Source organism: Rattus norvegicus, chromosome 15, assembly GCF_021556685.1.
Source record: "Rattus norvegicus strain SHRSP/BbbUtx chromosome 15, alternate assembly SHRSP_T2T, whole genome shotgun sequence".
In the NCBI taxonomy this organism is placed as follows: domain Eukaryota; kingdom Metazoa; phylum Chordata; class Mammalia; order Rodentia; family Muridae; genus Rattus; species Rattus norvegicus.
In genome coordinates this window covers 39,356,768-39,485,000 of record NC_141548.1, presented here as the reverse complement: position 1 = coordinate 39,485,000, position 128,233 = coordinate 39,356,768, and the positions used below count along the sequence as shown (strand labels likewise).

The following is a 128,233-nucleotide window of genomic DNA, read 5'->3' as shown; positions in this document are numbered from 1 at the left end:
AAGAACTCTGGAGGTCAGAACTGATGTCAAAGCCATGGAAGAAGTCTGCATACAGGACCCACTCAGGGTGGTCCTGCCCACAGCAGGACCACATGTCATAAATATAGACATGCTACAGGCAATCAGACCAAGGCGTTTTCTCAGTTACAGTTCCTCTTCCTAGATGACTCTAGTTTGTGTCAAGTTGAGAAGCAAATTAACCAAACCACTGGAGTGCATCAAGTTGATCGATTGGCTCGCAAGTGAACTCCAGAGATCTGCCAATCTCTGACTCTTTGGTGGTGGGAAAGTAGATACAACTTTCTGCACTTGGTGTCTCCTGTGGGCCTTGTGGTGCCACACTCAGATATTTGTGCTTTTTATGACAAGCAACAGGTCAGCTGTTAAGTCCCCAGCCCCCAGGGGTTTGGTATGTTGTTGTCTTGTTTTGTTTTGTTCACCATTAAAAACGCACAAACAAACAAAAAAAACCAGAAAGAAAGAAAAAGAAAGAACACCTCCTATCATTTCCACAAAGAAAGAGGAAAAACTGTTGAAAATGACAGGTTATGTCTAAATAACATATCTACTACAATTTTCAAAAGGAAACCCTTTCTTTAAAATGTCAAGATCCCTTGGGTTATATGTTGAGAGGGTGAAGGCCCTCGTGTCCATGGAAACCATTAAACATTCAGGATTGTCCTCTCAAAGGAATGGACATACACATGTTCTCCCATCAGAAAGCTAGGAACTGAAAGTGGTTAACAGCTTGGCCCTCTGTATTATCTGCTGAACTAGGCCATATCAAGCTCCCACAACCAGGACCAGAGATAATCTAAGTGACCTTACATTGTCTATATAGTCAGAGGTATCCAAGATCCTACAACCAGAAGCAGAAGTGGCTAATAACCAATATACCAGGCAGATCCTTCCCTGGGCTCTTCAGCTAGTCCAGGCAGCCTACCTCCAGAAGCCATCAGCTTGGAAAAATTGACATGTCTCCTAAGTTTGGTTTTAGTGTATGCTTTCTTGTTCATTGCAGAGTATATCATATCAGAATTTTTTCCAAAAATATATTGTGTTTAAATATATTGGCATTAAACCACTTGGTATCAGTCCCCCCAAAGTTTGATCAAGGTTGATAAAAATCAATCTGGACTAATTCCATTCTCACCTCTCTGCAGATCCCAGCTGCCTTACCTGCAGAGACCCCCCCCCCGTTGTATATAGGAAATAAACTGAACTTGTTTTTTCAAGGTAGGGTTTCTCTATACATTCCTTAGCTGTCCTAGAACTCAGAGATCTGCTTGCCTCTGCCTCTCAAGTGCTGGAATTAAGCATGTGCCATCACTGCACAACAAATTGATTGATTGATTGATTGATTGGTTGATTGATTAAAAAGCAAGATCTCCAATACACAGTGGGGTGTTTTAGTCTATGTGATTATACTTATCCTCTTGGGGTCCCGTTTGCATCCATATATTTGTCACTATTATGCTAACACAGTTTGGGGTTGTCAAGAAGACTAGAAAACTCCTTCATCCCATTAAACTAAATGATTTCTTTGAGATCTCACCTGTTGGGCCTGGAAATATAGATTTGTATTTTCAGCCACCCTCGAAGCTGAGGGTCGCAGGTTCAAGTCCAGCCTGGGCAAGACACTGTCTTAAAATACAAAATGAGAAAAGGGCTATCATGTAGTTCCGTCACAGGATAGGTGTGTAACAGTCCAGCACATGTGAGACCCTGGGTTTAAACCCAATGCCATGTAAAAGAAAAAAATCAGTATAAATCACTGGTTATCTGATTCTATAGCTACACACAAGAGACTCATACACCAGCCTTCGAAGTATTTTTGTTGACATGAATGAGTCCTCTAAAATGAAGGGTACTTTATTTTTCTTTTCTGAGGTCCTCAAACACTTTTCTCTCCATTTATATAACTTCTTTGAATAATGAAAAGTGTCTCTTCCTTTAAATTTTTGAAAGACAAGGGTAGGTGTGGGGCAGAAAGAATGGCTACTCACTGTTCAGATACAGAAAAGGTAACAATACATGATCCAGAATCTACATATTGTCTCTTTCTTTAATTCTTTCCTTCACCAAATACTTATTGAACATGACTTTGTGCCACTTGAGTTTACAAATGGAGGAGCCAGGTAGTGGGGCTGAGAGACAAGAATTAGGTGTTCCCTTCCACCCCAGTGACCCAGGGCTGGAGCAGAGACAAGATCGAGAAGAGAGAGTCCAGAGGAAAGGACAAGAGTGGCTGCAGCTCGGATGTATGGAGGAACGATAAGGCATGGGAGATGATCCAGCTGTAAGAAGAGGGACTAGTAAGCTTTTCAAGAATATGAGAAGTAGTATGGCTGTCCTGGAATGGAGAACTTTCCAGCATGCTATACAGACTGTGACCTGCTGCGCTCTGGTTGCTGAGGACAAAAGGAAATGACCTTTAACTTGGATGGCAAAAGGGGGTTGTGTTAGACCCAGAGACCAGCAGAGCAGAACAGGTAACCAAAGGCTCCTGGCTCCTAGCCCACAGGGTGGAAGGAGAGAACATCTGACCTCCATGAAAGTCATACGCAATTTTTTAAAAATAATGTAATAAAAACTAAAGTAATAAAAATGTAATAAGGGAAGAATGTACCAATGGATGTGAACTCCGGGCATCACAGGGGACCTGAGGTGGGAGAGGGAACTGAGAAGGGGCATCTAGAAGGGGAAGGCAGGGGGATGACTGTGCGCTGAGGATCTCTCTCTGAGTTTCCCACAATGTCTTGTTCTTCGTTATACTCTCTGGACTGTCATTGGATGACATCACGTTCAACTGTACATTTTGTGCACATCTGTCTTGTCTGACATTTGGAAAGCACGCTGCTGTCCAAGGCACCCATCAGCCTCGATGAAATAGCGGGTCGCGCCGGCCGACTTGGAGGAACCCAAATCTCCAGTAATTCATCAGTTAACCAGTGACAGACGCGAATACTCCAGACGCACTTCCAGCTCTCCCAATCGTTCATCAAGCACAGCACGTAGTGGGTATCCTGTCCCGGAGAGGCTCTGACACACACTGGCAGTTTCTATTTAAATCCAGGCAAATCGAAAGTCCTCCAAATGCCAAAGTGTTTAAGAGCAGCTGGGTTCCCATGCCTTAAAGAAACAGGCGTGTGTACCACACAGCGGTTTTCTCTGAACGCGATTTTTGTTTTGTTTCTTTTTCAAAATGTATTACCTGGAAATCTTATGATAGGGACTGGAGAGGTAGCGCAGAAGTTAAAAGCACTGACTGCTCTTGCAGAGGACCTGGGTTTGAATTCTGAGTACCCACACGGGCAGCTCACAACCATCTGTAACTACAGTTCGAAAGTCCTCTTCTGGCCTGCAAGGGCATCCTACACAGAGATAATACACAGATACACACGCACGCGAAACACCCATATTCATAAATTTAAACAAACAAGCAAACGAACGAACAATAAAAGAAAAGTGTTTTCAAGGCCTTGTTTCCCAGATACGCCCTTGCCTCCTGGCTTTCCTTCCTTAACGCACGTCTTCTCCCAGTGTACACTTTAGTTTTATGTATCTCGATTGCAGGTCAAATCCTGTTCTTAAGGACGAAGAAGAGTGCTGCGGTGACAGACGCACGCATGTCCCTGCATACATTTGTGAGTTGAGTGTAGTTGGGACATGTCTTTAATTTATCATCGTATTGTTCAGACACTGGCCTTAGCCACTGATTGAAGAGGTATTTTGAGTCAGTTGTCAAGAACAAATTGTTGCCATCTGTAACAAAACGACCAAAGGTATGGCTAGCGTGATGAAATTCAAGAATCCAGATGGGTAAGGAGAGCGATACTGTCAAAATCAAAAATCTTGCTTTTGTCTCTGTCCAACTTCCATGGATGGAAAGACAGTTCAGACAGCAATGACAGCGCAGAGAGGCCTTGCCTCCCACTATGGCACCAAAAGTAAGAAGTCCCGATGGGGCTTCGCATGGCAATATAGGACCCAGAGTGCCAGACGGAGGGTTAGGGGCGGGGGGTCCCCTAGACTGCCCCCCAGCCTGGTTCCTCCAGCTCCTCCAACTGCAAACTAAAGCACACAAAGTCATGTCCAATTCACCGAATGGAAAGATGCAAAAGTGGACACATTCTGAACCTCTCCGTCCTGGCACCACCATCTTCTTCTAGCTGGAGCAATTCCGGTGACAGGAGTAAAAGGCCATCTATTCAGCATAATTGAACAGGGATTGGTCCTTTTTCTTCTGTCTGGTTGGGTTGTGATAAGAAGCAGTCACAGCGAGCGTGTTGGGACCTTACACTGAACTGTTCCTTTAGACCGATGTTTACAGTTCCTATGCCATTGGAACCTGTGTTGTCTGCTCAGGGTGATTCTGGACAGCAAGTAGTAAGGACAGGGCCAGGAGTCAAACACGACTATCCTGGTTCCAAGTTGTCCCTGCTCAGCCCCTATTGCTGCTTTTTTATAACTAATTACTCTGCATACTCTTGTCGTAAATGGAACCCCACACACAGTGAAGTGAAACACACACACACACACACACACACACACACAGAGTGTGTGCTACACGCCTGTCTCAAGACATCACCTATTAGTAGCTTTGCAATCTAAGAACAAAATGGAGCCGATAAGAGAGCTAAGGACCGGATGGACTGTCAGCTTCTTAAACTGCTTCAGAAGCAGGATACAGAAAACAATTCATAATGTTTCCTAACGTGAAATAAATCAAACATAGCAGTTGAAGCACTATGACTCAGCATCTAAAACATGAAAGCCACATATGACATAAAAGAGAAACACAGACAATTGAAATGTATCAAAATGTTAGAAATGGCTTATTCTAAACTCCAACTGAAGCCTATTTCCCCTCTGAATTGTGTAAAAGTTTTGGAATGAATATTCCAAATATTTAGTATTTCCAAATATTTAGTATGTCTTTTTACATGTATTTACAAGAAAATAAATTAAAAAAAGGAAAAAAGACATTAAACACTATCCTTAAGACCCACAGATTTTTTATAAATGGTGCATTCAGTTAACTCAGGGGATTTATTTTCAAATCCTATAAGCACTTAGTATGTCTTCCCTCTTTATTTTTCGGTGCTATGGATTGAACACAGGGCCTCGCTTGGCCTAGACAAGCCTCATTCCCAGACAGGCAGTCACTTTTAACTGCAAGGCAATGTTGCCCTGAGACTTAAGATACCCAGTTTCTAGAGATGAAGCACATCTAGTCCTGCTTGATGTACACATTCTCCTAGAGACTGGGAGCATCTGACAGGAGAAAGGAACACCTTTCCCAAAACACTAGTGGATGGTCACAGATAAGAACAGATTCTTCTAACTGCCCTATCTAGTGTTTTCCACGACTCGGTGCTGCTGTGTTTTGAGCGAGAATTGCTGAAGCCACAGCAAAAACTGTACTTGAGGGAACCGGCAGGAAAGGAACACAGACGAAATGTGTGCGTGTCTCACAGCAAACTGTAAAATCCAGCACGAAGCCAGATTCCACTCTCAAAACGCCACGAGCCTTTCAGAGAATTCTATCTGGAGGAATGATTAGATTGGGTTTTAGAGAGATACTTCAGCTTGATTTTTTTTTTATTTTAATAGTAACACAATTCAAAGCTTAAATGAAAACATCTGGTTTCGTTTTCTTTACTGATTAGGATAACGAGAGACTCTGAGACACAAGCATAACCCGGCCATTTATTTGATATGCAAATAAAGTTCCTGGCTTGAGTGCAAGTTTTATACTTTGACTATGCCTTCAGAGCTAATTACTTCTCATATCCCCTCCTGGATTCAGAGCAAGCCTGAGGAATAGCTATTCATTAAGAAACTAACTCATCCTTCTTGCAAAAAAGAATGGCTACAGGCAGAGCCACCCTTGCAAGTAGACTCTAATTAATTAAAATCCAGATGGATGAGATAGATGTCAGTTTCTGCTTCTTCCCCCACCCTATCCCCAAAGGCTGTGACCCAAACACAAAGGTGAAAGGTCAACTGAGAGGAGGAGGGGACTATGTGGCTTGCTTGGTGGCATAAGATCCATTTCTATCACAGATATAAAGTAGGTTCAGACTTCCCCTGAATCTGTCTTCCCGATGCCTTTTCTCACCAGCCCATTCACTGCCCCCATGACAATGAAAGTGGAAAAAAAAAACCCTGCAATCCTTACCCTTTCCTTCAGTCTGCTGTGACGGGGGTCAGGCATTTCCATCTGTGCTAATGAAGGCCTTGATTGGACTCTGTGTGTCTCAAAGCCAAATGCTATTCTGGATCTCAACACTGCTCAGGGAACTGTTCTAGTGCAGCCTCCGACTTAAAGCTTCTCTTCACAGGGCATTACCTCCTGGGTGAGTCCTGAGTGGTCACTGACCAACGCAGAACGACAGCCTGCTAAGTATTCATCCACATCAGGCATCAGGCAACTTGACATTTCAGGAAATGAGGGCCTGTCTTCATCCCGAGTGTTGATTTGATCAGGTTCAAAGATGAGGTAATTATGTCTGGACCAGGAGACGATGCCTAGGCTGGCAGAGTGGTAGAGCATTTACTTACCATGCATGAAGCCCTGGGCTCCATCCCCAATAGTGCAAAAATACTCCAAGACTGAGAAAGAGATACCAAGCACAGAGCCCAAATAATGGCACACAAATTTATATTTTACAGTCAAATGTCATGGCTTCATTTCACAGTATTCCTAAGTTTGAAGTGGGAGGGGGCAAAAGTACAACATACACCTTCGTTTATTTAGCAAGCAAAGAGTAAATAAATACAGAGGAAAATGAGCCATAAATCACAATCAAGTGAGCTTCAAACAGTAACCGAGCCAGTCCAGCAAGCCAGGACTCAGCGTGTTGGGTAACACATCCACACTGACAGCTGATTTTATTTCAACAGAGGACACAGCTCATGCCAGTAGATTTGCACTTGTGCACAAGCCTCCATTCTCTCCCCTTCCAGAGCTGCATAACAGCAACTGTGATTTCTTTTTAAGGTCTACTTTTAGTATCCTTTAATTGTGTGTATGTGTGCATGTCTGCGCACGGGTGAGGTGCCTGACCTCAGAGGCCAGAGGCATCGGAAGCCCTGGGCTTCGGGCTGGGGACTGAGCTCCAGAGTGGAGCTGGAGAAGTGCACACTCCTAACTGCCGGGCCATCTCTCCAGCCCCAACCACTGTTATTTATAACCCATCGACCGACGTTCATAGCAGCCACAATATCATAAGATGCCTGCTAAAAAAATCAACTAGATTCAGTTCTGTTTCGATTCCTCACCGATCAACCTAGCTCATATTTTAGCCAGCAATAAACTGGCAAATCACATGTAAAAACACAGTTTCATTTGGGAAAAACAGTTCTGTTCTGAGCATTTAAAGCCACATCTGTTTTGCTTACTGCAACTATAACAAGCAAAACAGAAAAAAGAAAAAAAAAAAGAGGCAGAGGCGCAGCCGCGCTGACCGTCTTGGACATGTCTGACCTACTGAGCTGCCGCCACCCTCATATTTTTCCCCACTTAAGTCCCATCATGGGGAGGAAGACAAAGAGGGAGAGGGGAGAGCCTCATGAGCCCTGAAACTCTTAAAAGGAGAAAGACAAAGACAGTTTTGCTTAATTCAAGTATTGAGCAAATAGTGTTGCTTAATTGCTTTTCGAAAGAGACACTAGTGGCTATTCTTTTGTCACGTGGTTAATTTGTAAGAATGAGGCTACACAATAAGACACGGAAGCCACGCTGCTAACCCAAAACTAAACAGCCCGGTCCACATGCCCCAGCCCCACCACAGCATTGGGAATACGGCCTCACCCGAATTCTTAAGTGCCAACCAACCGGGAACCATAGGACCACAAGCCTAAAACCTGCTAACAGGGAAAAGCACAGAGTGAAAATGCAGAGCCCCATTGTAAAAATAAGTAAAATATATATTCAAGAAATGGGTGGTTCTGGGAATAAGAGTATTGATAAATTCTCAAATGGTCGTTCTGCTGTCTGACTGTTTTACAAGGGAAGAGCAGCCAAATGTGGTAGAACATGCTCATAATCCCAGCACTTAAGAGGCAGGAAGACCAGAAAGTCAGGCTTAGCCTCAGCTGCCCAACGAGCTGGTGCTGCCCAGAACTACATGAGACCCCACGTCAACTAAAAATAAATAAATAGAAAAGAAACTTTTCATTACTTCATGAACCCTCACAGTAATCGAGTTCACACTCCATCCCAGGCACCACGAATGTTCGAGAAACCCATAGGGAACAAAACCAAACCCGGATCTGTAAACATATCTGGCACTGAGCTCCCAAGCTGTGAGTCTGCTTGTGTATTCATGATTAAGGTGGGCACGAGAAGTTCAGATAAAGCCACATTGCGTATTACTCTGGTCAATATTTCAAAACAATTAAACCAGCATTCATTACTATTGACAGCACAGCAACAATGACCAAAGAGTTCCATAATGGCCCTGGCCACCACACGCCTTCTCCAGGAAGCTCTAACCAACCCTGACGGTCCCGGTGAATCCAGTCAGAAATCAGGCAGAAACAACAGAAATATGTATAAATGGCACAGTTTTCCCTACAACTGGGGGTGGGTGGGGAGAGGCCTTTAATTTTCACCCAATTTGGCTTTTCTTGCCTATAATTTGCAATACTGTCAAGCTACAAGTTAAAGATTGTGCCAGGTTTTCAGTTTTGTAAGCAAAGAAAGAAAAGTCAGCATTCTTTCTTTAACTGGGGAGAGTGTGAATGTGTGTCCCTGTGTTTATACCTGATGAAATCAGTAACATGTGAGGTTCTTGCTCAAGATTCCCCAAATTCCCCACTTCTCACTTGTGCGCTCACTTCTTGTCATCACATAAAAACCAAATTTCTAGTCCTGATGAAACTGAGAGGGACCTGGAGAAATAACTGTTTCCAGCTACGAATGCTGGGAATCACAGCAGTGTGATTTAGATAGAAGCTACTCACCACTCTTTACTGGATCCTTACTCTCACGTGACTCACATCACAAGGACGGCAAAGTGAATACTTTCATCCTGCACACGAATAAATCAAACGTCTAGAAAGGTCCCTCGCAACTGACAGCCAGAGGCAGCCAACCAGCTCAGGGGCAGGAGAGGTTACAGTGATATTGGTGAAGAGCTGGGGTTACTTCCCATTGGAGTAGAGGCTGAGTCCCCGAGCTCACGGAGGCTTTCCAGCAGCTCTGCCAGCATGGTAGGCCAACCAGCCTTCCCTAGACCTCACTGCTTTGTAAGAAAAACAAAATACTGAGATGGACTTTCAACTGTAAATTCTGGAAGACAGTTACACTGGGCCTTTTAAACCTCAGCTCTATTCCCAAAGCTTGGGCATGGGGAGGGCAGGGGGCAGGCAGCGATAGAAGTGGGAGTGAGGAAGGAAATTCAATGTACATGGTCTGCACGGTCTACCTTGGTGCAGCCATTCCTGAAGGCAATTTGACCCCATGGATTCAAGGCCAGAAAAAGTATGCCTGCCATAGTACTCAAAGACACACACAGCAAATAAAGGATATTTACCCAGGGCAGCTTTGTCCATGATAGAAAAAGACTGGAAAGTACCCCAATAAGAATTTTATTAGGCCAAGTATTGTGTGTGTGTGTGTATATATATATATATATATATATATATATATATATTTGTTCTCTCACACACATACATACATATATATATGCACACACTCACATTCACACACATATATACTATATATGAATATGATATACACATATACACAAATATTGTGTCACATATGCTTTTAATTCTAACACTCTGTGAGTTCAAGACCACCCTGGACTACGTAGCAAGTTCTAAGCCATCAGGGCCACATAAGTGAAACTCTGTCTCAAAATAAATAAATAAAACGTGGTGTCTTCTTTCTTAGACTATGGCATGTAAATTTTGTTAAAGACATGTTATTGAGCAATATTTAATGATGTAAGTTATATCAAAGCTATAAAAGTTAAGAGCACATTCAGATGGTATATTTGCTCATACTTCATTGTAAGGTATAAATGAGAAGAGGGTGCCTAGCCTGCAGGCAGCCCTGAGTTTGATCCACCACGGGGGGTGGAGGGGGGGTTGGCATCAATAAATCCATAACAGCATTACCTCTAGGTCAGTGGTTTTCAACCTGTGGGTGGAAACCCCTTTGGGGGTCACATATCATATATTATGATTCATAACAGTAGCAAGATTGCAGTTATGACGTAGCAGTGAAAATGGACTTTTGACTGGGAGTCAGCACACCGTGAGGAACTGTATTAAAAGCCACAGCATTAGGAAGGTTACGAACCGGCCGGTCTAGGTGGATGGAAATAGAAGCAAACTTGGGGACAAGAGAGCTGGTTCGGTGTAAGAGTGCTCACTGCTCTGAGGTGAACCAGGATCCTGTACCATGGGACCCAGCTCCCTTTTTTTGCTACCTTGAGCATCTGTGCATCTACTCATACTGACATACCCATGAATAGAAACAAAAATTTAAGGCAAAAGTAAATTTTATTTCCTTTTTTATGACTTTCTGTAGTTTTCAAACTTTTTTACAATGAAAATATATTTGTATAAGCAGGTGAAAAATGAACTAATTTTAAAAAAAAAATCAACCACATGTGTTATTCTTGCAGAGAAATGGTTTCTTCTATTTTGCCATGCAAATGCAACCTGACTGCCTCCCTGCACCCAAAAGGGCCTGAACTTCGACACGTTTTCTGGCTTCATCACTGAGTCCTTTTCCTGAGTTAGCAATGGCAAACTGTTACAGAAAATTAGACCATAAGAACCAAGTGTCTCCTAAGTTTCGGCTTAAGTGAATTAGAGTGTGTGTGGTCCAAGAATTTGTTAGTAAAAATGAACACCCAGGGGGATTATCCTGCCTTTGATTTAAACTGATGAAAGTGTTGGTGTTTCGTTCCTTGATTACAACTGGATTCAAAATGATGGTATTCTGTTAGCTCATCTGTTCAGTTGTTAAACGCTACATACCTCTTGTGTAGTGTCATGGTGCCAGGTCTGCAATACAAAGAAGGAAGGGCTGGTCTCTCATAGTCCAAAGATAGCACCTCATTCTTCCTTACAGTCGCCTTCAGCCATAGCTGTTCTTGACTCACTAGCCTTTGGGTCAAAGTTTCATTTGAAGGATCTGGAAAAATGGCTGAGCAATTAAGAGTGCACATTGCCTGTGCAGAGGACCCAAGCTGAGCTCTGTTCCCAGCACTCATGTTGAGCAGCTCACACTGTTTATAACATCGGATCCAGGGGACCTGATGCTCTGCTGGCCTCCAGCCTCCGGTCTCCAAGATACACAAGATTTAGGGCCTTGTTTGGGTTTTTTTGTTTGTTTGTTTGTTTTTTAATGGAAAATCCAGGCTCCACCCCCAGTAAATTTGCCTCTAGAGGAGTGAAGTGAATTGTACAGTTTGGATTTTTGTCTGTGTTTTTCAAGACAGGGTTTCTGTGTGTAGTGCTGACTGTCCTGGAACTAGCTCTGTAGACCAGTCTGGCCTCAAACTCAGAGATCCTCCTGCCTCTGCTTCCCAAGTGCTGGGATTAAAGGGGAGGGCCACCACTGCCTGGCATGAATTGCATAGTTTTAACAAGTCACCTTGATGTCTTCTGGGTTTGAGGAACAGGAAAGCAATACAAACCTGGACAAATACAGCTCAGTATGTTTATAGATCTAAAAAGACTGTGGACACCTGTTTCAGCCCATTTTACAATATGCTGTCACCTACGTCATCAATAGCTATTCTGAAGACTTGCCCTCAGATTCGCCCACATCAGGGTTAATTCCCTACTTTTTCGTGTGCTTAGACTCTTGTCCATCTTTGCAGGAGAATGTCAGGGCATCCTTTTAACACTGTAAGGGACCGTGAAGGTGGAGGTCGTTTGGTTTGGTGGCCTCTTGTCTTGTTGTTTGTTTTGTTTTGAACATGTTGTGTTTGACATATACCCATACTATACCTACATGCTCATGCATTTGGGGGACCCTTGGTCCTCCATTTTGTGGCTATACTTTGGAAGGCTGTTGAACCTGGAGGAAGAGACTCCCTGGAGGAAGTGAGTCACTGAAGCCAGCCTTGAGGTTTAGTAGCTCGCCCCCACTTCCTGTGCACTATCTTTTTTTTTTCCTGCTGAAAGGTGACCAGCTGCCTTCCTCACACTCCCACCAGCAAATATTTTTGTCCTTTTGACACAAACCTAGACATTATCTGGAAAGAGGGAATCGCAATTGAGAAAAACATAGGCAATGCAAGGCTGTAGGGTATTTGTTTGCTTGATAACTAACATGGAGGGCCCAACTCTTTGAAGCCGGTGCTGCTCTTGGTTAGGTGGGCCTGGGTTCTATCTGAAAGCAGGCTGAACAAGACAAGGGGAGCAAGCTAGTCAGCAGCACTCCTCTGTACCAGTTCCTACCTGTGATGTACTATGACTTCAGTGTTAGAAGATGAAATAAACCCTTTCCTTCCCAGGCTGCTTTTGGTCACAGTGTTTATTACAGTATTAGAAGATAGAGCACTGGGTACAGTGCAATGCTGTAGCCCCACATGCTTTACTTCCTGTGATAGTGGGGAGATTCCAGGCTAATCCCTTCCTGTATCTCCACTGTGCTCCCCACACTGTTCCTCTGCTCTTTGTATTCCAAGGATACCAACTTGTAACTAGCCATCCTCACTTCACCTTGGTCATGCCCATCGGTCCCCCATTATAGCTTCTCTTCCTCGTTTCTCCACAGAAAACAAGAATCTGGATCGTGAACTCTGTGGGGACAAGAGCTATCTTGTTCACTCTCCCAAGCCTGAGTTTCACATGCAATAGCTACTAAATAGACAACATAATTGTTAGCTGGATTACCTTCTCCCGACAAGAGATAAATAGAGAGTAAACAGGAAAGAAGCTTAAACACAATATTTCCAGCCAGGAGAATGTGCACTGGTCGCAGCTCTGGTCCTGTAAGGCTCTCTACCTCTAGATGGGCTCACTGGGCAAGAGCTACCCAGATGTCCCATTCCTCCCTACACATGCGCACACAAGGGGTCGGGGGCGGGGGTGGGGGGCGCAGTCCTGTCTGATGGATACTTTCATGCTTGCTAGGATCACAGGGGACTCCCTCCCAAGGGGGCCACAGAGGTCTCTTACCACAGGGAAGCCCACTTGCCCAGCACAGGCAAAACCTCTCCCGGTGACCCAGCAGTGTGATCAACACCCTCTCTCCCAATAAAGGAGACGGTGCCTTCATGTATTTATCAGGGGATATAGGTCTGTACCCAGTCCTCACTAGAAGGAGAGAACAAAATTTCAAACGTTCTTGGACAGCCCCAAACTCCGGCTTCTCAGAAGGCAGTGGGCCTTAAGTTCACTCACTGATTGCAAATTTGGAAAACTCGGGTCAAAGAGGAAGCAGGAGCTAAGGTCTGCCCAGAGGTGAATGGGCCCTGGAAAGACCCATGTGAATTCTCTACCTAAATTTAGTCTGGTGTCTGAGGCTTCCCTTCAGCCCTCTTGGGGTAAACCCTAAGGGATCTTAGGCAAGACCTTCTCCAGTGCCTGGAAGGCCTAGGCCTCTGAACAACCTTGTCTAGCAACCATGAGTCAGGCAAGGTTGCCTTCTCCCAGTGGGCTCCAGGGCTTCTGACCCTCACTTTGAGTGCTTCTGCTGACTGGCCAATACTGGCAGGATACAGAGAAAAGAGTTCTTTCCTTCCCTTCTCCCTACCAGAATTGTTAGAGCTCTGAAGTTTGAGAAGCAGTTTCCCCTGTGAGCCCCTCGCTCTCGGGCCAAGCCGCTCAAATACCTGCGGCTTCGCCGCTGCGTGGGAGCCCGCGTGGGTTTCTCTTCTGCCGCTTCTTCATTCTCCCTGGCTCCGTCCGGATACCTGCATGGCTGCGGAGTACCCAAGGGGCCAAACAGAGAGGTAAGGACACAATCAGTCCCGGCAGACGCGACCGGGTTGAACCCTCACGTACTCAGATGGGAAAGCTCTACGAAGACAATCCGTGCTGCTGCGGGGCTGCGGGGGAGTCCAGGGCCGAGCTCAAATCTCAGTTCTCAAAAATAAGAATATATCGTGGTCACGCTGACGCGAGAACCCCAAGTGACCGCAAGTAATCGTGTTCTGGCCCTCCCTGCGCTGCGTCCAGTTTGAACAAGGCACGGGGATCCACAGTTCTCCCGCAAGTAGGACTTTGACGGGGCTCCGGCCTGAGCCCCAAACCACAGCTCCCAGAATGACTCAAACGTTTCGGTTTTTTCCAATTCCGAAGCAGACTTGCTGCTCTGAACTTCCCATGACCTCCTCCGCACCGCGCTCACGGCTCCGCGAAAGTAGGAACCCGGCGCGGGATTCCGGAGAAGTCACAGTCGAGCCTCAGGATTGCAGACCATTGGAAAAGAGACCGGAGATAAGTGCAGAAAATTGATGTGTGGTATACTTTTCTAGAACTAGCGAACCCCTCAAAAGAGATGGTCCTGGGGTTGCAAATGCGCCCCCTCTATATGTGAAGAGATTTCGTAAGGGCGCGTGTGTGCAAACATTGACACCAAATTTTTATCATGCACGACGCTTGAATTTCGGTGTAGTGTTGCAGACAAATGCGCTGAGTTCAAGAACGCACCTCTGAAAGAGTTCCACACTGATTAGGTGAGATTCTTCTTTCCCGAGTGAATAGCCTGGATCCAGGGGACTGAGACCTGTTGCAAGAAGAGGTCACCTGCTATACCCTATACCTGCCCAGTGGTTTGTATTAAATGAGAGAGAGAGAGAGAGAGAGAGAGAGAGAGAGAGAGAGAGAGAGAGAGAGAGAGAGAGAGAGAACTGTGTTAATCCTCTGCTATTTAGAGAGCAGTGCAAAGTTGCTAGGAAATTCACTTTCTGTCTGTTCACTGCCCGTGAAAGGGCCACAAAGAAAACAATTCAAGACTAGGTGACCCTGAGCAATGTCACAAAGTAGTTGCTGCCAGCTCTCAGCCTCCAGGGTCTCCACATGCAGGACAGGAGAGGGGCATAGATGGGTTTTCCCCGCTTGTGGGTGTTAAACGCTTTCTCCCGTTTCCGATTTTATGCTTTTAAAATTGCACTTAAACCTCTATCAAAAAGAAAAGCAGCCAAATTGCTTAAAAATACAAATTGCGCTCTGACAGATACAAGGTCAAGATAGGTCAGCAGTGGGCTGAGGCCGCTTCACCAGAGATGCTAGAAATGAGTAACAACCCACAAATTTCGTTCTTACTAAAGAAACTGGTAAAGGGAATCAAAGGGTAATAGTTACTATTACTGTCGCTGAAAAAATTGAATTAATTTAATGTGTTTCAGATTTATATATATATATATGTAATCACAGTACTCTTATTCTGCCTAGCCATTTCCGTTAAGTTTTAATATCTTATTAAAGTTCCTGGGTAAATTTTGTGAGGTTTTTATGTGAGCGGAGATTGCCTTAACCAGAAGCAAAGCTTAATGTAATTTCCTCAGACACTGGGAAGTCTGTATCTTCTGCCAACATTTTGAAGGGAAGGAAGAAGCGAAAGGAGGTAAAGAGACTAAATGCTCAGTAAGCACCTACTACGTGCAGGCACCAAATAGGACTGGCTAAAACATTTTATTTCACATTAATAACTACCTATCCATAAAAGATATTTTTTTAAAAAAAAACCTGAAATTTTCATCTTCTCCCTCCAAACTAAGGGGTACAGCTCGCATAATTTTATTTTATTCGCAAGAATTTCGTTTTTAATACTTCCTTATTGGAAGTGAAAAACAGCCAAAGAAAATGAGGAGATCCATACTTAGTAATATTTAAGTTTTTTTTCAAAAACGGATTACACCGTTTAGTATTCATATTTGTCTTTTTAAAAAAGCGTAGTTGTGGCTTAGCACGTGGTGATTTTCTCCTAACTCTTTAAGTTCCTGTAAAAATAAAGCCCTCTCAGTTTTGGGAAGGAGCCGGAGCTTGTAATTGGGAACGCGTCGTTGTTGGGGGGGGGGGAAGGGAGGGAGGGGAGGAGGGAGGGAGGGAGGGAGGGAGAAAGAGAGAGAGAGAGAGAGAGAGAGAGAGAGAGGGAGAGGAGAGAGAGAGAGAGAGAGAGAGAGAGAGAGAGAGAGAGAGAGAACCCTGCTCACACACAAACAATGCACAATTATCCGTGGTTGTGCATTGAAAAGAACCAAACCCGGGTTGTTTTGCGAGGGTTTATAAACTTGTAAACTGAGTCATAGAGGTTGCCTAAGGTGGGAGGGCTACGCGTTGTCGTAGGAGATATGATTGAAGCAAGTATCTGAAAAAGAAAAATAAGACAGAAAGTGATAGTGGAGAAAGGGGAGGGGGAGAGGAGAGAATCAGGTGGAAACGAGAAACAGCATCCAAGAGCTGTAGGAAGCAGGCAAATCTTCAAATTTTTAGTTCTTTCAATTCATGGGGTGGGGGAAAGTCTCACTATAATGGGGATAAATGGTTGCCTGATACAAGTCTGTTATTCTATTTGGGCTGGGTTTTTGTTTGTTTTTCCAGACTATCAAAAAAGTTATTTCGAGATACAACCAAATGTTTCGACTGGGTGATCGAAAGCCAGGCGAAGCATTTCCTGCTGTGATTCTCTGGAGTTGACCAGCCTTGCACCCAGCGCACCCCACGCCTGGCAGCCTGAGGAGTAGCGTCCCGCAGATCACGCCGGAGCAGGCGGGGTGGGGACACAAAGTTCAGATGCCCTCGGAGGCCTGGCTTTAGGCTTGCTTTGGTTTTCTTCGAGAAGGGGAAATGGGCGTAGTTCTGTGAGGATTTTCACTTTACAAACTTGGGAAACTCTGGGTGATTCAGCCCGGCTTGTTCTGGTTGCCGAGGCTCCCTTCCTTCTTGGAGGGTCCCAGGAATGCAAGCCGAGGGGTGCTACTTTCGATGAGCCTCCCTCTCCCCAGCCTTGAATGGCGACCCGCCTCCGCCGGCTTTGAAGGCTACTTGGCGACCTCGGTGCCCCGCGCTCGGCACCGGTCCAGCCCCGCTCAGGGAGAAGCCCACAGGGGAGCCTCTTCCCTCGTAGCGAGTCAGTGCACCGGCACTCCCCGGACATAACTGTGTCCAGGGGCTCCCTACTGCGGGCTCCATTCTTTTCTCACCCTCGTTTTCTTTGGAATCACCCCCCAACCCCCAGGAGCAGGCACTCTGACCTGCAGCCTCCGCTTGCTCCCTGCTTAGCCCACCCGCACCACCCCCGGACCCTACCCGGACACCGAGTGAACCGTGTCACCGTCCCCACACCCCACTGCGTCGCGCCTTTTTTAACCGCTTCAAGGTTTCCTGGGCTGGGCGGGCGGGAAACGGCGACTTCGGCTCCTGCCTCTTTCTAGCCCCTAGCCCACGCCGAACCCTCGCCAGAAGCCGGCTGGATTGCGAAAGAACCCGGTGGTGGGCGGGGGTGGAACGCTACCCCGGGCCTTGTGGAGAGTTTGGCAAAGTCTTGGGTACACTAGTGCTTCCCCCAAGGGAGTTTTCTTCGCCTCGCAGCGAGCGCGGTGTCCTAGGTTTTTAGGTGCTAACCGCAGAGGCAGTCTCATCTCCCTTTCTCCAGCCCGCTCCAGGACGTCTGATCTACAACCTTAAACTTTACCCTTCGGTTGAAGTCAGCAGCAGCTTAGCGACCCCGGCTGAGACCGAGGAGAGCTCGCTGCTGGAGGGTTAACTCAAAAGCTCCGCGACCAGAGGTCGCCTGAGGCCCTGTGGGTCGAGGCCAGGCGTGCTGTTTGCAGGAGGAATTCCAGGAGGACTTTAGCAGGGCATGCAGCCGGCTAAAACAGGCGTTCCCTTTTCCAGACCATATTCCTCATAAACTCTAAAGCCAGATGCATCGCTTGGGTATGCTCCCATTTCACCTCGAGAGGCGTGGATTTATTTCCAAACTGGACTCCACATCGAAGTGTCTGACGCGGGTTTCAGTGGCAAGCGCAAAGGACAGGGGTTTCGATGGCTCTAAGGACTGCCCAAAGGGACAGCAGTTTGAGCGTTTAAGTCTTAATTTTAGCTCAGGCAAAGCATTAGCTATGAATGCATGGGGTTTGTTTGGGTTTTTTTTTTTTTACTAAAAAACATAGAGTGTGCAATTTTTTGAAAGCGCATGCTTTTTATTTAGAAGGAATAGAGGGGAAGATCAACTTCACAATCACAGATGCCCAATTTAGCAGCAACACCCCCACGAATATATGGCATTTGCAACAGAGAAAAGTAACCATATAATAAGACCAAAGGGCGAACTCGGTAAACGCAGACCTTTTTAGAATCTCTTGAGTCAAAACTAGCTTTTGTGCTGAATAATTTAATATCTTTAAGAAATGGGGGAGAGGTAAAACCAGAGCGTAAGAGTCTATTTCATAGGTAGTTTGCCTCGCCCATGGAGAGGGAAGAAAGGGTAGCGTGGGCCTTCCTTTTCACAGTTAGGGCTTTCTGATCTTTACTAATGTGGTCCTGGGGGTAGAATTAAGAAACAACACATTCGGGTTGGGGATTTAGCTCAGTGGTAGGGCGCTTGCCTAGCAAGCGCAAGGCCCTGGGTTCGGTCCCCAGCTCAAAGAAAAAAAAAAAAGAAAGAAAAGAAAAAAAAGAAAAGAAAAGAAAGAAACAACACATTTTGGAATGACAAAACAGTGCCAGGAAATCAACTCTGCCTTTCCAACGTTCGACCAAAAGAACTCCACTCCGCGGCTCTAAAAGGCAAGGCCGTTTCTTGAGTCCTGTGGTTAAATAAATTATTGGCGAGGCCGAATCTGAACAATGCAGATGAGTACAGAACTCCTACTCTCAGGTTTTACAGAGCGAATGACCTCCGTGCAAAACAGCCTCTGAGCTGCTGGAAGGGTAATGGCTGTCAGCTAGCTAAGTCCTTAGTCAGGTGTGGGAGAGCAGAGCGAGCACTCCAGTAAACCGCTTCCAGCAAATTCCCCGAGACTCTGTAGGTCTTTCTCACCCTGGCCCAGACCTACAGAGACTGCTGCAACAAAGGTGTTACTAAACAGAATAAAGTGTGCGGTACGGAAAGTATGGGGGTGGGGTGAGGGTGTACGCTGTTTCACGACGTAGTTGTTTCTCCGTGGGGGAAGAAGGGGAAGTGAGGACACATTTTAGCTGACCACGTTGACACCAGCTGCCATTCCTGAGCGCACCAGTTGTGTTTCACTGTGCGAGGATGCCTTCGCTTAACTGCTAAATTCTGCAGTCTCTAAGTCTGCCCTCCCGCCTCTTTGAAACCTGCCTGAGGCCGCCTTTCTGACTACAGAGGCTACTCCTCTGAGGGAAGAGGGATGCAACTAGTTTCGTGAAGTCTTTTAAATTGTGTAGACCTTTGGTAGTTGCGTGTGGGCGGGATGCTTATCCAGTTTCAGCGGGGCCTCGAGTCCCAAGAGGCCTTTGCGTGCCCTCGCCTGCGCTCCTGCCGGAGACTCTGCTAAAAAATCTGCCTGTAGAAGCCAAACTCACTCCAATGTCACACTCCTTTACTTCCGCAGGGTCCCAAATAGTCTTCAACTTCGAAGCCCAGACCAAACTTTCCACGCAAGAATGGTGTACTGCTGCTATCCACGTTCGCTTTTCCGGAGATGGGGGAGGGGGGAACCCTCGCAACCTAGGACAGATCCTGGCAACTCCTGGGTTTCCTCCAGCAACAGCTCCCCCCACCCCACCCCATCTCTGCCAATTTTCGCGACCCTACACTTTGGTCTGCCCCAGCTGCCCCAGGGAAGTGGCTCTTACTGACTCGCCTAGAGTGGTTTCGTTTTGCTTTCCTTCTCTCCCCTCCGTGGCTAGGAAGACCGTGAAAGAACAAAGTAGGGGGTGAGGGGAGCCGGTGTCTTGACAAAATAGCTGAGACACTGAGCCTTAAGTCAAGGGACGGGGTAAGGCAACCATGACCATGCTTTGACAAACGCTAACCCTTGCGGGGGTGGGAAGGATCAGCAGGCCCTGACTAGTTTACTAAATGCAAAGAAACATAATTTTTAGATATTGGTGTAACCAAAGTGTGAAAGAAACGAATCTGCTTTTTTTAAGAGCTTTGTTTTCCAAATGCTAAAAAATGAACAGGGTAGAAAAATGGGAAAGCAGTAGCTTAGGGCCTTTGGGTAAATTGCAAAGAGGACAGGAAAGAAAGAATGACCTCCCACCCTAGGCTCTGCGTGCCCCAGGTGTGGGCGACCGAAGCCGTCAGGCCTGCAGTTCCAAACTTTAGAAAGGAAGCGACCACTGCAAAGGTTCACTTTATATTGTCTCACTTCCTTCTTTTAGCAAGCGCACACACAGCAAACTTGGAAGCCATGTTCTAAGCTTTAGAATCTAGGTTCTCCTTTAAAAAGGGAGAGAAAAAGAAACAAAAAGAGAAAAAGAAAGCGGGCCTAAATCTGGAAAGGTTTCTCAACTCTAGGCATATCTATTTCCTCCCCAACTAACTCTTGGAAAAGAAAACCCTACCAAGTTTTGACCCACCCCTCTACCCAACTCCCCCCCCCCTTTACCCAACTTCCATGCCCCTCACTGGGGCTAGGGGCCCGTGCTGAAGTGTGGTGGTCCGAACTTGGGGCGGGGGAGTTCTTCTAGATTGTTTACCACTCTCCAGTTGCTGGGAAAGGTCCGACGCGTTTCCTGTTCTCATCGAGCTCAGCCTGTTTTCCTGAACCAGTGAACTGGTAGCTAACTTATATTCTGATCCTGAAAAGTACAACTGCGCTCTAATTCAACCACTTAGGAAAGGGACCAGAAGCTACGGAAGTTAATAACGCTTAAACTAACCACTTATGTTTGGCTTTATTGTAAGGTCTTCTTTTGGTGTTTACCGCACTTTTTGTTTACACGGAGCCCTCCGCCTAGGCTTTAGGCCAGCAGGGCGCTCAGTTTCACTTCGGGGTTTGGAGGGGCCTATCACTTCGTCCTACGGGTTTAAAGGCAACTTCTAAAGGTTTGCCCCAATCACTCCTGTAACAGAAGAGTAAGTCTTCAATAATCGCGTTCCCTTGTCAAGGATCTGATGCGCAAATTCCCTGGTCTTAAAGCACTAGGAAAGCGAGAAGGAAGCTAGCGTGAAGCTAGCTGCACCTGCGGATCCAGAGCGTCCGCCCTGCGCTTCCCGCGCCCCGCGCTTTTGCCGCCTGGAAGCGGCTAGGAGCCACCCCCGCACCCCTCACGCCTGTTGGCCATCAGTGCGGGGAGTGAGGCCTAGCAAGCCAACGCCTGCGGGTGCCGCCGCACGAGGGGGCAGAGGGACTTGTCCAGGCCGTGGGCTCCAAAGCGAGGCCCAAACGCGCGCGCTCTCTGCAAGTAGGGCGGTGGCGCTCCCAAAGACGGAGTGGGTGGGGGTAGAGACGCCCGAGCGAGCGGGACGTTCGGCGCCACTCTAAGCAAGGCGTGGGTCCGTGGGATCCCCCGTCGAGTGGCCAGAGTGTGGGTACCCAGGTCATGCACACCACCCGGGCCCGCGACCCCAGCCACAAGCTGGGGAGCGCCGCAGGGCGGAGGCCGCTGCCACGGAACCAGGCGGGCGGCGCACAGCCCGGGGGAGCTGGTTTTCCCGGGAGGGCACGTGACGTGTTGGCAGCGCTCGGGCCCAGGAGGGGGGAGGGGGAAGTGGCGAGCCGGAGGCCCGGGGGCGGGCGGCTGGCGCGCTGTGTACTTAGGTCGTGTGCTGGGGCTTTTCTCTCCTGGGAGCGGGCCGAGGGGCGGGGGAGGGGCCACCGCTCCGCCTTCTTCTTTTCGCAATGTTGACGCAATCTATAAATAGTGGAACAAAAGGACCAACTTCCTCGGAGCTTTGCTGAAACTGCACAAAAAATCGAGCTGGGGGGTTCCCTGGTCCCCGATGTTGGGGCGGAGAGCTCGGCGCCGAAGGAGGGGGCGGCGCAGACCGGCCTAGGGGGACACCTGGCCGAGCGCAGCCGCCGCTCCGCTCGAGCCCTGCGCTCCAGTGCCCCCACTGGCTGGAGAGCTCGCCCAGACCCGGGGTCTTCCACCGTCTCTGACAGGTCAGTGCGCACCGCCCCTTTCGACTCTGGCTTCTTTTCTCCCTCTACCAGGCTCCACTTTTAGAAGGAAACCGTGGCGGGGGTGGGGGGGCGAGGGGGGAGGAAATAGAACGAGGAGCAGCGACGGCCAAAAAAAAAAAAAAAAAAGCTGTAACCCCGGCGTGCACGGAGAGAAGAGAGTGAGGGGCTCCAGGAAGCGATCTGCGCGTGGCTCCCTACGGGAGACGAAGCTCGGCAGGGCTGCCCGGCAGAGCGGGCCGCAGAGTGAAAGGAGGGGGCGCCCGGGAGGCCGTGCGTGTCTCGATCCCCTTTGAACGCAGACCTGCAGAGTCCGCCTAATCCACGGTGGGAGGAATGAGTGGAGAACTGTTGTCGCCGCCGCCACTGCACCCCCGAGGCCCACGCACCCTGAGCGCCTGGATTTGGGGACAGGGTTTGAGAGGGGGTACCCCGCGCTCCAGGAGCAGAGACCTGAGCACGGGAGCCCGCAGCGTCGCCGTAGGTGGGGGCGCCGAGGCAAGGGGAAGGCGGAGCTGGCTCTGTTGACAGCAGTGAGGGAGCAGGGAGGGCGAAAGTTGGGGAGAGGAGGCGGGAGAGGTGGGAGTCTGGTGGGGGGGAGGGAGCGCGCGCGCGGGATTCGGAGGGGCGTGGATCACGTGATGGGCAGCCACCCCCGCTACAGGCTGGCGGTAGGGTGACGTCACCACCCTGCGTGCAGGGGGTGGCACTTCCGTTTTCTTCCCCCCCAGGCTGCTGCTCTTAAGGCTCTGCACCCTCGTGAGGGTGGGCAATAGTTGGAGGTTATCAGGTGGTTTGGCCACAGCCGAGGGTCCGGCGGGGGTCCTGGGGGAAGATGGTCTAAAGCTCCAGCGGGGCCACCCCTCGACGCTCCCCATTGTGTGCAGTGGGCGAGGGCGGTGCCGGGTGCCAGGACCCCCGCGGCTCCCAGTTCCAAAAGGACGGGGAGGACTCTGTTCGGTCCAGGCGGAATTTGACCACTAGCTGGTTCCTGAGTCCAGACTTCGCTATCCCAGGGACTAGGATCTTACTCTCCTGACTAACCTTTTGGGCGCCAGTTCTATGGCTCTGGTCCATGGCCCAGCTTGATGGGTATGGGTATGTGGTCAATCTGTCACCACTGGAGCGACTCGATTCCAGCAGTCCTTAAGAGCTATTTTGAGTAAACTCTGGGTTTTGGTGACTCAGCTCGGTGAGCGGCGCTATTTATAGGTAGATGAGTTAAGAGCAGGGAAATACGCTTCGCGGGGATCGGTCCGCCCTATCACAGCAAAGATCTCTATTAAGAAGCAACAACTTAAAGTCTTCAGAAAGAAAACGATTTGGTTCTTAGAATCTATGTTGTAAGACATTGGTTGGGAGACTACTTAGAACAGTGAAAATGGAGCATTTTTCCGAAGTAAATGGAGAATTTGGGGACTGTCATGACTATTAATTGGCTTTTGAGTAGAGGTTACCGAACCAGGCAGGAGAGGAGTAAAGACCCAGGGGCTCTCCCAGACACCTGGAGCATAGAATTCCCGTATTGGAGAGAATGAAATAAGGGAAAACTACATGCTGACAAAGTCCCTGCACAATAGTCTATAACAGGAAGGTGTCCATGACATTTATCTATCGTCAAAAGTCTGGTCTGGTGAGATTATAAATTTCATGTTTATCACCCAATTTCTTCCAAGAAAGCACAACAAAAAACTGTGCTTTTCTTCCGGCGTGTGTAAATGCACCACTCTTAAGTTACTGCTTGTTTGGGTTTTATGGTTTTAATTCTTACATTCCCACACTCTTCCTCCAGCTCCTGCTTTAGAAATCCAAGAGGCATATAGTGTGAAAAAGATTGTGAGGTTGCCTGGGGTTGGCAAGAGTTGGGTGAGCTGAGCTCTCTTAGCTTCCTCAGCTTTCCGTAGGTAGTGTCACCTAGGGTGTCTCTTGAAAGAAAGATGGTGACTTCCTGGGTGGTTAGGTCAGCTAAGAATAAAAACAAGTGTCCAGAAGAGAACAGTGCACAGTGGGGCCTGCACAATAGATGTGGGTCTGGGTGCTGAGTGGGTCTTGAAAAGGGACAAGAAGGAAGCTGGGCAGATGATGAGGGCCTTCATTATTCAGAATAATCATGCTGAGGAATTTGCATTCGTACCTGAATGGAAATGTTTATTTTTACTTTTTTTAGCCTTTTACAATGAACATAAATGCTTTGAGGGGAAAATGTTCTTTTTCTCCTACAAGTCAACAGAAAATTTAGCACAGCATTTCAAGATTTATTTTATTTATTTTATGTATATGAGTACACTGTAGCTGTCTTCAGACACACCAAAAGGTGATGTCAGATCCCATTACAGATGATTGTGAGCCACCAGGTGGTTGCTGGGAATTGAACTCAGGACCTGGGAAAATAATCAGTTCTCTTTATCGCTGAGCCATCTCTCCGCCTTAGCATAGCTATGTCAAAGGGTTACTCTGCTTTGTGAGTCAGTTCTTGTGATCAAGCATCAATCAGTTCAAAACCTGTAAGAAAGGGAAAACCTCCGGAAGATGTTCGATGGAAGTAACAGTCGGTTGTGTATGCCGTCAGGATCCTGGAGACTTAGATGGGAGGTAAGAGAATTGTGAGCTAAGATAGAAACTGTTAGAACCACCGCCATGTACCCAGAGACAGCAGGGCTGGAGAGAAGACCCCAAGAGAAGTCGTTAGCTGTTTGAGGTCAAGGGGTACACAGTCTTGTCTTTGGGTGAGGAGGTATGGACCTCAGGGCCAGGAGAAGAAACACATCCTTTACATTGGGACGGGGGTGGGGGCGGGAGTGGGGGTGGGGGGACCTTTCCCAGAGAGGTTGGTATAAAGTCTGGATCTCTGCAGTCTCCGAAATGGAGGCAAAGAGGGCCAGGAGGCTGTCTAGTTAGCTAGGAACTCCAAGGAACACTCACTCTTAGGGCAGATCTGGAGCAGGAGGAGCCTTGGCTTTAAAGACAAGGCTAGGTAAAAGTGATGATGTCCTTAGTGTATGGCTCTAGTCCTCCATGTCTCTAATCCTTGGTGCATGGCCGTAGTTCTGTAGGCCATCAGTCCTGCTACCTGAGAACGAAGAGAAGTCTGTTGCTTCCTTTCTAAGACCAAGAAGAGCCAGGCATGGTGCTTACTGCCTGTAATCCCCTTGGGAGGCTGAGGCAGGAGGACTACTGTGAGATCAAGACCAGCATGTACTACAGAATATGACTGTCTCAAACACAATGGGCCAAAAAGAATTCCACTCTCGGTGGAAAAGAAAGTATAAGAGTCTCTGTTTTCACAATAAATGCTAAGTCAACAGTTACCTGGTAAATGGGTTTAACTCTATCTAGGGAACTAAAAGCAACACCATTATCAAGGTAAATAACATGTTCTTTAAAACATGGTATTGTTTACAGTTTGCCTTAAACTTCTATCTACTTATTTATCTTTCTTTGGTGTTAGATTAAATAGGCTTCATTTTTAGAGATAAAAATAGCAGTTGAGCTATTTTAATAATTCATATTCTCTTAAAGGCAATTCAAAACACTTTTGTAAATGCATAATTATACTTACGAAACACTATACATTCAAAAACACTATACATTCATACCATACACATTTTAAAATAAGTACAGCCCGGGGCTGGAGAGATGGCTCAGCTTTTAGGAGCATGTAGAGTTCTTCCAGAAGACTAGAGGTTGCTTCTCAGCACCCATGCTGGGAAAGTTGCATGCGACTCCCATTCTAGGAACACCTGGTACCTCTGTGGAACCTGCACGCACATATATGTGCACATGCACACACACACATATACATATAATTAAAAATAACAAATAGCTCTTTTAAAAAATAAGTACATGCAGATAGTGAGAAAATGTGTACTTGTGAGTCCTTTGTAGATCACTTAATTTTTTTTTTCCAATCCCAAATTGTCCCCAAAGAGCCCAAGTTGTACTTGTGATCAGGATCTTGTTTCTGGAGCTAGGAAACTGAGGTCTCACTGCTCAGCCTGCTGCACGGTTCCCTTCTCAGACACATGGATGCCATCCAGAACCTTCCTGATAGCCTTGTTTCTAACTGTTGTGGCTGAAGCAGAGCCGCTGAATTTGAAACAAGCTCAATATCATTTCCTTCAAGGATTAATTCATCCCGCAGGGCTTGAGAGACAGAGCAAGCAACACCCGTCCTCATCCGAACCCCGTGGATGTATTTTTCACCCAAGAAATTTAAGATTTCAACCAGAGACCCATTCTCCTGAATAACGACGTTGATGGGGAAGTGAGCATCCACAGACCTCATCTTGTAATGGAGGCCCAGTGTCACACCCTTGATCATGTTCTGAACGTGACTGCAGATGCTTCTGACAGTGGCCAGTTCTTTCTGTTACCCCACCACTTGTCAACATGGAGCCTTTTCTTTTCCTTTCCAAGAAGACTCAGCTCCACATTGATGTGATTGAAGTCCTTCCGCAGAGCTCCTCTAGGGCCCTTCACAGTGACTGTGCGCCCCTCAGAGTGATGGTGACATTTTCTGGAATGCGGCCGACAGTCTGATTGCTGCGAATGGTCGTCATTCTCCCAGTAGATGGTGCCCACTTAGTAATTTTTTTTTAAGTAGCTTCTTAAAAAGTCCTTTCTAAAGTTTCTTATACAACAGTGATTTTTTTTTAATGGATACCACATCCACGTTACATTAACATACTTTGTTATCAGGTCCCAAACCCTTAGACTTCCCTGTGATGTCACAGCTGCCATGGAGGCAGCCCAGAGGAGCTTAAGTAAACACTTTCAGATGACATAATGCAATCCTGAAGGAGGAACAGCCTCAGCCAAACTCTGCCATACAGATTGTTTCTCCGTATGCCCGAATGCTTGCTCCCCTGGTGTGATGGCAGTTCGTGGTTGCCACCTTAACTACAACTGGAATCAAATAAAACCCAGATGGCTGGGCACACCTGTGAGGGATGTTTTTCTTCTTGATTAAATAATCGGAAGTGAGAAGGCCCACTTCTAGTCCAGTTCTTGAGATAGGAGCACACACATCTAATCTAACTTTGAGGTGGGAAGATCTACCTTTAATCTGGGCACGCCTTTTTACTGGCAGCCAATAAAGGAAAAGGGAAGCTCACTGTAGCTCTCCTCACAAGGTAGTTCCTTCACAGGCATTAGACCAGCTGAGACATGTAGCCTTGTGGCCTGAGTACCACTTACTGGATTTGTGACCTTCCTTGGTAAACAGCCATTGTTGGCCTAGCTGGAGCACAACCTGTAAACCGTTCTACACGTACACATACATAGTTCTACACATACACATACATAGTTCTACATGTACACATACATAGTTCTACATGTAGTACACATACATAGTTCTACATGTACACATACATAGTTCTACATGTACACATACATAGTTCTACATGTACACATACATAGTTTCATTCTGAAGTTCTGTTCCTCTAGAGAGCCTTGAGTAATACAGATTTTTGATACCAGAAGTACTAGAACGGCAGAAATATACAGATGAATTTTTTTTTTCGGAGCTGGGGACCAAACCCAGGGCCTTGTGCTTGCTAGCCAAGTGCTCTACCACTGAGCTAAATCCCCAACCCCATGAATTTTTTTTTTTTAAGTATCTGGATTAGGCTTTCCAATTTGCCAACAAATTACTGAAGCCTCTCCTGGAAACTCAGTACTGAAAGTCCGTGGTGTGAACTATTTTACAGATTTAAGGAGACAAATGTATTCAATTGACTCACCAGTTCTGAGAGGCAACAGATTTGGTGAGTCTGTACATAAAACTTTTAACAGTTTGTGGGAAAATGATGGGGCTGGTTGGTTGCTCCCAGCATCTCTGGATAAACTGACAAAGGAAAAGAATGAGCTCTGTTATTTAAAAAAAATTTTTTTTAACCAGCTTCTAGCATTTTGGAATATATTGTAGGACAGTGAATCCAGGGGTAAAATGGCCAGCTCTGTATGCACAGAAGCAGTCTAAAGGTTTATAAGTGTGCCCTGGAAGTGAATCTTCTCTCCAGCAGCCATTACAGCTTGCATTATAGAAAATCAAACCAAAGCCCTCATTATAAGGTTGGCCAAATTACAGTGAAAATTCAGATCCTAGCATTTGGAGGCTGTCAGCTGTTAAGTACGAGCGTTCATTGGTAAAAAGTGGACTCCTGTAACTTGGGGGGAAATGTATGGGAGGGTCCTATTGAGTCTGAGATCTCTGCATGCTGAGACTCCCGGGGGTTTCTCTCACCCGAGGAAGCAGTCTACAACTTCAGCAGACGTGCTTCTTCCCCCACCCTGAAATACTGCCTCCTCCGACTTTGATTAGGGAAATTAATCCTTCCTTGTCTGCTAAGCCAGCAGTGCGTTTCTCTGAAAAAATTGTCAGATAAGACATTACCGCTATCCCTCAGTACCCACCAACAGTTGCCTCCAGACCCAAAACCAGTTAAAACCAAGCAGGCCCCAACAAGGAGCTAGAAAGTAGTCCATGAGGTGGTGTGCTGTACTACTAAAGAGCTTTCAGGCAGAAATCTGGAGACGATGTATGGAAATGGATGTTAAGGCTGAGGGATAATGGTGGAAAGAACATGAAACGACCCAGAGTTGATTAATATGGACCCAGTGAGTTGAGATTCTAGTTTAATATGGAAGCAAGCCAGTAAGCAGCACCCTTCCTTGGCCCATGCATCAGCTCCTGCCTCCAGGTTCCTTACCCATTTGAGTTCCTGTCCCAACTTCCTTCAGTGATAAACTATGATGTGGAAGTGTAAGCCAAATAAACCCTTTTCCCCCAGCTTGCTTTTGGTCATGGTGTTTTATCAAAGCAATAGAAACTCAAACTAGGACACCTGGCTACAGAATTACTGCACACTAACAATAACATGGGAGGAAACCAGAAGTGGTGCTCAGCTAGCTCTAGATGTCTCAGATTGAGTAAGAATTGAGGAAATTATTTCCAAGGCCATCTAACGAGTGTTTTCTTTCTTTCTTTCTTTCTTTCTTTCTTTCTTTCTTTCTTTCTTTCTTTCTTTCTTTCTCAATAAAAATAAACTTAATAAACGGGCACTTAAGAATGTAGCTGCCTTTAATCCCAGCACTTGGGAGGCAGAGGCAAGTGGATCTCTGAGTTCAAGTCTACAAACCAAGTTCCAGGACAACCAGGGCTACACAGAGTAACCCTGTCCCTATAAAACGAAAATGAGAGAGGGAGAGACAGAGAGGGAGAGAGAGAATAAGAATGAGAATGTAACACTATCCTACAGTAAAACTGGCACACTAAGGTTCAAAACCAAGCCATGATATTACTGTCTTAGTTACTTGTCTATCACTGTGTTAAAGCACCATGACCAAGGCAAAGTCCTTATTTGTGACTTACAATTTCAAAGAGTTAGACTCCATGACCACCGTGGCAGGGAGCATGGCAGGAGGCATTCAGGCACCGTGCTAGAGCAGTAACAGAACTCATTATCGAGACACAACCAGGAGGCAGGGGGAGGGAGACTAAGAGACTGACTAACAGACACAGAGACACACTGGGAATAGCTTGGGCTTTTGAAAGCCCAAAGCCCATCTCCACAGGCACACTTCCTCCAACAAGGCCACACCTTCCAATCCTTCCCAAAAAAGTTCCACCAACTGGGAATCAAGCATTCACATATATATATATAAGCCTATGGGGGCAGTTCTCATTCAACCACTTACAGCTAATAACAACAATGTTGTAGCTATGGATAATTAAAAGTCAAGTATGATCTAACTGTTCATTAAGTAGAATAATTCAAACTCCTTGTGTTATTTTTCTTTACCTTTCTACGGTAAGAATACCTTTCTGTGGGTTTAAAATGCAATTTGGACTGTTTGAGGTACATGCTCCCATGCATGTGCATGTAGAGCTTAGAAGAAAATGTTTGGGTATCTTATTTTGTTCTTTACCTTGCTCTTAGAGACGGTCTCTCACTGAACCTATTTTGACAAGATTGGCTGGCCAGCAAGTTCCAGGATCTACCTGTCTCTAACTACCAACACAGGAGTTAGAGCCGGTATGGGGTGTGGTCATGCCAAGTTTTATGTGGTTCTGGGGATTCAAATTCATCCCCCCTTGCTTGGATAGCAAACGTTCTTGCTTACTGAGCCATCTCCTAATCCCTATGGTTTATTTTTTAAAAGGAATATTTTCAAAGTCAACTAAAATGCATATTTTTTATCATGTGAACATATTTTTTATCATATTAAGCATAAGCCTTGATGTGTCTGTTATGAATAAGACCAAAAATTCATGGATGGGGTTTGAAAGAGAAATTGCTGAGCATTTAGGAAAATATTTCTGTGCCAAAATGACCTTAGTTGCTAAATATTGAAAGTAAAAAATATTACTATTTTCTTCATATTTCAAAATTAGAATCACCCCCATGAAAAATATGATTACAAGATGTTTTATGTTTAGTTCTTTTCTGTAATCTTAATTTCACTGGTCATTTGGTTTTCATCTATGTTCAGATGCTATTTTTGCCATATATATAAACATATACATATTATAATGCATGTATAATATATTCATATATATATTTGCCTTTTGCATTTTCTTCTTATGACATTATTTTATTTGTATGTGTTTGTGTGTGTGCCTGTGTTTCTGTTGCCATGGTACACATGTGGAGGTCAGAGAACAGCTTGCAGGAGTCCATTCCCTTCCCTCCACCATGTGGATCCTGGAGATCAGACTGAGACATCAGGCTTGGCAGCAATCGCCTTTACCCACTGAACTCTCTTGTTGGCCACCGTCTCCATTAACTCCTGGGTGGCAGTCACTTTGATGTGATAGTTTAAGGTTCTGCTACCTTTGATGAAAAGTGCAGATATTTTTATTTTCTGATACATAATTGCTTAGAGGAAGGGCAAGGTCAGCTAGAGGTCTTCCTTTCTTGCACATGATTGTGTCTTCTGCCTGGAGGTCTGAAAAGATTTTCCTTCCTTTCACATCTGATTATCCACAGTATCCAAGTATGGGAGCACATGCCTCTAATCCCAGATCCCAAGACGTGCAGGCAGGAGGATCTAGAGTTCAAGGGCAACATCAGCCTGGACTACGGGAGATCTTATTTCACTCAAACAACAAAAACAGCCTAACCAGGATGTGCCTCAAAATTGAAGCCCATTTTTGTTTAAGCGTTTTCTGCAGATACAGTTTGTTCACGAGTTTTGGGAAATGCTCTTCTGGTCCATCACCAAGTGCAGTGTTTTTATCTCACTTGTATTATGTTCTAGATGAGTGAATATGCATTACGTCTTCTGTCTTACTTGGACAGTGTCTTCTTGGCAGGTACTTTGGTCTGTTTCCTCCAGTATTTGTTACGATCCCTACAGTTCCTTAACTCTACCTGTTTCCTGGAACTTACTGAATACCTTAACTCTGAGCCAGGGACCTTTGCCTCTATAAAGTTTATATTATATTGCAATGAGGAAACAGTGTGACAGGGAGGGGGCCCGGGGTCATGCATCAGATGTCAGTGAAAATCATTTTATGGCTGGGCTCACCACAACATGAGGAACTGTATTGAAGGGTCTCAGCATGAGGAAAGCTGAGAACCAGTGCTATCGATGGAGTTGTTAGAAGGCTGTAAGTCCGACTTTGAGAAGAGAACTGCGTAAAGAGAGGAAGTGGACTTGGCAAAGACCCAGGCAACTTAGCCACAGAGAATAGTGTGTGCAAAGGCTCTGCGGAAGAGCACTGTGTTCAAGAGCGTGGGGCGAGCCGGGCTGAGCATCTTGCTCAGTGATACAGCGCTTGCTTAGCATGCCAGGCACAGGGTTCCGTCCTCACAGCAGTAGCAGTCATTTTTTTAAAGAAGCCTAATGAGTTACAAAGGAAACGATGGGAGATCGGGAAAAGCATGGGCTCAATCACAAAATCTGGTGGTCATAGAAAAGTCTGAGTTTTGCTCTAAATGTGAGAAGCATGCAGGCGGCTGAGTAAGAAGAGGCACAGAGCAGAAAGAATTGTGTCTCGCCTGGTGTGAGCACACACTATTAGTCCCAGCACTCAGAAGGCAGGCAGGACATGGGCAGGAGAATCTCCATGAGTCTGTGTGGGACCTGCCACTCTGCAGGGCTCCTGGGGAGGTGAAATGCACAGCTGGGTGGGTGCTGGGCTTCATGGGAGCACACAGACACCAAGACACTGCTGTGGGTGGGCAAGTACAGCCTGAGATGTGAGAAATTCAGAACTGATATATTCCTGACCCCTGGGCACCCAGTTGCCACTGGGGGCTGTCAGGAACAAAGTGCCAGGAGTCCACAGGCCTCAATGAGGCCAGGATTGCTGGGGGCCCTTGGGCTGACCGAGTCTAACCCTGAGCTGGGGCTGGGAGCTTCTACTTAGCTCTGTGGTAATTGTCCTAAATCTGGTTTCGGTTGGCTGGAAGCACGGTTGGGAGACCTTCTATGGAAGACCTAGGCAGTGGTGCTGTAGGTGAAGGCCTTCCCCATGCTTCCCCATGACAGTGGTAGATGAGACAGTCCTTGGTTCCAAACTCTTTATTGGTTGTTCGTCATGGAAAATGGATCAGACACCTTTTGCAGGGCCTCTAGGTACCTCATTAGCATGGAGAACTGTTGAGGCCTCATGTTTTCTTATGTGGGAAGTCTGGCAGGCCAGGGATTTGGCAGGGAGCAGAGCTGCATACCATCTCAGGTGTGTATGCCTGGGGAACAGACCCCACTCCACCTTACCAAATTTCCTGGTATGATCCACTATCCTACAAGTCTGAGGCCAGTCTGCCCGCAATGAGTTCTAGGCCGTCCAGGGGGAGGCCCTGCCTGGGGTAGAGATGGAGGAAGAAGCATATAGTCAAGCAGACATAAGACGCAAAAGGAAATCCTTACTGAAGTAATGGAGCAGTGTGTTAGCAGCTGCTGTACTCTTGCCACTGGGAACAGGGAGGGAAGACAACTGGAGAGCTGCAAGGCGGAGGTTCCAACAGTGCTGCCGGCCTTGCCGGCCTGTAGAGAGGCCAGCTGCAGTGCTTCGTTGGGGGACTGTAACCAAAGCCCTGCTTACAGGCTCTTCCCTCTCTGGGCTCTCCTTACTCTTCACTGATGGCCCGGAAGGAGTGCAGTTGGAAACACGGAAGTAGATTGTTTTCAGGGCACCAACCTCAGCAACACGGAAACAGCTCCAGAAGGTTGTTGCTGGGAGGGAACAGAAAATGGCCACACACGGGAGTTAATGGCTTCAAGTTTGCTTTTTAACCTAGCCACTTGACTAAAATTGTGCAACTTATTGACATCTGACAAGATACAGAGGAAAAGAATTATAGAGGAAACAAGATGTGTTTTAAACGTGTTAGTTCTGATGCCTTTATTACATTTATGTGGAGTTGCTGGCCAGAACTCAACAGAAGTATCAGGGACAGAACACACACTCTAAGACTCCTAAGAACATCGATGTCACAAAACATAGACATGGGAAATGTGGCTGAGATGACCTTGGGGGGGGGGGGGAATGAATCCCCACAAACAAGAAAAAAAAAAGATATGGAGTTTATGTCTGGGGGCTCCCAAACATGTGTGAAGAAATTATCTAGAAGAGTTTGTAATGGTTACTCTTCTATTGCTATGATAAGACACTGTGGCCAAGGCAACTCATAAAGTTGCTTACTTGGGGGGTTGGGGATTTAGCTCAGTGGTAGAGCGCTTGCCTAGGAAGTGCAAGGCCCTGGGTTCGGTCCCCAGCTCTGGAAAAAAAAAAAAGTTGCTTACTTGGGCTTGAGTCGCAGAGGGCTAGAGTCCATGGTGGCTGAGCCAGAGCATGCAGCAGGCACAGCTAAGGGCTCACAGCTCCAAGTGCAGGCACCCCCAGGGATAAGCCCCCGGGAAGACCACACCTCCGAATCCTTTCAGACCGTTCCACCGACTGGGAACCATGCATTCGAATGGGCATGCCCACAGGAGCCATACTGCCCTGTCCCCAGAGTGTCGCAGCCATGTCAGAATGGAAACTGCGTTTACTCCCATTTTTAAAGTCCCTGTAGTCTTGCAGTGACAGTCTCAGCACTGTTTAAACTGTTTAAAAGTGCAAAGCCAATGACTCAAGACAATCTTTAATTGCATTCCCCATCAGAAAGTAAATTACATACTTACAACATGCGGTGGCACAGAACATATATTACCATTCCAGAAAAAAGAACCTGAGTGTAGTGAGGAGATACTGGACTAAAGGGAGATGGAAACCTAGTAGAGCAAACTCCAAGTTTGGTAGCTCCGTGTCCAGTGTTAAAAGAATTAGACGACTCTATCCCTCCAGCTTTGCTGCCTATAATATACCCACTCCCTATTTCCCCTCTCTCGCCCTCCTTTCTTGGACTGGTTCCACTCCCTGTGTGAAGCTCTCCTTGGCTTAACTAGATTAAACTTCATTTTCTTTTGTTGGGGTGCTGTCTGTATAGGAATGTAAGGGAAGAGGGCGTATGCTCAGTCACTAAACTCCGTACTCTGAAAGTAAGGAGACCTAACCATATTAAAAGGGCTGGGCATATTTGCACTGTAACCCCATATTTGCCTATAACCCCAATGCCAGAGGCGTGGAGTCGGGTGCTTGCTAGCAGCAAAAGTTTAGCCAAGTTGGTGAGCTCCATGTTCGATCAGAGACCTTGTCTCGGGAAGAAAAGGAAAGAAAAAGGGAGTAAGGTGAGACGTAACAGAGGAAAACAGTGTCAGCCTCTGGCCTCCACACTCACACGCGCCTGAGACACACAATATACCAAGATAAAAGGAATATGACGGGCGAGAGTCCTCGGTGCTGTTAGTAGTATCATAATGGCTACCATTTACAAAATACAAACCAGGAAGAGCGCTAGACAGTAACATGATCACTAAGACCCTAACAATCCTATAAGGTAGGTATTGTCAGGTTATTTCCACAAGAAACCCCCTTTTCATTGATAACATCAGATCACAGTCTTACCTGAAGCTCACCTTTAACCAAAATGAAGAAGGTAATAAGAAATTTTCTTGGGTCTGGAGAAATACCTCAGCAGTTAAGAGTACTATTGCTCTTGGAGAGGCCCAGGTTTAGTTCCCAGAAACCAAAAGAGAGCTTACATTATCTGTAAGTCTAGATCCAGGGACCTGGAGGTCCCCAGGAACACACATGGTACATTAATATCCAAGCAGGCAAAACACAAAAATCTAAAACACATAAACAAAAGAAAAAAAATTCCCCCCCTCAGAGCTGAGGACCGAACCCAGGGCCTCTACCACTGAGCTAAATCCCCAACCCTAACAAAAGAAAATTTAAAGAACAATCTTCAGTTCTGTTTTTACTGAAAATTAACATGTAAGAGATTCTTCTTGTTACCCAGATGGCTCGTGGGTAACAGCACTCATCATGCAAGCCTGGCAGATGACCTAAGTCTCTGGACCCCATGGTGGAAGAGCACTGACTCTCAAAACCCGTGCTGACGTCCACGCCTAGCATGTGCTAGTGCAACTTTCTCTCAAACATGTTTTTAAGTCTTGAAGTTGCTCCCAGGGCATCTCTCCAGTGACAGTTTAGAGTCTGAGGAACATTTGAGTTAAAAATGACTTCCAGCATAGTATAGCTCGCACCAGGACACCGCAGTCATAGATGACAGAGTGCTGGTGAAGAAAGCGAACAGTGAAGCCACACAACCCAGCTTGTTAGAATAGCTGAGAAAAATATCCTTATAGCTGAGGACAGTATGCTCTAATTTACCTACCTAGCTATTGAAAGAAGAGGGGGCTCGTAACATACTTGTTATAGACACAAAACCAGTGATGGTTACATATTAAACAATCCAAGAAAAAGACCTGGTCGTTCCATTTTCTTAGAGGTTTTTTTAAGATTTGATTTTTGTTTCTGAATGACATTTTGGGCTGGAGAGATGGCTCAGCGGTTAAGAGCACTGACTGCTCTTCCAGAGGTCCTGAGTTCAAATCCCAGCAACCACATGGTGGCTCACAACCATCTGTAATGAGATCTGACGCCCTCTTCTGGTGTGTCTGAAGACAGCCACAGTGTACTTATATAATAAATAAATCCTTAAAAAAAAAAAAAAAAAAAAAGAGGGCTGGAGAGATGGCTCAGCGGTTAAGAGCACCTGACTGCTCTTCCAGAGGTCCTGAGTTCAATTCCCAGCAACCACATGGTGGCTCACAACCATCTGTAATGAGATCCAGTGCCCTCTTCTGGTGTCTGAAGACAGTGACAGTGTACTCATATATAATAAAGAAATAATTAGGGGCTGGGGATTTAGCTCAGTGGTAGAGCGCTTACCTAGGAAGCACAAGTGCAAGGCCCTGGGTTCGGTCCCCAGCTCCGAAAAAAAGAACCAAAAAAAAAAAAAAAAAAAAAAAAAGAAAGAAAGAATTCTAAATGACATTTTATGTTTTTAACTGCTTTTTCTAAGTGTGTGCGTGAGTGTATTTGGGTGCCTGTGGAGGCCAGAGGAAGGTGTCAGATTCCCTGGAACTGGCGTTGCAGACAGTTGTGAGCTGGTCAGCGTGAGTGCGGGGAACGGAACCCCAGTCCTCTGGAAGGACAGTGAGCGCTGAGGCACCTCTGCAGCCTTCCTCTTAGGGTTTTTAGTGAACACCGTGTCGCCAGCATCACCATTCGTTACCACAAACACATAAAGTGCCTTTACACTGTTTAGTGCTCATCCACAGTAAAACCCATGAGTAGTGGGAATCCGTTTGGCTGTGCTGTGTGTCACTCCTGGAAGGGATGTTTACACATACCCACAGCCCCTTGACTATGAAGTATGTTCACATAGAAATAGTACCCACACAGATTGTGCATGATAGGTACATTGAAGGTAGACTAACTGCTCTAATAGATCAACTCACAGATAAGTAATGGCTCAAATTTGTTTCTTCCTGAAATAACTGAACAGTTCAGTTAAGGAGTTGGGGGGAGGGGACATTTCTTCACATAGGCTTTTAGAACTGAATGCTCCAAGATTTCCTTCAGATCTTTTGGTCTCGTCTGTTGAGAGGAGAGGTTTGGAGGGCTTTTTGTTTTTTGGACAGGGTTGCATGTATCCCTGGCTGGCCTAGAGTCTGATACATAACTGAAGGTGATCTGTAACTCCCTGTGTGCCTGGACTGTCTGCATGTACCACTACAGCCAATTTCTGTGGTGTCAGCGATGAAGCCCAAGGCTTTGAGCATGCAAGGCAACTGCTGTCCCAACTGAGCTACGCCCTCAAGGATTTTTAGGGAAGGGTCTCAGAGTAATAGGCATCGTTCCATTCTCATCACTGTCTATAGCCTAGTCAGATAACGACTATACCTAACAGGGAAAATGGCGTACGAAGTCTTTCTGCTGGAGCCAAAGGGTGAGGACACAGCTCCTTATGCCGTCAGGAGCGGTTTCCTGCTTGGATGTTCACCACCACCGCCATACACAAATCTTCACGTGGGAAGTGGCCACTGAACAAATAAGTTCTCAAACTCAGTTTTTATTAGTATTGTGTAGCTGAAAGTCTAAAATCATAAACGGGAAGTCTACCATGTAAATGTCAGTAGAACAAAAATCTGTAGTTGAGGTTTTCTATTTCCCATGGTTTGTGTTTGCGCTTTTATATGCACCAAAAAAGGCTTTGAGTGAAGACAGTACTCTCTGACAGCCTGTCACGCTCGGGGAAACCTGTGCAGCATCCTCAACACTGGCACGCTGGTGGAGGGGAAAGAAGGGACCACAGACTGCTATGAAGTGCCATCACTAGATCCCCCTTAGCATCCACTGCCTGGCTTTATTGTGGCAGGGAGATGGTGCGTGGAGAGGGAGGTCACCGCGGAGCGACTTACTCTCATTCAGATTACTTGAAAATCTGTTATAGAAAACAGAGTTCCACCTTTACAGCCTTATTCTGACGCCTCAGCAAGCCTCTCACTGGGTCCTAACTCTTCCGTTCCTTCATGAGGCAAGGAGGAACAGTTTAGGTACTGTAGAGGTCCAGGGTGATGTAATCCAGGGCGCTTCTCTGAAAAGTAATAGAGACGTTCTTAAAGCATTCATATTAACTATGGAACACGATTCCCATAAAAATGTCTATGAAAACGCCAAGACTCGAATGGCTAGTGTACAGCTTTTGTGTTACTTTATTACTGAAAAAACTTACCAACATAAAAATGCTTTTATAACTTTATGTGCTTTTTCTTAGGAAACTTCCTTGGTTTTAAGTTAAAAATTGAGGAATTTATTAAAAACATATATGAGTAAAATAGCAATATATATATATATTTTAGTATCTAAGTTCTCTTGAAAGAGCATAGACTCAGAATATGACTATCTGCTGATGTCTCCTCCTCCTCATCCTCCTCCTCCTCTTTTTTTTTTTTTTTTTAAGACAAGCTCACTAGCTCAGCCTGGCCTAAAACTCACCATGCAGGCAAGGCTGGATGTGAACAGTCTTCACGCCTGTCCACCCGGGTGCTAAGATTACAGGTAGCACCACCACTATCAATGTCAGTGTCCTTTTTTTTTTTTCTGCACATACAACATTGTAGCACATGGTGTATATGTACTTGAAGCACTGTCTTTTAACTGCAAATATAACTATATAGACTAGATAGGCATATAAGGAAAACACACATGTAAAATGGAGTAAAAGCTATTAAATAATTGCTAAGAATGTGTAATATGAAGTGAATAGGGAAATGTGAGGAACAAGAAAGGGCTTTTTTAAACAAGGTCTCACCATGTAGACAGAAGGCTGAGGGCAGACTGAGGCTGAGTATAGCCTTCCTGCTTTAGCCTTCTACGAGCACACTACCACACCCAGTTCAGGCAAATCTTACATGTGCAAGAGAATATGTGTATGTGTGTGTGTAATTTTAAAGCAGTGATGGACTTGGATTACCAGAGAGAAACGGCTTATCAGGTTTATCGACTGCATGCTTAGTATAGGTTCAACACACTAGACATAGCAATGAACAAAACTGCCCAGGAGAAGGAAGGTTGTAATTTCTCAAGCATTTTGATAGGCAGTTTGATAGGAAGAAATACTTGTAGCCAGGCATAGTAGTTCACATCTGTAACCCAACGCTCAGAAGAGTAAAGCGGGAGGAACAAGAGTTTGAGGCTAGTTTGAGTGGGGGCCAGCAGGCTGTATGGAGAGTCTGTCAAAGGAGAAGTAGAGAAGGGGTGGGAAGGGAAATGGACTCATTAGAGGCCTCCAGTGTTGGGAAAGCTGTTGCTAAGCTGTTGGTTACAGCACTATGGTTTTCTTCTCTCGTGCTTTCCTTACCCTAGGAACTAAAAGACTCACATAATACAAAATAAATATTGCCCATATCAAGAATCCCAGATGAAGTATGAAGAAAGCCTTCAGTCTTCTATCTCTTTATCATTCCCAGTGGCTTACAGTTTACAGTGAATGGGCACTGTAGAGACAGCCTTGTGTTCAGCATGTGTCCTTGTGGTCCTCAGTCCTGGTCTCTGGAGGCTCCACTCCTCTGCTTTCTTTCCCGGTGGGATCATTAAAAAGAAAAAGAGATTATCAAATTTAAACTCCCTTTCCCCAGGGAATCAGAGTCGCCTCATTCACCTACTCAAACTTCCCTCCAGTGTCCAGTCCACATGTTCTCTGTACAGGTTGGCAGAGGAGGAGGTGTATGTAGTAAGGGTAGGGTGTCTAGCAAGAAGCAAATGGCTGTCTGTGAGGAAGCAGTAACCAAAAGGAGGAACAAGTTTAGCAATGGTTTATCTTTGTCTGTGGGGAGGAAAGAAAATGAGGAAATGAACACAAGATTTTTACTCTGAGGATGTAAACTCTTATCACCAGCAGCTGACAGTTTGGAAGAGATATCTTCAGGTGATTGGGGCGGTGCTCAAGAGATCAAACAAGCTCTCAGACCTGTTGATTGATTAACGTTTGTCTGAAAGTTACCATAATATACACATTGAAATCCTAGGGACTGAAGAGAGTGAAATGCACATCGATTCTAAGATGAACTGAATTTCAGACTAATTGCATGCATACCATGTGATTCCCCATTTGTAGAGTTCTAAAGCATGCAACCTAATCTCTAGTCATGGCCAACCAGTGACTCACTGAGGAACGGGGTGGAAGGCAGAAGGACAAGAAAGAGGCCGAGAGCACTCTCAGAGATGATAAATTTCATCAGATTTATTTCAGTTTCTTAACTGATTGAGTAAGAACAGATACCTTTGTATCATTCCTGGTCTTGGAAGGCATTGTTAGAATAGGTCATCTCTGAGCCGTTGTAAACTTCTGGAGTTTTTGCCTTTTTAGTGGTTTTTGTTTTGTTTTGTTTTGTTTTTTGTAGCTGTTCTCAAGATTTTCTCTTTATCACCGGTTCTGAACAGTTCGGTTATTGTGCTTTGGGTAGTTTCTTACTGCTTCTGGGTATTTTGAATGTGTGTTGTAATAGTTTCCAGCAAATTCAAGTATGTGGGCCACTATTTTTTCAAATTTCTTTTCTATAGGTATGTTTCTTCTCCCTTGCTCACTCCATTACATGTATATGAGACCCCTGGAAATTTACCTCATAGATCACTTACTCTCTCATCATCATGTCTTCATTCTTTCAAATTTTGTTTGTTTGTAACTATTTTTAAGGATGTGGGAGTGGGTAGGTTGGAAAGTATGTATGGGTGGATGAGGGAGTGACCTTTAGGTCAGAAAGTGTCATATCTCCTGGTGCTGGAATTTTTAGGCACTTGTGAGCTGTCCCACGTGAATGCTGGGACCCAAACTCAGGACCTCTCCACGAGGGGTCCTGGCTCTTAACTGCTGAGCCACCTCTTCTCAACACTAGGAACACTTCCCACAGCTGGGCCTTTCACTAGCCTTCTGCCATGTCTAATATGCTATGAATTATACTTAGTTCATTTTATTCATCCCAAATATTATTACAGCTTTCATCTCTAAAATTTTGTTTTTAAAAGTAGAAATATGTCCTATATGTCTGCTATTCAAACATGTAGGTCATTACTGTAATACTGTTTTATGTCCCTTTCAGCTAATTCAGGCACGAATGTCCCTATAAGATCATTTTCATTTAACTGATTGTTCTCCTCATCATGGGTCACTTTTCTAGCTTCATTATGTACCCAGTGCTCTTTAATTAGATACCAGGCATATTGCTAGACATTCTTCTATTTCTGTAAATACTTCTGAGTTTTGTTCTGGGATGCTTTGAAAAGTTTGATCTTTTGGTCTTACAATTTTATCAAAGAGTTCAGCCTACAGCTCACTGTTCTAGGAGTAATACACGGGCTGAATAAATGCAGCAGGATGATCTTTTAAGTTAGGACTTAGATAAGCAAAAGGCTTCTTAACCTGACCCCAGAGCATATTTAATTCCACTTCTGATTTAAAAAAAAAAAACTCATTTCATTAAAATTGAGATGTCAAGAACACTGAACATTCTTGAGAGTAAAGGTGACTTTGGACTGACTGCCCTGTGGCAGTGCATGAAAGGGTGAATACAGCTTAAAAGCATGGGCATGATGAACGCTTGACCATACAATGCACCTTAGCCTGTCCAAGCCTGTTCTGACACCTGTAAAAACCACGGTGTTTTACAAAGTAATCTAGAAGAGAGAAAACTGTTAGTCCCACCAAACTAGAATATGCAGAAGTCAAGAGAAACATACAGCTTCATTAGATACTGTCCTCTTTCCTGTCTCCTGCAGTTTCCAAGTGGTTTAAAAAGAATCACCTACAGGGTGGAAAAGGAAAAGGAGAAGGGTAGGTGATATAATTCTATTTTGATTAAGAATGTATAAAAATGTAAAAAAGAAGCTAGGAGTGCGGGTGCAAGCCTTTAATCCTAGCACTTGAGAGACAGAGGCAGGCAGATTTCTGAGTTCAAGTTCAAGGGCTACGTAGAAAAACCCTCTTGGAAAACCTAAATACATACATACATACATACATACATACATACATACATACATACATACATACATACATATATACATACATACATACATTCGGGGAAAAAATGAATCACCTGAAACATTCACAACTTCAAAAATACAAGCTATGGAGACTACCTCATAAGATACTTGCTTGGTTCCTTATAGTATGGCTATTAGTGTGCCTGCATAAGCTTACTAATACCAGATTCTAGAAGGTGTTGTTTTAAATTAAATATTAAGAATAATGCTATTTCAAACAGATTCCAATACTGAAATTAAGTTCTACCTGATTCACGTATAGACATTGAGCAGGCACAAACCAACAAGAATTTATTCTTAAACACAGCTGACAGCACATTCTAATGTTCTGAACAAAACTGCCTCTATAAAACAAGACAGGGTAACTAGGCTTAGCCTCTCTTTATATTTTCCTTTTAGAAATAATAAAACACAAGTATTTTAGAGTATTAAGAAATAGGAATCCTAGGAGTCAGAAACCTCTGTTGAGCAGTTTTGTGACTGTATTCTATTATCAATGAAAGAATCATTTAAAAAATAATTTTATTCTAGCCTTCTGACTTCCAATACCACACTTATGCCTCTTATTTTTTCTAAAATTACCCTGACCTGAGCTCTATGCCTGATGTGCTGAGCTTCAGGGACAAGAACCTTCCCCTTTGTTTCTTGGGAAGCACCCACACTTTTGCTTGTGTGTCTTTCCTATGGTAACATGTTCAATGTGAGATCTGCCCTCTTAACAAACCACAGAAATGTTCTTAATGTAGTAATTCTGAGAATTGGGGTACTTTAGAGTTAGACCTCCTGCCAAAAGAAAAGACAACCAACAGGGAAGAGACTATTCTTCCGACGGTGTGAGTGTTTTTATGAGGATAGGCAGGGATGAGCTATGTCTTATTATCCTTGAAAAGAGCTTCAGTTTGGAGGTTGGAAGCTGCATGTAGCTTTTGCTACCCCGACTAAGCCCAGGGACAGGGCTGTGCTACCAGCCCCCACCAAAGAATATTGGATCCGTGGATGAAACACAGACACACACAGTTGTTCAATTTCAACTTGCCTTTTTGGCACAGTTGCTGGGCGCTACATTTATCCTGCCTGGAGAAGTGTGCCCTTATCAATACTCTTAGCGCCATACCTTTCCACCTGCCCTCAACTTTAGTCACTCAGTTTATTTAGGCACTGCTCAACATCCCCAATTGCACACCGGTAGAAGTGGCCTATGGCCACTCCACCTGAGATCTTACATTGCTACATTGCTGCTTGGCTTTTCTCTCTCCGAAACATAACAAACTCTCCCTCTCCTCTCCTTGTATCTGTCTGCTTACCTGTGGGAACCCGGGAAGTCCTGCCTATTCTTTCCGCCCAGCAATTGGCCTATGGCTTTTTTACTGATAGATCAAGAACCAATTGGGGATCAGGACATTAGCATCAGCCCCATTCCTACACTTGGATCCATATTTTACTTCCAGTGTTACCATCACTTGTCAAAGTGGGCCACACTCCCCTGGTGTTATAGCTGGGTGGAAAGACTAAAGTTATTATAACCAGACGGTTTGCAAAGCAAGGCCGAGAGTTACATGCCGGTAATCACAGCAGTTGGGAAGCTGGGGCAGGGGACCATGATTTACAAGCTTTAGCTACACGGTGAGAACCTTGTCTCAAAAAAAAAAAAAAAAAAAAAAAGAGAGAAAGAAAAGAAAAAAGAAAAAGAAAAGTCATAGATGGCTGAAAAAAATTTACTACTCTTAGGAAAAGTGGGGTATGGCCCTAGCCATAACATTAAATCACTGTTTGCACAGTAAAACTGTCTTGTACACTTGTAATGATGAAGTGTGAGATAATACAAAAGGATGCTTCTGAACATTCATTCTGAATTCTCAGTTTCGGTGACACATTCATGTTCATGGGAGATAAGCATCAATTAGTCTATTCCACAGCCTACTATAAATAGCCTTGGCTAAGCTGTAAAGAAAACTAAAAGGGACATGTTATACAACCACAGAATGGCCTAGAACCTTGCCTCTAAAAGTCCAGCTTGGAACACAGCAGGGGTGGGGAGTGGGGCTGTTTCTGTGTGCCTAGAGGATGAAAGCCACTGGGGGAGGAAAAGATGGAGGCTCTACCTAAAATACCATCTTCACACTGAGAGTGATAACACTGTGTTATCGCTGTGTTTAAAACAATGGAGCATTCACACTAAATTTAGGACAAAACATAAAGCTAAAGAAAATCTAGTTTGGGACCAGTTTTTAAGGCACTTGTTGACTCTTATAGTAACCGTACTTTGGGCAGGGGTGGGTGGAGGAGAGGTTCAGTAGTCTTAATGACTGACAAATGTTGCTAGATGAAGATAGATATCGATAATGGATATTCACATTATGAATATATTTAATACCACAAAACTGAAATTTTAAATTTTACCACAATTTAAAACCTGGGAGAGAAAAACAAACCTTACTGAAGTTAAATGTTACTAAGGCACATGAAGGTTTTTTTATTTCAGTATGCATTTCTAAATTGGCCACTATTATTTTACCTCATGAATCACCTCTTATTGTGCCCATGAACGTACATGTGTGTGTGTGTGTGTGTGTGTGTGTGTGTGTGTGTGTGTGTGTGTGTGTGTGTGTAGGTGGTTATGACCTGCCCAACATGGATGCTAAGAAGCCAGTAAGTACTCTTAACCACTAAGTTATCTCTCCGACCTGATTCCACGTTTTTTAACTAAGCATCATCAAATACCCTGGTGAAGAACATTTACTTAGCAGTCTTCACTCCTGGGGCTGTCTGCATGCCTGCATGCATGAGGATTTGCTCTTCTGTCCAAGTTCCCAATTCCAGTCAAAGATGGAATGAAAGTGCACAATTAAAGCACTATAATTGTTTCTCTGTGAAGACGCTGCCAGAACTTTTAAGCTATCCTAAGGAAAGCAGGCTAAAATAGCTATTAGTCTCACTGCAACAGGGAAGTCCCAGAATCAATATACACACTCCAAGGTGATTAAAACAAATGCAATTTCATGGCAACCCTTAAGTAGTTTCTTAGGTGAGACAGGGGCTCTTTTTCGCTCCCAAGTCTTTCCTACTTTGCTCTCTAGTTGATGGCTGAAAGATGAAACCTTCTATTCCATAAAATATTAAACAGTAATTTCCTGAAAAAAAAAAAGAAACAAGCAACAGTAGTCAATAATCCTAAAGAGATAAAATTCAGTCATTTTTTGAGATAGTTTTCAGGCTAGCTCTGAACTCTTTGATCTTCCTGTCTCTGTCCTAAGTGTTAGAATTGATTTGTGTGCCACCACCCAACTAGTAATGTTATTTGGTACTATAAAAGTGTTATTGATATTATAAAAAGACAAATATGAGGCCTTCTTTTGTCCGTTGAAAAAAGAGATGGAGGAGAGGTTTATTGTTAAATGGTCTTCAGAAAACAATGTCTTCCTATCATTCCTAATGCTGCCAATCACCCACAATCTTCTTTAATACATATGCATTGGTAATTCAAGGGGAAATGTCTAAGTTCACACTTTAAAAGCACCCCCACCCCTAAAAAAAGACCTCGACATAATATATTTTTTATATCACACAATTTAGAAATAATCTTGAACTTAACAACTGTATACACTACCTTTTTTGCATCTATAGTATGTAGAAGAAACATTGAGTACATTGGAAAGGGAGTCAGATAACTGTAATCCCAGTTCTTGGGAGGCTGAGGCAGGAGGATCACACGTTTGAGGATGAGCTTGGCTACAGAATAAAACCCTGTCTCCAAAAGGAAGAAAGTGGGGGAGGGGGTGGGGGAGGGAAGAGGACTGGAGGCCTTGCAGCTTATTAGAAGCCTGTAGCTAAGTCAGAGCAACTTTGTGTTGTTTCACAAATGGCGGGACTTCTACTTTAAACACCTCTATGTTTGCTTTTCATATACTTCTCTTTTAATATAAGGAGATTAATTAAATTGGTTAAATTACATAAAGTCTTGTTTCCTGTCACATTTGCCATGTGTTTTATAGTTTCTTTTGGTATAGCATGGCATTTACTCTCTTGACTTCTCAGAGACTTTAATTAAACATCAACAGCAAAAATGTAAGGACTAAATTAACATGGCACACCTCTTGTAAGAGAAAGTGTTCCCGTTAGAACTACAACCTCACCTTTCTGCAGTTAAGTTTCTTCAGAGCTGCCTGTAACAGTCAGTCTACTTAAAAGAGTACGTGTTGTCATACATTTTCTCTTATTTCCCCACAGATCTGTTCTAACCTTGCACATTGATGATAGAAATGTAGCATTCAACTTCGGGGTCCTAAAGAACTGGTCACATATCCTCATTCATGTATCCTCGAAACCACAGTTCTGGTTTCATTTCTGTTTATTAAAAATAAACAAGTGGAGCTTGTAGACTGCTGATCTCCTGTCCTCCTCACCTTCCAGGATCATTCCAAATCACCAAAGCCTCTCTTGTCATCAGATGCAATCTCACATTCTCTCCACAGCATAAAGTTTTATTCCTCAGGCTGGGGAGGTGGCTCAGCGGTTAGAGCACTGACTGCTCTTCAGAGGTCCTGAGTTCAACTCCCAGCAACCGCATGGTGGCTCACAGCCATCTGTAATGGGATCTGATGCCCTCTTCTGGTGTGTCTGGAGATGGCTACATTGTTCTCATGTACATAAAATAAATAATTAAAAAATTTTATTCCTCAATTAAAAATCTTTAACATTTGTTTTGTGCACAGTATGGGAGAAGGAAGGTGTCTGGTGATAAGCTCAGGTCATCTGGTTTAACACAAGCACCTTTTGTCCCTCCATTTTTTTTTAACTTTTTTTTACAAAAGTAGCAAGATAACTTTATCAAAGTACAGGATAGCACAGATTAAAACAGAGATGTGGTGCCAAGACTGACAGTGGGCCATGTGAGTGACAGTACTCAAGGGCCTCAATTTTTTTAAATAAATTTTTTATTTATGAGTCTAAATTTGCTTCTCCAAATACAGGAATTTTAATAGATAGGACAAAAAGTGAACATCAACTGTTATGATATATTCCAGAACATATACAGATCCAGCTGTCACTTTTTGAAAGGGTCCTGTCCTGTTAAATTACAATCTAACCAGAAAAAAAAAAGAGTTAAATCATAAAACTACTGAGGAAGCATTAAAGAGCCATTCAGGTTGTGGGGATTTGCAAGTGGGGACTCAGTTGTCCTCAAGACTGAAAACAATAATGGCCATATTTAAAGGGTTGTCACAAGCGGGTGGGACAAGTTTGTTTTCATAGCTTGGGGGGGGGCTACTTGGACAATAGGTGCAGTGAGAAAGAGGTATGTTTTAACTCTAGGATTCTGTGGTTCCAAACCGAAATAGGCTCAATTCCTTTTAGTTTCTCACGAGGTTTACTTTACATTACATTACATTACATCATTACATCACTACATTACATCACTACATTACATCATTACATTACATCACTACATTACATCATTACATTACATGGCAATGTTTACAAAGCACTGTTTACTGCTTTATCCAAAGTCAGCATTTTCACATCAACTTCAGAAAGTAGATAACTCAAAGAAATGAGCTCATTCCCTCTTGAATTATCCTTATTGGTGGAGAGTAAAAAAGCTAATTAGCCTTCCAACCTTAATTATTAATTTGTAAATGAATTTTACTATAGTCCACAGTGGTTTGTACTGAACATAAAGGCAAGATGACACATACAGGAAAAGATAAATAAAGAACTCTTAGGCCTATATGCTGAACAGAGTTAGAAATGCTGTAGATATGAATTTGCACTTATGGAAACTAGGGCTATAAGCAATGCAAGGTCAGTTTCCTGAGACAGAAATACACTTCCTGGAACGAATGTAAATACCCACCACCGCCATGCAACTTTGTCTAACCAGCTTTAGGAGTCACATGACAAAGGTAAAGTATACACACTGATGTTTCATGAAACAAATCTATCCAACTTACACAGTAAATCTACACCTAGACCATATGTTCTCTTAATACAGTTACTGATTAAAGCATGTAGTTCTAAGTCTATGGAGAGAGCGCAGTCAGTAAAGTAGATGCCTTGAAGGCATGAGGACATGACAGCAAAACAAGCGTGGTACGTGCAGTTTAGTCCAATGCCAGAACTAGTCCAATGCCAGGACTAGTTTCAAACAGAGAGGAGAGAGGAGAGAGGAGAGAGGAGAGAGGAGAGAGGAGAGAGGAGAGAGGAGAGAGAGAGAGAGAGAGAGAGAGAGAGAGAGAGAGAGAGAGAGAGAGAGAGAGAGAGAGAGCACGCAGTGGATAGGACCCAAACAGTGGCACCCAGTGCTGTCTCCAGGCTGCCAGAGGTATAGTCACACACTTGCATCTGCCCCTGCCACAGGATAAAACTATACAATCCCATACTGCCAAGGATCAGCCTCAGCTTGGAGAAGGGTTCTGAGGAAGGGGTCTCTAGAAGTGACAAAAACAAACAACTCCAAGTCCAGTTGTGGGTCCAAGCTGAAGACCTACCTATATTCTGCTCGAGATAACTTTCCTGATTGCTCTCTGTTCTGCTCTACTCCAGACAGCTTTCTCTTGCTATTCTAAAAACTCTCTGGATAGCAGATCAAAAGCCCACTTTTTATTTTACATGCCCATTCAGTCATTACCCCAGGTTCCCTTTTGAGTATCACATGAATCAGCATTCCATGACCTCAGTCAGCCCCTTGATTCTTAAGAGACAGCAAGCATACAGACAATAAGATAGGTGAGTAGGACGCCACCCTGAAATTACTATTCTGACCCTGCCTGGACCAGGCTGACCTTGAACTCAGGAATCTACCTGCCTTTGTAAGCATAAACAAACAAAACTGGGTGGACTCTTACTTTGCCATTACCACTCTCTAAATCTCTTTATCTCCTTCCTTAGTACCCTTCTGACAAGCTGGCTCATAGTATGCTACCTCTGTCCCTTTAGATTCGTGAAGCTCCTTATACAATTCATATTGCATCCTTACATTTTGCATAGTTGAGAAATTATGTATTTTCAAACTTATGCTTTCAGCATTCTTTTTTATAGCCTTAAGGGCTGTCCTGACTTTCACAGCCATAAGGTCACAGCGTTCTACCATTTTGCTGAGATATAGACATGCCATCGCCTCCTGGACTCTTGATGTCTCTGATTATCATGAAGTCATTAACTTGGCAGACAGGGCATTCATTGAAGGAGGAGGGTAATAATATATACACTATTATACAAACAAACCTTATGCCCACAGTAACTATCAATACTTGTGGCGGCCCATGCCCTGCTGGCTCTGTTCCAGGGGCAGGAAATCATGTCATCCTGTCCCTTACATGGCCAAGCCATCACACCATACTATATAAATACCCTCTGGGAAGGATTTCTTTCTAAAGATCCATTAGCTACAGGGGAGAAATTATCTAAGTTATTTGAACAAACTAAATATGAACCTAAAATAAATCTCAAATTTTAAGTAGAATACTTAGATGAGTAAATTCACAAGAAAAGCTCTCCATATTCCTACCAACAAATTACAGTGTGATCTCCAGGTACATCATTTCAGTGGTAGACTAGATGCTATATTTAAACAGTTGTTCACTGGGCTGGAGAGATGGCTCAGTGGTTAAGAGCACTGACTGATCTAGAACAAACGAAACTCAAGACGGATGATCAAAATGTGAATGCTTCACTCCTTCTTTAAATGAGGAAAAAGAATACCCTTGGCAGGGAAGGGAGAGGCAAAGATTAAAACAGAGACTTAAGGAACACCCATTCAGAGCCTGCCCCACATGTAGCCCATACATATACAGCCACCCAATTAGACAAGATGGATGAAGCAAAGAAGTGCAGACCGACAGGAGCCGGATGTAGATCGCTCCTGAGAGACACAGCCAGAATACAGCAAATATAGAGGCGAATGCCAGCAGCAAACCACTGAACTGAGAATAGGTCCCCTATTGAAGGAATCAGAGAAAGAACTGGAAGAGCTTGAAGGGGCTCGAGACCCCAAAAGTACAACAATGCCAAGCAACCAGAGCTTCCAGGGACTAAGCCTCTACCTAAAGACTATACATGGACTGACCCTGGACTCTGACCCCATAGGTAGCAATGAATATCCTAGTAAGAGCACCAGTGGAAGGGGAAGCCCTGGGTCCTGCTAAGACTGAACCCCCAGTGAACTAGTCTATGGGGGGAGGGCGGCAATGGGGGGAGGGTTGGGAGGGGAACACCCATAAGGAAGGGGAGGGGGGAGGGGGATGTTTGCCCGGAAACCGGGAAAGGGAATAACACTCGAAATGTATATAAGAAATACTCAAGTTAATAAAAAAAAAAAAAAAAAAAACATATGTGAAATAGAAAAATAAAAAAAAAAGAAGTCCTGAGTTCAGTCCCAGCAACCACATGGTGGCTCACAGCCATCTGTAATGAGATCTGATGCCCTTTCCTGGTGTGTCTGAAGACACCTACAGTATACTTACATATAATAACCTTTTTTAAAAAGTTGTTTATCTTGAGATCTGGCACTTAGAAAAGGAAACTAAAAAAATGCTCTATGCATTTCTATAAGCAAAGCAGTATACTATAGTACTTAGTATTTAATGTTCACTTTTCTACCACAGCTACACAACACATAGAAAATGGCTGACTGCTGGCCAGTGAGGTGACTTGGTTGGTAAAGACACTTGCTGCCAAGACTGCTGACCTTAGCTTGATTCCCTAGAACCGACATGGCATAAGGAGAGAACCAACTCTCCAGGTTGTCTCCTGACCTCCATATGCATTTGGCAAACATGGGTCCCCATCCCCATGACACATAACACACATGAATGTTTTAAAGGCAAAGACAATGGCTGTTTACATGTTTCCAATTGCTGTGCAATTACACAATTACAAAGTTAGTGGCTTCAAACAATAAAAATATATTACCTTATAGGTCAGGAATCCAAAATGAGCTTCAGTATCATAAAACTAAGCGAAGGTAGAGTTGTGACCCTGGAGGCTCTATGAAACCTCTCTTTAGCCTCTAGAGCTCACAAGCTATTCCTTGCCTCCAAACCTTCCATCTTCAAGCCAGCAAACCCTTGTAAAGCCTTTCTCACATGTCATCACCACCACCTCTCTCGTGCTTCTACCACACTTAAAAGACCATCTAGGATAATCGACTTTTAGACCACATAGTGGTCTTACTTTCAAACATGTCTTAGGGTTTTACTGTTGTGAACAGACACCATGATCAAGGCAAATCTGTCTTATAAAAGACAACGTTTCATTGGGGCTGGCTTATAGGTTCAGAGGTTCAGTCTATTTTCAAGGTGAGAGCAGTATCCAGGCAGGCATGCTGCAGGCAGAGCTGAGAGGTCTATATCATCTGAAGGCTGCTGGCAGAACACTGACTTCCAGGCAGCTGGGATGAGGGTCTTACAGCCCACGCCCACAGTGACACATCTACTCCAGCAGGGCCATACCTTCTAATAATGCCACTCCCTGGGCCAAGCATATACAAAGCATCACAAAACACCGTTCTCTTGACATGTTTGTTACATATTCAGAGTCCAGAGATGAAGACAAAGCTGTCTTTGGACATTCTGGTAGGGCGTTTGTTCAGCCAGAGACATAGCTCAGTGGGTTAAGTGCTTGCTGCCAAACCTAACAACTTAAGTTCAATTCCAAAAGCCACATGGTCCTTTGGCCTCCAAATGCACTCACTCCGTGGCACTTTGACACACACACACACACACACACACACACACACACACACATATCAAACTATGTCCAGTGTGAGTGCCCCATAATATGAAGCTTTCCTAGCGCCCTGTACTTTCTTGTTACTGGCAAGAGTTGTGATTGGTAAGGTCATTAAGATCTCTTTTTTTCTCATTAGATTAGACCATAAGAGGAAAGTGTGGTTGTTTGTTCACCCTTAATGTACTTGATAACTAACAAAAATATAGATTACATGCAGCACTGAGTAAGTGCTAGATGGTTACCTAGGAGTATGTACTACATGCCGAACAAATAATTCCCTTTTCTTTTATACCTCATTTCACTCATGTCGCCTCTTCTCCTCCAAGTTCAAGTGCTCATTACTTTGCCCAGACAGTTCTCTCCTAAGGAGTTTCTCCATACCTCTCTGTTCTCTGAATAACCTCATTAAGAAATTTTGTGGATTTCTCTCAAAGATTTGTTTTATTTTTAATTTAGGTGTATGTATTTGTATGTCTATGTGGATGCAATGCTGAGATGGAAGTGTTCATTTTTACAAAACAAGGGAGGGACTAAACTCAGGTCCTCTGGAAGAGCAGTATGCCCTCTTAAGCTCTGAGCCATCTCTCCAGCTCTTCATTGAGAAAGTAAATTTCTAAAATACACATTTCATTAGGCAGAGCAGTGGTGGTGCATGCCTTTAATCTCAGCACTCAAGAGGCAGAGGCAGGTGGATCTCTGTGAGTTTGAGGCCAGCCTGGTGTACAGGGCTAGTTCCAGGACATTCAAGGTACACAGAGAAACCCTGTGTCAGAAAAAAACAAACAAGCAAAAAGCAAAAACAGAAAAACAACCAAATTAATTTGTTTTAAGATTTTCTAATTGTATCAATATAAAAATAGCACATAAAACCATTAATAGTCTAACCTCTAATCATTTGAGCAGGCTGACCTTATACTCATCGCTTTCAAAGATTCCCAAGCTACAAACTATGGCAGACTACCCAGCTGTCTGAAATGCCAGGCTCTTCCCACCAGTTCCATTTTCTTTCAGTAGTGATTCTACCTAAAATGCTTTCTACCGGCCATCTCTACCTTGTACACTAACAGTCCATCCCGGTGTGCTAAGTCTCTACCAAGCCTCTTTCAACAGTCTAATTACTACCTCTTTTAAAAGCTTCCTGTGTTACCCATTTCCACGGATTACATGATCTTCCTCTATTTTTCAGGCTATAATTGTTTGGAAATTTTTTCTCTCGCTGTATATTCAACTGTCTACTAAAAGAGATTATTCTTTTTCTTTGTCTTGATCTCCAATTCTAGTTTGAATTCTGGTAAATGTTTGTTTCATTCTGTGTGAGAACATATATAAAAACCCACAGAAGGTTTACTTCTAGGAACTCTTCCAGTCGATTGAAAAAAACATTAAATTAAAAGGGGCATATGTATAAAAATGTTCATTTCAGAATCATAATACCAAAAAACTAGAAATCAGCTAAATGCCCAGGAATAGAAAATTCTAATGATATATCTCAGAGCAATCTAAACTGAAGATTGTGAAAATTACATAGTAACTCATCTGTTTATGGCCTGTTAAGTGAAAGGGGATTAAGAGAACTATGACTCTATATAATTATGTATATAGACACTGACTAAAAGGGAACATGAAAACTATATGAATGATGGTGTGGCTGTGACTTCATTTCTTCCCTGCACTGCTCTCTCTCAGTTTTCCAGGGTTTCTCTGTGTCTAGAACTCGTTCTGCAGTCCCTAGAGCTCAGAGACATCTGCTTGCCTCTGAGTGCTAGGGATTTCATTTCTTTTGTCTGGAACTTTATAAATGTCACTAGAGTAGTCTTTCAATTATATTTAAGATAATTTAAAATTAAATTTATATCCTTACAAATTGCAAGATCTGCGTATAAATGTGAGCATACACACACATATACACACAAATATATACATGCATATATTTCTCAGAACTGTCTCCTACAAGCTCCAAAAAGCAGATGATCCAGTAACAGTACGTATACTGAACACTGGTCCCTAAGGTCATTTTCCACTAACATGGAAACAGGCTTTTTAAAAAGAAAAAGGCTTATTCCATGGAAAAGCAAACTTAAGTATGAGATAAACATGTCCTACCTCATTATACAAGCAAGGGAGGGAGTGCTTTTAAAAAAAAAAAAAGTAATGTTAACAGAGCCACAAGCACGTCTAGACGTGCTTCTAATAGCTACACATGACAATTTGAATATCAAAATAATTAATATACAGTTTAAGATTAGAGGTGACAGGCAATGATATATGTAACCTACCCTAAGTGATTCAGAAAAACAGTACACAAATATACAAATAAAACTATGGGCAGAGTGGCTGGAGAGATGGTTCAGCAGTTAAGAACCCTTGTGGTTTTGCAGAAGATCTTGGTTTCGTTCCCAACACCCACAGGGCTTACAGCTCCAGTTCCAGGGGATCTGATACTGTCCGTCTTCTAACCTCTAAAGGCACCAGACATAACATGGTGTATATACATACACATAGGCAAAATATGCATATAAAAATCCAAATTTAAAAAAAATTGTAGATGGACGTCATAAATGAGAATAAGCAAATACAGAAGTGGAAAACCAGGAATTCAAATGTACTCCTGTAGTTAATGAGTAGGTAAGCAGGGAAACCAGAAGGGCTTTGTTTCAGGAGAATGCCGTGGGCTGAAGATGAAGAGGGGTGTGGATTTGTTCAGTCGTCTTGCAGCCATCACATGAACTGTATAATCAATCATGAATGCTGATCATGAGAGGAACTTCTGGGAAGTAGGATATAATGTCCCCACAAACTGCTTTCTATTTCCAGGCAGGAAGAAAAAAGAGTAACTACACTGTGGGAAGTCTGAATCACACACTGACAAGGTGATCAGAATTATGATCACCAATGAGTAGTACCATGTTCTACAAGTGATACTCTGAGGTACAGGCAACAGAGTCTGCGTACTCAGCTGAAATGCATGGGCTAAATGTAAGTAAACATGGAGTGGACATTCTTCTAAAGATGTATGACGCTTATACTTCAAATACAACCAGGACTTACAAGAGAGAGTGAGAATTTTCCAGCGCAAAGGATGCTAAAAGAGATGGGACAGGGGCTGGGGATTTAGCTCAGTGGTAGAGCGCTTGCCTAGGAAGCGCAAGGCCCTGGGTTCGGTCCCCAGCTCCGGAAAAAAAGAACCAAAAAAAAAAAAAAGAGATGGGACAATTAAATGCATTCCCTGGCCCCAGATAGACTCCTGTCAGGGAGGGAGGAATAGTAACAAGAGCCAACCTCAAAAACTCTAACAGGATGGTAAAAATACTGTTCAAATGTACATTTATCAAGCTGTCGGGAAATGCACTCCCAAGAATATAGAAGTGGAACACTAGGACCCATGCTAGCCTGAGAAAAGCTGAGAAGAAAAAGTGTGGAGGAGGGAGGGGCAGGTAATATATATTTGGACTGAAAGAGAACTCGTCTCCCCACAAGAAGCAGCAAGTGAATGGAAGATCTAATAATGTTTTATTAATTTGAATTTCTAATTTATAGGCTTTTTTAAGTTCATTTTAAAGAAACAACAGGAGCATAAAAGGGTGCTAAAAACTGCTGAAGAAGCTGGGTTTCGTGGTATTCGCCTTTACTTCCATTACTGGGAAAGCAATAGGTAGACTCTGAATGTAAGGTCAACCTGGTCTACATAGTGAGTTCCAGGGCAGCCAGAGCTACATAGAGGAGCCTGTCTAGGAGAAAACAAACAAACAAACAAACAAACAACAACAACAACAAGACCTGCAAACCGATGAATTGTTTTTGAACAATTTGATTATGTGTTGTTTTCAAGTTACTATTCAAAATGGCTTCTGATTCTGATACGTTGAGTCTCTTGAATGATGGTTTTTTTATAGCTTTAACTAAATAAGTTAATATCTTGAAGCCAGTTGTATTTTCCCATTTGAGGTTTTTTTTGTTTTTTTGGTTTTTGTTTTTGTTTTTTTTTTAATTTATATGAGCACACTGTGGCTGTCTTCAGACACACTGGAAGAGGGCATCAGATCCCATTACAGATAGTTATGAGCTACCATGTGGATGCTGGGAATTGAACTCAGGACCTCTGGAAGAACAGTCAGTGCTCTTAACCACTGAGCCATGTCTCCAGCCCTGTACCCATTTGAAAACAGTGACGGGGAGGGCAGGCTGAGATTTCCAGACCTGTTTTTCACAGTATCCATAACTACCATTCGTTTGCTGGTGACTGCATTCCAGATTTTAAATACAGTTTGGGCTCTACTCTCTGACAGGAGTACACAGAGTATACTGTATGCAGAGGCTTAAGCAGTGTGTGAAAGTGGGCAGACTTCTAAAAGACAGCTGGAAAGTACACCCTGATACCCAAATACTAATTACTACCTGGAGAGTGGGGTTCGGTAGCTCCATAAGGTGTATCACATTTTGGGGTTGTAAAATTCAGATTGGACATTCCTCCAGGTTTTTACTCCTGAGTGTGATCATCTGATAGAAAATCACCCTTCCCCCCCCCCTTTGAAGTGCAACTCAGGGATTTGCACCCTCTTGTGGTGGAAAGAAAAATTTGCGCATTGGCTTTCTGTTCAGGCACAAGAACTTTGTTACTGGATTTTGGTTTCTCCCATTTTAATGACTCAATAAGGATTTATGGTTTGTTAAGATTTTAAATAAAATGGGACTGAAATATTCCAAAAAGAGATCGCCATGTAAGTTTTAGTCGGAGCAAGTGTAGATAACCGAACACTACTCAGCCAAGTCTGGTCCTGATCTGATTGCTAGAGTCTATTTCTTTTCCAGTTGTACCTCACTAGTGCAAACCGTGGAAGCCTTCTCCACTTCGCTTACTCTTTGATACTTAAGTTTCATATCCACTGTTTTAACAGCCCTAATAACAACACACATCTTTTTTTATGTTCAAAAGCTACAATTCTGCAGGGTGTGGTGGCACAAACCTGTAATCCCAGCACTTAACTGAAGCAGGATTATCAGCCTGGGCCAGCCTCAACTCCATAAAAAGATATTTTTTAGAGTTACAATTCATCACAAGTTGTTTTTATAATAAAAACTAGAGCAAACAGAGTAATGTTCCTGATTTTTAAACGGTTGGGTTCTTTTTGGGGAAAAAAAAATCATTTGCTAGGGCTGGAGAGAGAGCCCAGCAGTTAAGAGCACTTGTTGACTTTTGCAGAGAACCCACACTTAGTTTCAGCACCTACACTGGATCACAACCAACTCTCACTCCAGTTCCAGGAAATCCCTCCTCTCTCCATGTTTGAAGGCACATACAGGATGCACATACACACATGTAAGCAAAACACTCACAGAAAGTCATTTTTAAAAGTCCATGAGAATCAAGAGAAAGGTAACCAAAACACAACCCTAAACTATAATCATTTAGGAACAATGGCAGTTTTCCTTTTTAGAAACTTCATCTTAATTAGCCTAGTGGCAGGGTCGATGTCTTGCAAGCAAAGGATCAAAAACAATTGTTTGGTAAGAAAAGTTAAAATATTAATTTCATCATTTTTTTTGTCCTGTTATAGAGCCATTCTTAAAAGCGGTTTGCCTAGCGCCTTTGCTCTCACCAGCTAGCTGGAAGACGGAAGAATTTCTAATCCGAACATCAGGTATCATCAGCCATAAAGCAAAAATAATACCTACTTCATTAGAGGTTCTGTGGGCAATGAAACACCTGGCCCACAAAGCGTTTGATACAATGCGTTTGATACAGTGCATACCACATTATCAATACCCAGTGGCTCTTACTTTTCCCAGGCTCCATAAGACGGAAACCTTTTTGCTGAGGCCATGATTTACTACAGCACTAATTTTTTCTTTTGGAAAAGTTCCCTAGTGACCAAAGACTAGTACCAAAGACTATAGTACCCTAGTACCTTAGTACCAAAAGACTATACATCTCCGTCTCCAGTGTCTCCAGTTCAGAATCGAAAGCTTGTGAATAGTGGGCGGGTCGCACGCCTCGAGGTCTAGGGTGGGGGTAACCGTCGATGTGTGACAGCCGCCCGCTGGTCCTGTGACTGAACCGTAAAATTCCTACCTCGTGAAGTGGTTCGAGGCTTAGGTCTGACAGATCTGCGAAGCGCTGGCTGAGAGCGAGAGCGCGACACCCGTTGTGCAGTTTTAAATTCCTGAGCAGCCACACAAGGCTCTAAGGCACACACGGTGGCTCGGAGTTCAGTTAAAAGCTGTTACTGTTTTGTTTTTACGAAACACTTAAAATAGGCCATAATTTGTTTCATCCCAAAGGTAGAATACTAGTGTGTCACCGGAGTTGTGTCCGAAAGCTGACCACCTCCACTGCCGTACAAGGGTAACGCGGGCACACACGCAAGTGCAAGATACGGCGGGGACTGGAACCGAGGAAGTGGAGAGTGTTGCGCCAGACGATTCTGCGCATGTGCCGGGGAAGAGGGAGGTAGAAGTTTCCGCATGCGCAACAGGGTCGCGCGAGGGCGGGGGGGGAGCGACTGGGACAGCTGTGGAGACAGCCCGCTTTCCCGGCATGCCCCGGGGCGGCGGGGTTGGCTCTAACGAATTTGAATGAGGAGCCTCAGCGCTTTCGGCGCCATTTTCGAGTGATGCCTGATCTCATCAATCTAGCGGGAGAGAAGGGATAACCTGTCCGAGAGTAGCGCGACGCTAGGATCGCGCCGGAAAATCCCCCAAAAATCATCAAAAAAATAACTTAGACCAAAGGACAGTCGGTGGGGCTTCGCCAGACCCGGCGCCATCGGTAAGAGCCTCAAGTAGCAAAGTGGGTCTCGGGAGGTGGCAGCGGTGGGACCGGAGGACCGTGAGGGGAACAGGGACCGGACTCGAGATCTGCCCTCACTTTACTGGCAGAAGCTCCCCTGGAGATCCGGCCGGCGTAACTTGGGTGTCCTCGGGTGGGCGGCGTCTGGCCGCTTGTGGCGGGAGCGCTGAGCTGGGGGAGGGGAGGCGCGGTTTGAGCGGGACGCGGCCGAGCAGCCGCCGCCCGACCTGTCAGCGCGAGCGGCCGGGGAGCTAGGCCGACGCGGCAGGTTCGCTCGCGGCTCCCCGACAGGCGCCCGCCCTCCCCGGTGTGCACGGCAGTCTGGGCGCAGGCCGTGTCGGGCCGGGAAACTTGGGTCGCCGGAGGGACTGCTGCCCGGGACACCCGGGGCGCGCAGGGAAGAGGTGACACGGGCCGGCCGGTCCCGGCCCGGGGCGCGGCGGACAGACGCGGCCAATTGGGTCATTTTGTCGTTGCTCTCCCGGCGGTCCTCTCTCTCTCTCTCTCTCTCTCTCTCTCTCTCTCTCTCTCTCGGGGGGGAGGGGTGTCGGGGTGAAGGGAAGGACGGGGCTGCGAGCTTGCGATTTCCTGGCGTCGCTCTCTTAGAAGACTTTTTCCTTCTCCAGTCCTTGAAACGCAGCGTCTCAAGGAAAAGTAGCGTGGAACTTGGTGTTTCCTGCCGACAAGCCTTTGCACCTACGATTTAACGGTAATTTTGCAGTCCTCAACTTTTCTTGGCGCTGATGTGGAAGAAATCGGAGTTGTCTTTCCTTTTGGGGGTTCGTTTCTTTTCTTTTTTTCCCCCCATTGACTGTTGGCTTTTTGTCAACCGGGAGTCGACAGCTTTTGAATAAGCCAGTGACAACTTTGACTTTAGGTAATAATCGCTAGGTATTGTGGAGTCCACGTTAAACACTCATGAGATCTTGTATCGCTTTCCTCCCTCAGCACCCCTAGATTAACCCTTAGCTAATGTGAGGTCCTGCGGGAGGGTCGCACGAACCTGGCTCACATATCCTCCGCAGATGCTTTGGCAGCAGCTTCTCAGTTATTCGCTGAGGAATAAGGCTTCTTGGGAACCTCAGTGACCTGCTATTCCGAGCAGGCCCCCTACAGAGCTTTCTCCCTCTGGAATTTTATCAGAACCCTGGATTTGGTTTGTGTCTGTGAAAACTGGGACCCGCCCTCATTTAGATCCCTTCCAGAAGAGTAGGAGCGCAATGTGATGTTTTTCAAATTGTATCTAACGGAGCTCCCAAACGCCGGGCTTCTTACCCACTGATTGGCTGGAAGGAAGCGGGACTGGGGGGTTTGAATGTTGATCCTGGAGCTGATAATTCTTGACCTACCGAAAAACTATGTTTAGTCAGAGAACTACTCAAGTAGGTACAAACTGTAAAATCGGAGGTTTTTTGGGTTTTTTTTAAGTTAGTACATAATAGAGTTGTTTCTTCCGTAAAAGCCTTTCAGATGGTTCTGAAATATATATTTAAATGTAAAACTGAAGAGGCTATTTTCGGAAAACTGTATTTCTGCTGTTGCAGTTATAAGACATTTCTGTTCTTCATTGGTTGAAAACTTGTCCGAAGGATCTAAGGTGCTTGGTTTTTCCTTTGATGAAAATTTTTCGTCTCAGCCTTCGTGTATATATTGGATACATATTATGGGAGAATTGTTTCTTTCATTTTGATGAAAATGAACATTAAATTATCTGTTCTACATTTTTTCGTAAAAATATAATATATTCTTAGAACTTGCAAATCTTTTTTAAATTGTTTTCTAACTGAGGCATTGCAGTGAATTTAAAATTTTAGTTTACAAGCCATTTATGTTTCTTAGTTGAGACTATAACAAGTATGTACAGGTGAGCATATATTATATATTAATGCGTTCCTTTTACAAATTCATTATGAGGAAATGTGTTGTATACAGCAGTGCATATGTGTTGGTTTATTTGACTGATTTCAGTTTTTGTTTAGTGTTATTTGAGACAGTCATCAATATTTATTACTCTGTCATTCCTTTTAATTGCATCTTGATAACAGGGTGTGGTTTTTCAAAGAGTAGATGATTTTGAAAGGAACTTAAATTTTTATATCTTATAAATAATTGAAATTTTGAGACATTTCAATTTAAGACAAACATGCAGTTAGAAATATTCAATTGAAACATTTTCATAAATATATAAGACTATAAATTAATTTACAATTAATACACTCTTATATTACTTTAATAATAATTATGTTTACTGAACCCCATAATTTTTTTTCAGAGTGTTTATTTTGGATCTTTTTATAAAATTTTCCTAAAATTATCTATAACATTTGATTTACTAAAAGTGTAGATCTCATTTCTATTCTGCATATAATATGTAAAATGCGTTTTGCTTTTTACTGTTGGTATGTTTTTTATTTTAATTTTTATTCAAATTAATTATGATTGGGAGAGAATTATGGGAGTGGAGAGAAGCTTTAATTTCACCAGACTGGTGAAATTGAACTATATTTTTTGACACTTCCGTTTATGGGATTTGTATTATGTTAAGGGCCATAATTGAAGGTATTTTTTTTCTTTTTTCTTTGATTTGTTTGTTTTACCAACTTGTTGAAACTAATATTCTTTATTTAAACTAATTCTCGTATTAGAATACACTATTTAGAATACACTAGCACCTAAATAAATTTCACAACATTCAAAATATTTTCATGTTTAATGTAATACTAGGTAGAAGACAGAATTCCAATAGATCTATAACTACTTATTTAAATCTTTAAATAGTTATCTGTGTTTTTCTACAGAAACTGATTACTCTTAATTTTCTGTTCTTTTGTGAAAGCTGCAAAAGTTATTTATTACCACAGTAAAATAGCATTGAAGAATAGTGCTGATATAGTTCTCCCGGCACTCCATTTACTATTGTAGGAGAGTGGGAACAAAAGTATCAGTTTCCCTGGTAGCATTGATTTTCATTTGTTTGTTCTTTATACTAGTTCCAATTAAAGGTCTAATTTTAGACAATTTTAAAAAACCTATTAACTTGTCTTTAGTGTACATTTACAAAATGCAGCCTTAGGGTTTGTATGCCATTAGATTAATATCTGTTTTAATGTTTATTAGGAACCAAATCTCAGGATAAATTTTCATAGTGTTCATGTTCTGGTTCGCATGTTTTCTTCTCTTTTGTGTGCTGCTTTTAGTTTTTGTTTCATGAAGACTTGTGTACAGGTTTACTTCTATTATTGATGTATTTGTTTGTATGTAGCAACTATAAAGAATGTTGAAAAAGTCTTCAATCTAGAACTATTGCTCAGCTGATGGAGTTTAAGAAAGATATTTCCAGACTATATTTAATATTTTTTCAAAAAGCTTTCAACAACTAGATTTTAAATTTACAGTTACGGAAATTATAAAGTTCATCTCAAATCATAAAATGTTTCCAACCTTAAAAAGGCTTTTGGCTTTTTTATTTTCTTTTGTTTATCACCATGTTAATTTCTATTTAACCCCTTTTATGAGATACATAATTAGTATGATTATAATTAGAACAGCACATTTTAGAAAAAATTGTAAGACTATGCATAGTTTGTTCTTTTTATTTTTAATTGCACAAATTTAGAAACTATATGCTTTGCAATTAATTTTAGCTTATAATTAGATTTCAAACTATGACTTGCTGTAACTTTGTGGTCTCAAATCTCATAAAACTAAAGGAAATCAGTAGTAAAATAACACTTTATTTCAACTGAGTGTTGAAAATTATATAAAGCATTTAATTTTAATAGGTTACAGTATTAGAACCTTAAAATGTGGTTGTCTATATAATATAATATTTATTTTAATTGTTACTATTATGTAATATCTGATTGTTAGTATGTACAAATGACCATAAATTCTGTAAATAATGCTTTCTGGTAGGTAAGTTTTTTTGTTTTCTTGCCTTTATAAAAGATACTTTAATGGATTTTTCTTTGAGACAGGTTTCAAGTAATGGAGTTTTAATAAGTGTGTGGGTGTGGGTGTGTAATTTATTCTTAATACTTTTCTTGAAGTTGTGAGTTTAATGTGCTCCTATTTAAGTCTGTCTTGTTTGAGCAAAGAAATGTTACATGGGAAAGACTTGTGATGTTTCTAAGTATAAATAGTAAACTAATAAATTTGAGTTTTACTTTGAGATTTTTCTTTTAGTCATAAACATTTTATATCCAAACTTTTTGTTCCTTATTATCTAATATTCTTATACTGCTTAAAAACATTACTATGTTAAAATTTAACATTTAATTTTTTATTGTTTTGTTATTTTTAAGGTTGTGGTACCTATATTTCAATGCATTTAAATATAAAAAACTTTATCTTTTAAAAAATATGCAATTTTCCCATTAAACAATCAAATATTTAACAACAGATATAAAGGGGCTTTTGGTATTCATTCTTTCTTTATTTTATTTCTTGCTTCAGCCATTCCTAAATAAAAGTAGAAAACTCCCACAAAGTATTATGGTTCATATGTAGTACATTTACCCCTTTGGCTATTTAATAACTTGCTCTTTTAATATAGTTGTTGCCTGTTAAGTCATTAAGATCCAGAAAGGGTGAAACAAATAAATAAAGTTGCATTTACAACTCTATTTGGAAGCATTAAAAGGCTAGTCTAGTGGTGGTCTGTTTATTTCTCATTTGCTAAAAATTTTTAAATTGGTAGAACTGTAATATTAAAATATTTGAAAATATTCACTCAAGTATAACAATACTAAAGTTGAGAATAATGATAATTTATCATCATTGATTCATTTAGTAATTTTAGGGGAAAGGTAGTCAAATTTTATCCTTATCCTTTGCATGCTTTTAAACTATGTACAAGGCCCTGGGTTCGTCCCCAGCTCTGAAAAAAAAAAGGAAAAAAAAAAAAACAAAATTAAACTATGTACAGATTTTAGAATTACAAAGTATTTTTTATAATCTTTCTCAGTTCTCTCATAAAGAGAAATGGAAGCAGAAACTTACCTGATTTGTTTGAAAAGGCTTTGGGTGATAATGCATATTACTTGTTCTTAATCAAGTTATTTTTTGTTCTAAAGATATTTCCAGAGAGCATTGTCGAGATGGATTAGATCAACTTGGGGGAACTACAGGAGATATTTCTCTGTTGAGTGTCTTCATGCAGTAACACATGCCATTTTTATTGCAGATTTTAACCTTTAGAAGAGAGCCAGTTGTGGAAAACAACCAGTTTTTTGATCGAATACCCACGTAATACATTGGAATATGATAGGAGATTAAGGTATACTAATGTTTGTTTGTTTTTGTTTTCTTAAGGCAGGGTCTTAATTCTCCAGTCCAGCCAAGAACTTGCTCTGTATCCTAAGTTGACCTAGAACTACTCATTTTTCTGCCTCAAACTCTCCTTAGTGCTGGGGTTGTAAATATGTACCAGTATGTCTGCTTTATACTAATGAATTTTCAAAACCTGTCCTTATATATCTTTGCAATATGATTGGACTTGATAGTAATTCTGAAACATTTGAATCAACTAAAATCAGTAAGTAAAGAATAAACAGAAATCTTGTAAATTGGCTGAATTTAAGTGTCTTGCGTGCTAAAATTCCAGATTTTTAAGAACATAGTTGATGTTTTTACTGCATTGTAGATTCATCTGAATTTACCTTTCCCCCACCCACCCCCTAAAAAAGAACAAACTGTATGTAGCAATTTTCTTTTTCCCAAGGATGTTACTACAATGTGCTAGATGAGGAGTCTAGTGATGTAGTGGACTTTATTCTTACAAAATGAAGTGTTTTAAGTCAGGTGGAATTTAGTACTTAGCGGTTTGATAAGTGGAGAAGTAGGTAGAGTCTAGAAGTTAGATAAGATTAATGAAAATATTTTAAGAAAATTTGAAGTATTCCAAATACCTTTCTTACCAAGGCACAATTTGGTTGAAACTGAAAAACCTACTTTCTTAAGCAAAAATAAGTATTTTACTCATAGATACTCGATATATTATTAATATCAAAAGTTACAGCACTCTAGTAATAAAATTTAGAATGTTTAAACGTTTGGTAACTACTACCTTAATCTCCAAAATACTTATTGTAGTCCATTTTTCTAACATTATTTTTACTCGATTTTTATATTTAGTTGAGCATTTCAGTTAGTGTTCAGCTTAAACAATTGTTATTTCCTAAATGGTAATCTGGTCTAATAAAAACGAATATATTGACATTATTACTCAACATTACTTGGTTAGTTTTTTTCTAGTAAAATATTAACCATAAGTTTTAATAATATTTACTAAATGAAATGGCAATTGCTAAAATATAACTAATTTTCTTTAGAATTGTTGATTATGTAATATGACTATAAATAAATGACAAAAAATCTCAAAGGCTTTGTTTTCTTAAGAAGTGCAATTTAATCTTAAGAATCAAAATACAGTTTTCCTGCCCATAAAAACCTCTTAACTTTAAATAGTTTAAACATTTTAGAACAAATTCTCAGGTGTGTTTTAGAATGCTAGAATGTCAAGATCCATATCAAAATAATAAAAAACTAGAGTTTGATAGTTTTATATTATGAGATAGATAATCCAGAAATGCACATTTGTTAATAATTGAGGCAAAATAGAAATCAGTAAACAATTTAAACAAAAATTTCTGATAACTTTTTGTTACATTTATACATGGTGACTTTCAAATAAATACAAAGCATAGAATGTCTTTATAACTTTGATTTTTAAGTTATGACAAAACAGTTTTGATGGGTGTGAATAAACTTTTCCTCTATCTTACCCAGTGTTTTTTAGGTTAGAGAGTATTAAGATAAAAATGTAGTATTTTGGAAGGAGGCAGGAATTGACATTTAATTTATCACTTTTAATCTAGATAATTGACACAATTTTAATGGTTAAATGAAGGAGAAAGCAGTATATGAGCTTATAGTGCAGGCGAGGATTTAAATGCATGGTTCCAAATTTAGAGTTTAAAATTTATGATACCTGAGGGTCTTAGAATTTACTGTTTGAACCAAATATTTGACATTATGTTATTGTTTTCTCTACAATTATAATCTGGCTTATTAACATAGGAAGTTTAGCTTGTTAAATAATTTAGTATCTAAAAGCAACAGTACAGATATTAAAAGTTTCTTATAGCTGACCACTTCTGATACAATAAGAAACCTTAACTTGGCTAATAATAAAAGCTGTTACAGTTATATATGATGACCCTTTATAGGACATGTTGTAAATACTTCAAATTTGCAAATCTCTCCAGTTCTCTCTTAAAATGTGGTTTATTTGTTAAGAATTTGAGGACAGAAATTTATTGAATTGATTTAAATATTTTAATTAAAATTGTTCTCCAGTGATAGTTATATCTTGAATATAGTATTTTTTTTTTCTTTCAGTTAAAGGCATGATCAAGGTTCCAGGAAAAATAATTGCCCTTAAAGTACATTTGTACTATCATTTCTATCTTATTGAAATATTTATCTTACAGTGAAAAATATGTTAATAGACGAGGATGGGGTAATTTAACATTTGTTGATGAGGGGCCTTAAAATTATTATCTGTGATTTATAATGCTAGTTAATAACAGAACTTGGATTTGAAACTGTCAGCAGGATTGTTTTCTTTGATAGATATTTTAAAGTATTGCAAAGATTTGCTAAATAATAACAGAATTAACTTGAACATTTTAAATATTATGTTTATGAGAAGCAGTTTTGTACATGTATATATATTGTGGTTTTCTAAAATTAACAACTATCCCTAATGTGTTTGTTTGTTTGTTTGTTTGTTTGTTTGTTTTTTTCAAATAAGGCATAATGTATCAGAACTGATACTTTCTGATCCACATTTTTCAATAGGCAATATTTAGTTAATTTTAAGTCTTTAAAATTTTTAAAAATATGGCTTTAAAGTAAAATTTCTGTTCTCAGTAGAGCCACACTTAGGACATTTTATTATCACATATTAACTAGGTTAATATTACTTTGCTATTTTGATATAATCACTTGAAAGAAAATATGCAACATGTTTCAAATGTGACTTCTAAAATTAATCTATTACTATTTCTGTATATTCAGTGTTATAAATTGGGTGGTGGTGGCGCATGCCTTTAGTCTCAGTACTTGGGAGGCAAGTATCTTTAAGTTTGAGGCGAGCCTGGTGTACTTAGTGAGTTCTAGGACAGCCAGAGCTACATGAAGAAACTTGAAAAAGAAAACAACAACAAAAAAAAAAATAAAGCAACTCAATGTTATAAATTATATTACAAACACCTTAGTACTAAATGAGCATATTTTAAATTACCTTATTATCCTGTGGGGTTTTTTTTATAGTTTATTTCTGACATTCTACACTGACAACTTAGTGGAAAACATTTTGTTCATTTTTATAAAAGATTGCAGTTGGGGTTGGGGATTTAGCTCAGTGGTAGAGCGCTTGCCTAGGAAGCGCAAGGCCCTGGGTTCGGTCCCCAGCTCCGAAAAAAAGAGCCAAAAAAAAAAAAAAAAAGATTGCAGTTATTTTATTGTTTTTGCAAAATACCTAAATTTACTATATTGCTACTATTTCATACTTTCAATTTTTATTTCAAGACTAGGTATTACTTAAATTTAATAAAGTGTTGAAACATAACTTACATTTAAAGTTGGAGTCCTAAATAGCATTTTATTATATATAAATTATTTTAACAGAATAAGTGTTTTTACTTCTTTTATAAATTGATAGCTCTGGGCTTAACTACGGTTTTAGCTCTACAGTACACATTTAACAATTGCACTGGAAGTTTTTTGATAGTTGTGATTTTTATATTTTTATTTTATTACCGTGTGTATGGTGGGGGTGTGTATCACAGAGTTCAGGGGACAGTCAAGTTGGGACCTTCATTTCTACATGTTTCAGGGATGAAACTCAGATTGTCATAGCAGGCACCACTACCCACTGAGCCATTCTGCCAGCTTCAGTTGTGGCTTTTGTTAACTCTTTTAGGCTAGGTCCAGGAAGTATTATTACTTAGTGGTAGACACTTGGCTAGCATGCCAAGACCCCAAATCGATTCCTCAAAGGGAAAAAAAAAATCATATTGGCTGAACACTTAATGCTGTATTTAATTTTTGCCATTCTGGAGATTGTTTTTCTAAATAGTACCTGAAGTCAGCAGCATATGATAGTGATTCAGTTCGTGTGCCTGGGAGGAAACTGGGGCATTTTGTGAGCAAGAGTGTGATTTTCTTTTTTGATTGGAATTTGTACAACTATGGAATCTGTGCACTCGTTCTGATAGATGGTAAAACTAGTCAGACATTTGATAATAGTTAAATGTAGTCTCAGAAACTGAAGACTGTTAATGTGTTAAGTTTTTAAGATACATTGTAAGTTCCTTTTCTAACCAAAGCAGTTATTTATCTTCTCTCTTCACCTCACCCTTTTTGAATTTCTCCTTAAATAACTTTGTCCTATGCTACAAGTGTACTTGTTAAATAAACCATACAGAAGCACTTCTTTTCTCAGAGCTAGGTGCATATGTTTTTCTTGAGTAGTGCTTTTTAAATAGTGGGAGCATCATGTAGAAGAAGCAAGTGTCACCACCATAAGTCATTCTTGTCTCTTATAAGAATTGAAGCTGGGTGATCGCTGCTGCTCGTCAGCCAGCTTGTACTGCAGAGTTCTGTTAGTCTATAATCAGAGTGGCCAAGGAAGTTTGCACACAAGTGGAAAGGTTTCCCATATGTAGTTTGAAGAATGGTCTTTTTGAAAGACACTCTCTTTTCAGTGCTTCCTTAAGAAAATAGTAAATATCTGTGGGCTTTGGACTTCTTTTTTAACTGTTTATTCAATGGTGTTATATTTAATTTTTATTCAGGAAATTTCATGTTAGAGTTGGCAAACTCTACAAATACGTGTGCTTTTCTACACTTTTAAGCTAATAGAATAAGAAAATAAGTTGCTTGTATCACAAATTCAGATATATATTTGAGAAAGAAAAGTTGTGACCACTTTGGAGTATTTCTTTCACTTTGAGGACGTTATCTTCCTTTTGTAGCCTCATATAAAAAAGGCTGAATTATTGTTAGTTTCACTATAATAAAAACATTCTATACTTCATGTTGTCATTAGAACTAGCATAGGCCAGAGGTAAAAATGTACAAATTGTTATTTTTTTTCTTACCCTTAAACTTTTATATTTCTAGTCATACTTTTATGATTTCTTCTTAAAATGATACCATGTCCTATTGTGTATCTTATAGTAATTAGACTTTATATTTCAAGTGATATAGTTTTATAGACTTGTACACTTGTAATTTAAACAGACTTGCATCAACCTACATGTTTTTCTCTTCCGTCTGTATAATTACAGTCCTAGGTAAGTGAATACTAGCTCTCTGTTTAAGTTCTGGTTTTATTTATAAAACTTTGATAGAACACTACTAGTGATGTTTGTTTTTTTGTTGATCAGTGTTTTGATTTAAAGCCTGACATTTGCAGTAGTATTTTTAAAAGATACTCATCATTTCTCTTTTGTTGTCTTCATTAAAATTTCTTCTGATCCATCCCCATGCTTAATGTTTGCTTTATTGGTCAGAGTTAACTCAGAATACCATTTCTTAATTGTTATTACTAAGAAAATTAGCTTTTGTCATATAGTATATTTACGTGAGTTAATCGAGACCACGGTCTATTCTGACATTGGGAAATTAAGCATTTTAACTGTAATTGCTTTCTAGGGAGAGTGGTGTTTCTGATATGGTGATGTAGTTTGACAGATAGACATACTGATATTGGGGGTGCTTAACCTAAAAGTTAGCTGCATAATCTTCTCTTGAAAGTATCTTCTACCCTGATTGACTCCTGCTAAAACATGTCTGTGGACTAGCTAGTAAAATAAGCTAAAATAAAGCATTTTTTCCTGATCTGTTTAATCAAAATCTCTGATACTAGGTATCTAAAATTTATACATTTTACAAGCTCTAAAAGATTCTTTCTACTTTCTTTCTTTCTTTAAAAGAACACCACAAATGAGATGGGGTGGGGGTGGGAAGGATTGTTCATACCAAACCAAGCATTGGGCTTTAGCATCCCAGCCACTGGTTATCTTGGATCTACAAAATTCAGGGTCTAATTTAATTAGAAAGCTTATCATTTCTACCACACTTCTAATGTTGGTATTGTCTCAGTCATATGAAGAATAATTCATTATCAGAACTTTATTTTTATGAGACTGTTTGGGAACAAATTCTGGTTTATTCTAGTGGAAGCCTTAATATGTATACCTGTGTTCGCTGTACACCAAAAGCAGAAGAGATTGATCACTTAAGAAAAACTGCTGGCTGGGGAGATGGCTCAAAGGTTAAAAGAGAGCACTTGCTGCTCTTTCAGAGGGCCCAGGTTCACTTCCCAGAATCCACATGACAACTCACAGTCCCGGTTCCAGAGAACCCAACACACGTTTTAGCCTCTGTGGGCTCTGTGCATGCAAGAAGAGAACAGACACACAAGCAGGCAAAGCCCGCAAACATACAATAGATGTGACAAGTAAAAGGAAAATAAAAATAAAGCTCAACACTTTAAAAAATGTTAATTTCTAACTAGAACTGGCTTTTTCTAATGTATTTTCAGATGTTGGGGAATTTGTAGTTTGTGGCCCACTTAGTAGCTTTGTAGTGCAGTTGAAATTACAGTAGACCCTTCCCCATTATATGTTGTGAGATAGTCATATAAACTATATAGCCATTAAAATAAGAGTTCTGTATATTGTAACTGTATTCAGCAGATAAAAACCCTTTCAAGAAAATATATGTGTACAACAGTTACGTTTGTAGTTATGGTGTAAAAATTCATGTAGGACAGATAAGTACTTCATCAAGATTATAGTTACATTGTAAGAACAGAATGAGACCAGAACTTAGCACAGAAGGATCTTAATGTTTGATTGGGATTTTTTTTTTTTTTTTTTTTAGCATTCAGTATAGAGTTGGTTTTGGGGTAGAAAATCATGTTGGCATTATTGGAAAAGGGGATTGATGGATTTTGAAAGAAAAAGAAATGTTGCTACTTCTGTGAGAAAGTATTTCATAATAAAATGCACACTTGGAATATGCTGGTAAAATTATAAAGGTTTAGTGTATTCTTTCTGTGCTATCTCTTGTAATAAGTACATGTATGTAGGTATGTTGGTATATTCCAGTAATCCCAGCACCTAGGCAAGAGTATCCCAAATTCAGGGCCAGTTTGGGCTGTATTAACAAGACTGCCTCAAAAGTACAAGTACAGTGTATAATCATATCCCACAGAAATCAAACAGTGCGACTAAGGTCACTAGGGTAGTTTTGTTTGATCATTTTAAAGGATGGGCTGTGATGTATTTCCTGCTAGGGTGTGAGGCCCTAAATAAACCCTTTCCCTTAAGAGGAAAGCACAGCCGTGAGAACAATTGCAGCATTGCTAGTTTGTCTTATTTTTTGCCTCAGACATTTCTAAACAATATTTTCTTCTGGTGTGTTTTAACATGGCATAATGCTTTATTTCCAGATCTTTTACTCCCCTCAGAGTTATTTATCCTCATAGAGATTAGTAACCACTGATTTTTTATTTTTTTAATGTTTAAGAATCAGGAAATAGTGATTGTTGGCATCAGTTGAAAATGTTTTTGCTTATGTAATAAGATCAAATTCTAAAGTCTTTACTCTTTTTTCCCAGGTTTAACAATGATAAAATGAAGATATTACTAAAACAGCCCTCTAAGTAGCCCAACAATTATTATTTTGTAAGTATTAGTTTCTAGCTCCTTCCTTCTTCAGTGACCCAGCACCACTGCTACGAAGACTTGTGTTTGGTATCATATTTCCATTTGTATCTGATTATTTTTCTGTTTATTCTTGAATAACTTAAATCGCCCATTAGCTCTCTACTAACTGATGTTTGATATTAATTTAGAACAAGAATGATCTCATTGCTTTAGGCAACTTTACTAGTGTGGAAAGTATTTTATAGAAAGACCCTGTTATCTCCAAGTCTGAAATCACAATATTTAATCCTTTCTTTAAAATTTACAAATAAGCAAAGATCATTTTTAAGGCTTATATATTTTTATTTTATTTGTGTGCATATATGTGTACCATGTATGTTCCTGGTATGCATGGAGGTCAAAAAGAGGGCATTGGATCCCCTGAACTGGAGTTATAAGGTGTTGGTTGTAAGCTACCATATGGGTGCTGGAAACCCTGGTACCTGTAAAAGCAAGAAGTATTCTTAACCAAGGAGCAATCTCTTCAGTACTGGTAATGGTATTTTTATTATCATTACTCAAAATGTATTGATCTTACAGTTTTATAGCTTGAAAATAGACTCGTGAGAAATATTTTTGGTTTATACATTCATTTGAGACTTCTTTGTACATTCAACTTTTAAAACTTCAGAGGAAGGGAAAACAGCCAGTGCAGTTTCTTTTCTGTATGTGTACACACTTTTACACACATTAAGATTGTCCTGATTCATTTAAATTTTGAAAAATATAAATTATAACAGTAATTCTAACAGATTGGCTGACATTAATATATCTCTAAGAAAACTAGCATTAAAATCGTGTTAAATACATACAAGTAATTATTTCTATGAAAGTAATTCGGATTCTCAAATTAACAGTATCCACTTGAGCTAATTTTAAATCTCTGCAGAGAATTCAGGACCAAGTTTCTGTTGCTAATGGTGTTAAGGGTTAGGTGACCCTGTTTAAAAGAAAGTCGGTGCTTCAGATGCTTCCTTTCCATTGTGTCAGCTATCTCATTGGTAATCCAGAACCTGTAAGTTAGGTGACCTTATAATTACAAATGATCAGCCATTCAACTCGAGTATTCAGAATGGTTTATTTGAGGCCAGGTGGTAGAGAGGTAAGGTGAATAAATACTGAAACCTTCATTTTACTCATGGTGAAATGCTGTTTGCTTTTTCTTTTTTCCAATTTTTATCTCTGGGAAATTAGAATTGAAATGTTTATAAATCCTAACCTTGTATAATCTAGGCTAGGGTTCATTAATTGGTCACATGGAAGCCAGCTTCAGCCTTGTATCAAATTAAAGTTTCTAGGAAAGACAGTTTTTCTCAGTTGATAGTGTATTCCTACTGTGACCACACTACATTATCCTATGTGGTTTTCTGCTGTGTCTACCTTTCTCTTTTATTTATTTAATACCATAGTTTCTCTCAAGATAGTGATTTAAGTTAATCCCTTATGGACTGTGTGTGTAAGAGGAGGGGGTGGGGGTTGTTTGTTTGATTGACTTTTGTGTGTTTGGGGTTTTTTTTGTTTTGTTTTATTTTGTTTTGGTGAGGTGTCTTTTTTTTTCCTTCCTTTTTCTCTTACAGTGCTAGAGATGAGAACCAGAACCATATAAGGTCCAAGACGAGCACTTTTCTGTGCATATGGATGTCCTAGAAGTTGTGGCATAATGGTATTAATATGCTAGACGTACTGAATTGAATAATCGTAGTTTTGCATTCGTTTTTCTAAGAGATTTCTTTCACATTTGCTTTCTAGTTTAGAGTTCTAATAGAAAATTTTTTCCGCTTAAGAAATTCAAAGTCAGGGGCTGGGGATTTAGCTCAGTGGTAGAGCGCTTACCTAGGAAGCGCAAGGCCCTGGGTTCAGTCCCCAGCTCCAAAAAAAAGAACCAAAAAAAAAAAAGAAATTCAAAGTCATACTTTTCTTTTCCTCCTTGTTTTTTGTCTTTTTATTTTTGATTTGATTTTTCACATTACATTTTTAGATACATAAACTTAATTATATAATGCCAATTTAATCTATATCATTTGAGGGGCTGGAGAGATAGCTCTGGTTAAGAACACTTGATACTCTTCCAGAGTACCCAGATTTGGTTCCCAGGGCCTACAGCAGACTACATCAGGCAGCTTACAGCAACATGAGTATCCAGGATACCCAACACTCTCTTCGCTGCTGGGACCCACACACCAATGGCATACTTTTACATATACATTTACAGAAAAGGTAATTTAAATATATATGATTAATAATTTAAAATCTTTGAGTACATTGTCTACATTAAAAAATATTAGATTATCTTTTTAATGTCCTAATAAAGAAACAAAATATGAAGAAAAAGTCACATTCAGTCCTCTCGGTATTGATCATGCTGTAATCTAATAATGATATAAACTAATTACTTCCTAATTCAGGAAACATTCTGACTACTCTCAGAAGCTATGCTAGTTTTTTTAAAAAGAGCTATTTTCCATTAAGAAATGTGTCAGCTGGGGTTGGGGATTTAGCTCAGTGGTAGAGTGCTTGCCTAGCAAGCACAAGGCCCTGGGTTCGGTCCCCAGCTCTGAAAAAAAGAAAAAAAGAAAAAGAAAAAAAGAAATGTGTCAGCTTAGCAATACAATAGTAGTGATACATAATCATACCAGTTTTAAGTGTTATCAGTTGTTGGATTTGAATAATATAAATATGGGAATTAATTAATACTAGAAAGAGGGGAAGGGTCAGAATATTTTTATTATTGAGGAAGTTAGAATCGGTTTTATGGCAAGTGATGAATTTTTTGTTTTTAGTAAAAATGTAATTGTGTAATTATGTGATAAGCTAAAAATTTGATATTTTTAATTTATTTGCAATATAATTTCTTTATAGTATCAACTCCTGTCTGTTGTGCTACTTCAGAGGAAAGTTTACCTACCTTAAGTCTCTTTAGGAAGATGGAGAGATAGCTCACACAGGCAAAACACCAGCCCACAAGTAAATAAACAAACAAACAAACAAATAAATAAGCTTATGTAAAAAATTAGTTTCTTTAAAAGGAAATGTTTCCTGGGAGAGAAGTGTATGCTAAAAGTGAAAAATAGTTGCTTGGTTTGGAGTTGAATAGTGATGAAAGGGCCACCTACTGTCAAAATTGGAGACGGAGAGTATGAAGTAGTCTGTGTTCTGAAGGTTATATATTACTTTATAATTCATGAGTTCATTGTAGTCTCTAATTTTTTTAATTGTTGAAGTTTTGAGAATTACAAAGGTTATTCTTTATCCTCAAAGCCTTTGATATGTAAATGTTTAATAGAACAATTATGCTGAATCTGTATCTTTATGCTTAAGCCATGATGATATTTCTATTCTCAACATCATAACCATGGAATTTATTAAGTTTTATTGCAAAATACAAACTTTTTTTTCCACTTTGAGTAATGTTTCACCTTCTAATTAGATTCAAGTACTAGAATTCTACTAAGAGGTTACTTTGGATCTTAGAAAAGTTAAAACTGGCTGAAAGTGTAGCTCAGTTTGTACGTACAGTGCTTACCTAGAAAGTATGACACTCTGGGTTTGATATCCTGCAACAAGTAGACAGGGTGCAGTGGTGCGTGCCTGTAATCCCAGAGAAGGGCAGAGGGCAGGAGAGAGGGAGAGTAAGGTCATCCTTGACTAGTTAGTGAAATTCAGGACAGCCCTGCTTATATGATGCCTTGTATGGATGGGAGTGAGTTGGGGGAGGGTAAAATTAAAACGGTTATACCAGGGTCTGAAATTTGGTATGTTCATTTTCTTTGTCTGAGACAGCTTATCGCTGTGAAACCCTCCCTGACCTTAAATTTATAGTACTTCTTCTGCCTCTGTCTCTAGAATGCTGAAATGATAAGCATGTTCCACTCATAACACTTAGCCACCCACCTGGTTTGGGTAGGAATTGAAATTTGCAAATATACAATCCGATGCAATGTTTCAATGTAATGATGCCATTTTTCACTTTTTTTTTCCTTTTTTTTCCCGGAGCTGGGGACCGAACCCAGGGCCTTGCGCTTACTACGAAAGCGCTCTACCACTGAGCTAAATCCCCAACCCCCATTTTTCACTTTTAAGCATGAATACATTGGGTAATGTCTTCAGAACATTTATTGTGATTATTCTCATCTTCTGTTCTGAAATTTGAACTTTTAAAAAAATATCATTGTATGAGTATGCTACATTTATGAATGTCTGCACATGGGTGTAGGCACTTGAAGAAGTGTCAAGGGGTTGGGGATTTAGCCAAAGGCCCTGGGTTCGGTCCCCAGCTCCAAAAAAAAAAAAGAAAAAAGAAAAAGAAATGCCAAGGCTCCATGTGGGTGCTGGGAATTGAACCCAGGCCTTTTAGAACTACAAAATGCTCTTAACCACTGAGTTAATAACTCTGCAGCCCTGAAACTTGAATTTCAAAAATTTCCATGTAAAAATGAGCAAACTGAATACAGAATTAAAGTACATATTCAGTTGTCAGTGATCACACATCTGACTTGTCCTAAACTGTCATTTTAGTTTTGTGGTGGTGGTGGTGGTGGTGTTGTTGTTGTTGTTGTTGTTGTTGTTGTTGTTGTTGTTGTTGTTAAAACAATTTCTTTCAAATATGTTACATAAGCTCATTTTCTTAGAGAAAATTCACGTGTGGAAATGAAATTTTTCAGTATTTAGTAGTATGCACTACAAATGGTTCTGTCACTTTCACATATCAACTTTTAGAACTAGGGTTTTTAAATGTTTAGAGAAGAAACAGTTCCAAAGATTTTATAGTGGTACTATTGCTACATCAAAGATATTAGCATAGCTGGCTTTTAACTTCCCAAATTTTGTTGCAATATTCCATACCCTTAGCTTTGCTATTTAAGTAGATTCTTTGTTCCCTGGGATTTGTTGCCCTGTCATCAGACCTTAAACCTGGTCGTGTTTTCTCAGTGTTCTTAGACAGCTTCATGAGATGGCTGTGGTTCAGAAGCGTTCTTTAAAGGCCTGTGTGTGTGTTAATGTTCATTCACAGATCCCAGGAGCCAGAGAGGGCTCCATATATTAGAATAACAGCCATGGGAGAGACTTATACCAGAGAGAATGTCAAGGTTCTGACCTCAGAGTCTGTATTCTGTCATTGTGCCCCAACAAATTACTAGTTGCTTATTATATTAATAATAAGTTAAATTCAAAACCTGTCCCATTATTCTGATGCAGTCAAGATGATATATAGCTTAGGCAACATGCCTAAAAATCTCTTAAATATTTTGTGAAGTGCTAAATTTTATGGAAACAAGATGAATTAATATTGGAAGTTTTTTAAGGTAAGTAAATATTTCTAAAGAAAAATATTAATTGAAACAAATAGAGTTGAAGGGAAAATAGGACATTTTGATCTACTTAAATTGCTGTGAAATTCTGGTTTCTTATACAAAGAATATTAATTTCAGGTATTTAAAGATTACCATATATTCCTATATACACTTGGGTTACCTTCTTTCTTTTTTCTTCTTTTCTTTTTTTTCAGAGCTGGGGACCGAACCCAGGGCCTTGCGCTTGCTAGGCAAGCGCCCTACCACTGAGCTAAATCCCCAACCCCTTGGGTTACCTTCTTGAGCAAGACAATTTAGTTTACCTATTTTTTTAAAAATTTACTTATTATATGTAAGTATACGGTCACTGTCTTCAGACACACCAGAAGAGGCATCAGATCCCATTACAGATGGTTGTGAGCCACCATGTGGTTGCTGGGAATTGAACTCAGGACCTCTGGAAGAGCAGTCAGTGCTCTTAACCACTGAGCCATCTCTCCAGCCCAGTTTACCTATTTTTATCTCACCTTTCATAATGCCTTTTTTTTTCTTTTAAGAACATCAGTAAAAACTTGAACTATATCAAAACCCAACAAAGAAAATTACTTTGGTCCTTAGGCTAGAATATAAACCACTGAGTTTGGAACCAGGCCTGGGGGTGCACACTTCTAACCCTAGCCTGCAGGAGGAAGAGCAGCAGATAGACCTCTAGGTTCCAGACCAGCGTGGTCCACAGAGTGAGTTACAGGACAACTAGAGCTACACAAAGAAACCTTGTCTCTAAAGACCACTGAATTTGAAACTATAACCATTACATAAAGATAAAGGACAAAATCATTTTTAATAGCGTTTACCTTTAATTATTTTCATACTTTTTTTTAAGCTGGCACACTTGAAACCAAATATTTGAAGATGTAAAGACAGTGTGGTATCTCAGGTGCCCTAAGGTGCATAGGAATGGAGCAATGGCCTGGGCTGTACTAGGAAATGACTGCCACACAGTCTAGTTTGAATGGACAATCCGCTATGAAATGCAATAGTAAAAACAGTTCTTTATCTAGAGATGGGCTCAGTCCACCACTAAAGGGAAAAGACTGTCTTTTAATAGTGTGAGAAAACCTAGATATTTACACACACAAAAACATGAAGTTAGAACTTATTATGTAGTGAAAATTTTGTTTCAGATAGTCAGAGACTAAACAAAAATATCTAAAAGTGAAAACCCCTTAAGAAAACTTAAGGTAAAACTTCAAGACAGGGGATTTGACAAGTATTTAATACCAAAAATAGAGGTAATAACATTTTATAAACTTCCTCAAAATCTAAAACTTGTGCATTAATAACTGTAAACAAAACACAAAGGTAGACAAAATGGAAGACAATATTTGCATATCTAGTTTTTGGTAGGTAGTATTAACTGTTAAGCCAGAAATTTTTTTTTTTTAAAACTCACCATCAGTAAATAGGCAAAAACCAAAAAAAGTCTTGAATAGACATTCTTCTAAAGAAGATACATGATTACCAATAATAACAATGCTAAGCTAACTTAATACTAGGGAAGTAGAAATTCAAACTCAAGATAACTGTAGCAACCATAGTATAACAAGTGGGAGAGTGGTTACATAGAGTAGATATTCAGTAAAATATTTAAGTGAAAATAATCGTGTATGTTTTAAAACATGTCTAAAATTTAACTAGACAGTAGGTTTGAAGAGAACCTAAATTTTCATGTAACTGTGCTGGTTGGTTTAGAAACTTACAGACATCTAGAAAGAAGGAATGAATCTCAACTGAGGAATTGCTTACATCGGCTTGTCCTATGGACATATATCTAGGAGGCATTTTCTTGGTTAATACTTGATGTGGGAGGACCCAACCCACTGCGTAGCATTACCCCTGAGCAGACGGTCCTGTGTATAAGAGAGCAAGCAGTGCAAGCCAGTATGCAACATTCCTCTACAGCCTGTGCTTGAGTTCCTGCCTCCTGTTTCCTGATTTTAAATTCCTGCCCTTTGTGATGGACATTCGGTTGTAAAATGAAAAACTGTTTTCTTCCCTGGTCACTTTTGATCATGATGTTTTTCACAACAATGGGAAACAAATTAGCACACTGTAAATTCAAGTATGTGTTGATGTATCTTAAATAGATGTTAAAAATTGTATTAAAACTTGCAGGCAATAATAGAGAAATGGGTGAAACCATGGTTATTCATAAATTATCTACATACATTTTAATAATAGAGAAAAAACAAAACTTAAATGGAATATGACTGTGCTCATGAACAGAATAACAACTGTGCATCCTATAAATACTGAGAACAGAAAGCAAATTTATTTGTATAAAATTGTTCTATTATATAAAATGATATACCTTTAAAGGAACAGCCTTTGTAATGGGAACCATACAAATGGTTACTTAGGCCTGAGCTACAGGATTCCTGTTCTGTATCCTTTCAGGAAACCAACTTGACCTGTCATCCTAAGATGTTGTTCTGGATAATGGGTGATAAAGGACACTGAACTCAAAATGACTATTCCAATATGGAAGTAATTCTTGAGTGTTCATGTGTAGATTGGGGGGGTATATATTTCATGTGTGTGTCTTAAGTATTTTGCTAGTATACATTTCTTGAAACTGAGCTCTTATATGTTTTATGTTTGACCTTTAACATAAAGCTTCATCCTATGAATTTGGCTTTGAAGGGTGTGCTGCTCTTAAAGTAAAACCCAACTTTTATAACTGCTTTATATGTTAAATACATTCAGAAGTTTGGCTAATTTAATAATCAGATTCTTATTAAGTTGTCATGGAAAAATGACTTGCTTTTCTCCTTTCATGATTACTATATAAGTTATAGCACTGTGTTTGCAGTAGGCTTTTATTAAATTTATGATATAGAAATATATTTTATTCTGCTGAAACCTTATAAAATTATGCACATACCAGTGATGGGTTTTTCAAACATGGATTTTATGTATTTTGCTTTTTTCCTAAAAAGACTCTTTTGTAAATTACTATTCAGGTGCTATGAGTTTTCAAAAACAAAACCTTGGAGTAAAGTAGCAGCACATAATGGTTTGTGGATTTTGAAAAGGTGCAGGCCATATTGTGCTGCCTCAAAATACAAGGATCTGATCTTCTGAAGAAAGTACCTGTCTTTTTATTCATAGCTCCTATGATAGCGATGTCAGCAGTGCCTTAGCAGCACGTAAATATTGGCGTTAAGATTCTGAGATTATCTCCAGTATTGACTGTGCTGCTGAAGTAAGGTTGACAATACTCTACAACCGTAGTTCAATGTGTACTGATGCTACTTGTGTGTTTTCCAGTTTTTCTGACTTCATTAGTGACTTTATGTTTGGTATGACCCTGTAATGATGTTAGTAACAGCTCTCCACATAGTGTGTCTCTTAAAGTACTATATAATTGTGGGATGGTAATATAGCTCAGTTGGTAGAGTGCTTCTGCCTCGCATGCACAAAGCCATGGGTTTTACCTTACAACTGCATCCCAGGTGCACACCTGTAATCCCAGCACTGGGGAAGTGGAAAAAGTAATTAGAGGCTTAAGGTCATCCTTGGCCAAAAAAAGTAAGTCAAAGGAGAACCTGTGTATGTATGTATGTATGTATGTATGTATGTATGTATGTATGTATGTGTATACACACACACACACACACACACACATATATATACTTTTGTGTCTGTGGGGAATTGATTATAGGATTTCTAGATACCCAGATTTGTAAATACTTGAGTCTCCTGTATAAAATGTCTGCTTGTGATGAATGCATGTCCTCCTCTTATATTTAAACTTATCTCTATATTGCTTTTACTGTGTTGTGCAGTGGATGGTTGTATTACTCAAGTTATTCCCATAATGACGAGAAAAAAAAACTGGACAATTCAGTACAAATGCAGTTTTTGCTCAAGAAATAATTTGTTTGGTTTGTTCTTTTTGCGTCTTACCATATAGACCAGGCTGCCATGGAGCTCAGAGAGAGAACTTCTTGTCTCTGCCTTCCAAATTCTTCAGTTAGATCTATGGGCCACCATGCCTGACCACCCAAATGTTTCGAATGTGTGGTTGTTTGACTCACAGATGGAGCACTGACTGTAATTGATATAATAAGTATTTTTTAAGTCCTGAACACCTTTCCAGAGTTTTTAAGAACTACAGTGGTAGAGTATATTCTTAGTACAACTTTCCAGCATTTTCATATAAGAAGTACCATAGATTTATTTTAATGTGTCTTTATATCCTATATGAATTTGAACTCAGATTATTACTTATAATAGAAAAATGTTTTTTCTCTCTCTTTTTTTAATGTATTTATTTTATGTATATGCGTTCACTGTAGCTGTCTCCAGACACACCAGAAGAGGGCATCAAATCTCATTACAGATGGCTGTGAGCCACCATGTGGTTGCTGGGAATTGAACTCAGGACCTCTGGTAGAGCAGTCAGTGCTCTTAACCACTGAGCCATCTCACCAGCCCCATGTTTTTCTCTTGATTTGAAATTTTCTTTAGATACAGATAAAGTATGAAATACCTTAAGTCCTTAATAGGAGATTTTTAACAAGTCAAAAGTATGAAGGACTTCTGTGCCTTAATACTTAAATTCAGATTAAAGCTACATAGTTATTAATTTTATAAATATATTAAGAATATTTTAATTATATTTCAGAGGAAATGTTCTTTTGACTAGCCTATGTTTGTTATTTGAAATACTTGGTCATTATTTTAAAATATTTAAGAAAATGTAGGTATCTCACAATAATGTTCTATAACTCTGTCATTACCTACAAGGAGCCTCTTACCTTTTCAAATTAAAGGTTCTTAATGAGTTCTACCCAATACTGTGTGTTGTGGAAATCTTAAAAGTATTTCAGTTACTTATTAAGGAATTGTATCCAAAGGAACCACTACCCAAATCTAATTTAAAGGTACAATTAAGTAAGTTTTAACTTATTGATTTAATTATAAAATAAGACTCTGTTTTAGGAGCAATCATTTTTTTTCTAGTGGGGGTGTCCATGTGTAAAGTAGAAAAAGATTATATATTGTGGCTAGAATTTGAAGCTTTTGTATGAGGATGATATTGGCTCTTTTACGTATCACTATGGGCCATTGAGGTAAGCATTTGTTACACAAGCATAGTGTCTCTTCACAGCAATAGAAAACTCACTAAGATTACTTTAAGTGTATGTAGTTTTCCCCCCATCTTTTCAAAGGGAAGAAATAGCCTGTATATATTAAAATATACATTTAAGTGTAAATTTTAAGTATATTTTAATGACTTGGAAATCTAGAGTTAATTTCCATCTTTCTGATAAATTTTGAAGCATAAATAGCTAGTAGCAAAATTAAAGTTATGCATTTACATTAATAACAATTTAATTATCTTTCAAAGAAATAATTACACATGGATATTCTTTTGTGATCTAGGGTTTTAGATGTACAGTTTTACAGGTTAACATTCTAATTAAAATTGGTTGTTTAGTTTTGTGTTTTCCCTTTTGCAAATGAATATTACTATCCCTTTATGAAAAATATTTTCTGAGTGTCATTTTTTATTAAATATCATCCAAAAGAGAAAAAGGAGTCCTTATTGTGTTAAATAGTCTTGGCTCCAGCAAATATTTAGGCATGCTACTTACAGAAGAAATGAAAGACCATCGATGCATTCCATCTACCGAGGAGTTAAGGGATAGCTTAGAGCAGCTTTATGTCTAATACCTGGAACCTTTTAATGCACAGGGTATTCCTCCACCAGAAACTTAAGGGATTATGTTCTCGACTAGTTCATTTATGAAATACGTCCTAGGCACGCCAGTTTTCACTACTTCTGTTCCTCTTTCACTTTTTGTTGTTGTTTTGTTTTGCTTTAGTTTTGTTTGTTTTCTTTTAGTGTCTAGGGATTAAACCCAGGACCTCAAAAAGAGCTCTACTAGTAAAACATATACCAATGCCAAACACGAAAAATACTGATGCTGCTTTTGTGCTAAATGTTCCTCAGCCTAACCTATTAATGTGTGTGTCCAATGGATCTTCCTAGTGAAGCAGACCCCACACACACACACTTCTCTTTGGTGAATCTAATAAATAATATCTTTGGAAAATGATAGCTTGCATGTTTCTTCACTTTATATTACAATATTTAGGAATGCTGATATGTAAACTTTCCATGTGCAATATTTAAAATAACATTTTAGTGTGAATCAATGAAGTTGTCAAGTATTGTGCTGAAATAAAGAGAAAATGTAAATCTTTAAAGAAATTGTGAATTTTAATAATTATAGGTTTTTATATCAATTTTATATTTTCTAGTGATATGAAAATGTTAAATTTTTTGTCAGATAGCTTTAAAAATATATTTGGAATCAGATGTGGTACCCACATGTAAACCCAGCCCTGTGTAATTAAGCCAAAAAAAGTACAAAAACAGCCAGGCATGGTGACACACACCTTTAATTGAGATTGAAACACTCAAGGCAGAGGCAAGTGGATCTCTAAGTCGGCCTAGACAGCATATTTGAGATTTGTAGTATTTACATAGTGAGAGATAAGAGATTTACTAATAGTTCAGTGCTGAAGATCATCACAAAATCAAACAGTTAAGTCCCTGGCTTTTATGGAATTTACAGTACTGATGGGCAAATGACAGTTTTATGTTCTCTGGAAAAACCAAGGTGGCAAGATGGGAGTGGTAGCGATTGCTATTTGGAAGTCTTTTTTCAACTCTACCTTTCAAAAGTATGTTTGGGGGATGTTTCCCACAGGTAACATTTGAATAGTAAAAGATTTTGAAGCTAACACAATTGGGGTGTTTACAGGAACAGCACAGAGTATGTGAGACAAGAGTGAGTTACAGTTAATGTAAACATGTTAAAAGTTGGGGCTACTGAAATGAGTCCACTAGTAAAGGTTCCTGCAAAGCCAAGCCTGGTGACCTGATTGAGTTCAGTTCCCCAGGACTTAAATGATAGAAGAAAAGAAGGGACTCAAATAAGTAACAATTTGAAATATATTTAAAAGTCTGCTGTATTAGTTTAATATAAAATTTGGTCTTAGTACTTTAGGGTAATGTAGATAGACATTAATATAAAATTCAGTCTTAGTACTTTAGGATAACCCAAACAATTATATGTTCCTTAGCCTTTTGGCTTTTGCAGATGGAAGAAACTGTTTTTATTCTGACTCAAGAGCCTCCATCCATGACCATTAAGAGAAGGGGGGAAATGTTTAAATGGGTGATTAACCAGGTTTTTATTAATAGTGCTTTGTTGGCTCTCAAATTGTTTTCCTCTTGATTCGTTTTTGCGAGAGTCAAAGTAAGTGGTTCCAAGAAACACTGAATTTGTTCATGTTTGTCAGGGACCCAAGCAGCCACAGTCTTTTGATTCCTCCAGTTTTGGAATTGTTGCTGTACTTAAGTGCCTAGTTATTTCTCTCTTTTTAGCAGCATCTCAATGGGGGGGGGGGTGTTTGTTTGTTTGTTTTATCACCTTCAATGTATACCACTGATTTGATTTTCTAAAACCCTGCCCTTTCCTGCAGAATAAAAGTCCACAATTGGTATATCATGCATCAGCCTTTCTAAGTTGTCAATTTTTTTTTTCTTTTTTTCGGAGCTGGGGACCGAACCCAGGGCCTTGCACTTGATAGGCAAGTGCTCTACCACTGAGCTAAATCCCCAACCCCAATTTTTTTTTTTTTTAATGATTAACTCTAAGCTTTTTATTTTTAAAGGCCTCTTCCACGATGTACCTCATTATTATGTTTGGTCATGTCCCATGTGGCTATCAGGAGACAAACTTTGTGTGTTCTTTCCTTCAGGGTTTAAAAGAGTTCCAAGGACCAAACTCAGGTCACCGAGTTATACAGCAAGTACCTTCACTAGATATGCCATCTTGTTGGTCCCGTCTCTGGTACATTTTAAGTTTTAGGCCAGATCTCCGTCGTGTGTGCCAAGTAATTCTTCAGCAGCAGCAGCTAACTATTCCTCCCATGAGCTGAGCGACTCGGTGTCTGTATTTGTGGTGGATTTTGTTTGGTTTTGAGATGGGTTTTTGCTCTATGAACAGATGGTATCACAGGAAAGTGACACGACTAACTTTATATAGTTTTTAAATCTTTTAATGCAGATATTAACATTTCTATCAATGATTGTGCCTCCTTTACTTACATGTATTAATCTTTTAAATATATTAGAAATATAAATGAAATTTTAAACTTTAAAATAGAGAATTAAGACATCCAGAACCACAAAGCACTAGCCTAAACGTTGTCTCCTAACATTCATATAGTGATGTTTTATGTTTTACCAAGTGAGGTCCTACCTTTCTCAGATGGTGTTCAATCTGCTACAGTAGTTCAGTTTTAGACTTTTGAGCTTAGTAAATAAGCTCTTGGTGATTTCTTATATTTATAGTAGAAAATTTTGAAACATTTGTAAAGTGTATCAAAAGTTAATCTATGCAGCTGTTTAAAGTGTAGGTGAATGAGTGAACAAATTATAAGTAAATTGAGGTTATAAAATATTACAAGTAGGGGTTGGGGATTTAGCTCAGTGGTAGAGCGCTTGCCTAGCAGGCACAAGGCCCTGAGTTCGGTCCCCAGCTCCGAAAAAAAAGAAAAACGAAAAAAAAAAATATTACAAGTAGTGTCATTAGATTTATCACTGGTTTACTGTGGATAAGAGATTTTATTAAGGATGAGCAGAGTCTTTATTTAAATAGTATATGCTTGGTTTTTGAACAGGAGAGAGAAGTTCTTGAATATTTTTAAAAGTCATTTGAAGTAGTTGTGTTACCTCATAGTCACCCCTTTGGAAATTTATAAAAAAGGAAAGGTACTGTGCAGAAATTATAAGAGTTATAATTGGGAATTAACTATTAGTACTAGGCAAATAATTTCAAAATAAGATAATTCTAAAGTTAGCTTCAATTGTTTTTGCTGTTAGGTTTTTAAAGCAGAATGAAAAGATTTCAAGAGTTCAATTCATTTTTAAAATTTGCGAGTGTGTTTATATGTGTACATACATGCATGCATGCATACATACACTGCACACTAGTCAGAGACATTGGACCCCCTGGAACTGGGATTTACAGGCATTATGAGCTGCCTGCCATGGGTATTACAAACTGAGCTCTGATCCTCGGCTAAGAACATACCATGCTGTAAGCACTTAAGCCACTTCTTGATTTTTTTTTTTTTTACACTTCAAATTTTATTCCCCTTCTAGTCTACCCTCTGACTGTTCCACATACCTCCTCCCTGCTTCCCCTGTCTCTATGAGGATGTCCCCACCCTACCAGACCTCTAAACTCCCTGGGGCCTCCAGTCTCTTTAGGGTTAGGTGCATCTTTTCTGACTGAACCCAGACCCAATAGTCCTCTTCTGAATATGTGTTGGGGGCCTCATATCAGCTGCTGTATGCTGCCTGGTTGGTGATCCAGTGTCTGAGAGACCTTAGGGGTCCAGGTTACTTAGGATTGCTGGTCCTCTTATAGGGTTGCTCTCCTCCTCAGCTTCTTGCAGGTTTTCCCTAATTGAACCATGGGGGTCAAGTAGCTCTTCTTGAATTCTTCTCCCCTCCCCCCCCCCCAGCTGGGGACTGAACCCAGGGCCTTGTGCTTGCTAGGCAAGCGCTCTACCACTGAGCTAAGCTAAATCCCCAACCCCTCTTCTTGAATTCTTAATCGACAGATTGTACTATCATTTATTCTTCCAACCTTTAAGGCCTCAAAAGGAAAGTATTAGAGGAAAATGGTAGGTAAATATATTGTCATTTTGAAAACTATAAGTGAAGTGTCTTAGGGTTTCCATTGCTGTGAAAGTCATCATGACCAAGGGAACTCTTGTAAAGAACAGCATTTAATTGGAACTGGCTTACAGGTTCAGAGGTTCAGTCCATTATCAAGGCATGAAGCGTGGCAGTGCCTGGCAGGTACGGTGCTAGAGAAGTTCTATATCTTGTTCTGAAGGCAAACAGAAGACTGACTACCGGGCAGCTAGGATAGTCTCCTAGCCTACCCCCAAGGTGACACTTTCTCCTACAAGGCTACAATTCTTGGGGCAAGCATATTCAAACCACCACACCAAGTAAATACAAATTCCATTTTGAGGGTTGTGACAATTTTTTGTTTTGTTTTTTTAAGCTCTGGCTGGCCTAAAACTATGTAGATCAGGCTAGCCTTGAATTTTAAAGATCCACCTGCCTTTGCTTCCCAAGTGCTAAGAGTACTGTCATATAACCACCATGCCCCACCAGAATATGGTTTAGTTTTTATTTATAAACACTGGATAATGTAGTGAAAACTGATTCTGGTGTAAAAATTAGGATTCATGGGCTGGAGAGATGACTTAGCTCTTAAGAGCACTGACTGCTCTTTCAGAGGTCCTGAGTTCAATTCCCAGCAACCACATGGTGGCTCACAACCATCTGTAATGGGATCTGATGCCTTCTGGTGTGTCTGAAGACTGCATATTCAAGTATAAAATTAGAATTCATTAGAGGCCTGGGCAACAAAGTGAGAGTCTCAAGTACAAAAGCCAAGACAAAGGCAATTGATGTTACTCGCCTTAATGCTTTTCTAGACATATGTGGACTTGTTTTTATGTTCCCTTAGATTGCATTTTATATTATGTGTGTGTTTTCCTCATGTTTATCCATCTACCATCTGGGTATCTAGTGCTAGGAGGTCAGAATTAAGTACAGGGTTCCCTGGCACTGGAGTTATGGACAGTTGTGAGCTACAACATGGTCTGGAACGCAAACCTGGGTCTTCTGCAGGAACAAGATATGCTCTTAACTGCTGAGCTGTCTCTCCTGTTGGTTTGTTGTAGCTAGAGATCAAACCTAGGGCGTGCAACATGCTTGGTAAGCTTTAAAAAGGCTACACCCTAGCCTTCTTAGCCTCAACTGTTAGCAAAAGGGTTTATCTGGTGGGTTAAAAGTTATCACTTATATAATAGTAGTGGAAAACATAAAAGCAAATGTTAAAGGATGACATTTCTAAATATTTTAATTTGAGCTTGAGGGTGTAGAAACTTCTGTGGGCTTCCTCCTTTATCATGCCTTCCGACTCCTCGTCATGCTGTGAAAAGTACTTTAGGGAAAGGCAGTCCTTAAGGTTTGTGTTTCAGTGACCACATTAAGTTTATCAAGATACAAGATGAGATTTATGTTTGGTGGGGGTGTGAAAATATTCTTGAGTCAGTGTTTGTAGTATGCACAAGGCCCATGTTGTCTCGCCCTCATGATGCTAATGGTGATTCTAAAACTGTTCATGTAAAACTCAAGAACGTGGTATGCAACTATATTTATTAATAAACCTCACTTGTCCAAAAATCGGACTACCAAAGAAATCTTTTCTTCAAAAACAAGAGTGTAATTGAAATTTTAAGTCATTTAGCAAGTCAATTGCAAGGTGGCTCAGTAAGTAAAGGCACTTGCCCCCAGGCCTGCACAAACATGGAACCAACAGGTGGAAGAGGCAAACCAGTTTCTGCAATTGTTCTCCTACCTCCACACATGGAGGCAAGGTTAGTTAAAACCTGTGTGTGTGTGTGTGTGTGTGTGTGTGTGTGTGTGTGTGTGTGTGTGTGTGTATGAGTAGGTACGCATATGCTCTGTTTCTCATGCTACAGTATTAGAAGTCAGAGCACGACTTCTTACATGAATCCCTGAAATCAAACTCAGGTTGTCAAGCTTGGCATCAGATGCCTTTACCCCTGAGCCATCTTACCAGCCCTAAATTTAAAAAAACAATTGTAAACTTAAACTTCAAGTTAGAGTCTACTTCAAGAAAAGACCCAGACATGCATAGTGGCACACACCTTTAATCCCAGTGTTTGGGAGGCAGAGACAGGTGGATCTCAGACTAGTGCAGTCTACAGATCGGAATCTTAACGTCTGCCTCCATTGTCCTACCATGGCTTCTCCGCGCTCTCTCCTTTCCGTTCCAGTCTCCTCCTCTTCCTTCAAACTCTCCCACCCATCCTTCCTTCTCCAATGACAGGCCTCCTATCCTGTACCTGCCCCTCACCTGTATTTTACAAATTCAATGGGGAGAAGGTTCTGGTGAAGTCACCTGAGTTCTGAGTACTTGACTAGGCACCTGTCCTTGGGACAGTGGAATTAATATCAAAATACAGATAACTCCAGGGCAAACCACAACAAGAGCTATCATAAGTTTTTAAATTTAGTGATTCTGATTGCTTGGGAGTCTCAATTGCAAGAAATTTGTAGTTTTGTAACTTGATAATTTGCCTGATTTAGATTGTATATCTGTGGTGGGAACAGCACTGGTTTAAGATCTGCCTGAGTTCTGAAAAAGAAAAATAGAATCAGAAATGTTCTTTCTAGAAAGTGGTATGTTGGTGTAACTCAAGAGAGTTCTGCAATGGTTTTAAATATTTTCTTGAAGTTCTATGTTGGTAAAACTCCAGAAAACTTTGTAATGGTTTTAAGTAGTTGTCAGTGTGTCAGGTCTAAAAGAAGCTGGGAACAAATGGCTAACCATGGTGTCTATTAGCATACAAAAGAGCATGCTGGCCTCTAAGCCCTCTGCCTAGGAAGTACCTCTTACAGAATCCATGCTGGCATCCTCCCTCTTCTCAACTTTTCTTATCCCACTCCTACCCAAAAGTTCTCCAACTCATGGGCTCCCTTCCCCCAGCTTTTCATTCCTATATAACCATGCCATTTGAAACTCTTTGGGTCTCAATCCTAGTCTTTTGCACCCCCAACCCCAAGCCCATTCTAAATCCTGCTGGCCATACTATCTACTCTAAACTCTTCTAGATGTCCCTGGCTGTGCTCTTCCTCATAATCTGCAATAAAAACCCTGTCCTCAACCATACCTTGCAGCAGTCATGTCCTCGTCTCAGACACTTGTTTTCTGGTAAGAAACTAAATTCTTTCAATGCATGTTTCCTTATAGCAGATTGCCTTGGTTTCTGTGTAGTTAAAAAGAATGATTAAATTTGAATTCTGTAAATAAAGATTCTGAAAAACTAGCATACAAATTCTTTATGCAAATTAAACTATTGCTAATAAACATTTGTTTTCCCAAACCGTTTGTGATGGAAATCTTTTCATATATCGCTAATGTTAAATCACATGTAGAGAATGGGTGTAAACCAACAATGTATTGCAAGAAAGGAGAAATATAAAATACTCAGATGTCTTACCGAGCAGCCAGAGGAGCTACAAGGCTTTTTAGGGGGGAAAATTATTTATTTATTGCACTGAAGGACAAAATTGAGGTGAGTAAGCTTCTGGGAGGCAAGTAAACTCTTAAAAGCCCATCTACCAACTGTGGAGTGTGCATTATGGTAATGATCACATCGTGAGGACCTTAGAATTGATGAGATAGGAAAACATTTTAAAGGCTTCTTGAAATGTGAACATCAGAATTCTTACCTTAAAAAAGTTTTGCTCGTGCTGGAGAGATGGCTCAGTGGTTAAGAGCACCGACTGCTCTTCCAAAGGTCCTGAGTTAAAATCCCAGCAACCACATGGTGGCTCACAACCATCTGTAATGAGATCTGATGCCCTCTTCTGGTGTGTCTGAAGACAGCTACAATGTATATAATAAATAATAAACCTTTAAAAAGAAAAGCTTTGCTCTTTCAAGGGTTAAAAATCCAGGTCTTCCCACTACCTGGTACTTACTATTGTAATAGAAATAAGGAAGATGATAAGAATGCCTGGAAAGTATACTTGTATGAGACAATGTTAAGCACTGGTTGTCATAAATACTTCACAATGGTACTAAGTGTCCCACTGTCAGGTCCCACAACAGCATAATCTTTTCCTAAGAAAATGACATTTGTCCCCAATAAATATATGCTACTTATAAAGCATAGTTGCTCAATTTCTAGACATTAAAGTATATGGGTTTTCTCCCACTTAATTACATGGCATCCTTCTGGGAGCTCATCATTGCCTAATATAACACACCTTTGCCATTAATGAGCTAAACTACTTACTAAACAAACACTGAACATGTATTCTGAGTACCTCCTGTTAGCTTCTAGAAATACTTGATTGCCGCTTTCATTCTGCCTTTCACAGTAAATTGAAGTTCTATGGAAAGTCCTACTTAGCCTGTAGACATTTTCTTGGGTACTGATTCAAAAAAACTATCCTTACCTATATGCAACTAGTTTTATTATATCATGATTCTGTATCTCTTACTAGCCTGTTAATGAAATATGTTTGAGTCCAGGATATCTTAGCTCATTTAATGACTAATGATGTAATTAGGGCTTTTAATTCCATGCTCCATTCGTAAATATGTTCCGTAATTTAATAGAATATAGTAACAATATTAGTGTGCCTTGCCAGATAAAGGCAACTTGGTAGCTAGGAGTAGGAACTTTCAGTCCTCAGCTAAGTGAAATGTATAGTCCCCAGCTTCACATTCTCTGGAGACAAGGTGAACATGAACGTAGTGGAACAACATTTCATGTATAAAGTGATCCTTATAAGGGTTCTTTATTTCTCATAAAGATGACACAGTAGGATAAAGTTCACAAAGCTTATTTACCTCTAATATTTCAAAGCTAAGAAAATCTGGTTATATATATTTTAAACCTTCAGAAAAGTTTAGAAGAATAAAGCTGACTCCCAGATGTTCTTGTAAAACTATTAAAACACTTAGAAAAAAAGGAATTCCAGTTTTGCTACCACCTCAAGATTACAGGTTTTAAATGTATTGAGTACTCTGGGATCTTAGTGTGGGTCAGGAGAATATTTAACAATGTTAAAAACCTGAAGTATTAATATATTTGCTGAAATGGTGGTGCTCACCTTTAATCCTGGAACTTGGGAGGCAGAGGCATGCAGATCTTCGAGTTTGGGAGTGGCCAGAGCTACAGATATAAACCAGATGAAACTGGAAATTCCTTTTGATTAAGAAAATTCATTTGTTCCTGATGCTTTCCTATACTGACTTTTACCTGCTTGCCCAACCCAGAGTACCAAGACTAGGTCTTACCAGCCTTAATCCATAGCACTCCTATTTGCCCTGCATTTGGAAATAATAAAGATCGTCCTGCTTCTATTTTGTTTATTGTAGGACTGGTCCTAACTCAGGCTCTAATTCATGGCAGTCCTGCTCAACCTACAGATTACTATTGTAATCCATTTATTAAGGATTATTGAAATATCCTATTAAGGTATTCTGCTTTATTTTTATGTATATAATATATAGTGCTGATAGTAATTTTAACAGTTTTTTTAGATTCACAGGTTATATGCTATAGTATATCTTATACTTGATATAGTAGATATCAATGCCTAATACTCAAAATCTTTAACAGTAACTTCAAAAGGCAAATCAAACATTTATAGGTTTTTTACTTTTTATCTGTTTTTAAATTTATTTTCTCATAATTGAAAACATAACTACAGAAATAGTAAGATGAGGTTTTTAAAGAACCCACAGAATAATATGCAAAGTGAAACAACAAATATCCACTAGATTGTTTAGATGATTCTACACATAAGAATCTGCAAGTTACTTTTTTTAACCTCATTTTAAAGGCGTCAGCTACAATGTAGCTTCCATTCTCGTTCAGCAATGCATACACAATTATTCACTGATCTAACAAGTTACTTTGTTCAAAGACATGTGCTAGTTTTAATGTCATGAGGACGTATTTCCCTAGCATAATAGGTGAACATGTATGAGAAGTTTAAGATTTCCTCCTAGTAAAGAAGGACATGAAAATAGAGGAACGGGCATGATGCAGTGTAAGTCATTTGTGGCTTGAAGAGGTAACTTAGAGTACTTGTGTAATATGTGCAAGACCCTGGGGTTTATTCCCAAACTAAAAACATAGCCAGGGGTGGGGGTGGGGGGTTGCTAAGGAAATACTTGGGTGGCTTGGTAACTTTTCCAAGGAAATAACAATGTAAACAAGTTTAAACTTTTCTGTCCTAGAGTTCAGGGTGGTCTTGAAAATTGGCTGTGCTGCTGGTTATCTGAAGCTTAACCAGATTTGAGAATTTGGATTCTGTCATGGCCTGAAACTTTTAGTCTTAAACAAGGATCAACTTCCAAAAAACATTTTATTTATATTTAATATAATAACATGATACAAGCAAAAGGGGCAACTTGGAGCTACATGGAAAATGTAATATTACCATGCAGTTCTGCAATTTTATGTTTAACTTGGCCATTATTTTTTTTCCTTAAAACAAAAAAATTATCTCCACTGTACCTTGGAGAATATCTATGAAAGATAAAACATAATAAGTATTGATAGTGCACACCTGAAGTTTAGTACTTGAACTGAAAGCATAGCAGGATTCTGTCTCCATAAATAAATAAAATCTAACACTCACCAAACAGGAAAATAAAACCTCTTAAAATTTTTATCAGACAAAATATTTAGTTTGGTTAGTAGGGAATTATGCAGCACTTAACTGAGGTTTACATTCAGTATTAACTTTTTTTTTTTCTTTTCTATTTTTCGGAGGTGGGGACCGAACCCAGGGCCTTGCGCTTGCTAGGCAAGCGCTCTACCACTGAGCTAAATCCCCAACCCCCAGTATTAACTTTCAAATGTCTAAATGCATTAATAGAAACTAGTATTTCAGTGTCATCTTAAAGTACTATTAATTTCTTAGGATAAATTCTTATATAGTATAATGCATGTGTAGAAATTTTAAGAATTGTACTGACTTAAATCCTGTACAGGGTCTCATGTATCCCTGCTGGCCTGTAGCCCAGATGTCCCCCGGTCCTTGTCCTGAGTGCTGGAACTGAAGAGTACAGGCTGGGAATGTAGTTCAGTTGCTAAGGGTGTGACTACCATTCAGGGAGCTGGAGATTTGAGCTCAGCATCTCATAAGCCAGGCCTAATTGTGCACAGCACTTGAGGAGCACAATCTGGACACATTTCATGGTCATGGTCACAATCATGTATCAAGTTTGAGACCTCAGATATATATCCTGACTCCCCACCCCCAAAAAAGAAGAATTTGAGTTTCTAATTTGGCGCTAAAGGTTCAACTTGAAGAATTACACTCCTTTAAACAAACTAATCAAAATTGTACTGTACAGTTTCACAATGCCTCCATGAGATCCAGCTGTAAGGCATTTTCTCAGTTAGTGATCAGGTGGGGAGGGCTCAGCCCATTGTGGATGGGCCATCACTGGGTTGGTGGTCTTAGGTTCTGAATATAGAATTATAAGAAAGCAGGCTGAATAAGCCACAAGGAGCAAGCCAGTCAGCAGCACTCCTCCATGGCCTCTGCGTCTAAGTTCCTGCCGTGTGAGTTTCTGTCCTGACTTCCTTTAGTGATAAACAGCAATGTGGAAATATACACTAAGTAAACCCTTTCTTCCCAACTTGGTTTTCGTTATTGTGTTTCCTTGCAGCAATAGAAACCCTAACTGAGACACTGAACAAGATAGGGGTTTTTTGGTTTGCTTTGGTTTGGTGATTTTTGGTTTGGTTTGGTTTGGTTTGGTTTGGATTTTTTTGTCACTTTCCTATAACAATATAATTTGGGGTTTGAGAGATGATTCACTGGCTAAAAGCACTTCCTACTTTTCCAGTGGACACAAGTTTTGTTCCCAGTGTACCACATTAGATGTCTCACAACTAACTACCTGTGACGTCAATTCCAGGGAATTCAATACCATCTTGACTCCTTGGGCACTACATGCACATAAATAAAAATAAGTATTTAAAAAATAAGTGGGGACTGGAGAGATGGCTCAGTGGTTAAGAGCACTGACTGCTCTTCCAGAGGTCCTGAGTTCAATTCCCAGCGACCACATGGTGGCTCACAACCATCTGTAATGGGGTCTGGTGCCCTATTCTGGTGTGTCTGAAGACAGCTACAGTGTACTCATATAAGTAAAAAAATAAATAAATCTTTTAAAAATAAATAAATAATAAGTGAATTTAATGAAGATTTAATTGGTGAGTATATGAAAATGTCTGCCTCCCTTTCTGAAAGACTCATGCCAGTATCCCAGTTACTGGCCCACTCAATACAGTGAAACAAAGGAGCTCACTGAGATGACAAATGTTTCCAGATGGGATAAGGCTAAAATAATGAATGGACTCTGCTCATTCTGAAAATACACTCTCCCTAGTGAGGAATACATATTTCTAAATTATGGTCAATTTACAGGGCAATGATTGCACATATTTTTAATTCTAGCAATTGGGAGGCAGAGGCAGGCAAATCTCTTGAATTTCAGGCCAGCCTGGTCTACAGAGTTACAGGAGCTTAAAATAAATAAATAAATAAATAAATAAATAAATAAATAAATAAATAAATATATCCATGGAAATATACAATATATAGCAGTCATTTGTTCAATAAATATTTATTGATATCTACTTTGTGCTAAGTAATACTCTTAGCATTGAAGAAACTTACTGTACAGGACAAAAAACCCTGTCCCTCTACATTTACCAGTACAATTCATAATGGCATTAAAAAGAAAATTCTATTTATAAACTCAAAATTGTGATCAGCAAATGTGAGTGACTAAGAACATGTTAATAGCATCTTAAACCTTTCATGCTCTAGTCGTTGCTAAACTGAGATAGAATATTGTCTTTTACTTAACAATTTTAATAGTCTTATCAACAAACACCACAAAGAATTAAACAGCACCATATGTATGTCAGTTATATCCAACAAGTTAAATCACACACATTGCAAAAATTTACCAAAATAACATTTTCCTGTTAAGTGTAAGAAAAGTACACCTAACGCATCCTTCTCTAAAATAATACACTAAAATAAATTTCAGCCTGGCAGCGGTTGTACACACCTTTAATTCTAATACTCACAGGCAGGTGGATTTCTGAGTTTGAGGCCAGCCTTGTCTACAAAAGGATAGCAAGTTTGTTTTGTTTTGTTTTGTTTTTTAAGGAAGCTGCCAGTTCCACAGAAATGAGAGGATGGATGCTAACATCCCAGACTATCTCTTGCTCTTGGACCAATGCTGTAGTCACTGACCTACATATTACTAAAAGTATTCTACTTCTTGTAAGTAACTTTTTGAGGTCCTCTACAAAGGTTGGTTTTTTTTTTTTTCTTTCCCACAACCTAGATTTCACAAATTTGTTTTTTTTGTTTTTGTTTTGTTTTTTTCTTTTTTTCGGAGCTGGGGACCGAACCCAGGGCCTTGCGCTTGCTAGGCAAGCACTCTACCACTGAGCTAAATCCCCAACCCGATTTCACAAATTTGTAAACTACTCTTAGAAACATTTTTACCAAGCTTTTCATAGTTAGGGTTGTACAGTAAGACTTCTGTCAGTATGAAACAGGCCTTATTACTATGCCACAAGACTGGCCACAATCTTGGGCATACACAAGCAGTTTTTTTTTTTTTTTTTTTTTTTAAGAACATTTATTATGTATACATCATACAGCTTTCTGCCTGCATGTATGCCTGCAGGCCAGAAGAGGGCACCAGACCTGATTATAGATGGCTGTGAGCCACCATGTGGTTGCTGGGAATTGAACTCAGGACCTCTGGAAGAGTAGACAGTGCTCTTAACCTCTGAGCCATCTCTCCAGCCCCCACACAAGCAGTTTTTAAGGTATGGTTTCTCTTCTCCCCCCACCCCACCCATTTTTTTTCAAGGCAGGATTTCTCCGTGTGGTTTTGGTTGTCCTGGAACTCATGCTATAAACTAGAGTGGCCTTGAACTCACAGAGCTCTGCCTTCTCTGTGCTGGATTAAGGGTGTGTGCTACCACCCCTGGGCTATGGCTTCCCCCTGTTCAATGCTTATTTTGCCTTGGTTTAGCCTTTCCTTCTTTCTCCCCTCCTACTCCCTCTGCTTCAGCAGATTTGCACCACCATGTTTCAATAGCAAAGCTGATGACATGAATATGAAAGCTGTGTATTGAAAGGTACTACATCTACAAGTCAGGATGCCAATCAGACAGAATGGGTGACATTCTAGTTAAATGATCAGGTAACACCACAATGTGTTGGAATACGACATCAAATAGGTCTTTTTTTTTTTTTTTTTTGTTCAGAGGTCTCCCGTTGTCTCAAGTCCCTTCATTGTATTTAATGTGAGCCCCATCTCAGGGAACTTTGTGACCAGAAGCATCCATCATGATGCTACCTCCGAGATCATCTATGCTGAAGCACATACCCCCTGGGGTTTTCTTTCTGGACCTGAAGGTTCACCATAGCTTTGTTGGTACAGTTAAACTTCTGTCTTAAACTTAGAACTTTTATTCTTTAACTTAGAAATTGTTCTAAGTCAGGTAACCAAGTGCTGCTGTCAAGGGAGCAAACATAATGACTAATGATTGCAATCTATTCAATTTGCACAGTGGACTAAAAGCTGAGGCCCACATTCACCAGGAAACTTTTTTCCAATGTTGTACTTAGAGATGACCGAAATAAACTGCCTGGTGTCAGATTCAAGTTTGGACCAACACAGACTCGCTGAATCATGTTGAACTGGATCTCCTTGCCTCACATGGATGGCTAGTCTCATGTTTGTAGGGACCCCCACAAAAGTGTAAGCCAAATAAACTTTCCTCCACAATTTACCTTTGGTCATGTTGTCTCATCATAGTAACCCTACCTAAGAAAAATATTTAAAATATGTTCTTGAATGGCTTGCACACTTTGAAGTGCATATACACAACAGCTTTTCACTCAACTATAAGCAAACACTAGGAGCCTCTTGATGAAATACTTTCTCTCAGGTGCTTATCCTAGTGTTTTATACAAATAAAACACAAAGTTCTATGTATTTTAAATATTGTTCCAAAGCTTTTCACTGAATGTATATACTGTATGATTTATAAGTTTAGCACAATACTGTATGTATAAGGAGCATTATAAACTTTTCATAGAACTTACATTAGTGAAGAAAACCTGGTTTTATGGTGATATATGTCTATACAGAAGAATCATCTGCTGAGGGGTACAATCATAGTCATAGAGGGCTTGCTTTGTATGCATGAAGGGTGAATCACTGTGGTGGTTTGAATAGTTGTAGCCTCCAATAGACTCATGTTTGAATGCTTGGCCCATATAGAGTAGGCACTATTAGGAGGTATGGCCTTGTTGGAGGAAGTGTGTCACTGGGGAGGCAGACTTGAGATCTTCTATGCTCAAGCTATGCTCAGTGTGACACATAGTTCCCTTCTGTTGCCTAGGGATCAGGATGTAGAATTCTTGGCCCTTCCAGCACCTTGTCTGTCTGGATACTGCCATGTTTACCACTGTGATGAAAATGAACTAGACCTCTGAAACTGCCAGCCCCAAGTAAGTGTTTGCCTTTATTAGAGTTGCCATGGTCATGGTGTCTCCTTACAGCAATAAAACCCTAAAGCACGGACACTGCGGAGAAACAAAAGGCAAGGGAGAAAACAAGGCCTGGAGAAGAGATGGGTTTGAAAGCAAGTGACCCATGATCATTATCATTAATAACAGTTACTGAATGTCATGATCATTATCATTAATAACAGTTACTGAATGCCTACCGCATGCCAGACAACATAATGAGGACTTTGTCTCCTTTAACCACCACCCTCATAACCCTACAAGGGGAGATAGTTTTTGTCCCTAGTTAATAGATAAAAGTTAAAACACAGAAATGTTAAATGTCTCAATTAAGTCACATAGCTAATAAATGACTAAACTAGGATTAGATACAGTTCAAGTCCAGAGCCTATTTCTAAAAGCTTTGAGAGTTCATGGGGAAAAGAGCAAATGCCAAAGCACAAAGTACAGTGCTGTTTTGAGAGAACAGGCAGTGTGGCTTTAAGCACTGCTAGGGAAACCTGAAGTTCGACTGAGTACAAATCTGACAGACATGTCCTGATATGGAATTCCCAAAGAAGAGCAGTGTCACTTCCGAGACGACACTGGCATGGTGGAAGTTTCTGATCTGGGTGTTATATTGATCCCAAGGACTTGAGGGCTCTTTATCCTTTCAAAGACATAATATTCACTTTTGTCTCCAGAGGCCGGTGCTCTAGTGCTGACCAGACGAAAGCCTTCCTTTAATAAAGTGTCGATCAGGAGGCCCAAGACATTTGTTCCATTGGCCAGTTTCCGATTATCAGGCTTTATGGAAATGTACCTGAGGCACACAAAGTAGTAGTCAATCAGAAAGCATTCCTTTAATAACAAAGTACACATAGAAACGTATTCACAGCCTCACACAAGCCATCATAGCCTTTTGTTTTTATTGTTTTTGTTTTGTTTTGTTTTGTTTTTTGTTTATTTTTTTTTGAGACACTGTGTAGCCCACGATTGCCTCAAACTCATGATTGTTCTGCCTTAAACAAAATGCTAGTATTATAGCTGTGCACCCCAGGCTTGGCAACAACTTGGTTTTTTGGGGTTTTTTTTTGTTTGTTTGTTTGTTTTTTTAGGCAGAGTCTTACTTTTTATCCCTGGCTAGGCTGGAATTCATTTTGCAGACCATGCTGGCTTCAAGGTCAGAGATTTGCCTGCCTCTGCTTCCCAGGTGCTAGGATTAAAGACTCACGTCATCATGCCTTGCCTGGCTCATGACTTTTTAAAAAGAGATTTTCTTTTGAGACTTCATTTTCAAATTTGAATCAGTAACTGCATATTAAAAGAGACCATTGTGGCAGGCCCATTCCCCTGGGCCTCTCATAGTGTCCTGTGCTATAGCAACCTGTGGCCAAACACCATGGCCTGGCCCCTGTCTGTAGGCTGCTGGCACTGAAATGGGTCGCACAGTAACAAGGGGGAAAAAAAGAGATCATGATTCCAACTTTAATTCTTGGTCAAAGAATTAAACTCGCTTATTTTTCTTAGAGTAACTCATTTCCAGTTCTTTGTCAATTTTCTTTAACCCAATTTGACTAAATTGATTTGTTTACTAACACTGCATATTTACAGTTTTCCACAGCTCTAGGCATTAGAACTGCCATTGTAATTTGAGATTTATTCCTGTCAAACCAGCCTTTTCAGGTTAAAATTTGAAGGTACAAAAGGCCAAGACTCTAATTTATTGCTACCTTTTCATCAATTTCTGCCTGTTATTGAAAAGGAAATGTGGTAGTCAAAATCTGATTGAAAATGCAAAGCCCTTTATCCACCCACTAAGCATTCCACAATGTCAGCTCATATACCCATGTTTGCCTTAATAATGGCAATATAGCACAAAAAACATCTGTCATCAAGGATATTTTTGGGTCTTTCCACTGTTCTAAAAATGTGAAATACAGCTTAGGTCAGTGTCAGGTAGACACTATACAGTTTCATGGGAAAACAGTGTTTAAGCACATCCCTAGTCATGAACTGAGGTCATGGCTGAAATGGTGATCACTAGAGGCCATGTTCAGAAACTCTTTACTGGCAAAGAAAACAACACACAACTAAAAATTACCAAGCTACAAAGCACATTCCAAGAAAGGTTTATTGTGTTTGATACAAAATCTTAACAGTAGTAAAGCATCTCATCTCCCAAGTTCCGATCTAAATTATACATCTAGAAACACTTGTGAGAAAGCCACAGAATATCATAAAATATTAGGGTACAAATAGCAAGTAGTAGGTACTTAAAAAGTAGAATCTTCTTATAATAACTCACTGAACTAAAACTAGTGGATCGGATTCCCTTTGAGGTTAAATTGAGAAGGATTTCGTAGACATGGGAACCTGCATTCCTAGTGCTGCATGCAGGTCAGACCAGGGCCTCCTAGTACATGTCAGGCAGGGCGTCTTCTATTGAGTGCCATCCCTACACCTTATTTAAAAAAAGAAGAAATTTAAGGGCAACTATGCTTTTTCATCTAATTTAAAAAGGAGAGATCAGAAAACGGCTACAGAAGAGACTCTTGAATCCTGAGGCCATTAACTTGAACTGTGTTGACTTGAGTGTGTTGTCACATGGATGGATATCTAAAAATACAAGCCAAGAACCTGAGAGAACTACCAAACAACATTGAATGCTAGGACCATATTGATGCCAGCTAGGCTTATTCTACCATATCCACCATCCAAAAACATCTGAATAGACAGATTCAGACCAAAATCTAACAACGAACAAGTAATGGCCGACTAGTTATATACTCAACCGCCATCCACATTCATGTCACCTTATAGACTCTGTATCTCTGTTCTGAACTGGCTCTGTAAGTTAAACACCAGAAGAAATTCCAAACTTAAAACCACCAAAAACCCCACCACAAGATGGGTAAGACCGCTAATCTTAGCACTCAGAAGGCAGATGCAGGAGGATAGGGTCAGACAGTCAGGCTAGCCAGGACTATGAGACCCATCTCAAAAAAAAAGAAAGAAATATCTCTGGTCTTAGAATTATGTTATAAAATGTTACTATGCCTTTTTTAGATTGAGTTGGAAAAAAAATCTGTGCTGTTCCTGAAACGTAACAAAAAGTCAAGAGTCACTTGGTACAGTATATATGCAATGACCCAACTTCAGTTTCTAATCTTGTCTCTTCGGATAATTCCAAGACATCTTTTCACCTATCATGAGTCTTCCTAAAATCGAGGATGGCATTTTTCCTTTGGTTTCTAACTATCTGAAAAGGGATGTCAAAAAAGGTCATCATCATTTGATTGAAATTTAAAACAACAGAAGCATTACATTATTCCTCTTATTTAAGTACTTCCTCCTCAATAAAAATAAAGAACAGAATTTAAAAGTTGGACAACAGGACCTTCGTTGGAAGACCAAGAGATAAGGAAGTGTATACACTTGGTTATCCTGTCCTCTGCTTGGTACCTGAGAAAAGGGTTGTGGAAGAAGCATTGAACAGTTCCTGATGGCTACTGTAGGGGCTAAAATATGCCTCTCTTCCGGAAGTTACGTCCTTTTAAATGCTCTAAGAACACACAAAGCATTTTTCCTCCTAAGAGTTAAAACCAGTGTTCATGGTTGATGATGATAATGGTACACAGCACTAAGATGTTTTCACAGGGGATGAGGTAGTGTGTCCCTGACTACAGGGCAGAAATTAGCCTGAGATTCCAGCAGAGGCAGGCGTGGTGGTGCTCGCCCAGAATCCCAGCACTTGGGGGCAGAGGCAGGAGACTGCCAGGCCAGCCAGAGCTACAGAATGAGATCTTGTCTCAAAACAAAAGAAGGCAGCCATTCTTAAGATACTGATAGCCTATTCCAGTATTTTGAATAGAGGCAAAGTCAAAGCTATAACAAGACACTAAATTTGCCATGAGATTTATCTATCTGTCTGAAACTGGCTTTAAAAATATTCTTCTCCACTGAAGGAAAGCATCAAACAAATTCTTGAAAGAATAAATGCATAGTATGTAAGGGAAAACCTCTGAAATATGGAAGCCAAGCATACACTGATTCATTCTAAGTCACTCCTTAGCACTGGCATATAATCTAGACTCAGTTTCTCTTGTAACCACACAGGGCAGTTTCTAGTTTCCCTGGACAGTGTTGGTTTATTACTTGTTCAACACCTTCTTAGTTTGTAAGTGTCCAATAACTACTTGTTCTGTTGAACATTATTCTAAACTTCCTTTTCTTTTGCCAAGAGGAGTTTTAGCTTAAGCAGAAAGATTTTTCAGTTTTGAGAGTAAATGTCAGAGAACTGGAATAGAAGAGATGCTTCAGCGTTCTAAATACCTGACTCCAGCATGGTTCTCAGTAGTACCATCAGAGCCACAGTGGAAGAGCAGGTCATGGTGAGAAGGTCTCTGTGGAGGTAAAGCCACCTGAGGGGAATTACTATCGCTGGCCAGTGCAGTGGGCTGCTCTACAAACATTGTAATCCTCCTAGTTAGCATCTCGATTGTCTTGCTGCAAGAGCAGAACACTCTGAAGAAGGCTTGAGTATTTCGGTTTAGGAAATGCACCTCCATGACAGCAGATCTTGCAGATCCTGATTGGAGCAGATATTGGTTTAAGAGATCAACAAGAGAGTCAAGTTCATAGAAAAGAGCCTCTCTCTGGAGCCTAAGATGGTCTGAGAAGTCCGAGGGTAACAGCAGCTCGTGATTTCTCAAGAAATCTAAAATGAAACTAAATAAAGCACCATCTCTGTCCACAAAAATCTGCCCATTAACCGTCTTGAACTCTTGGTCTCTGCCATCTAACATGCCTGCCAACCGAGAGGCAGGGAACTGCTTGAGGGTAGAGAGCCTCGTTGTGAATATCTTCCCTCCCACATTCAAAGTGACCAGTTCCTGACCACTCATCCCAGCTACAGACCATTAGCACAGACTTATAAAACCCTCCAACTCAACCTGCCACACACAGTTAAGAAAGAGGAAGTGGAGATAGAAAACTAGACCTAAATTCCAAGGTAACTATTGTCAAGACAAACAGTGTATCATAGCTGTGTTTGCCAGTGTTAAGTTGCTTGGGAACTTGCGGTATGTAAAATGGGAAAGGCAGAATGCCAGTGAGCTCAAGACTTCAAACAGATCGTTCTCCTGTAACCCACTCAAAACAAGGAACCAGAACACCAAAAAAAAAAAAAAAAAAAAAAAAAAAAATCCCCCTTGCAAATGGAGTGCAGTTCAGGGGTAGGATAGAGTACTTGCCTACTGTGGGCAAGGCCTTGAGCTCTGTCTCCAGCACTGAGGAAAGCATTCTCCACTGAAACCCTAACATAAACCTGTATTTCGAAGTCATCAGGAGCAGAGCAGTCTCTGCAGACCCTTACCCAGCCCTTGTGGTCAAGATAAATGTATAGAAAACACTATCTGGTTTTAGAACCCCCTTAGTCATTTAATAGCTGGACCATGACTTATGTTACGAGTGAGCAGCCTTTACCTCACCTTCAGCTCACCTGACCATCCCATGGCTGGTTGGGTAGGGAAGATGCTTTTCTCATCTCATCATATTACCTCTTCTCAACCAAAATCAAAGGATGAGGTAAAGACTCGGCTATCTAAAATCCATTTCACTCAGTGGGCTTTCAAGAGCCTGTATTTTATGACAAAAATAAGGCTGACTAAAAGCAGTTTTAAGGATGGGTTATTTTGTTTTCATTCGATTTCTTTTTTTTTTTTTTTCCTTTTCTTTTTTTCGGAGCTGGGGACCAAACCCAGGGCCTTGCACTTGCTAGGCAAGCGCTCTACCACTGAGCTAAATCCCCAACCCCTTCATTCGATTTCTAAGCAAGAAGAGAAAAGTACTTCTGTCCTGTGAGCATCATTCTCTCTTAATGAGCAGCAAGGATAGCATCAGCCTTCACCTAGTGGCTAACAAATGGTCTCTGAATACATCTTGTCAGGATAGTCTTACCATACCCAAAACTCTGCAGGCAAGTGAACTGGCCTGGTTATACAGTTAATGTGATATTTTGCAACACAACCACATTAGGTACCAGTTAAAAGGTGGTTTTCCCAACTCCTGCCCTTCCCATGTACACAGCTTGTATCACCTTTGTGAAAAATTAACAAGGGGCTGGAGAGATGGCTCAGCAGTTTTAAGAGCACTGACTGCTCTTCCACAGGTCCTGAGTTCAATTCCCAGCAACCACATGGTGGCTCACAACCATCTATAATGAGATCTGATGCCCTCCTCTGGTGTGTCTGAAGACAGCTACAGTGTACACGTATAAATAAAATAAATCTTTAAAAAAATTAACAAGAACAAAGGTCACTGTGATTCCAACACTTGTGAGGCTTGGGAAGGATTACTAGATCAGTCTTGTCAAAAATAGGAAAGGGAGAGATACGGCTTCCTAAATTACAAACTTGGAATCTAATGCCTATAGTCTTTACCTTTTTTTAGAATTCAGTCAGAAAAGCAGCTTTGTTTTCTTTCCCAGTATGCTTGAAGGCTCAGTACTGCCTTACCTGCATCATGGGTACAGTGTTAGCTCATGTGTGCTCTAACTCAAAGATGTGTGTGTACTCATGTACTCTATGTTACAGGGGTGGTGTTAGCTCATTTGTGCTCTCACCCTGTTCTCTTATTTCTTGTCCTAGCTGGTCTCAAAGTTCCAGACTTAAGAGATCACCAATGAGTACAGATACACACGATTACCACAGCACAAACTCAGCCAATTTCGAGGAACAATATTTATTTTAAAACCCTCTTTTAAGAAGGAAGGGAAGGTTTGGGACTATTAAACTTCAATCTTTATGCTGACTTTTTAATCACATATAAATGACATTATTAAAGAAATATTTAAAAAAGAAACAGACTGGAATCTTTATCAAATCTGAATTATTCCTGTGTTCTCTAACAATCCCATCAAGAAGCAGAACTGTATAACTGAAAGTTTTTATAATAGTTTGTATTTGCATACAAATTCTGCCACATTGTTCAGTGCCACCAAACTAACATTTTTCACTCTTTCACTAAAAACGAAAAGCCCATCTGTCATCTGTTCCCAGTAAAAAACAGATTGCTCTACAAAGTCAGCTGATTTAGTCAGGTAAGAATTGAAGCTTGAAAGGCAGTCTTTCCAAGTTGCCAATTCTTCAAGTGGAGACCACTCCAGGAATACAGTGGGGCCAAAGAATACAAGGAGACCCAGCAGAACTACCGCCATGAGCAGCAGACAGGGGTGCCAGGGGCTCCTGCTGGTGAGCACGCCGGTGTCTTGAGGCAGAGAGAGTTTATCCACGTCCACTAGTTTAATGTCCTCCCACTGACTGGTATCGAAGTTCTTCATTAAAGGGCTTGTGGGCAAATTAGAGGGTGGCAAAGGAGTTTCCTTGATTACTTTGATTTTCTCCCTGAACTCCTGCATCTGTTGCAGAAATATAATGGGTTCTGAGACGTCTTTGAACGCCTCGGCGATGTTGAAGGCCATTCGCTGCTCCTGTAAAATACTGTTGAGCTTGTTGATCTCCGGGTCGTAGGTCTGCATAACTGCCAGCTTCATAGTTTCAAAGTCAGACAGGATTTCATTCTTCTTTTGATCCAATGTGTGCTGTAACTTCTCAAAAAACTCCTTTACTTTATCTGAATCTTTAGTGAGCAACTGTAGGGATTTCCTCTTGTTTGTTTCCAAAGTGTCCAAGCGGGAAAGAGCATCTCCCCGGCGCCAAGTCTCAAAGCTCTGAAAGAGGAACTCGAAGGCATCCCTTTCCTGAGTGTAGGCATCCTCAATAGACGAGAAGACATGCTTGGTGTGACTGCCACGAGTAGCACAGACCCCACAGATCAGCTGCATGTCGGTCACACAGAAAATGTTGAGAGGCTGCCCCAAGTGTTCTTTGCACACGGGCATTTTGGGAGAAATCTTGATTTTGTTGTATTTCTCCACAATACCCTTTAGGGAGTAATTAACCTGCAGACTATTGACTCCAGTAGCTGAAGTTTCCTTACGACAGGTAGGACACTTGAATGGAGATGGTCTCCACAATGAATTCCGCACATTCCCCTCTAAGAGCCCTTCTAAGCATTTTTTGCAGAAGTTGTGTGAGCAGGGCAACACTCGGGGATCATCAAACAAACTGCAACAAATCGGGCATGTGAGATCTTCTTCAAGCAACTCCATCACATCCTACCACAGAAAAAGGAAACATTGATTCTGGTAAGCCCCTCCCTTATAATTAGAAGACACCATCTTCCCAATAAAATGATCTCATACTGAAATAACCAAAGAATATATAGGAGACACTTGGGAAAGTACTAAAGCATACTTAACTCGCTGTGACAAGGACACGCCCGCACACAAGGCCTTTGTGACAGCGTCCCAACAACAGCCTTTGCTGAGACGGGGTTAGGACTGGGACAACTGCAAATGGAGCCAACAGGACCCAACATTGTTTTAAAACAGAGCTGACTACCAGAAGTCAGAAACAAAGAGTCCCACTGTCTGTAACAGAATGAGCTCTTTACTTCGGGCCCACGAATACAAAATGGTATGCTACTTAAAGACAGAAGCACACATATACACCCAAGCATGCACTCTATTCCAACTTCTACTATTTCATTTCATTTCATTACAATGTATCCCCACCCACTAGTCTAACGTCCTCCCACGAGGACAAAGTTCTTCATTAAAGGACTTGTGGGTAAATTAGAGGGTGGTGAGGAGTTTCCTTGATCACTTGGATTCACAGTGGAAAAAGCATAAGAGCTGGAGTCCAATTTGACCTAGAAATTAATTAAATAAGGTGGAGTTTTGCTGTGGTTGTCTGGGAGAGTTTTTATTTTTGAATTGGTTGTTTTTAACAAACTCATCCTATGTCCTCTACGCTACAGCATTAATTCTCTCTCTGAGGGGCAGAAACCTACGTGTCCCTCCCAGAGACCTGGGAAGCCAAAAGCATTCTCACGATGATGTTACCCTGATATCTGCACCAACTGTGTCAGAGCCCCAGTGGGTAGGTAGGCGCTGCTGGTCTACAAGAAGCACTGAGCTGGGCCACTGCTCAGTCATGTTCTTCCAGAGCACAAAAACAGGGAGGAGCCTTTCAACCAGAAGTGCTCTTAGCCAGGCTGATTACAGCAACACATATAGTCCCAATACTCAGAAAGACAGAGAGATCAGCTCAAGGCCAACAAAGCTTCCAAGAGAGTTCCAACCCAGTCTGGACCAAGTGACCCTATTTCAGAAGCAAGTAATAAAAGCTTGATGAAGCTGCAAAATCACTCCATCAAATCCCGACTGTTGTATGCATGTCTTTAAGTGTGTGACAAGAACCACACACAGGCACTTGTGTGGCCAGCGGTGCGGATGGAAAGGGGTGTAGGCTCATGCGACTCAGCTACAAGCTGAGACAGCTGCTGTTATGAGGAAAACAATGGAAGCCGGCCGTTTGCAGATTTAGGTAGCTGACAGACATCTTGAAAAATGAGTAAAATGTACTTGCTATTTCCAGAAACACCGTACTTCTTGATAATGAAAAGGGAAAAGGCTGGGGTTTTATGTTAAAATTTGAATTTTTGCAAAATGTACTTTTAGTCTTCCCATTAAAGACTCTGATAAGTGGTAAAGTTATCAAATGCATGAAGGCTATTGGGGACTATTATAAAATGAAATATGTCAATATTTGGAGGTCTCTAAAGCAATATTATAAGTCATGCATAGAGAGAAAACTTGTTTAAAATATAAGAAAGGGTTGGAGTGTGTCAATTCCCAATACTGCAGAAATAAAAAATAAAAAAGTAGCAGAGACAAAGAGGCTTACATTAAGTGAGATCTGACACACCACAGTATGACAAAAACACTATTTGTTGAGATTTGGTTAAAGTAAAAACAACAAGTTATCTCAAAAGCTACCAAAATGCTCCCTCAGCTACAAATCTGTGGTGTGACACCAGATCTGTCTTGGGTGTGCCAATCAAAATGATTTGAAGTTATTTTCATCAAACAAATACCCAGGGCTGGGAATACAGCTCGAAGCTGTACACAGCCCTAATCACCAGTGCAGCGTCCCCGAGTCTCCCCAAGACAGAAAGCCGTCGCTCTATAAAGAATGCCACCTTTATCACAAAGGGGGGGGGGGTGTTTTTACTAAATCATTCTTTTGGTAACATACAATGGTTTTTATCAGTGTTGCTTTAAATGAGTTAACATATTTTAAAGACTTCAGATTTCATTTCTAATATTGTACATAATATATATTGCATATAGTAAGTACTCAATCCAAATTTGCTAAAGTACCTTAACCCCTAAGACCTAGAAACAAAATCAGTATTTCTTTATTCAGTTTACTCAGGAATACATAAATATTACCAAAATAACAAAATAGGATGGAATATTCTGTACTCTACTGGCCATCAGACAATAATCCGGGGTTGGAGTTGGGAATTAAATCCAGCAGTGCACACGCCGAGCAGAGTATACCACTGAGCTATCCACATGCAGTCCCACATACACATGCCTGCAGAAGGCCAAGGTCGGCACTGGTGCCTCTCCTCAGCTCTCCTCCACCTTTGCAGTGGGATGTTGGGCTGACTCAGCTATGCTGGCCTTTTTGTTTTCTTGAGACAGCTTTATCTGTGTAGCCTGGATGTCCTGGAACTCACTTTGTAGACCAGGTAGCCTCAAACTCAAAGATCAACCTGCCTCTGCTTCCCTAGTGCTGGGATTAAAGGTGTGCGCCACCGTCACCCAGCTTGACTTTCTGCACTTGGTGGGAGGGAGGCAAGATCTTGCTATGTAGTGCAGCAGTCACAGAAATTCTCTTGCTTTGGGCTACCGAATGCTGGGGTAGCAGGTAAGCATCTGAATGCCCAGGGAGAGTCAATAGCTAGTATGTTGGGGGAACTTATACTAAATAGCATATAGTATGTTACCTGAAAAATAAGATTAGCAGGGCTGGAGAGATGGCTCAGCGGTTAAGAGCACTGACTGCTCTTCCAGAGGTCCTGAGTTCAAATCCCAGCAACCACATGGGGGCTCACGACCATCTGTAATGGGATCTGATGCCAACCTCTGGTGTGTCTGAGGACAGCTACAGTGTACTTATATACATAAAATAAATAAACCTTAAAAAGAAAAGGGTAGGAGAGCTGCACAGCAGTTGACAGTACATGCTCTTGCAGAGGACCAGATCAGGGGGAGCTGTCACTCCCAGTGTCCCTGAGCACCTGTACTTACCACACAAAAACATGACAATCAAAGAATCTTTTGATAATTAAGCTTTCATTGTAAGCATTATTCCAAATTAAGGCTGCTGGCTCTCAGATTAGTAGGTTTACCATGGCTTGGAGTCTTTTTTTTTTTTTTCTTACAATGGAATTGCTTCATTGTTCCTGCCCTGTGCAGGTTTTTCCACCATGGCCCAGTAGGACTCAGTTTCAGGATGATGGCCATTATTTAATATTCACTGGTTGATGGGCACGGCCGAATGGTAAGGTTTTAAAAGCACATTGATGTTGAGAGGGAGTCTTTACTGTCTTAGTTTTTTGTTTATTTACTGGGATTGTTTGTTTGTTTGGGGGCTGTTGGTGATTTGTAAGGCAGAATCTCACACTGGCCAGTAGCTTGCAGAGACTGGCCGGCCAGCCACCTGTCTCTGCCTCTCCAGTCCTAGGATCACAGCTACCCAGCACCACATATCTTTGTTTATAGGTGGGTTCTGGGGATTTAACTCCATCCTTTATTCTTACAAGCCAAGTGCTTAACTTAGTTTTTTTTCCAAGATCCTCTCCTGAGTGATCTATTTAAACACTGTTTTGAATTTCCTAAGTCCCAAACAAAATGCCTTAAGATGAAAATTCCCAGGAGGCAGGAGGCCTGGACTCTGGCTGAGTGGTAATGCACTTGCTTAGCATGCTCAAAGTCCTCAGGTCAGTGTTCTAACAAATCCCAAATGCAAATTGTAATATAGTAGCTTCTCTGTTTGTTCCCAGTAGATGTTTTGGTTTTTTACATCTACTATGTTTTTCATACACAGACACAGACAGACAGACATGCACAGAGGGATCATAACTTATTGGCAGTCAGTTCTCCCACCACCACGAGGGCTGCAGGGACTGAATTCAGCAAGTACTTCCACCCTGAGCCATCTCGCTGGCTCCCCCAGTAGGCGTTTATGGGGAAGGTTAGTTTCTACTTAAGACTGAATACAGAGTTGGACATGGAGGTGTCAGCCTGCATCCCAGCACTTGGGAAGCTAAGGCAGGAAGAGCAGTCTTAGGATAGCCTGGGCTGCATATTGAAACCTAGTCTTTTAAGACAAAACCACTATGAGTACACAAGCAGCTTTTACAGTGTATGACTTTGAATGCCATTGTAAGTTTTATGTTTTCCTTTTCACTTCTCATCATATTTGATTACCTAAAAATTCTTATCCTCTTACTATATTCTTCTCCATTTTCCCCAAATTCTTTTTTGCCTCAGGTACCCTCTCTCTCCTTTTCATCCTGACCACCTCTGTATAGCCTTTGATTCCTATGGCTGGAGAGATGGCTCAGTGGTTAGGAGCACTGACTGCTCTTCCAGAGGTCCTGAGTTCAGATCCCAGCAACCACATGGTGGCTCACAACCATCTGTAATGGGATCCGATGCCCTCTTCTGGTGTGTCTGAAGACAGCGACAGTGTACTCTTACAAATGACCTTTTCCTATATAAGTTCCTATTCTTCAGACACTTGACATCCCATCTTGGGCATGTACTCTTATTACTTATCTGTAGTTTTGATTTTTTTAGAATGGTACTGTGTAAGTAAAGTCTTACAGAAAAAAAAGCTTTAATTAAAACCTCCTAATCTCTGATCATTTCCTTAGATAATTCCCTTAGAGGCCATACTTGGTCAAGGAATAAAAGCCCATCTTTAAATAGTCGTGTGTGTGTGTGTGTGTGTGTGTGTGTGTGTGTGTGTGTGTATGCACACACGCGTGCACACATGCAAAGGTAAGAGAGCAATTTATGGGAGTTGGTTCTTCTCTCTCCTTCAACAATGTTGGTCCTGTCAGTGTAACTCAGGTCCTGTCAACAGTGGTAGCAAGCATCTTTACCTCCTGAGACAATCTTTTTCAGATTGTCAAGTGTCTTCTAAACAGTGTATGGTAGCACATGTCTTTAATCCCAGCACTTGGGAGGAAGACTGATATCTGAACTTGGTCTACATAGCTACCCTATCTTTAAGGTAAGTAAAAATGGCGTATGTGTGTGTGCACATGTACACACCCACTTCTCCATGCAGTTCCTCATCCTAGCAAAGAGTGAGCAGGACCGTGTTACATGTAGAAGAATGCAAATTGATCCATTCTTTTCCCCCTGTACAAAGCTCAAGTCCAAGTGGATCAAAGACCTCCACATAAAACCAGATACACTCAAATTAATAGAAGAAAAAGCGGGGAAGAGCCTCGAACACATGGCCACTGGGGTTGACGTACAATGGAAAACCATTTAAATCAGTTACTAGTAGTATACATCTATACATCTTGAGAACAAAGGGGTAGGAATAAAACTTAAGTTCTGGGCCTAAAACCAATGACTTCCTCACTTCCCAAGTAAAATCGTGGAGCCCAACCCACCTTGCCCTTCTACCACCCAAGCGCAGACCTGGAGTTTTCAAAGTTATAGGATCCAAAACTATCTAGAAAGCAAGTCAAAAATTCAGTATTCTAACCCAGGCAAAGCGGCAGACACCTTAATCCAAACCCAGCACTCTGAATGCAAGAGCAGGCAGGTATGTCAGTTCAAGGCCAGCCTGGTCTAACTAGGAGACCTTTGAGTGCTGAGAGTTGAGGATATATCGAATGGTGGAGGTGCACTCAGAACGTTGAAGACACCGGCTTAGACCCCCGGAACAAAGTGGTGGGGAGTAACTCAGCACCTTTACTAAACGCAAGTTTACTCCGCAGACTGCTAAACATCTCTTTTAAAACTATGGTTTTCACAAGTATCGGCTTTATCTTTTATAAAGTGATTGTCACTATTACTTGAAATTAAATACAACCAGGGCACAGAAGCATGACCTGGGGTGGGTGAGAGCAGGGCTGAGGTTGCAGCTCACAGGAAAGCACCTGCCCAGTGTGATCGACTTCCAGAACCCAAGAATGAGTGCACGGAGGAAAAGAACAGTTCGGTGTTAGTTCTACTAGGGAGAAAAGAAGCCTGAAGACATGGGTCTTTCGGGCCTGGACCTGTCACTTTCTGTACACATGGTAAAACACTGACCAGAATCAACTGACAAAGGTTACAACCCATCACTGAGGAAAGTCAGGGCAGGAACTCAAGACAAAACTGCTTCCTATTTCCCCACAACAAAGCCTTCCAACATGGAGCCCACTCACAATCAGAAAGTGCAGCAGACACCATAAGAATGTGGACTGCTGGCTGCCCATGGCCCATAACAGCCCACATTCATCAGCCTAGGGACAGAGCTGCCCACAGTGTGCTCCTCTCCTGTGTAAACTAAGACAAGTCCACAGACCAGCATGAAGAGTGAGTACTCAGTTCAGATTGCTTTCAGGTGATCCTAGGCTGTGTGAAACCGAGGCTTAGCCTTAAGCAGGGCAGAGGCGTAGTTCCGGGGTAGAATATGCTAGCATAGCTCAAAACTGGGTTCTTTCCTCACCAAAAGCTTTTAAAGAAAAAAAAAAATCAATGAAAAAGGCATAATAGCCCCATTGAACCCTAGCACAAAGAATGCCTATATACTGACATTTTGTTTTAAAAGAGCTCCTCATGCAAACGTCTAGAGAGCTGCAGAGGGAAACTCAAGCCCTCATCTAGAGCCCCAATAGCTGGACAACTAAGACAAACCACACAGGAAAAATGCTGCTGGATCCCTTTTGTTCCTTTAATGCACAATTTTAATAAATATATATAGTAATTACCAAAGAAATGAAAGGCAAGCAAGGCTTCTGAATTTTGAAATATGGAAAGAACAAAGGCCACCTATTACTGAAAGAGGTGGGTGAAGACATTTATTCTTTGTAGTTCCATCTGGAATGGTCCTAGGACTTATAAAATCGGGTATTTTTCCCCTTCATAAATACCAGAAAATATTACCGTTTACCTTTGTTCCCAGCAAGCATGTGCTTTTGGCACGCTTACTCTTTCTCTGGAGAAAGCCGGGTTTTTTTTCCCCACGGTTTGACTGTAAAACTGGAGAACGCTGTAGAGAAAGGAGAAAGAGTGTTACACACACAAATCTGCATTCTTGGCCCTCTCCTGGCTAGGGCGCCTCCACAGCGGAGCGCGGACCTTCCGGGCGGCGACACCGGGACCGCTGCCGCCACACCACGCCGCTCGCCACCGCCCACGCGTGTGTCCCTGGCCACTGGCGCAGGGCCAGCGACTCCCGGCCCTCGGCCCCTACCCAGAGCTCACCTCCACCAACTGCGGTCCGGCTGCGCCGGTGCGAAATGGACACGGCGACCACGCCCTCTGCGCCCCGCCGCCTCGCGCCTGCGCACTGCCCAGGTCGCCCAACCCCTGGGAAGTGCTCCTGGGGAAGCTAAGGCGACGGGATGGGTTTAGGTTGTTGTAATCTTTGTTGTTGTTCTTTGCATTTTTTCAGGAACAACAAAAACAAAACATAGCCCAACCCTTCATATCACTTTGCCTGAATCTCAGGACCCAGAGGACCGGGCGATCGCTAGGTCGAACACCACTGACCCAGCTGTGCAGAAAGGCACCACTGCGGTTCCCCTCGGAGGCAAAAACTTTTAACTGGTTTTAAAATATCTTGCCCGTAGCAGCTGCCCTGACTTTCCTGATATCCTCCTCCTTGGCGGAGACCCGTGGTTACAGAGAATGAAAAAGATGGTTCCTATCCAAATTTGAAAGCCCAAGGTAAATGCCGGGTGAGTGCTGGAGGAGCACGTCCACTACCGCCTTGAGAAGGTCAGCCTTTGAGAGCAGCCTTTGGGGAAAGCCCCTTTCCGAGTCAATGAAAATCTCCTCCTCCCCATTGCGTGTGGTCCCAGCTACACCATTTCTAAGAACAATCCCCGTGATTTCTAATTTAGTCCTCACGAGAACACCTACAGTGGAATCAAGAGCCGAATCAAGGGAACAGGTTTTTCTACAAGGTGGGAAAACAAGACGCACCTCCGGAGGGTAGCATCACATTCCAAAAACACGTGTAACTGGTTAAATTATTTAATATGTATACCAATAAAGACGGGAGGCATAAACTGGGGTAAAAACCTACTAGCTCAGTGAGGTAGCTTCGTTTTCTAAACTATACATAAAATATCTATTTACAAGTTTGATCCTACAACTACACTGCCAGCTCCTTAGAAACTTCTGAAGCTCCTTCTAGAAAGGATCTTCCTAGCTTAAAAAAAAAAAAAAAAAAGCGGGGGACGGGGAGCTCTATCTTTGGTCCATTTGATATAAAAGAAGTCTCTAACCTCTAGTTCCTCCCTTACACCCTTGGCAGACTGAACCAAGGCACCGTCATGATGGGGAGGTTCCAAGACAAGAGGGTAGGAGCCAAACCGTGTCGCCTTTATGGTAGTATAGCTCAAGGCCACCCAGTTGACTTAGCCTCTGGTCTTAGAAAACCAAGACCACTCTCAAGCAATTGTCTTAAAATAGTCAGGAATTTACATTCTTTAGCATCTTATCTAAGGAGCCTTTTAGAGGGACACCCAAACTGCTTCTCTACTGGACTCACCTAACTGCATCTGATGAACAGATATCTACACCTAGGCTTTGACGCTTTGCTAACAATTAGGTTCTCTATGTACAATAATCAAGTACCTTGTAACAGACAGGTTCTTTTCTACAGCACCAAAAATGTCAGTGCAAATGAAAGCTTTGTCCCAGACCCAAACAAAACTTTGGGCATAATATGCTGGCAACAGGCCTTAATCCCAGAGTTTGGAGGCTGAGGCCATCCATTATGCCAGCCTGCTCTACATAGTGAGTTCCAAGACAGTCAAAGCTACCCAGAGAAGTCCTGTCTCAAAACAAAAACCAAAAAACCAAAATAAAGACTGAATGAGGCTGTGGCTCAGTGATAGAGTGCTTTCCCATCGATTTCAAAACCCTGGATGGATCGATCCCCTGAACAATCACACAAAAGTCTATAAAAATATAAATGACTAATAATTATGAGGAAAGGCAGTTCTTTCTCACTGAAAAGCAAATATCAAGTAAAGCATTGATGTAGCCTTTTAAAATGCAGTAATGGGCAAAGGCTTGAAAGTCATAATGAGCTGCTGCTGGGTGGGCACAGTGTCTGACAGCACGCATAGAAGAGGGGATAGTCTTAGAGCCTGGGAGAAGCAGCAGGGAAAAGCAGCATAAACTGGGGAAAACCAGAATGCCCAGGGCTGGGCTAGTCCTAACAAGTTCTGAAAAGAACAAGCTGAATCCTGTCCCACAGTCCATGAGCACAGGAAACAATGATGCTCTGTAAGCCTCAAAAGGATGGAGACTATCACAAATGCTTAAGGAGACTAGTATACCTACCCTGACGTCTATACAGTGAAGCACCCCAGGAATATGCACGTACACAGATCTACCCCCTTTTAGTTAAAATTTCAAAATTCAAAAAGAGAAGGAAATTGAGCTTTGAAAATGACTATAGAATCTTCCCAGGTATGTTAATGATGATTTTTGAAAAAAAATCCATGTCTGGAACTGAGCCCAGAAGTAGGGATGTGGCAGTGACACGTTAATACGACATGTTCACTTTGCACAAAGTTGATGCTGTTGGGTAGAAGATCACTGTGGGGGAAACTTGGGAAGCCGGCTGACCTACTCAGTCACACAGGCCAGTCTTTATTCCACTGTGAAGGGCAGAGGAGGATTAAGGACAAGATACAGAGAGTATGAAAGCTCTCCCTGGGAGAATGGCAGGAGAGAGATGGCAAGGTGACAGATGTCATAGTGTTTACAGCAAAGGTCAGCTCCAAGGCTTCACTTGGAAGAATGTCCCCAGGTGACTGTAAGGGACATTTGGAAATAGGACCACCCACCATAACCCGGCTGAGAACACTATCCTTTCCTTAATAATCCCAGTGATCCCAGAAATATGGAGTCTGGGATAACCTGTGTTCCCCGGCCAGGGTCACTCATCTGTAGCTTCAGAATAAGCTCTCTTGTCCCTTTGAAGTAGAGTTCCATGTCAACAGTTCATAAGATGGAGAGTGGTCAAGAAAGATGCCCCACACCAGTCTCTGCCATATACACAGGGACCTTCAGCTGACCGACACCTGTCAGTGAGCACAAATGGGGAAGAGAGGATGGGGTGGGGTCAGAAGCCCTGGGAGTACATACGGAAATGACACCAGCCTCAGGGAGACAGATCACCTTTACCTGGGGTCATCCAAGGATTATGTAGTGTTGGGGGTAGGGGTAAGAATATCAAGGGTGGGTAAATGTCACTGGCTGAGGGCTCTAGGTTCTGAGTTACCGCATTAGCATAGGGAGGCATCCCAGGAATCTCAGGTGCTAGCTGAACAGGTTCCTAGCTGGAGAAAGGAAGTTGAACTTGTAATCTACGGTTCTGTGACAGTCTGCAGGTAGAGGCATGTGGGAGTTAAGGTCAGAAAAGGGGAAGCCCGGCTAGTGAAGGGAGTCCTCCATTTTGCACCAATCCCAGAAGACTATCCAGACAATAAGCACACACGCACGCGCACACACGCACGCGCACGCACGCACGCACCCCAAGGGAATATCCCCTGTAACCTTGAAGAGTCCTAGAGGGGTATTCTTGACACTTTTAAATAAACAGAATTCCCCAGAGGCCTGCAGTGGGGACCTGGAAATAGATATCTTTTTTTTTTTTTTTTTTGGATCTTTTTTTTGGAGCTGGGGACCGAACCCAGGGCCTTGCGCTTCCTAGGCAAGCGCTCTACCACTGAGCTAAATCCCCAACCCCGAAATAGATATCTTTAAATAATGCCAACTATCCTCAAATTATTGTAAGTTTGAGGTTCACTAGACTGGAAAGTAACAAAAATAAGTGAGAACATATGAATCTCAGTGGTCCGGCTCACAAGAAAAGGCCTTCCTGTACCCTCATGCTGGGGTCTCAGCCTAGCCGTGGGGTTGCCCATCATCTTGGCACCTACCAGCTATGTTTATCTCCTCAGAAAAACTTAAGCCCCACAGAAAAGTCTGTAACCAAGTTACAAGGAGGAAACAGGAGGAGAAAAAAGATTCTTCCGTTCCTGGTATTTTTCAAAGAGGAAGTTCTTAGTTCTTAGCCACACTTAACAACTAGCTACAACATGTACTAGTGACAACTACAACATGGACAGGACTTGACCACCCCATCTGCTTGTTGCTTGTCCTCCCTCCAGCTCCTCTAGGTATCTCAGGAGTGACGGACTGTCCTAACAGCTTCCTGTGTGTGCAAAGCCCTAACTTCCTCTGGGTGGGGCTAGCACTGCGGCTTATGTCCACCATTCTTCTTCATTCAGTCATAATGGATGGTGAGTTCCGGTTGGGACCCAGTCTCTAAACAGTGGCGACTGCAAAGCAGGGCAAGCCACCCTGCCACACAACACAGTCTTCCAGTTAGCCAGAAGGATCCCACCTTTGGGGACACAAACTTCACAGATGTTTCTCTGCCTCTGACCTAAATGAGACCTCTGTGACTCTTTGGGATACATGAACACCTTCCCCCCAAATTCCTGTTAAGAAATCAGTCAGTTTCAATATGGAAGCAATCTTCAGAATATTCGTGGTTTTCATCTTAAATTTGGAAGGAGAAACAGGCTTTCTGTAGCTGTAGCACTCAGGTCTGGTTTTGGAAACCTCTTTTAAGGAAGAAATGCTTCCAAAAGAAGCGCCCAGGTCTACAGAGACAGTCTCCATCTGTGGCCCAACCTTCCACTGGACGCTGCCTTTTCACTCGTGTTCCCCACCTACCATTGAAGCTGCCAGTTCCCCATTCCTGCTTCATTTACTTTGGAGGAAATTTTCCAAGTGGCAGTGCCATTTACCTGACACACCATGGGCCAATTTTAATCTTCACTGTATTATCTCTGCACAGTAACAGTACGCCTGTGTTTCAAAGACCACGGGGCAAAAAGCAGGCCCTTATTAAGCATCTGGTGAATAAAGAGGCTTATGGATTAATAATGAGGAGGAGTTCATACTTAGCAACCGGAAAGAGAGCCCACAACGAATTCTCCAAAGTGAAGCAATTCAGAAAAACAGGAAATTATGCAAACGTGAGAATTGAAAGGGCATCCTCTGGAGTCTATGGGAAGCCTCTCTCCAGCTGTACTCCAAATTAGAAACTCTGAAAGAAACACACGTGTAAAGAGACCTTACCCTGACCGAGACTGAAGCAGCAATGAAGTCTCCCGAGCAGAGTGAAAGCAAAAAAATAAAAAACAAGGTAGGGCCAGACGCAGTCAGAGCAGAATTCTATTAGACCTTCCCAGAAGAATTAAACACTGATACTCCGAAAATTATTCTGCAAAATAGCAACTGAAGAAACGTCTCCAACTTCCTTTTTTTCTTGCAGCTACAATTATCAATACCTTTTTTCTTATAAAAGATAACATTTCATTGGGGCTAGCTTAAAAGTTAAGAGGTTCGGTCCATTATCATCAAGGCAAGAACATGGCAGCATCCAGGCAGGCATGGTGTATAAGAGAAGCTGAGAGTTCTACATCTTAGATCTGAAGGCTGCTAGCAGAGTACTGACTTCCAGGCACTAGGGTGAGGGTCTCCCAACGCCCATAGTGACACACCAATTCCAACAAGGTCACACCTCCTAATAATAGCCTCTCATAGACTCTCTTCATGGTGTCAAGCCTAAACTCCACTTCTTTGCATGATGCTCAGTCCTGGGCCATCAACTACAACTGAGGCTGCACCTTCACCAACGGCCTTCCCTGACCTCTCACAGTGTCGAGCCTCGGCTGATCTTCATGAACCCTTCAGTCCTGGGCCATCAACTACAACTGAGGTTGTAGCTTCACCAATGGCCTTCCATGGCCTCTCACAGTGTTGAGCCTCGGCTGATCTTCATGACCCCTCCATGCCTTCAAAACCAGTACCACCTGGGTGACTCTTAAAACATTACCAAGTCCAGCTGCAGCACAAGGTACAACCTTAGCTATCTCTGGAACACAGCCTCTTTGTGCTCTCAGAAAACACCTCCCAGAACATTTCACCTCAGTGATGATGCTGGTCTCTTCTTAATCACAGCTTTTTCTTAGCTCCAGCTAACCAGCATCAATTGTCCCAGTGGTCCCTTCTATTTCTCTCTCTAAAGCCAGAGCCACATAGCTGAAACTGCCCAATTATTGATACTTAAGCCACACCACAACCCAACAACAACAAAAAGAAATTTATAGACCAATATCCCTTATGAACACATAGACGCAAAAATTGTCAGCAAGATCCTTGCAAACCAAATCCAAGAACGTAACAATTATTTACTATGATCAACTAGATTTGATCCCGGAGATTCAGGGATGGTTGAACATATACAAATCAGTAAACATAATCTACCATATAAACAGAAAAACAGTAACAACACATGTTCATCTCAGATGGAGGAAAGGCCTGTGACAAAACCCAACACCCTTCATAATAAAAGTCCTGAAGAGAGTCAAAGCATTTCTACTAAAATCAAGAACAAGACAAGCCTGCCCACTCTTTTCCTATTTATTCAATATAGTACTTAAAGTCTTAGCTGGAGCAATGAGACACTGAAGGAGATCAAGGGGGTACTAATAGGAAAGGGAAAAGTCAAAGTATCTTTATTTTCAGGTGACGGGATTTTATACATAGTAAAAGACCCTTATAACTCCACCAGGAAACTTTTTTGTTTTCTGTTTTCTTTTTTCCTGAGCAAACTTTAAGCTGATACCTTTGCATCAGAGTAGCAGGACACAAAGCTAATTCACACAAGTCATTAAATAGCCTTCTCATATAAACTGCAAGCATATTGATAAAAAAATCAGGAAACAACACCTTTGTCACAATAGCTTCAAAAAAAAAAAATCATGGGATAACTCTAACCAAGCAAGTGAAAGACCTACATAATTTAAGACATTGAAGAAGACACCAGAAGGTGCGAAGATCTCTCATGCTCATGGATCAGTAGGATTGATACAGTAAAAATGGCCACGCTGCCAAAAGCAGTCTAGAGATTCGGCACAATTCTTCTTATGGAAACACAAAAAACTCAGGATAACTGAAACAATCCTGAGTAATAAAGAACTGATGGAGTCATTGCTGTCCCAGAGTCCACGCTGTGCTACAGAGCCAGAGTGATAATGATAGCATGATATTTGCATAAAAACAGATACTTTAATCAATGAAATTGAAGACCAACCCTTTTCTTTAGTCAACACATCTAAGGACACCTGATTTTTGACAAAATAGAAAAGGAGAAGGGGGGGGGGGGGAGAGGAAAAGCTGGATAAAAGACAGTATCTGCACCTCTCTGATCAACCCGGATGGCTGCATGTTTAACACCAGTTCTCAACCTGTGGGTTGTGGACCCGTTGGGGGCTCTCACAGGGGTCTCTCTTAAGACCTCATGAAACTGAAAATCTTCTGTATGGCAAAGGACATTGAAGCAAAAATAAAATGGCAACCTACAGAATTGGAAAAGGTCTTTACCAATTACACATCTTACAGAGGGTTAGTATCTAAAATATATAAAGAACTTTAAAGAGTTAACATCAAGAAAACAAACAACCCAATTTTAAAATGGAGTACAGAACTAAACATAGTTATCAAAAAGATAAAAACACATGTGTCTGAGAAACACTTTAAAAAATTTCAATGTCATCAGGGAAATGCAAATTAAAACTACTTTGATATTTCATCTTAAAGCTGTCAGAGCACCCAAAGGTCACTAAAACATATGATAACACATTTGGGTGTGGGGTTAAGGGAGCAGCGCTCATTGCTAGTGGGAGTATAAACTTGTACAGCCACTATGGAAATCGGTGTGGTGATTCTTCAGGAAGCTGATAATCAGTATATACCTCAAGCCCTAGCTATACCACTCTCGAGCATATGCCCAAATGACTCTTCATCAAACCATAGAGATACTTGTTAATCCAGAGTCATTGCTGTTCTACTCATGATAGCCAGAAATTGGAAATAGCCTAGATGTCCAACCGAGAAGCAGCTAGCGAGAATCTGGTGTACTTATACAATATTGAATAGTGCCCATCAGCTAAGAAAAATGGAATTGGCTGGAGAGATAGCTCAGTGGTTAAGAGCACTGACTGCTCTTCCTGAGGTCCTGAGTTCAATTCCTAGCAACCACATGGTGGCTCACAACCATCTGTAATGGGATCTAATGCCCTCTTCTGGTATGTCTGAAGACAGTGACAGTGTACTCATACTCATTAAATAAATAAGATTTTTAAAAAAAACCTGCCAAGAAAAATGGAATTATGAAATTTGTAGGTAAGTGGAAGGAATGGGAGAAAATCGAGCAAGGTAACCCAGACCCAGGAAGACAAACATTGCACATTTTTTCATATGGAGAGTAAACCTTAGATATGTGTATTACAACCCAAATAAACACACGTTGGGTGTCAGTAAGGGACTACTGCAGAGAGAGGCTCTCCCAGTACTAGAAGGAGAGTAATATTGTTGTAAAAACAAGAAAGGAGGATTAAATAGAGGGGGATGGATGAGAAGGCTGAAGGAGGGAGAAGAACTAATATTAAGGGCCGTTTCAAGTCCAACTATTGTAGAAGTTTCCTAAGACATACACATACACGGAAAGAATCTGAATGGAGTCACCGAAAAATATGGGAGACAATGCCCCAGTTAGACATTTTACTAAGTAAAACCTCCGTTCCGTCTTGTTGAGCTGCTGGCCAAAGGAGCCATCAAGAAACCGCAAACATCACACACTATTGCCAAGACTACGGTTGCTCTCCACAACCTGCTGGTAAGGCCCTGCTGCTGAAGACAACGCCTACATATGTCATGAAACCCGGAGCAACAGGGCTAATGCCTACTGACTAGTGTTCACTGCACTGGAAGATACTCTGCACCCTGCTAGGGGCAGGGAGATAAGCTTCAGTATCTCCCAGTGATCAGCCTGCAAGATATACTGGTGTACGAGTGACACAAACGTTGGAATGACCAGCCAGTCTGTTTGAATTTTAAGGCCCACTTCAGGAGACAGCACATACATACCTGACACTGCTCGAGTGGCCAAGAACTGGGAATAGAAAGCTCACGGATGTGCCTAGAGGAAAACCCAATACTATTCTCACTAAAGGAATGTGGCAGTAGATTAACTCCTTTTTTTTTTTTTATTTCTTTTCTTTTTTTCGGAGCTGGGGACTGAACCCAGGGCCTTGCGCTTGCCAGGCAAGCGCTCTACCACTGAGTTAAATCCCCAACCCATTAACTCCTTTTTTTAAAAAAAATATTTATTTATTATGTATACATCATACAGCCTTCTGCCTGCATGTATGCCTGCAGGCCAGAAGAGGGCATTGGATCTCAATAGGGATGTTTGGGAGCCACCATGTGGTTGTTGGGATTTGAACTCAGGACCTCTGGAAGAGCAGACAGTGCTCTTAACCACTGAGCCATGTCCCCAGCCCCAGTAGATCAACTCCTAATGACACTCAGACATATCCACAGATCAGTGCCTCAGTCAGCCATCATCAGAGAAGCTTCTCCTTGCAATAGATAACAGCTAACACAGAGACCCACAGCAGGCAATGTGGAGAGAGTAAGGGCCTATTTTCAAAGCCCTCCCCTCAAGAATCAGGCATCTATGCAAAAGAGGAGGTGGAAAGACTGTAAGAGCCACAGATAATGGACGTCTTCCTGACACAAGAGAAGGTTTTCATTCATACACATATGAACTCAGAGGCAGCTCGAAAAAGGCCTACACAGGTTCAAGTCCAAAGGGGTCCTAGCCCTGAGCTGGAAGTAGATGTGAGCTCCCACTTCTAAGCAAGATGCTATCTACAACTGACCTCACTGACAAAGGAGTCTCACTGGGTATCTTAACCAGATTGCAGGCGATGGCCAGCACAAAATGAACACAATGGTATTTTTGTAGACCTTTTGTTTCATATTGCTTTGGGGACCTTTTTTTTTTTCTTTTATTCTTACTGTTCTTTTGCTTGTTCATCTTGATTTCTGCTTTTGAATTTTTGCAGAAAATTATATGTGTGTGTTTGATTAATTTTTTTAAAGAGATTAAAAACAGTATAAAGGTCAGTGGGGGTAGAGAGGTGAGGAGGATCCAGAGCAACACGGAGAGGGAAAAACATGATTTAAATATTGCATGGAAAAACTGTCAAGTAGTCAGAGTAGTAATAGATTTAAAATCAAAGAATTCCACACAACTATCACTTGTGAAAGTTGCTGGCATAGAGCTAATATCTCCATCTTATGTAGGCATTTTATATTAAAATAGCAATGAACCAGGCTTAATACCTAAATACATACAACCTCGAGTGGGACCCCACTCCTTCCCCAGGACTCTTCTTGGGATTTTGAGACTGTGCATGTGTGTGCGCCTGTGTGCGTGTGTGCGTGTGTGTGTGTGTGTGTGTGTGTGTGTGTGTGTGTGTGTGTGTGTCGGTTTTCTCTTTGAGCTTCACACAGGTTCTAGGAATGGACTCAGGTTTGTGTGGCAAGTGCCCTTACCTGCTGAGCCATCTCGTATGCCCAAGGCTGCTTGCAGTGGAGATGTGACCGCCTTGTGCATCCCTGTGACCTAGAGTGCTGCTGTCTCCTGTAACTCTATCAGGCACTCTAGGTTTTAGGTTCCTAACAACTCACCGAAGACCATAGCCTCAGTACTCACCCAAATCCTTTATAAACCTGTATCCCAGGCTGGAGAGATGGCTCAGTGGTTAAGAGCCCTGACTGTTCTTCCAGAGGTCCTGAGTTCAATTCCCAGCAACCACATGGTGGCTCACAACCATCTTGGATGGGATCTGATGCCCTCTTCTGGTGTGTCTGAAAACAGTTACAGTGGAGTTGTATTTAATAAATAAATCTTTAAAAAGCCTGTGTCCCGGGGTTGGGGATTTAGCTCAGTGGTAGAGCGCGTGCATAGCAAGTGCAAGGTCCTGGCTGGGTTCCATCCCCAGATCTGGAGAAAAAAAAAAAAAAAGCCTGTGTCCCAGAGAAGCCCACATCTATGCTCTGACTTTCTTCCCAGGACTTCTTTCTTTCTTCTCCTAGTCCCCATGCTAAAAATCTATATTAAAATATTTTTAAGGGGTCTGGAGAGATGACTTAGCAGTTAAGAGCAATCGATGTCCTTACAGAGGACCTAGGTTTGCTTCCCAGCCCCGTGATCGAGCATGACCCTCTTGCAACTCCAGCTCCAGGAATCTGGAGTCTTAACTTTGGGTTCCTGCGTGCACGTGGTGCTCAGGCCCATCAGGCAAAGCACACATACAAATAGAATAAAAGGAGAGACTTGAAAAAAGTCTCCGTAAACCTCAGCTCACTTCAAACTGGGCTTACACTGAAATTCTTTTCTGGGTCCAAGCAAAGGATCCGGTTTTACTGGACTGGATGGCCTAAAAGATTACAGGGGCTTTTCCGGCCACCGGGCAGCCACAGCCGCGTCTCTGGCCTTGCCATCTCATTACTATCCGTGGGTTTTATTTTATGCGTGAAGGAAGACGACAGGGATGTATAACCAGATTTTGAAAGCCGTCTCTGACCACAGCAGAGGAAGAAGGTGCTGCTGAGGTAAGGGGAGCATGGAGGAGCAGCTTCTAGAACAGGAAGAAAGAAAAAGAGGGGTTGAGCCAGCGTGAGAGGAAGGTTAGTTAAGTTTTCAAATGCATTCGTTTTGAGGTGGCAACTAACAGAACTCTTTAGTAAACTGGTTGGGGCCTAAGAGGAGCTAAGGAAATCTTCCAGATTGGGCCTCAATCCTGAGTCTTGTGAGGAAAGAGGTAGAAGACACATGTGAACACTCCATAGAGTCTGTTGCTCCACCGAGAAACGTTTCCCCTGCTCCTTCAGTAAACAGAATTGCAGAAATGCATCCCACACCATCTGAGAGGAAAAGCTCTCTCTGCTGTTTGCTGTGCCCTCCTCTCCTCCTGAGGAGTGCATTTCTACCGCATTCGGCAGTAGTCTTGGAACACTTAACTTATCACACAGATAAATAAAAGGCCTCCTCACATTTCAGAAGACTCCGAAGGCTCTTTCAGGTCATCTGTATTCAGCACTTAGGAGGAATAACTAAAAGCTGAAATTACAAACTTCTGCTGATTAAAAAAACAAACGACCAAAACGTAAGACTAAATGCGTGTGAAATAATAGACTTTAAAACAGCCATCGCCTGCACTTGAACAGGCTAAAGGCTGAGACATCAGTGTCCGGCTCAGTACAGGATGGCGGGCTGCCCTGCCCGAGTGTCAGCCTTCTGCAGCTCCCTCACCCAGCCCTCTGTGGCCGTGCTGGCCTGCCCTCATTTACCCTTGGAAGCTGTTCTACAGTTAGGGTGATGACTCGAAGCCCATGTTGCTGTAGCAGCCATTTGGGTTGGCAAGAGCTGGATTGGGGTAGCCCTGAAAGTTTCAGATCTCCCAGGGTTGCCTCTAGGCAGCATGTGAAAAGATACATGTATGGAATTTTAGCAAATACTCAGGCCAGTGAGGGACTTCTTCCCTCTTCCATTCCTTCCTTCTGAGAGAAAAGTCCTTGAAGGGCTTTCTTCCCCGCTTCTCTTTTTGAGACAAGGTCTTACAAGTTGCTCAGGCTGACTTGGAACTCACTGTGTAGCCCAGGCTGGCCTCAAACTCTTGATTCTCCAGCCTCAGCTCCTCCCTCTCCTCCAATGCCGGGATCACAGATGCCAGCCAACACATTTGACCCTTGGAAATTTTCTTGCTATTGTTCTCTGCCCCACCAGATCTCCCTGACTAGTGGAGATCTGGGTCCCCTCTCCAAAGAAAGCAGCTCTTTTTCATTTCAGCTCCAGAGAGGTGGCAGAGGAAGTCAATAAATCTAAAATCCCTTCCTCTTCTCGCCCCACTCCCTCTAATCCACTTACAAACTGCTTTTGCTAGAAAGGGCTGACTCTTCACAAGACCCCACAAGACTGAAATCGTGAAACAGTTGCCTTCCTTTTTTTTTTTTTTAAATGTCTTATCTAGAGTCAATCCCCTGCCTAAGTGCCTGCAACATAGTGATCACTGGTCTGTGCTTCTAGCACTTCTGAAAGCTGGGCTGTCTGTCCTAGGTCATCCTTCCTCAAGGCTGGTTGCACAAAAGTAAAGACCTCGTACAATGTTTTGCAATGTTCTGTTCCAGCCCTGAGAGGGCGCCTTAGGGTCTTCCGTCCTGTGGTCAACTTGGATTACTGGAGTAGTGCAGTCTCACAGAGGACAGATCACCCTATTATCAGCCTGCGGGCAGGAGCGGGCAGCAGCGGGCATCTTATGGGAACCACCTTGCGCCCTCCAGTGAGCCACTTGCTATCAGGACACACCTAAAGTTCCTCTGGGCACCTGTGCAGCTTGAGATGACGTTGCTACACCATGCCAATGGATGTCCTAATTAGGGGTCACTGAACTTCTTCATGTATTCGCCCTCTCAACATGGTCACATTTATTAGAATTCACTATCAACACTCTCTTAGATGGCATTTTGGGTTGTGTGGCCATGCCTGATCTTTTGGGATTCCCGGAATTGGGGTTCTCACTTGGAGACTCCTGTAACACCATTTACTACTTGGGACCTTGAAAAGGCAGTCTTGAATCTGAGCTTCAAGGCCTTCCCATGCATTTGCTCCATGGCTGAACCTTTGGTAACCACCTCTGCTGTCCAGTTCTCTCTGATCTCAGGGAGAAGCAACAGGAGTTGAAGAACCCGCAGCCTCCTCAGAGTTTGCTGTCAAGGCACAATTCTGGCCCCAGGAAATCAGAATCCTAACAAGATTTTAACATGGCCCTCAGTCGGATTCCTGGACATTCCAGGAAATGTCAGTTCAGGGTCTGGGGCCTTTTCTCCCTGGCAGGTTTACCACTGTCCTCACCTCCCTGCTCTTGCTGCCTTAAGAATTCATTTACTCTAGCAACCCTCTCTGTCCTGCCCCCATGAAGCCAGGGTGTTTCCCCCCAACCCCTTTCCTCTCTAACTGGCTCTTTCTAGCTCCCCATTCAGACTGAAAGGCAAGTAACTCGATCTTGACATTAGCATTTCTTTAAGGGCTGAGGTTTTGGGGGTTGGTTTTTGTTTTTGCTGTGTTTCTTCCCAAGTAGGGCCTCTAACACCAACCAAATCATGGCCTCCGAGGCTCATCTCTGAGCTACTTCAATCTGCCTAAGAGAGACTTAGGGCTGAGCTCCAGACTCTGTGGTCCTAGTCCTAGGATGTGTAAGCCTCTCCCCTTTGCCATAGCTGACTAAAGCACTCCCTACACCACGTATTCAAAGCCTGTTCCCAACCTTCTCAAAAGAATCCTTTGAATGATGCCCATATTCATTAAAGTGTCTTTCCAAAGTTGTGTATTTTATTCTTGTAACCAATGATGATGATGATGATGATGATGATGATGATGATGATGTAACTGCCATGATAGCCTGTTGTATGTCCAGTTTCCTCCAAGATTCAAACACTCCAACCTGCAGGAAAGCTCCTTAAGACAAACAACAACTCAAATAACTTCAGGAAGTCCCTGAATCTGACTAATTTCCTAAGCCCCTCCCTCCCAAGAACAAACAATAAAGACTGCTCAAAGCAGTCTTTTTCAGTTTTCCTAATGATTCTTCACTCCTACAATTCCCTGTTTTGTGGTGACCCCCACCATAAAATTGTTCATAACTGTAATTTTGTGCTGTTATGAATTGTAATGTAAATGTCTGTGTTTTCCTGATGGTCTGTAACCCCAAAGGGGTCTTGATTGGATGAGAACCACTGGCTTAGAGTCACTCTCAAGCCCAGCTGTCTGAAAGAAGTAGAGACCATGCTAGCAGCCTAGAACAGGTTTTGACCAACTGAATCATCTGGAAAGGACAGTCTCCAGCCTGCTGAGTGGCCTGCTCCAGGTTCCCAGCCTTCGGGAGCTGTCACCCATGCTGTAGTGGGCTTTAGTGATAATCTGTCACTTCTGCTCCTTCCACCCCTCACCCAGATTCCTGTAAATAACACTAATAAACTCAGTGGTTCACCAAGTTGTACTTGGGTGGCATTCATAAGTACCCTCTGAAATGAGACTTGTGTTGCATTTCCCCAGGATGTCTTGTCATACAACACAGCTTTGCAAAGATGAACTCATTTCACCTTTAAATTAATCCAATGCGGGGCTGGGGATTTAGCTCAGTGGTAGAGCGCTTACCTAGGAAGCGCAAGGCCCTGGGTTCGGTCCCCAGCTCCGAAAAAAAGAACCAAAAAAAA

The 128,233-nt window shown here is 41.5% G+C and overlaps 3 protein-coding genes, 2 long non-coding RNA genes, 1 other non-coding gene and 1 pseudogene across 18 annotated transcripts; 3 read left to right on the top strand and 4 right to left on the bottom strand.

Annotated features, from left to right (window-relative positions):
* Positions 1–13,561: 13,561 nt before the first annotated feature.
* Positions 13,562–18,773, top strand: LOC148000988 (uncharacterized). Its single transcript, XR_015638848.1, has 3 exons — positions 13,562–13,934; positions 14,287–14,660; positions 16,528–18,773. It is a non-coding gene; the product is annotated as an uncharacterized LOC148000988 (long non-coding RNA).
* Positions 18,774–21,793: 3,020 nt separating this feature from the next.
* Positions 21,794–89,651, top strand: LOC148000985 (uncharacterized). Of its 5 annotated transcripts, none has more exons than XR_015638844.1 (5): positions 21,794–22,010; positions 63,675–63,767; positions 71,187–71,253; positions 72,852–72,937; positions 84,408–89,651. It is a non-coding gene; the product is annotated as an uncharacterized LOC148000985 (long non-coding RNA). The 5 variants fall into 5 exon arrangements; XR_015638843.1 differs by lacking the exon at positions 84,408–89,651 and adding an exon at positions 76,781–79,714; XR_015638845.1 differs by lacking the exon at positions 84,408–89,651 and adding an exon at positions 74,134–74,240.
* Positions 24,284–30,564, bottom strand: LOC148000987 (large ribosomal subunit protein uL6 pseudogene; annotated as a pseudogene). Its single transcript, XR_015638841.1, has one exon. The product of XR_015638841.1 is annotated as a large ribosomal subunit protein uL6 pseudogene (transcript).
* Positions 32,544–59,713, bottom strand: LOC148000986 (uncharacterized). 5 transcript variants are annotated; one of them, XR_015638842.1, is made up of 4 exons: positions 57,609–58,108; positions 39,413–39,510; positions 37,854–38,029; positions 32,544–33,212 (listed from the first exon to the last, which is right to left on the bottom strand). XR_015638842.1 is itself a non-coding variant. In XM_087587115.1 (4 exons), the coding sequence occupies exon 1, from the start codon at positions 58,953–58,955 to the stop codon at positions 58,569–58,571; it is 387 nt and encodes a 128-aa protein (XP_087443241.1). In that variant the 5' UTR covers positions 58,956–59,713; the 3' UTR covers positions 32,544–33,212; positions 37,854–38,029; positions 39,413–39,510; positions 57,773–58,568. The 5 variants fall into 5 exon arrangements, 4 of the variants coding, with proteins under 4 accessions (XP_087443241.1, XP_087443242.1, XP_087443243.1 ...); XM_087587115.1 differs by having other exon boundaries at positions 57,773–59,713; XM_087587116.1 differs by lacking the exon at positions 57,609–58,108 and adding an exon at positions 58,568–59,713.
* Positions 89,652–97,851: 8,200 nt separating the features above from the next.
* On the bottom strand, positions 97,852–102,797 carry Kcnrg (potassium channel regulator). Its single transcript, NM_001191687.2, is given in 2 exon segments — positions 97,852–98,677; positions 102,190–102,797. Coding segments are annotated over 2 exon segments (807 nt in total). The 5' UTR covers positions 102,762–102,797; the 3' UTR covers positions 97,852–98,442.
* LOC120097224 (small nucleolar RNA SNORA42/SNORA80 family) lies at positions 99,171–99,308 on the top strand. The gene has a single exon (XR_015639179.1). It is a non-coding gene; the product is annotated as a small nucleolar RNA SNORA42/SNORA80 family (small nucleolar RNA).
* A 1,785-nt stretch (positions 102,798–104,582) lies between the features above and the next one.
* Trim13 (tripartite motif-containing 13) lies at positions 104,583–113,330 on the bottom strand. Of its 4 annotated transcripts, none has more exons than XM_087586319.1 (3): positions 113,144–113,330; positions 112,949–113,054; positions 104,583–106,033 (listed from the first exon to the last, which is right to left on the bottom strand). In XM_087586319.1, the coding sequence occupies exon 3, from the start codon at positions 106,025–106,027 to the stop codon at positions 104,804–104,806; it is 1,224 nt and encodes a 407-aa protein (XP_087442445.1). In that variant the 5' UTR covers positions 106,028–106,033; positions 112,949–113,054; positions 113,144–113,330; the 3' UTR covers positions 104,583–104,803. The 4 variants fall into 4 exon arrangements, with proteins under 4 accessions (XP_087442445.1, XP_087442443.1, XP_087442444.1 ...); XM_087586317.1 differs by having other exon boundaries at positions 112,956–113,054; XM_087586318.1 differs by having other exon boundaries at positions 113,270–113,330.
* Between the last annotated feature and the right edge of the window lie 14,903 nt (positions 113,331–128,233).

Bases quoted from the DNA above. Each gene is read 5' to 3' on its own strand.
- LOC148000986 (XM_087587115.1), bottom strand. From the start codon at position 58,955: ATGACCCAATTGGCCGCGTCTGTCCGCCGCGCCCCGGGCCGGGACCGG.
- Trim13 (XM_087586319.1), bottom strand. From the start codon at position 106,027: ATGGAGTTGCTTGAAGAAGATCTCACATGCCCGATTTGTTGCAGTTTG.